The 144,179-nt window shown below is 38.6% G+C and overlaps 2 long non-coding RNA genes and 1 pseudogene across 2 annotated transcripts; 1 reads left to right on the forward strand and 2 right to left on the reverse strand.

The window, feature by feature from the left end:
* Window positions 1-21,874: 21,874 nt before the first annotated feature.
* On the forward strand, window positions 21,875-25,759 carry LOC145519859 (uncharacterized). The gene is made up of 3 exons (XR_014063974.1): window positions 21,875-21,945; window positions 23,116-25,285; window positions 25,467-25,759. It is a non-coding gene; the product is annotated as an uncharacterized LOC145519859 (long non-coding RNA).
* Window positions 25,760-41,251: 15,492 nt separating this feature from the next.
* On the reverse strand, window positions 41,252-112,800 carry LOC145519876 (uncharacterized). The gene is made up of 2 exons (XR_014063992.1): window positions 112,533-112,800; window positions 41,252-45,282 (listed from the first exon to the last, which is right to left on the reverse strand). It is a non-coding gene; the product is annotated as an uncharacterized LOC145519876 (long non-coding RNA).
* LOC145539704 (WD repeat domain phosphoinositide-interacting protein 3 pseudogene) lies at window positions 70,390-72,405 on the reverse strand (annotated as a pseudogene).
* Window positions 112,801-144,179: the final 31,379 nt, after the last annotated feature.

Consider the following 144,179-nt stretch of genomic DNA (forward strand, 5'->3'; position numbering starts at 1 on the left):
AAAATTGTAGGAGGTAAATTCAAATTCAATTCTGATAACCAGAGTTTATGCTTTTAGCCACTTTAATTAATATAAAATCATAGCAGGTTTAGCACTAAGCATGATTTGAAAGTGTAATTTCTGTCCAGCATTAATTTTCATTCTCTCTTCTCTAGATTATTTATAAAGCCTTATTCTAATTGGCCACATTTAGATCATTTTGTGATCCATTTTCCAGTTTATACTCTATGCTAATTTGTGGCATCCAGCACAGGGACTGGTTTATAGTAAATCTCAAAATAGAGTCAATTAATTCAGACGGAGAACATTTTCTAATTATTATACCAGTTTTTATGCATCTTTGGAGATGATAAAAAGAATTGTTTCTTCAGCACCTACCATATGGTTGTGCTATGTTAGTTAAGATAACATAACATGAGCTTTCCTGGTTGCTCAGATGGTAAAGAATCTGCCTGCAATGTTGGAGACCTGAGTTCAATCCCTGGGTTGGGATGATCCCCTGGAGGAGGGCATGGCAACCCACTCCAGTATTCTTGCCTGGAGAATCATGGACAGAGGAGCCTGGTGTGCTATAGTCCATGGGGTCACAAAGGGTTGGACATGACTGAGTGACTAAGCACAGCACAGTACAATATAACATATCTTCATAAAGATATGAAGAGAATATATAATCATTGCCCTCATAGTTTCACGCTATAACTGCTTGTCAATTGTGATAGCCAGTAGTCACATGTGCCTACTGAACACTTAAAAAGTATCTAGTCCAAACTGACACATGATGTAAGTGTAAAATACATCCTGAATTTCAAATATTTAGTCTGGAAAAATGAAAAACATCTTAATATTTTATTATATTAATTACAAACTTGAAATATTTAATTAATATTAATAGATTAAATAAAACTATTATTAAGGTTGGGGTTCTTCAGTGGATCAGCAATAAAGAATCCACCCGCAATGCAGGAGATGAGGGTTTGATCCTTTGGTCAGTGAAAAGACTCCCTGGAGAAGGAAATGGCAAGCCAATCCAGTATTCTTGCCTGGGAAATCTCATGGACAGAGGAGCCTCGTGGCCTACAGTTCATAGGGTCGCAAAAGAGTCAGACACGACTTAGTGACTAAAAACAACAACAATTTTTGTCATTAAAATTAATTGTACTTCTTTCCTGTTTGCTTTAACAAGACTCACAGAAAATGTAAAATTTCATAAATCCCTTGCATTATGTTCCTGTTACACAATCCTATTCTAGAGGAAGGAAGGGCATGTTAATGGGCAATTGTAGTAAAGTTTTAAATTTCCATGATACAGGTAGGCAAGGGTTATATGGAACCACAAAAAGTGTTTCCAAATCAGAAAAGAGAATTCACTAAGACTCCTCATAGTAGGTGACATTTGCTTGCTTATCTTCTTGCTTTCTTTCTAGTTTCCATTTGTCCCTAATTCATTTATACCAGTGTTAATGGAGGCTGTGATTTCCTTGTACAGTATGAAACATTTGGAGTGCTCATGACTGCATTCACTAGCCACAATAGCAGGGCTTTTGATAAACCTCAGGGCTTTGGTAAACCTCAGAGCTTTTGATAAACCTCAGGGTCTTAGTGGGGAAAAACAGAAAGTCTAGATGAAGAATATCTTGAAATGTACTCCTAAATTATTTAGCTTTCTCTATAATTTTTGACCACTTCTTGTATCTCATTATCAAATATTTCCCATCATTTTTTTTCAAAAATCTTTCTATTTAAGTGTAAATACATACATAAAATTGAACAAATCATGAGACTACAGTTGATAAATTCTCACAAAGGAAATATACTCTTATATCCAGCACCTAGATCAAGAAACAGGAAACACCTGGTGTCTTAGAAGCTTCCATGTCCCTCCCAGGGTCTACACCACCAAAAGTAAACAGCTATGTTGACAATACCAGAGATTAGTTTTGCCTGTTTTAAGCTCTGTATCTGTGGAATCATGCAATGTGTATAACACCCTTGTGTTGACAGTGGTCCAGCATTAGAGACCAGTTACATCCCACTTCTGTCTTAAAAAAAAAATGAACAATCAAGAATCACCACACATGTAAAAGAGAACAATATGAAAAAGAACAAACGAGCAAACAGAGATTCTAAAAAAAAAAAAAGGGAAAAAATAACAAAAAAAGATTTACCTCTTTATTAGTTTCAACCAATATACATCTGGGGATACAGATAAATACATATAATACTAAAATAATTGAAATTCTAAATATTTCATACGGAGATATTTGTGAGAAATTATAAAACAAGAAAAACAGTATAAAATTGGGATAGTCATAGAAAAGAAAAGTTTCTAAAAGACTGAAGGGAAATTACAGAAATGAGAAATTTAATAGGGAAACTAGAAAATGCATTTAAGAAAATATCCCAGCATGAAACAGAGAGATAAAGTGATAATTTATATTAGGTAAAAGATCTAGTATCCCACTAGTAGGATTCCTATAAGAAGAGAACAGGAAAAACTGAGATGAGGCAGTGGCTGGAGCCATATTCCACAGCTGCCAAGACTTGGTAAACTTGGGAGGAAGAGCCATGGGGATGGGGTAGAAGCACAAGTAACACTATTTCAAGCCTTCCAGTCCTCTAGGGTGAGATAAGGTTGGTAACTTTCTGCAAGCCAGCAGAGATGACAGAAAGTCTGTCTATCTGTTCTGCATGTTTCAAATGGACTGCTGCCGAGGGTGTGATGTGAGAGCAACCCTTGTCCCTGTGATACAGCAAACCATAGGCATCCTTTATGATATGAGATCTCATTTCAGCTCTGGGTACAAGCTGGAAGTGACTCTTCCTGCTAAAAGTGTTTAAAGCCATCCTCTTATCACAACAATGTACAACAAAACGGGCTGCTACACCACCAAAGACCAGTGGTGAGGGCAAGGGCTGATGGTTTCTACAGAATATCCTGGAGGAAAGGCATTCTTTTTCAGACTCAGATAAGTGGTCAGAATGAAACAACAACAAACCAAATAAAAAAACGCTATTCTAAACAAGCACGTAGGAAAAGCACTAAGAACTCATTTGGCTTCCCAAGTGGTGCAGTTGTAAAGAATCTGTCTGCCAACGCAGGAGACACAAGAGATGCAGGTTCTATCCCTGGCTCGGGAATATATCCTAGAGGAAGAAATGGCAACCCACTCCAGTATTTTTGCCTGTGAAATCCTATGAACAGAGGAGCCTGGTGGGCTACAATCTGTGCGGCTGCAAAGAGACAGACACCACTGAGCAACTAAGCACACACACAATGCAGAGGATACTGGAGAAACTAAGTTATTCATAACTCATATAATGTATTAAAACCTTATAAAAAACAAATAATGAGTGAAAGAGCTTCCTTTATTTTGCATTCATATCAACTGCATTGATAATTGTTATTTTAGATGAGTGTATGTTTTACTTTTATGTTGGAGTTTGGATTATATCTTCTTGTGAAAATGTTTGTATTACTCTTCTTGCAGTTAGAATATGTCAAAATGAGGACTTTTAAATAACTTTAAAAGTTTAGCCTGGCTTTCCTGTTTTGGTAATTTGCAATATAGAATGAACAGTGTTCACTGTATCTAATAACTGTACAGTCAGTGCAGAAGTTCTCTCTACTTGGCTAACTATCAACTTTTTAGAGCTAACTCTAAATTTAAATTTCCTTCTATCTGCATCTATCACAAGATTAATTTTTGGAAAATTAAATAACTGGAGAAGATAAATATAAAAATCATTTTCTTAATGGCCAAAATTATTAAATAATATGAATCGTGTTTGAAATATTTTGTTTTTAAAAATCCAAATATTTTCTGTATGCTGTAATCCAGTAATGGCATTCTTAAGAAATCTCACATTACTTAAAAATCACATGAAGAAAGCAATTGTTACAGTGAAAGAAAGGTTAGGACTAGACGGTTTCAAGGTCACAATTCCCAGTAGTTGCAAAGTAACACAGGTAAGTAATGCAAATTTTATTTCTTAATTTTTCAATGCTATAGATGATTCGTGTTAGGAAAACTTGCAGGAGAAGTGTCTATACTTAAAGAAGCATCTAGGCACTCTTCCTCCTCATTTTCTTGGGCTCCATTCCTTTGACAGACAGCTAAGAAGGCCTGATCTGTCCTGTCCTTTACAAAGAGCAAAATATACTCAATATGCTGGCAACATTCTAGGTATTAAATGCATATAAAACATTTCACTTTCTTGTCTCTATGAACTGAGACAGAACTAAAAATAATAATAAAACAGTGGACAGTAAGACAGTAAGAAGAAAAACAGTAAGAACAGTGGCGCTCTTGGCTTGAACTTAATTTCAGTCCATATTAGAATCCATTTGTCTGGCTTTGTTTGATAGACTGATAGAGCCAGTCCACCAGGAGTCTGTTTGCCTGGGGAAGAAGTAGCTACTAGGGTACTAGTTTCCATTAGAATGAATAACATTTATCACATTCATGTGATGGAATATAATTCCAGTAAAAATAAATGAAAATTAAAATATAAATATGGATAAATGTTAAAAATACAAAGTTGAACATTAATCTAGATTCCTGGACCTAATTCTCCATACACCACCAAGCAATGCTGGGGAACCAGCTGGGTGTCCTACAATTTTAACTCAATTCTGACAGCATCTACCTGCAGATAGCATCAGATTCCACAGGTTGAAGGCTCAGTCCCATAAGATTGCCTTCTACTTCAGATGCCAATAGAAAGCCCAGGTTATTACTTGTACTTCTGACTGACTCGCTATAAATCAGAGGCTCCCATGACCCCTTCCTTGGATTGGATGAAATTGCTAGAGCAGCTTATAGAACTCAAGAAGCCAATTTACTCACTAGCTTACCAATTTATTACAAAGGATATTAAGGATATGAATCAACAACTAGATGAAGAGATACGTAGGGCAAGGTATACGGGAAGGGACATAGACCTGCCATGCTCTCTCCAAGCATGCTGTCCTCCCAGCACTCCACAAGTTCCCCAGGCTCTCTGAACCCTGTCCTTTGGGGTTTTATGAAGGCTTCATTACCTAGGCATGACTGATTAAAACACTGACCCTAGCAATTGATAAAACCTCCAGCCTCACTCCCCACCCCAGAAGTTAGGAGGAAGGGACTGAAAGTTCCAACCTTCTAATCACATGGTTGGTTCCTCCAGCAACCAGCCCAGGTGGGATGCAAAAGTCACCTTATTAACATAACAAAAGACATCTTTGTTGTTCCAGCACCTAGCAAATTCTGAGGGTTTCAGTTGTGTCAGAACTGGGACAAAAACCAAATATATTTCTTGGTATCAGTCACAACATCACAAACATAAAAGAGCATGTTGCAAAACAACACAAGTATGATGCATGCTGCTTGTTTAAAATTTTAAAATGCAAATGATTACATATCATTTATGGATTTTTCTAAACAATAATATTACAAGATCCGGGCCTAAAAAGATACACAATCACTTTCAGAGAGTGGTTTTCTCTGAGCACAAATGCAAGATTGGCTAAGGAGAAGACATCAAACGTATCTATAATTATCCTACCCAGTAAAAAAAAAAAAAATTAAAAAAAAAAAACTGGGGAAAATAGAAGTTTTTTTTAAAATCTCAGATTTAAAGCAGAATTTTCCCTCAATGAGTCCTAATAATACTCGTTAGGTAGGCCTCTAAAAAATCTTGCAAAGCACAAAATTCCTATAAGAACCAATTAAGGTCATTTCGCTGCTTGGCACACTAGTTTAAAGGTCTAAAGTTAAAGCAAACATATTACAATTAAAACCCAACACATGAAAACCAAAATGTTCTTCACTCTTCTCAACAACCTCAAAACACACAAAATACTCATCACTAATAAGATCGAAAATTGAGGGGCAATTTAATATTATTGCAGAAGTGGATTAGATGAAATGTACCTGGACTTGTTTGTGAATTTTAATAGAATTTAGAAATGAAAGAACTTTAGAAACGATCCGGTCCCCTGGTGATTCCTGTCACTTAGGGATCAGAAATGTGATAATGGGGATAGGAGTGGAAAAGAAGTGATTTTCAATTACCTATGAAAATTCAGAATTTCTGCTTTTTTTGAATTCGTCTGAAATCATACTAATTCTGTGTGGTAACACTGATTAACTTATGCTGATTAGAAGTGATTGTCTGATCTATTTGTATTTGAGTAATAAACTTCAAGAAAATGAATAATTCTATAATAAAAAACAGTGCTTTGGGCAATAACACTTTTTCAAAACATTAATTTGCAAAAATAATAGAATGTGTTCTTGGTGATAGAAAGATTGGTGGGGGGGGGATGAATATAGTTTAGCAAATTTTTAGAAACTGAAGATGTCAACGTTTAATTGTTCAGGTCTCTAGCTGGGGATAAGGAAACCTAGTCTTCTGGTCTGGAAGACTAATTTATTATTGTCTTCTTTGTTGAAAGAGAAGATGAGACAGGAATTTCCCAGGCTGACATGAGTGTCAGGTAAGTGAGTGACTGGAAATGTAGTATTTCCCAAAAGAAACAAATAGTAGAAATATGGTTACTCTATCAACTGTGAAAGGTATTAAATATTCACGGGAAATAAAACTGAAAGGGAATAAACATTTACCAGGCACCTACTATGTATGCGTGCACGGACACCTCTGCTGCTTTATTTACCTTAACTCTCTGTGTTATTACTATTCCTATTTCACAAGGGAAAAATGAGATTCATCAAGGTGAAGTAGTTTGCTTAACTGTAAAGTGGGAGGCGCTGAGCCAGCACATGAAGTATTAAGATCCTTTCAGCAACTTCATGGAGTTCTTAGATTCATGTTCTTAAGTATAGACAAAAAAATACAGAGGAACACTAAGGCAAGAATACAAAAGGATGAGTTCACAGGGTAGGGGTGTTGCAGGAATGGAAGAAAGAAATCCTGCATGGGAAGGTAAGAATCAATTCTCTGGTTAGCTAATCTAATCTAGGTGCACAGGGGAATATCTCAAGGGAAACAGACTAAGGGAGAATAGCTGACTACTAAGTGATTAGTAACCAAGTTTGTGAACAAAACTGGGATTCTGACCAGAAAAGATCCCTGTTAGGACCCAAAGTCCTGAGAGAGACCTCAGCCTAAGGTTAAGAATGGAAGTAGACTCAGTTCAGTTCAGTCGCTCAGTCGTGTCCGACTCTTTGTGACCCCATGAATTGCAGCACGCCAGGCCTCCCTGTCCATCACCAACTCCCGGAGTCCACCCAAACCCATGTCCATCGAGTCAGTGATGCCATCCAACCATCTCATCCTCTGTCGTCCCCTTCTCCTCTTGCCCCCAATCCTTCCCAGCCTCAGGGTCTTTTCCAATGAGTCAACACTTCGCATGAGGTGGCCAAAGTATTGGAGTTTCAGCTTCAACATCAGACCTTCCAATGAACACCCAGGATTGATCTCTTTTAGGATGGATTGATTGGATCTCCTTGCAGTCCAAGGGACTCTCAAGAGTCTTCTCCAACACCACAGTTCAAAAGCATCAATTCTTCGGTGTTCAGCTTTCTTCACCGTCCAACTCTCACATCCATACATGACCACTGGAAAAACCATAGCCTTGACTAGACGGACTTTTGTTGGCAAAGTAATGTCTCTGCTTTTAAATATGCTATCTAGGTTGGCCATAACCTTCCTTCCAAGGAGTAACCGTCTTTTAATTTCATGGCTGCAATCACCATCAGCAGTGATTCTGGAGCCCAAAAAAATAAAGTCTGACACTGTTTCCACTGTTTCCCCATCTATTTCCCATGAAGTGATGGGACCAGATGCCATGATCTTAGTTTTCTGAACGTTGAGCTTTAAGCCAACCTTTTCACTCTCCTCTTTCACCTTCATCAAGAGGCTCTTTAGTTCTTCTTCACTTTCTGCCATAAGGGTGGTGTCATCCGCATATCTGAGGTTATTGATATTTCTTCTGGCAATCTTGATTCCAGCTTGTGTTTCTTCCAGCCCAGCATTTCTCATGATGTACTCTGCATATAAGTTAAATAAGCAGGGTGACAATACACAGCCTTGACGTACTCCTTTTCCTATTTGGAACCAGTCTGTTGTTCCATGTCTAGTTCTAACTGTTGCTTCCTGACCTGCATACAGGTTTCTCAAGAGACAGGTCAGATGGTCTGGAAGTAGACTAGACCAGTAAATAGAATCTTAGTTTACCACAGATAGTTGAGTAAACTTAGATATCAACCATTTGCCTAAAATACAGTGCGTATGTTTAATTCACTTCACGTTATAAGATTAGCTATGAACTTGTGGAGTGGGAGAGCCTTACTCAAGTTTGCTGTGTCTAACAGCAACATCGGACAATATCCATGTTAGTTTCCATTTGTATTTTAACAAATTATACAAATTTATTTATCTCTAGTCTTTATGGGAAAGACTAGAGATCTCTTCAGGAAAATTAGAGATACCAAGGGAACATTTCATTCAAAGATGGGCACAATAAAGGACAGAAACAGTATCAACCTACGGAAGCAGAAGACATTTAGAAGAGGTGGTAAGAATACACAGAAGAACTATATATAAAAAAGATCTTAATGTCCCAGATAACCACGATGGTGTGATCACTCACCTAGAGCCAGACATTCTGGAGTGTGAAGTCAAGTAGGCCTTAGGAAGCATCACTATGAACAAAGCTAGCAGAGGTGATGGAATTCCAGCTGAGCTATTTCAAATCCCAAAAGATGATGCTGTGAAAGTGCTGCACTCAATATGCCAGCAAATTTGGAAAACTCAGCAGTGGCCATAGAACTGGAAAAGGTCAGTTTTCCTTCCAATCCCAAAGAAAAACAATGCCAAAGAATGTTCAAAATACCACATATTGCACTCATCTCACATGCTAGCAAAGTAATGCTCAAAATCTTTCAAGCTAGGCTTCGACAGTACGTGAACCAAGATCTTCCAGAAGTTCAAGCTGGATTTAGAAAAGGCAGAGGAACCAGAGATCAAATTGCTAACATCTGTTGGATAGTAGAAAAAGCTAGAGAATTAAACATCTATTTTGCTTTTTTGACTATGTGACTTTGACTTTGACTTTGACCTTTGACTGTGTGGATCACCATAAACTGTGGAAAATTCTTCAAGAGATGGGAATACCAGACCACCTTACCTGCCTCCTGAGAAACCTGTATGCAGGTCAAGAAGCAACAGTCAGAACCAGACATCAGACAATGGACTGGTTCCAAATTGGGAAAGCAGTACGTTAAGGCTGTATATTGTCACCCTGCTTTTTTAACTTATATGCAGTGTACATCATGCAAAATGCCAGACTGGATGAAGGACAATCTGGAATCAATTTAGTTGGCAGAAACATCAGTAAACTCATATACGCAGATGACATCACCCTTATGGCAGAAAGTGAAGGATAACTAAAGGGCCTCTTGATGAAAGTGAAAGAGGAGAGTGAAAAAGCTGGTTTATTGCAATCCCACTGCTGGGCATATACACCGAGGAAACCAGAATTGAAAGAGACGCGTGTACCCCAATGTTCATCGCAGCACTGTTTACAATAGCCAGGACATGGAAGCAACCTAGATGTCCATCAGCAGATGAATGGATAAGGAAGCTGTGGTACATATACACAATGGAATATTACTCAGCCATTAAAAAAAATACATTTGAACCGGTTCTACTGAGATGGATGAAACTGGAGCCCATTATACAGAGTGAAGTAAGCCAGAAAGAAAAACAACAATACAGTATACTAATGCATATATATGGAATCTGAAAGATGGTAACGATAACCCTATATGCGGGACAGAATGAGAGACACAGATGCATGGAACAATTTTATGGACTCTGAGGGAGAAGGTGAGGGTGGGACGTTCTGGGAGAATGGCATTGAGACATGTGTATTGTCATATGTGAAACAGAGCACCATTCCATGTTCGATGCATGTGACAAGGGCTCGGGGCCGGGGCAGTGGGATGATCCAGAGGGATGGGAGGGGGAGGGAGGTGGGTGGGGGGTTCGGGAAGGGGAACACATGTAAACCCATGGCTGATTCTTGTCAATGTATGGCAAAAACTATTACAATATTGTAAAGTAATTAGCCCCCAAGTAAAATAAATAAATTTATAAAAAAAAAAAAAAGCTGGTTTAAAACTCAACATTCAAAAAACAAAGATCAAGGCATCCGGTCCCATCACCTCATGGCAAATAGACTGGGAAACAATGGAAACAGTGACAGACTATTTTCTTGGCCTCCAAAATCACTGAAGATGGTGACTACAGCCATGAAATTAAAAGACATTTGCTCCTTGGAAGAAAAACTATGACAAACCTAGACAGCATAATAAAAAGCAGAAACATTACTTTGTCAACAAAGGTCTGTCTAGTCAAGGCTATGGTTTTTCCAGTAGTCATGTATGGAAGTGAGAGTTGGACCACAAAGAAGGCTGCACACTGAAGAATTGATGCTTTTGAACTGTGGTATTGGAGAAGACTCTTGAGAGCCCCTTGGATTGCAAGGAGATCAAACCAGTCAATCCTAAAGGAAATCAGTCCTGAATATTTACTGGATGGACTGATGCTGAAGCTGAAGCTCCAATACTTTGGTCACCTGAGGCAAAGCACTGACTCACTAGAAAAGACCCTGATGTTGGGAAAGATTGAAAGCAGGAGGAGAAGGGATGACAGAGGATGAGATGGCTGGATGGCATCACCGACTCAACGGACATGAGTTTGAGCAAGTTCCGGAAGATGGTGATGGACAGGGAAGCCTGGCGTTCTGCAGTCCATGGGGTCGCAAAGAGGTGGACATGACTTAGAGACTGAACAATAACTAGGGACTCAGTACATAAATTTGAATTAGCCTGTGTTTGTTCACTTAGTCATTTTTCCATCAAAACAAATTCCCTAAACAGTAGTGTTTTCCTACTCTATGTTAGATATTTTATACCCACAAAGGCATTACAGTAGGGACCTCCATGAATGGAGTTCAGAGAAAGCCATGAGATTCCTAAACATATGCACAAAATGCTAGCTATACATGAGAGGACAAAATAGACTTTTCAGCAGCGCTACCTGTGAGCAGAGCATTCAGATCATCTCTTGCTCCACTGTTGGAAAGAGCCATGTGTTTAGACATTTTTGACAGAGTGAAGGTTCAACTTCATATGGAGCAGAATAAAAGATGGTAACAGTTTATTTTCAAGAAGCAGTTGGACTTCTTAACCATGTCATTCGCAAATAGCCTCAGTTACTTTTTTCGTAATGAAAAGTCTAATTGCTTCGGTTTCCTGTTTCCATTTTCAAGCTGGTCTGGGGCATTAGTGTCTGTCTCCATTAGCCTTTTGCTGCAAGTTATTTGTATGATGCTTTCAGTGCCAACTGCATTACCAAAATGTTGATGGCCAGTATCTTGGCCTCTGGTAATTTGACGCTTTCAATGTTAGAACTGCCAAGCTGTTAATTAGCTTAATGTAAGGACTACACATCAACATTTTTATTTTCATTTTGATCTGCCAGCATTATTTTCTTTTTAAGTAGATGGTCTGCTAAAGTGTTTTCAGAGGTGCTTGTTTTCACAAAATAATCATTCTGGATTAGTGAATTTTGAACAGCTGCTTCAAGTGAGAGCTGATCTAGTCCATTACTCGAAGCATGAACCAAAACATTATTGGTGCACAGAGAATTGATGGGAAAATCCACTTTTGCCATGCTCTGACAACAGCATGCAAATCAAGATGGTGCTCTGGGACAAAGGTTATTTCACTATTCATAGAACTTTAATATCTAAAGTTTTCTTGATTAGCAGAGAGCAGATATACCTACTAGAAATCAAGTCTAATAGAGAAAAGGAAGATAAGCTTTTTAAGACTTCACTGCAAACATGGGTTTTTCTTTAGTTCTCCTCTGTCTATGCCAAAATGTTTGTATTGTTAAGGAGTAAGTTTCACTATGACAACCCTGTCAGAGGGATTAGGATTTCTAATTCATATTCCAGATGTCATCACTCATTTTAACTGTAGATTTTAGGATTCCAGATCGAGTTTGCTGAGTTGGCAGCCAGGCAAATAATCATTAAAACTGAAAATGTCATGGCCCTGACAGTAGAGTCTTTGAGCTCATTTGAAGCTTGAGGATGGCTGGAGCTGCCACCTGGCATGAGTGATAGCTTCTATCTTGAATGAGGTAACCTATGCTGCATAATGCCAAGGTCTGCTAGATGATGAGTATTGTATATTATAATCCTCATCAATGATAATGATGAAAATGCTGATAACAATGATAAAATTGTTGTTGACAAAGAAAAATGGAGTCATGCCTGATTCTTAGATTTAATTATTGTTAGATTATCCTGGCAGAGAGCATGGTATAGTGAAATGAGTTGGGACTTAGAGGATGTCAGGAGACTTAAGTTCTAGATCTGCTTCTCATATTTTTCATTTCTATGGCATTTAGAATGTCAAATAATTTCTCTGGGTGTCAGTTTCCTCAATCATAAAATGGGGATAGGAATGGGTATTAACTATAAGTTAATAAGGTGATAGAAGTGCTCCAAAACTGCATCATGATGATAGATGTGAAACTTGGTACCTTTACTAAAAGTTACTGGATTGTGCACTTAAAATGGTTGAATATTATGACGTGTAAATAATATTTCACTGTTAAGGAGACAAAAATGTTCATTTATTCTTTCAACAAATGAATGAATGACATATCCTGTTTTCAAGGAGCTCACAATCACAAGTAGAAGATAAATAAATTTGCAATTATTCTTTCACCATAATATAATCAGTCCTTGTAACATTTACTCGTCAGTCACTATTCTAAGCACGTTACACACATTAACCCTTAATATGTCTTGACTATTATCACTTCCATTACACTGATGAGGAATATGTGGTACTGATTACTGAAAGTCATACATTTAGTAAGCTGGGAAGCTGAGATTCAAACCTATGGATTTTGGCTCCAGAGTTTATTACTCTTAACCAGTATTCCCAGGAGCTTCTCAATAACACGAGACTACCTCAAACAGTCAGGGAAGAACTTAAAAGAGACATGAAACATATATTGAAGAATCGAGTAAGAGTTTGCCAACAAAGACATGGGGGTAATGCCAATCTAATCTGAGAAAACAGAATATATTAAAGCACAAATGCATGCAATCATAAGATGCCAAGCTCTCTTTCAGCTCTAAACACCTAAAATTCTGGAAAGAGATCAGAGTGATATAAGTAGAATTAATCAAAGAAAGAGTTTAAAAATTTGAATAGAAATAGTGAAAATGTCCAAAAAACTGTATTCCTTTGTGAAGTTTCTTTTTTTTCACAGCTATATAGGCTACTGCAGATGCAGTCAAAAAAAAAGAAAAAGAGAGAGAGAGAAAATTAATTGCTTTACGCAGCCTAATATTGCTGTTTTCGAAGGAGCAATTTTTCCTACTTTCCTACTCAAGTAGGAATGGGATGGAAATGGGAATTCCCATTAGTAGAGAGAATGGGAAACACAAGCAGTTCCTGTTTGTATAAGTACTGGGGGAATCCAGGCTCAGACACCTGAGACTCCTCAGGCCAGTGTGAAATCACTGTATTTGTTTCAACATCAGCCAGAGAGAAAGGAGGGGATAGAAAGACATGAAGATAGCAAGTGTATAAGGCAAATCCAGCCTAGTTCAGTGAGGACTGCTTATTGAGGTGGCCTCATTTACAGACATATGGCCTTGCAGCAAACTTTACCAAGATAATGAGTTATATAAGCAACCTGCTATAGTTCAGATTTTCTGATGTTTTATATAACTTTCCTCTATTGGATAGTATCTTTTTCTCATTCACTATTATTTTAATATCATCTCTTCATTTATCAATTCATCAATTTTGTTCCTATTTCAGAATTGTTTGCTTTCATCTTTATTTTACATCTGTTTATGTATTTTTGATTGCTTTTTGTTAATTTCTTATATTAAAATCTTAGTTTATTTGCTTTTTTCTGATTTGTCAATTAAAGCTTGTAAGATTTGTTTTTAAACATAATTTTGGCTACAGCTTTTTATTTTTTATCAGACTTTTAAAATAATTTTATTTACTTATTTATTTTTGTCTGTGCTGGGTCTTTGTTGCTGCATTCAGGCTTTCTCTAGTTGAGGTGAGTGGGAACTACTTTCTAGTTATTGTGTGTGGTTTTTTCATTGCAGTGGCCTTTCTTGTTGCAGAGCATGAACTTAGGGCTTAGTTGCCCTGCAGCATGTGGGATCTTCCTTGACTAGGAATCAAACCAGTGTCTCCTGCACTGGTAGGTAAATCCTTGACCACTGAGCCACCAAGGAAGCCCTTAAGTTTTAATATATGGTTTGTGACTAGTTTGATGAGTAATATCAATGTAGTGAGATATATACATGAAATTTTTTTAATTCTTAGTTTTAGTCATGATTAGCTGATTCTCCCGTTCCCATCCTTTGTTGACAAATTGCACAGAATTCATGCCATTTTTGATTATCAAAATGTGGCCTAGTCATGTTTATAGGCAATTCTAGTTAAAATTTGCTAGTTAGAAGAATAAAATACATCAAGTCAAATAACCATTCTGCAAAAGTGACAGGAAATGTCAACATAAAGAAAAGATTCTTTTATAAGCAAAATGCATGCAAAATGATTGAAAAAAAATAGTACTAAGTATGTTCTAGCTTACTGTGTGAAACTGATAGGTATATCCACAAAAGAGAATATTTTTGAGGAAAAAAATGGAGAATCATTTAAAATAAATAGGTGTTTATTATCTTCACATTAGATTCAGAAACGAGGAAGAATTCCAACCCTTAGAATTGATGGAACTCCGGGACCTGGAGTCCACCGACACTAAAGATTTGCTTTCCCTCTTGACTCTGTGACTGTAAAAGAATACCAGCAGTGCCGTTTGCACCGTTAGCAAAGCCTGAGAAATTTATGACTTTAGGAAGGAGTACATTCCTTGGAAATGGAGAGGCAAACTCAGCTCGGGGCAGAAATAGCACCGACCAGTCTCAGTGGAACAAACAGAACTTAGCCAAAGAGAACAGAAAATATGCCTGTAATGAAGCAAATAATTGAATGGATATGGCTAGGGAACTGGAGGAAAGAGGACTTATGGATATGAACTCTGCCTCTCTGACTTCTTTGTTCCTAACCTAATGTAGCTCCTTTTCCAGGAGCTGGCATGCTGAAGTGGCAATCCATAGTCCACAGTATGCAGGTGAATCTAGGATGTTAAAGCGAAGTCTAAGAAGATTAAGGGTTTCCCTGGTGGCTCAGTGGTAAAGAATCTGCCTGCCAAGCTGGAGACATGAGTTCGATCCCTAGGATGGGAAGATCCTTTGGAGAAGGAAATAGCAACCTGCTCCATAGTCTTGCCTGGGAAATCCCATGGACCGAGGAGCCTGGCTGGCTACATACAGCCCATGGGGTCACAGAGTCAGACAACACTTAGCAACTAAACAACAACAACAAAAGGAAGTATAAAGTTTAGTCTAAGCAGTCTAAATCTTGCTGAATTTTTACACACATTGTGGTGGTCATACAAGGGTGGAGTTCACTGACTCGCGTGTTTTTCATGAATTTCTCACTCTCCTTCTATCCATTTTCTTAACAACACATCCTTTGACACTATTTATGATGCTGCAGAGGTGAAGCCCAATTGAAATGTGGGTCCATGTGTGGGTTGGAGTTGCTGTTAGTACACTCAGAGCAAGTGTGATAAATAGATTGCGTGTTTCTCTAGGTGCCTTTCTATGTAAATTGATGACTGCTGCCCTGGGGAATGAGCAGGGCCTGCAGACATGAAGAGAGATTAGTTTAAGTGTGACAAGGCCATAATCTGTAAGGAAGAACATCCATCACTGTCACAGAAGAGAATCACAGTGCTGGGAAGACCCTCTCTGCTTGAAAAAGGTATCCCACTCCATGGCTGACAGTTCAGGGCTCCTTAGCTCTACTGCAATTGTCCTCGCCAAAAAAGCTCTCTTATTCAAATTTGACAAACTAATTACTGCTACCATTTGGCTTTGAATGACTCAATTATGGCTGCAGTCACTTGGTTTAGTAATTACTAAAATTATGGTTTGGGCCCAAGTCCAGTTCTGTCTTTCCCCTCTTCCCTACAGAAGCAAGGAGAGGCATTTTTACAGGAAAATAGATGGTGATTCAGGAGCCAGGTTGTAACAATTCATTTTAAATGACCTCAGTCAATGGGAAAATAAAACTGAATAGCCTGGTTTGAGAAGAGGGCTAAATTTTTTCTTGCTCTTTAAGAAAGCTGGCACTCTGAAGCTATAGGTTTGGTTTCCATGGATAATTATGGTTTACTTGTAAATGAAGCAAAACTTTTTTTTTCCTTTTAGTTTTGTTCTTATGCTAGCCTTTTTAGAATTTGTTATTAACTGTTAGTTAATACATGGCATTTTGGTTAAACTAGAGCAAAGATGCTAATTTGTTAATATCCCCTTCCCAGTTTTTGGAGAGAGGAAAGCCTTGGCGAGGCATACAAATCTTAGTGATTTCGAGGGCACAATTTTCCTTGATTCGGAAGCTTTATCAGAGTTTTATTGCTGAAATCATTGGGTATACAGAAGAAAATGTTTTGTCAAGTAAAGAACATTAGACAGTTTCAAATTATGTCTCTGCTATATGTCACAGATATGCAGATAACACCACCCTTATGGCAGAAAGCGAAGAGGAACTGAAGAGCCTCATGATAAAAGTGAAAGAGGATAGTGAAAAGCTGGCTTAAAACTCAACATTCAAAAAACTAAGATCATGGCATCCAGTACCATCACTTCACGGCAAATAGATGGGGAAACAATGGAAACACTGACAGACTTTATTTCCTTGGGCTCCAAAATCACTGCAGATGGTGACTGCAGCCATGAAATTAAAAGACGCTTGTTCCTTGGAAGAAAAGCTATGACCAACCTAGACTGCATATTAAAAAGTAGAGACAACACTTTGCCGGCAAAGGTCCATAGAGTCAAAGCAATGGATTTTCTAGTAGTCATGTATGGATGTTAGAGCTGGACCATAAAGAAAGCTGAGTGCCTAAGAACTGACGCTTTTGAACTGTGGTATTGGAGAAGACTTGAGAGTCCCTTGGACAGCAAGGAGATCCAACCAGTCAATCTTAGAGGAAATCAGTCCTGAATATTCATTAGAAGGACTGATGCTGAAGCTGAAGCTCTAATACTTTGGCTCTCTGACACAAAGAACTGACTCACTTGAAAATACCCTGATGCTGGGAAAGATTGAAGTCAGGAGGAGAAGGGGATGACAGAGGATGAGATGATTGCATGGCATCACCGACTCAATGGAGATGAGCTTGAGTAAGCTCTGGGAGTTGGTGATGGACAGGGAAGCCTGGTGTGCTGCAGTCCATTGGGTTGCAAAGAGTCGGACATATCTGAGTGACTGAACTGACTGATGGCTCTGTTATATTTGTCCTGTGTAACCTTGGTTAAGTCGATTTAAGTACTATTGTTCTTTCATTTCTAAATAAGACTAACGTGAGATACCTCCCTCAGGGCATGTTTATGAGAATAAAATGAAGTACTGAAAGGAAACAAAAACCAAATGCAACAAAAAGCAAACAGTTAAAAACATGATAGACACTAAAGCCACCATATCAATAAGCATTTTACATGTGAAGGGTCTAAATATACCAATAAAAGACAAAGACTGTCAGAATGGATATAAAAATAAGACCTGACTGTATGTTGTCTACAAGAAATCCACTTTAAATATAAAGACTTAGATTAAAAAATAAAGCAATGATATATCATGTTAACATTAATCAAAAGAAAGCTGAAGTTGCTATATTAATTTCATACAAAGGAGCAAAGGGAATTTTCAGAGATATAGAGGGACCGTATACAATGATAAACGGCTCAGTTCTCTGGGAACACATGTAACTAACAGTGCATCAAAAGACAGAGGTGAAAACTGATAGAAATACAAGAAGGAAAAAGGCAAATGCACAAGTATAGTTAGAGACTTCAATACCACCTCTCTTTCAGTAATTGATAGATCAAACGGGCAGAAAATCAGTAAAAATATAGTTTACCTGAACCACACTATCAGTCAACATGATCTAATTGACATTTTAGAATACTCCATTTGACAGCAGCAGAATACACATTCTTCTCAAGTTCACATGGAACATTTACCAAGGTAGATCACATTCTGGCTAATAAAACATACCTTACTTAATATGTATATTATCATATGTGAAATAGATCGCCAGTCCAGGTTCGATGCATGGGACAGGGTGCTCAGGGCTGGTGCACTGGGATGACCCTGAGGGATGGGATGGAGACGGAGGTGGGAGGGGGGTTCAGGATGGGGAACACATGTACACCCATGGCTGATTCATGTCACTGTATGGCAAAAACCACTACAATATTGTGAAGTAATTAGTCTCCAATTAAAATAAATAAATTAAAAAAAAATTTTAAACAGTAGAAAGCATATAAAGTATGCTGTTAGACCACAGTGAAATTAAATTAGAAATCAGTAACAGAAAGACAGTTGGAAAATCTCCAAATACATGGAAAATGAAGGCCCATAAGGAACGAAGACTGGAATGAAGAATTCACTTGGAATCTGGAGTCAATGTTTTCCTTTGTGTGTTTGTGAAGGGGTCACTTTGGCAAGAGAGGCTCTGTTCATTCATTAGTTATAAAGATTAAGATACAAAGGTTGGAATGAGATCTCATTACTCTGCCTGATAATTAAGTTAGTGAGAATTCTCTTGTGTCCCCTTGCAGAAGCTGACCTTGTCCACAAATTTGTCAATCATCATTTGTAGATTCTGTATTTGTTATTTTTGTCTACTCCCTAAAGTTGACTTGTAACCCTAAAATCAGTGCTCCTGGTGTTTTCATGACATTCATGGACATGGAAGAAAGGCAAAGAATTTGAGTCACTCAGCTCACACATTCCCAGCTGAGGTCAAACAAAATGACATTCTGCCTTCTTGTTTCAGCTTTCATACCATAAACAAGGTTTATTTTCATGTTTAATGCGTATTTTCCTTTTTCTTTTTTTTGGTGATTTTGCCATTTAGATTCACCTCTATGTGTAATACTCAAATGCTGGCTAGTTTCCCTAACTGCAAGAAAACTATGATGTGCCTTATGGAGAAAACACAGATGGGCTTCATTCAGGCTAGGAACTATAGTGCTATTGGCTGAGCGTTTACTGTTAATGACTCAATAATATATATTAAGATGTCTTTAAACAGACACAAGTAAAACAAAGTTATATGTATCATTCCGTGGATAAAAATGTGACCAGAGGCTCAGTGGAATCTAATCCTGTTCCCCTAGGAGCATTGGTTCAAAGTTAACCAATTCAGTGATTGTGAGGACTTTACAGAATGTAACTATCTTGAATAATGAAAACTGTCTATAAATACAATTGTTGACACCTACTGGACTGTGTTGATCAGTATAGAAAATTTATTTGGCAAATATAGACTCCTTCCTGTATGCCAGTTATGAGGAAACAGTAGTATATAAACCAAAGATTTCATCTTTTTTCCCTCATGAAACTTGTAGTAATGTCAGAGAGGAAACAGACACATAAATGTATAATATGCAGGTAATGGTAAATGCTATGAAGAAAACGTCCATGCTGTAATGTGTAAAGTAGATGAAACTCAGAGAATTTAACTAAGTTGCTTATGAAAGACAAATTCAAATGAAAAGAGTCAAAATTCAAACTCAGAATTCTGGCTTTGAAACCCATGCTTTTTCAGCTTATTTATACTTGATTCTTCTCATGAATATATATACTATAGCTTCTTGGTAGGAGAATTGCTTCTAGAACTAGTGAGGAAAACCTTATCTCAAAACTCAATAATTTTAGATTGTAAAACAGTGGTTCTCAACACAGGGGGCACTTTTGCCTCCCTAGAGGACATGTAACAATATCTTGAGACATTTATTATTGTCATACTTGGTGTGGGGGATACTAACATCTATTGAATGGAGACCAGGGATGCTACTCAATATTCTACAAGGTAGAGCAAAGAGCTGTCTGGCCCTAATAGTGCTGAGATAGAAACTCTGCTCTAAAGCCATGGAACATGGGGGAAAAAAAACAAAACAGAAAATCAAGGCTTCCAAGTAGTTGGTTCAGAACTTAGATAAGAAAATAAAGGATCTGATCTGTTGGCTACTGATTCATCGGATTAATTGTTCAGCATCATCCTGCCATTGTCAGTTTATGATCTTCTTGACTCTAAAGTTCTCTCACTTTGGATGCCAGTGCGCCCCTTTCCAAACCACCTCTTCTTTTCTAAACTTCTTCAGAATTTTGAGTATTTAGGAACCAAGAGTGTGAAAATAAGAAGAAAAGGAAAGGAAGAAATCAATGACCCCCCCCCCGGCCAAAAAAAAAATGGGTAGACTATAATACAAAGCATCCAGAAGAGACACCTGAATGGCCTTTTCTTATGTTTCTGATTCTTCCCTTCTTCCCTCTAATCCTTCAAGTTCTCCTCATCTTCAACAGACATTTATCAAGTATTTTTACCATGGAGACACAGTGTACAGATGAGAATGTCCCCTGAGAGCACTTTAATACTAATAAGCATTGTTTTTCACAAAGTACTTTTTGCATCTATTCTCTTTTGAGTCTTTCTATAAGCCTTATTTCACAGATGATTAAGCCGTGACTGGGAGCACATGTGAACAGTAGAATGAGAACTCATGTCTTTACTGTTTTTTCCTCTACATAGGGCTGACATAGTTTTGAAGGTTATAGGGAATGTGGTTCTATATTACCCTACAGTTACAAGGATATAAAAAATGGTGTCTATTTTGAATTATAAAATCACACAAAACACTTTTTTAAAGTAAAAGTAATGCACTGTCTTGGGAATTTGGAATGAAACCTACTCAAAAACACTAAAATGGCTATTCTATTAAACTGCTACGAGATGCTAAGCACAAAGTTGCTTATCTAATTCTCCAAAATAGCGCATGAGCTAAATTGGTTTCACCTGCGTCTAAGAGCAGTCCAAGAGCCTGAGTAAGCATGACTAAACTTAAAAACAGAATAACAGCAAGTAAGCCAAAAAAAAGAGAAAAAAACATTTATTTTCAATGACTTCCCAACTGTGTTGTCTGTATATACTGGTATTTAGCTATGGATGAATAAATGTTTTGAAAAATATCACAACTTTTCATTTTGAACCAAAAAGCTGGTACACAGACAACCAAGATGTTGATTAATCACCCTGCACACATGCTAACAAGTGTATTCAGCTCTTGCATTTAAAGAAAAATTGACAACTTTCTGACTAAATACTATAAATATAAATATTACTATTAGGGGCTTCCATGGTGGCTCAGTCAGTAAAGAATCTTCCTGCAATGCAGGAGACCTGCGTTTAATCCCTGGGTCAGTGAGATCCCCTGGAGAAGGGAATGGCTACCCACTCCAGTGTTCTTGAGCCTGGAGAATTCTATGGACAGAGGAGCCTGTAGGGCTACAGTCACGGGATCGCAAAGGGTTGGACACAAATGAGTGACCAACACTAACACTATTAGACTAACAACTGTTCTTCAGGGAGTTCTTTCATCAGGAAAACCTATGTTCTACCTTGTGTCCTGCTTTCTTCTGATTCAGACCACACATTACAGTGTTAGGTTTGATCAGCCTATTGAAAAATTAAAGCATTCTGGCAATCTATAAGTCAAAGGGACATGAATTCCATCTTAATAAGGATTTGTATCTTAAAGCCACTCCAGACACTGCTGGGAAACATAAGATACCTAGTTTCATGGAAAACTTGGAGCAGTTTCTTTCTCTCCAAACCACAGCAGAACTAGCCTTGTGTTCTAAATTCTATCTCTAAGGCCAACAAAACAGAAGTTATCCCCTTCAACCAAATGAACCCTGCGGTTAAGGTTCATATGAGCGTGGACACTTTAAGATCCTCTAGGAGGTAAATCTGCCAAATAATGTAATTTGTTTCTGTCATTTTTGCTTTTCAAGATCAGTGATGACTTAATGAGAGCATTACTTCTGGAAAGGAGAGCTTGAAAGCATCTGTAAGAGAAGGGATGAAATTCATACACTTCCAGCAAGCTAGTTTTATTTCGGATTCTGGTAGCAATCAAATTTGCTCTCTTGTTTTTGTGGACTCAGGCTTATTCTGATGGCTATTTCTTGTTTGTTAGTGATTTTTGACTGTGAACTTATTTAGAGGAAATTTTTAATGAGAACTGGGTTTATAATGTTCCTCCAGGAAGAACGTGGGTTTGCCTCTGCCAGTTGCCTGTGGTCGCTATCAACCTCAAAATAAATTATCCTTTTGAGGTTTTTAGGAAAACGCTGTTTGAATTTAGTCTGCAGACATACTTGTTTCTGGTTACAAAATCTCAGCTAAGATTACCTGCTGACTGTGTGTGGGGTGATTATTTTTCTAATTCACCTTTTCAGTAAGAATGTAAACATTTGGATACAGCTTTATGCAGAGGTTTTCCATTATACATTCATCTGTCTCTCCTGTCATCTGCAGCTATCGGTTATTCTTTAATTGAAGATCAAGGACACCAGTTCAGAGCAACTTGTGACATCAGAGCTCACTTCCCTCTCTGGATTTCTACTTTTATTTATGGATTGATTTGGCCTCTAAGAATTTTATTCATTACCTCTTAAGTTGAGATATATTTACCTATATTTACTTATAGCTAGCATTATTTTGTTATTCCTAGTGGGACAATTTTTCAAAGTGTCTAGTTCACAATATTGCCAGAAATTAGTGATTAGTCTTTAAGATTTTTATAATAGCTTCTCATTCTTCTACATAAGCTTTTTCATTTAACAATATATTCATCCATTTTCACATATTAACATGTATAGATTTGCCTGTTTTTTTGGAATGGTGACATAATGTTAAATATTACAGATAAATCATCATTTATTTAATAAGTTCCCTACTAATGGATATTTCAATTGTTTTCAGTTTTTTGTTGTGGTTGTTGTTATTAGAAAAATCCATGTATATATGTTTGCAGACTTGTATATATAGATTAAAACTCTAGAGTTAGAATTGCTGGGTTAAAAGATGTGATACTTAAATTTTGATGTTTGTTTCCAATTTGCTTTTCAGAGTTTGCAAAACTAATTTAAGAGAGACAGAGAAAATCAGTGTGCCTGAATTCTCATTGCCTTGTCTACACTGGGTTTTATTGAGAACATTATTTATTAATTTGAGGAAATAGTTTGTTTCTTAACTTTATCCCAGAATTTATTCCATGGAGATAAAATATATTACAGAAATATGCATGGAATGGTTTTAATAGATATTTTTCATGCCAGATGAGGAACTGATTTGAACCAATTTTTCTCACATATGACTGTGAAATACCATCTGTTCAAGGAGATGCCATTAGATTTCTCCTCTGACTGTGAGTGTCCTAACTGCTTGGAAAATACACAGAATGGGGCCGATTGGAACCCCTGTTTCACGAACAGTGATGAATCTTTACATTCAAGACAAAGAAATAAATCTACGCCTTTATCCAGCGTGCAGTGCTTTCTTTCCCAGGGCTGTTCCGCCAGGCCAGAGGAAGACTCCAAAGAAGACTCGGCGTTCCTTCCCTCAGAAGAAGAAAGCTACATAGTGACTTCTGAAAACAATGATCTTGGCATAAACCTTGAGGGCATTACAAAGAAAAGCAGGCCATTGAGAGAGCTGACTGTCCAGGAGTTGCTGAGAGAGTTTGGGGACAGCAGGAAATTCCAACCAAACTCCATGTCTGTGGGTCACTTTAGAGACCAGGTGGTAATGAAGTTCAGAAGGGCTCTGTATTATTCCGGAATTTGGGTGGCACATGTCCAAGGCTACAGATTTGAAAAGCACTTATCAGCTAATTATTTCAAGAGAAACCCTGGTTGTTTACATCGGCTGGTTCCCTGGCTGAAACGAGAACTAACAGCTGTTTATGGAGATTATGGCTACACAGTGAAGAATATTCTGTCCACCATTCTCCATCACATGACAAAATATGATCTGGACAGTGACTCCTTCATTAACCTCCTAGAACCTTATCTCCAACAACACACCCACCATTTTCTGCATGAATTTATCAGTTTTGTTCATTCACCTTACAACATGGAGACTTATGACCAACGAGCCATCTATCAATTTCCTTCTGTTTCACCTTGGGTAGGAAAAAAGTCTGTTGCATCAGCTCCTGTTTTGCCTTTGCCTAAGGATCAGGCTGTACTGGCACCTCAACATGATATAAAACAGTCTAAAAACACCCAGGGCCAATGGAATAATGAGCAGAGGCCTCTGTCAGGCATGAAAGCGTTTCCCAATGGTAACTCTTGCTTGAAGAAATCTGAAGTCCCACCAATCCATCATAAAGCAGGAAGCAAAATCCATGCTTGGCTCAAAGACAAATCAGAACCAGGTGATCTCAAAGTCACACCTTCTACCAATAGCATGCTCCTGAACTGGGCTATACTAAGGGAAAGGGGCCCAGGCTTACTGAATTGCAAAAAAACTGTCAAAGAGAGGAAGACAGAAAGGATAAAGTTGTTTCCAGGTCATGCCCAGGATATGGGAAAGAGTGAAACAACTGCACGCACCTTCAGTTCCCCAGCAATTTTGAATCAGGGGCAGCCATGGAAGAATAGCCTAAGAGAAAAAAAGGCTTTGAACGTTGGCCAACAGATCAATTTCCATAAAAAACCAGAAAAAAACAAATGTTCAGACTCTTCACCAAGGACCTTTCAAAGAAGATTACCCAGAGAAAGATCCTTGATAAATTGCAAATCTAGAAAGAGGGACCCCTCCTGGAGCTGCATTTCAGAAACTGCCATTTCTTCTAAGAGAGATGGGAGGAAGCTGAACTCTTTCAGAAGAAAGAGGAGGAATTACAGACAACCCTTCCAGTTTGCAGAAGTTGGATCACACTGCAGCAGGGGAATCCAAAGACAATCAAGGTCCAGTACTCAAAGATCTAAATCCTGGTGTGTTGGACTTACAAATAGATCTATAAGCAGAGAATCAAATAATCCCTCTCTGAGAGGAAGCCACAGAAGTAAATGCTTCACCCAGAATATATGCTGTGAGCTCTCAAAAGAAAAGAAGGCACATGCCTATGAATCAAGCTATGGGAGGCCATCTTCAGCCACCATCCAATACATGAAGTATCGTTCAAATACTGGGAAGAGACCCAAGTGTCCTTTGAAAAGTGAAGATTCTTCACAAGCTGGAAGCCACTGTAACAGTCCCACTTCTCTACAGAGTCAGAAACTCACATCCCCAGGTAAGCAAGAGATGAAGCACAAAAAAACATTTCCTAGCGCTAAAACCAGAACAGTTAGGCACAGGAGGAACACGTATCATTGTCTAGATACACAAACCACAGAGGAAGTCAGTGATGAAATAGGGGATCTGAATGATCTGAGGCAAAAGAGTAGTCTTTCTGAGTGTGTACCTTCCTGCAGGAGGCAAATGCAAAAGGAAAAGGAGAATCCAAGCCTTCAGAAACATCACCAGGCCAAAAGTGAGCAGAAAGGAGACAAAAAATCAGAAACACATAGGTGCAAATCGTTTTGAAAGGCCAATCACTCTATTCAACTAGCCACCAAGAATCTTGGAAAGTTATGAACATAATCTGAAAAAGATCACTGAAAAGATTCACCCCATCACTTCATGAGTGCAATCAAAAGCCTGACAATTAAATCCAAGGCTCCTTTTGGAGACAAATGCGTATTATTAAACTGGTCATATATTTAAATATCATTTTGTCTGCTTTTTTCTTATGAATTGAATTATTAAAATATTTGACTTATTTTGTAGTTTTCAGATTTAACTATGAAGACTGGCTGCAAAGAGTTGTAAACATTATGGAAACAACAGAAGTATATGTTACCAAACACAAGTTATGCATATTAAGTATTATAAAAACACACACATATATATACACACATGCCATGCCATGCTCAGCAACTTCAGCCATGCTCAGCAACTTCAGTCCTGTCTGACTCTTTGCAACCCCATGGACTGTAGCCTACCAGGCTCCTCTGTCCCTGAGATTTCCTAGGCAAGAATACTGGAGTGGGTTGCATTTCCTTCTCCAGGGGATCTTCCTGACCCAGGAATCAAATCCATGTCTCCTGAGTTGGCAGGAAGGTTCTTTACCACTGAGCTATCAGGGAAGTATATGTATGTATGTATGTATGTATGTATGTATGTATGTATGTATGTATGTGTGTGTGTGTGTGTGTGAAAATGAAAGTGTTAGTTGCTCAGTTGTGCCCAACTTTTGGCAACCCCATGGGCTGTAGCCCTTCAGGCTCCTCTGTCCATGGGATTTCCCAGGAAAGAATACTGGAATGGGTTGCCATTCCCTTCTCCAAGGGATCTTCCTGACCCAGGGATTAAACCTGGGTCTCCCACATTGCAGGCAGATTCTTTATAGACTGAGCCACCAGAGAGGAGGAGGAGTTACTGCCTTCAAGGATTTCAAAATCTAGTTATAAAAATACATTCACATAAGTAGGAAACAATGAATATCTATGGAATATTTGGTGCTACCTTCCTATCTCCCTACCCTGAAAACCACAACTTCATATGTCCTGACATCTAGATACCTTCTTTAAACGGTGCCAGGATTTAGGTAACTCTGATTCCCTACCACCAAAACCTAGCCCAGTGATGGCAGCTACACTTAAACCAAGCTGTGTTTTCCCTTTGGTCACACAATTGATGAATCCAATGGTAGTCAAGTCATGGTACTTCCCTGAGATTTTCTGCACTGGTTCTGATAAATAGGGTCATTCTCCCTCACTAGTAGCAAATGGTAAAAGGTTTAAAGCTTGGATACTATTAAGAGCTGTATTTCTCAATTTGTAGAAAAAGTCAGTTGAGGTAAGAGAGGAGAAAACTAACCAAAACAAGCAAGATAAGTCATGAGGAGAGAGTCTTGGGAGTCAGGACCTGGATCTTCTAGAACTTGAGCTGCCCTTTTGCTTTTCACAGAGTTTTATTTTTTAACCCTTTTTTAGGTTTTTTAAGTCAATACATTTCCTCTCTGCCTCTCTTATTAAATTGGGGTTGCCAATTACTGTAATCAAACAATTCACTGTGAAGTGTATGTTGGAAATCTGTGAGAGGGTAGTCAGGGAGCAGAAATCCTCTTGGGGAGGTTTTTGAAGGCTTCTTGGAGAAATGATATGAATATGGTCTTGAAAAGTGATTAGGACTTTTCCAGGTGAATGCGTTGGTGAGAACTGTCAAGAGAAATAAGCAACTTGGAAAAAAAAGAAGAAAAATAAAAATTTCCAGCACTGTCCCTCTGGTGTGACTGGAAAAGTCAGAGAGAAATACTGAGAGGTAGGCTGAGAACAAGTTGTGAACGATAACGAAACCTGACTTCTCTGGGTCCTCAGTTGAGAAGACGCATCATGAGCACCTAATCGTAGGGCAGGACTCAAAATTTAAATTAATTTTATTAAATACCTTCCTTTTTTTTTTTTTGGTTGTGTAGCATGTGGGGTCTTAGTTCCTCGACTAGGGATTGAACCCATGCCTTCTGCAGTGGAAGATCCAAGTCTTATCCACTGGACCACCAGGAAAGTCCCACCATTTTGTTTTAATATCTCCCAAGACATGTTCCTTTAAAAATCTTAGAAAACCTCTGTAAACACACATTTATAATAATATAAATGTGCTTCAATACATTTAGTTGTAAACACCGAATGTTTATATATTGCTTTTTTTAAATCTACACTTGCATCAAGTTATTTGAGCAGTCCACTATCTACCAGGAGCTACACCTTTCATAGTAAAGATTCATGGGAATACAGGCAAACTCCTAAGTTTCAGTATCAGGAAATCAATTACAGTGGTTCAAGGTCACCACAACTTAGTAGCACAGGCAGATCTCATTTTATTGTGCTTTACATTGTACTTTGCAGACCCTGTGTTTTTTAAAACATGAAGGCTTGTCACAACTCTGCATCAAGCAAGTCTACTGACATAAATTTTTAACAGCATTTGTTCACATTGTGTCTCTCTGTCACATATTGTTAATTCTCTCAATAGTCCAAATTTTTTCATTATTATTATATTTGCTATGGTGATCTGTAGCCAGTGATCTTTGACATTCCTGTTGTAATTGTTGGAGGATGCCATGAAATGGGCTCTATAAGACAGTGAACTTAATTGATAAAAGGTGTGTGTTCTAACTGTTCCACTGACCAGCTCTTCCTGTCTCTTCCTTTTTCTCAGGACTTCCTATTTCCTGAGGCATACAGTATTAAAATGAAGCCAATTAATAACCCTAAAATGGCCCCTAAGTGTCCAAAGAAAGAAAAAGTTTCCATCTTTCACTTTAAACCAAAAGCTAGAAACAATTAAGCTTAGTACTGAGGTAGGCCAAAAGCTACACTTCTTGTGTCAAACAGTTAACTAAGTTGTGAATGCAAAGGTAAAGCTCTTAAAGGAAATTAAAAGTGCTACTCTAGTGAACACAACAATGATAAGACAGCAAAAGAGACGTATTGCTGATTTAGAGAAAGTTTGAGTGGTCTGGATAGGAGATTAAACCAGACATAACATTCCCTCAAGCCAATGCCTAACATAGACCAAAGTCCTAACTTTCTTAGATTCTATGAAGGCAGAGAGAGGTGAGAAAGCTGCAGAAGAAAAATTTGAAGGTAGCAGGGGCTGGTTCATGAGTTTTAAGGAAAGAAGCCATCTCCATTAACATAAAAGTATAAGGTGAAGTAGCAAATGCAAACATAGAAGTTGCAGCAAGTTATCAAAAAAAAATGTAGCTAAAATAATTAATGAAGGTGGCTACACTAAACAGATTTGCAATGTAGACAAAACACCTTTGTATTGGAAGAATATGTCATCTAAGGGTTTGATAGCTAAAAAGGAAAAATCGATGGCTGGCTTTAAGGCTGACTCTCTTGTTAGAGACTAATGTAGCTGATAACTTTTAGTTGAGTTGAAACCAATGCTCATTTACTGTTCTGAAAATCCGAGAGCAGTTAAGACTTATGCTAAATCTATTCTGCCTGTGCTATATAAATGGAACAACAAAGCCTGGATGACAGCACATCTATTTACAACATGGTTTCAGTTCAGTTCAGTCGCTCAGTCGTGCCCGATTCTTTGTGACCCCATGAACAGCAGCACTCCAGGCCTCCCTGTCCATCACCAACTCCCAGAGTTTACCCAAACTCATGTCCATTGAGTCGGTGATGCCATCCAACCATCTCATCCTCTGTCGTCCCCTTCTTTCCCTGCCCTCAATCTTTCCCAGCATCAGGGTCTTTTCAAATGAGTCAGCTCTTCACATCAGGTGGCCAAAGTATGGGAGTTTCAGCCTCAACATCAGTCCTTCCAATGAACACACAGGACTGATCTCCTTTAGGATGGACTGGTTGGATCTCCTTGCAGTCCAAGGGATTCTCAAGAGTCTTCTCCAACATCACAGTTCAAAAGCATCAATTCTTCGGCACTCAGCTTTCTTTATGGCCCAATTCTCACATCCATACATGACTACTGGAAAAACCATAGCCTTGACAAGACCGACATTTGTTGACAAAGGAATGTCTCTGCTTTTTAATATGCTGTGAAGGTTGGTCATAACTTTCCTTCCATGGAGTAAGTGTCTTAATTTACTGAATATTATAAGTCCACTGTTGAGATCCACTGCTCAGAAAAAAAGATTCCTTTCGAAATATTATTTCCCACTGACAATGCAGCTGCTCACGCAAGAGCTCTGATGGAGACATACAATGAGATCAATGTTGTTTTCATGCCTGTTAATATGACATCCATTCTGAAGCCCATGGATCAAAGAATAATTTTGACTTTTGAATCTTATCATTTAAGAAATATTGATACATTTCATAAGACTAAAGTTGCCATAGATAGTGATTCCTCTGATGGATTGGGGCAAAGTAAATTGAAAACCTGGAAAAGACCCATCATTCTAGAAGCCATTATGAAGATTTATTTTTAAAGAAATAGAAATAATGTGTGTTTTTACTTATATGTGGAATCTAAAAAGCAAAACAAATGAGCAAATATAACAAAATAAAGACCCACAGAGAGCAAACTAGTGGTTACCAGAGGCGAGGGGGGAGGAGGAAGGGTGAAATACGTGAAAGGAATTCAGAAGTATAAATTCAGTTCAGTCGCTCAGTCGTGTCCGACTCTCTGCGACCCCATGAATTGCAGCACGCCAGGCCTCTCTGTCCATCACCAACTCCCGGAGTCTACCCAAACCCATGTTCATCGAGTCGGTGATGCCATCCAACCATCTCATCCTCTGTCGTCCCCTTCTCCTCCCGCCCCCAATCCTACCCAGCATTAGGGTCTTTTCCAATGAGTCAACCCTTCGCATGAGGTGGCCAAAGTATTGGAGTTTCAGCTTCAACATCAGTCCTTCCAATGAACACCCAGGATTGATCTCTTTTAGGATGGATTGACTGGATCTCCTTGCAGTCCAAGGGACTCTCAAGAGTCTTCTCCAACAACACAGTTCAAAAGCATCAATTCTTCAGCGCTCAGCTTTCTTCACCATCCAACTCTCATATCCATACATGACCACTGGAAAAACCATAGCCTTGACTAGACGGACTTTTGTTGGCAAAGTAATGTCTCTGCTTTTAAATATACTATCTAGGTTGGCCATAACCTTCCTTCCAAGGAGTAAGTGTCTTTTAATTTCATGACTGCAATCACCATCAGCAGTGTTTTTGGAGCCCAAAAAAATAACGTCTGACACTGTTTCCCCATCTATTTCCCATGAAGTGATGGGACCAGATGCCATGATCTTAGTTTTCTGAATGTTGAGCTTTAAGGCAACTTTTTCACTCTCCTCTTTCACTTTCATCAAGAGGCTCTTTAGTTCTTCTTCACTTTCTGCCATAAGGATGGTGTCATCTGCATATCTGAGGTTATTGATATTTCTCCTGGCAATCTTGATTCCAGCTTATGTTTCTTCCAGCCCAGCGTTTCTCATGAAGTACTCTGCATAGAAGTTAAATAAGCAGGATGACAATATACAGCCTTGACGGACTCCTTTTCCTATTTGGAACCAGTCTATTGTTCCATGTCCAGTTCTAACTGTTGCTTCCTGACCTGCATACAGGTTTCTCAAGAGGCAGGTCAGGTGGTCTGGTATTCCCATCTCTTTCAGAATTTTCCACAGTTTCTTGTGATCCACACAGTCAAAGCCTTTGGCATAGTCAATAAAGCAGAAATAGATGTTTTTCTGGAACTCTCTTGCTTTTTCGATGATCCAGTGGATGTTGGCAATTTGATCTCTGGTTCCTCTGCCTTTTCTAAAACCAGCTTGAACATCTGGAAGTTCACGGTTCACGTATTGCTGAAGCCTGGCTTGGAGAATTTTGAGCATTACTTTACTAGCATGTGAGATGAGTGTAAATTAGCAGTTATAAAATAAATGGGGCTTCCCAGGTGGTGCAGTGGTAATGAATCTGCCTGCTAATGTAGGAGATGCAGAAGACTCAGGCTTGATCCGTGGGTTGGGAAGATTCCCTGGAGGAGGAAATGGCAACCCACTCCGCTATTCTCGCCAGGAAAATCTCATGGACAGAGGAGCCTGATGGGCTACAGTCCGTGGGGTTGTAAAAGTTGGACATGACTGAGCACACACACATGCACACACAGCACATGCACACAAAATAAATAAATCAAAGGGAAGTAATTTATTGCACAGAGAATATAGTCAATATTTAATAATAACTTTGTATCGTGTAATCTATAAAAATATTGAATCCCTATGTTGTATACCTAAATTAATACAATATTTTAAGTGAACTATACTTCAATTTAGAAAACAGAACATTTGTGAGTCAAAGGAAGAGACCAAACTATCAACAGTAACAAGAGTTTGGAAGAGGCTGATTTCATCCTTCAAGGATGACTTTGAGGTGTTCGAGACTTCAGTGGAGAAAGTAACTGCAGATGTAGTGGAAACAGCCAGAGAATTAGGATTAGATGTGGAGCCTGAAGATGTGACTGAATTGCTGCAATCTCATGATAAAACTAACAAATGAAGAGGTTACTCCTTATGTATGAGATAAAAAGTAGTTTCTTGAGATGGGATCTACTCCTGGTGAAGGTGCTCTGAAGACTGTTGAAATGACAACAAAGGATTTAAAATGTTACTTAAACTTAGTTGATAAACTGTGTCTCTGAGTATGCATGTAGCCAACATTAAAAAATAAAGCAAAACTGTTATTGTGATCAAGTGTACTTGTGAACCAACAATGTTAGACTGCATTCAAATATGTAGAAAATTTCTCTGTGTAGGGAAAACCAAAATAGATACCTAAGTATCTTCAAATATATGAATGGATGTTCTTTAGGAAAGTATATTTCTCTAGGTCGTCTAGGAAAGGAATTTGACATTGAGAAATTTATAGAAGAGGCAGTGATTTTTGCTTAATCAAAGAAAATATCTTATTAAGAGGTATCATATGGTTCCAATCAGAATGGACATATGGTAGATCAAGAGACCAATGAGGGAAGAAGCCCTGATCTTTGGAAGTGTCCCTGCTTGGCCAGATGCCTATAATGTAGCAAATCTGACCGAATGTCTTATAAATTGTCATTTAACTCAAAGATAAACCAGCCACAGAAGTTTGCTAATAAACCATAAATATCCTACCTTTAAAACAGTGCAACAACTTGCCTTGGATAAGAAAAAAAAAAGGTCAATGATAATACAGTAATAATAATAAATATTGAAAGTTAACTATTTGTGACACGTACACACACACAAAAAAACTCTATGAAGTATTATTTGGATCCACATTTTAAAGATGAGGGAAATTGAGGCTTAATGATATACTTGCTGAGGGTGCAAAGATAGTAAATATTGCAGTCTGAATTTAAACCCAGACAGCCCTAACTCCAGAGTGACTGATCTAAAACCTGAACTGACACTGCTTAATTTTTTTTGCATAATATTTTGTTTTGTACATAACTTTTTTCAGTCTCCTATCTTTCATACCCTGTGGTGAACACATTCATAAACACTGTCATTTTACCTTAATAGGAAGTGACTAAATTTAATTATTCCTGTGTCTTCAATGAGGAAAACAAATTTCAGTGAGGAAAACAAGTTACAATGAGATTACATCAAACAAGGAACAGAAAAGAGCCAAACTGTAGGTCTAATTGCCCACACTTGGGGTTTATATAGCTTGTCATGGTTGACTGGGCTTTTCAAATCTAACTCAAATGTACCTATGACCCTCAATCACCTCGTCTTTTCTGCTACTGAGAGCCCTTTTTCATTCAAAAATCCAGAATTCTCATATAACCATGCAGGGTGAGGCATTAAGGGGTCATCTCTACTTATTTATAGGGACAAAAGCCAATTTCTCCTTTCCAAGCTCACCCTGAATTGTCCTTTTGATGCTAATGGGGTTCATCTCAGCCAGCTGGGAGGAGGCAGGTGAATGATTTTCAATACATATGCTTCAGTTCACACAGTATCTTCTATGGCAGGAGGGTCAGCAGAAACTCTGAAGCGCAGGGCCAGTTTTTATCTCTGTCCTTGACTCAAGTGTTCTTTGGGCTGACACTACTTGAGGTGTATTTCATCCCAAATTGAGAGGCAGGGCAAGGGAGAAATGAGGTTTCTGAAGATATTTCAGGGTCATTGTCAGATGTGAATAATTTTTTAAAAATGGCTTGTTAATGCTTATAGCTTTCTATCATGAATATTTTAGCTAATGTATATTTGTTAATATCCCACAGTTGCTGCTTAAGAAAAGCCTTCTGTCTGTGCTCACTGGAACTATTACTATATCCTCCTAACTGGTTTCCTTGCCTCTGAATTCTCTCTTCAGATTATTATCCATGCTGCTACCGTTATTCTAATATATGAATTTATCTGAGTAATTTCTCTGCCTAAAATTCTCCATTAGCATCCCATTGCACAGAAGATAAAGACCAAATTCTCGTCTTGCATATAAGGACTCTTTGGCCCCAATCCAGTCCTATATACTTTTGTCATGAAAGAAAACATACATATATATGTACACACATATATGGGCTTCCCAGGTGGAGCTAGTAGTAAAGAATCTGCCTGCCAGTGTAGAAGACATAAGAGACATAGGTTCGATCATTGGGTCACGAACATCCCCTGGAGGAGGAAATGGCAACCCACTCCAGTATTCTTTCCTGGAGAATCCCATGGACAGAGGAGCCTGGCAGGCTACAGTCCATGGGGTCACAGAGTCGGACATGACTGAAGCACCTTTGCACAACACAGCACTGAATACACACATATATACCATGCACAAGGACATATATATAAACATCTTTATATCTGCATACATCAAATATCCTACCCATAGTACAGATTGTAACTCCCCTGCATTAGACAAATATATTCCCTTCACAACACTTATTTCAAAGTCTTCTATATATATTAGGTGTTCAATAAGCACATTTCCTTTAATTGGTCTAGTACTACTGAACTGTATGATCTTGGATTAGTTAACTTCTCTGTAATTAAGTTTTCACCTCAGTTAAATTCAATGGCTTTTGAACCATTATAGAATCTAATATTTTGTAAAACAATGTCACTGGCTTACATCTAAACCTTCTCATAGTGCTTCATGGCAGTGGTTTTGACTGAACTCATCTTACACACTCACCTAGTCTTTTAAAAATCAATGGGGTATATGGTGGATTTTAAATTGTGTCCTAGCCTATAATATAACTTGGATTTGGCAGCATTCTGCTATATGATTTATTTAGATTTCTTTCAGTTTCTAATATTCTATAATTCTTTGATTTGGGGATTTAATTACGTTAAACGTTGTTGTTCAGTCACTCAGTCGTATCTGACTCTCTGCGATCCCATGGACTGTAGCAAACCAAGCTTCCCTGTCCTTCACCATCTCCTGGAGCTTACTCAGACTCATGTCCATAGAGTCGGTGATGCCAACCAACCATCTTGTTCTCTGTCGTCCCCTTCCCCTGCCTTCACTCTTTCCCAGCATCAGGGTCTTTTCTGATGAGTCAGCTCTTCGCATCAGGTGGCCAAAGTATTGGAGCTTCAGGTTCAGCATTAGTCCATCCAATGAATATTCAGGGTTTGAATATTGACCGGTTTGATCTCCTTGCCGTCCAATGGACTCTCAAGAGTCTTCTTCAGCATCACAGTTCAGAATTAAGTTAAAAAGTGACTTCAAAGTGACTAGTGAACTACTAAAAGTATTGTACAGCTACATACTGAAAGCAAATGTTATCACATTAAGTGACTCAAAGAAAATTTTATGACATTGTTTGGAATTACTATCATGTGAACTTTTGTCTCATTGATAAAACATGTATATTTAATATATGTCATAAAGTATCTGAACACAGGTAGCTTCAAAAGTTTCAGTAATACTCAACTGTAAAGCTGCTTAGGGAGTTAGGTATATTTTTTGTTAGGCTTAATAGCAAACAAATATGTTATAAATATTATTTTATATACCAAATACTATACAACAACATTTTGAAATATGAAGATTCTTTATAAACACATATTTATCAGATTACTCAGAAAACTAAGGTGCTATATGAAGTGAAGTGAAGTGAAGTGAAAGTCACTCAGTCCTGTCTGACTCTCTGTGACCCCATGGAGGGGGGCTGCCAGGCTTCTCTGTCCATGGAATTCTCCAGGCCAAAATACTGGACGGGGTTGCCATTTCCTTCTCCAGGGGATCTTCCCGACAGGGCTAGAACCCAGGTCTCCCATATTGCAGGTGGATTCTTTATTGTTAGATCCACCAGGGAAGCCCAAGGTACTATATGAAGTGAAAGTGAAAGTTGCTCAGTCTGTTAGACTCTTTGTGACCCCATGGACTTTACAGTCCATGGAATTCTCCAGGCCAAAGACTACTGGAGTGGGTAGACTTTCCCTTCTCCAGGGGATCTTCCCAACCCAGGAATCAAACCTAGGTCTCCCGCATTGCAGGCGGATTCTTTACCAGCTGAGCCACAAGGGAAGCCCAAGACTACTGGAGTTGGTAGCCTACCCCTTCTCGAGGGGATCTTCCCGACCCAGGAATTGAACTGGGGTCTCCTGAATTGCAGGCGGATTCTTTACCAACTGAGCTATTAGGGAAGCTTCAGCATAAATATAGTTCCTGGAAGCTAAAACAAGCAAGGAACAGATGCAGCAGCCTATTGCTGATACAAGGCAATGATCAATCAATGCCCTCTTTAACCCTTTAATGCTTTTTCAGTCCCTACTATCTGCTGCAGCAAGTTCTTTGCTTGCTTGCTTGCTTTCTTTTCCCCTAAAAATGAGCCAAAGACCCATGACACAATGATACCAGTAGAAAGTTGGTTCCTCAGTCAGGCCAGGTCATTGTCCATCTTGCTGACTCCTTAGCTTGGAATATTCTTTGCTCCACTGTTGCTTAGACAACTCCTCTTTCTAGACTCTATTTGAGGGACAACTTTTCTTTGAAACCTTACCTTACACATTTACAACTGTCAAGTTGTTAGAAGCGAACAATTACTTTCTTTGTGCCCTCATACAAACTTCTATCATAACACCAAAAATACTTATTCTGACTTCTTATCTCACATGTCTGAGTCTACCTTCCCTTTCTCTTGCCTTAAGAATGAGAGCTTCTTTAAGACAAGGGCCAGGCTGGCACATACCAAGTGCTTATTGAATGTTGTATGAATGAATGACAAAGGATACAGAACAAAGTTTTAGATGTAAGTTGAAAGAATCATCAGTTGTAAGAGCCATCATGAGAAAACAGTGACTCAAGTAGGGTCCCTGCCATGAAATCCAATGTGAGCCATTCTAATCACTCTTCTGTATTATAACCTTAAAGTCAGTGGACTGTGCCCCAGCAAGGTAAGTCCCTGGAAGATAATGAAGGATGCCCTTAGATAGTCAACTATGATTCATAGTTATATTATTTGAGAGCTATATTTTTAAAATAACAGTTGTGGGGCTGAACCCTGGCTAGAAATTATTTTATTGAAAATTTTAAAATACAAGTCTTCTATAATATACTAGCCAGCTGTTGTAACTATAACAAACAAGATTTTGGGTGTCAAACAAAAAAGTTGAGGTTGCGGAAACACAATCTAGTTAATGAATTTAAGTAACTATTCATTATCTATAATCACTTGAATGAGTTCCTCTTTAGAAAAATAGAGAATATATAACTTTTACATTATATGTGTAAGAAAATGAATCATTCTATATATGAAACATACATGAATGTAAATTCTCATGCAGAAGATAGAGTGTGTTTATGAAACCCATGAGGATCAAACTTTACAAAACACAAATTTAATCAGAGCCCTTTTGAAAGCACTTAAAGGAAAAGTACAGCACAGTGGCTAAAAGCACAGACTCCAGAGCCAGGCTGTCTGGATGCAAATCCTTGCTCTACACTTAAAGCTGTGTGATCTTTGGTAAGTCTTTTAAAACATCTATTCCTCAATTTCCTCATCTATTAATGAGGATAATAATAGTAACTAGCTCAGAGCATTGTAATGAGGAGATAATATATAAAATGCTTTAAATAATATCTGGGCAATAGAGCTATATACATATGTGTGTATATATATATTTGCAAATCACTATGATTTAATATCATTATTATTAATAAAGACTTGGCATATAAGAGAATACGGTTTGGTCTGGACACAAGAGTTGGCCCACAATAGGAACTGAAGAAGCAGAGAATAGAAGAAGGCAAAAGAGCAATTATGATGTGATGAGCATGATTGGGGTTTAGAGTGCGAAATCAGGAAATAGGAGACATATGGAGGGTAAGGCCACCATAAAGGGAACAGAGAGACAGAGGAAATAACCAATTATTGAGTACATACAATGTGCCAGGGACAGTGCCAGCAGACTTACACCTCACACTGACCTAAAGTAAATCCATTTATTTAACCAGTAGGCAATGGGCTAATTCTTTCCAAATATGATCTAAGCTCTTTTGATGATGATGGTGGTGGTGGCAGTAGCTAACACAGGTCTATAGTGCATCTTGCACACCAAGACTAATCTCAACATACTGCCTGGGTTACCTCTTTTAATCTTACTGAGAACTCTTGAAAGGAACATTATTATGATCCCTATCTTACCGACAAAGAAACTGAGGCACAGAGGAATTAAGAACTTGCCCAGGGTAATTTGCCCAAGGATTATAGTGGCAGAGTTGTGCTCTTCTTAATTCATGCTATTAGCCTTCACACTGTACCTTCTCCTGTTAAAGCAACAGCAACTGCACTATGTTGAAGCAGGGGCAATGAATTCATGTTTGTGAGTATCTGTGTATATTAGAGTTGTTGTTGTTTTGCTGCTCAGTCATGTCCAACTCTTTTGCGACCCCATGGACTGCAGCCTGCCAGGCTCCTCTGTCCATGGGATTTTCCAGGCAAGAAAAATGGAGTGGGTAACCATTCCCTTCTCCAGGAGATCTTCCTGACCCAGAAATTGAACTGGTGTCTCCTGCATTGCAGGCAGATTCTTTTACCACTCAGCTACTGGGTAGGCACCATATATTAGACTTTATTCTCTCATATTTAATTTTCATCACTATGAGGAAGCAGTTTTGATGTGAGACTTTGGAATATTGGGAACCAAAATCCAACATGAATAATATGAGTGGGAGAAACAGAAGGCCCTAAAACCAACCATATTTTAGTTAAATTAGGATTCAGGAAAAAAAAAAATGAACCTCTTGATTAAGAGTAAGAAAACTTTCTCCGTACTTGACCACATAGTAAATATTTTAGCCTTTATGGGAACATGGTCTTTGTCACTAGTTACTTCTGCCATTGGAGCATGAAAGCAGCCAAAGATGATACGTAAATGAAAGAGTGTGATTATGTGCCAATAAAACTTTATTTATAAAAATAGTTGGTGGGCCAGATTTGGCCCATAGTCCATCATTTTCAGACTGCTTTTCTTCAAGTAGTAAGAACTTTTCTTTATGGTTACCAGGTGGTACAAATCATGGTAAGTGAAATACAGTGTTATTTTAAGATTCTGTTTCTTAAGAATTGGTCTCACTGATGAAACACAGTGGTTGAAATATAAAATCTTAGTGTCACAAAGGGCTGACTGCCAATATATTATTTTTGGAAAGGAAAAGGAAAAAAAGGTATAAAAAATCTAAGGGATGTGGATGCATTGATTTATTCTACAAATTATAGGTAAATCATGAACCATTAGAGTGAGCAATAAAACCCTGCAGAGAACCTTAAATTTATGCGGGGAAAAAAGTTATTTTCTTCTAACTTAGCTACCAGAGTAAATGTCAGATTGAGATCACAGATTATGTCCCGCACTTTTCCTGTCTCTTCGTTTCACCCTATCCCGAGGCATTTATAATAACTCCACGATGAAAAATTACAGTCATTTCATCTTGAAAGATATATTGCATCCACATGTGGGCCAAGTGATTTAATTTTGATTAGTGCTGTCTGAGGCTTGTCAGATGGGTTAGCGATTAGTCATGTATTTCACAGCACTGCTATTAAATCCACTGGGAATTAACATGTTAAATCCATAATTATGCTTTATTGCCTGTATAATCCTAGGTTAATGGCAAAACGAAGTTGATTCATTTTTCACATGTTCACCAATGTGAAGTCATATTTTTCCCTTAACTAGTAATTAACCTTTATGGTTTTATTAACTACTTTATTAAATTTAAATGAAATGTTTATTGGAAAGAGTTCATAGGAAGAGTAAACCACAATGACAGTGTGGCCCTGGTGATGTCCTGTTCCCTGGAACTTCTCTATTAAAAAGGCTCATATTAGAAGTAGTTCATTTTTGTCACAAGTTACTGGTACTTGTAACTTAATAGGCAGTGTGATAATAAAATAAGCAGTGGATTTGGAGTCACATAGACCTGGGACAAAATTCATATCTAACTGCTTGTTGGCTGTGTGACCTTGGGCAAGTTACCTAACATCTTTGAGTCTCAGTTTCCTTATACATAACCTGTAAATAATAATAACCATGCCCAGACTTTTGAGGGTTAAGGAAGTAAATGAAATAGTGGGGAGGATATAAGAGGTAGTCAATTCACTATTTCTGTTGAAGCAAGAAGATTTTGTGTTCACATAGGAGGAATAAAACACTGGAGGTCAAAGGATGGCATTTGTTCCTAATTTCTTCTCACCTTCCCCAGCCTCATGGACTGGATACAAACCATACAGAGAGTTACTGTTTCTATCTCAGATAGCCGCGTCCAGCACAGCGGGTGAAAGACCTGAAACGGGGGCGAGTGCATAATGAAGAGACAGACACATATAATTTGGCAAGCGGGGAGTCAGGGGGCCCTCCTGCTCTCCAGGGCAGGAAGACAAAATGGCTCCTTTCAGCTCGCACTTTTGTTGGTAGAAGTCACATGAGATCATTAGGGAATAGCTATACTGGGGAGTTTGATCAGCACATCATAAAGCGAGAATAAAGTTAAGGCTTTGCTGTTGATCAGGAACAGCCTGTTTTGTTTCCATGGGGACGGACACAGGGGCAGGCAGTGAAGCAGAACAGAGGGCACGTCCCACCCCAAGTATGTCCATTTGGCATGTTTGCTGGGACGATCACAAGGGTGCTGTTTGCCGCACCTTTGGAGTCATGGGGCAGGTTCTGGTCTTTGCTCCGTCAGGCTGCAACATCAGATATCTGATTCTATGAAAGAAACAGCATTTCTGTTTCTTTCATAAGGAATCCCCCTTGGGACAGAGACAGCTCTGCGGACACGTGGCTTGACAAGCAGAGGAACTTTTGTGAAAAGGTGGATTGGGGCTCATAGCTTGGTGAGCAGAGCATGGGTTGTGTATCAGCTCCCCTCACCTCTCAGCAAGGCACTCTTATACAGACTACAACCCACATGCCTGCCTGTGCTGCCCTGAACCCCAGTTTTAACTAAGCAGTTGATTATCTAGTTGGAGACAAATTTCCCAGCCTCTGTTGTAGTTAGTTCCAACTAATGGGATGTATGCAGAAGTGGTGTCTAAAACAACTTCCAATCATCTCCTAAAGCAAAGTCCTCTGTCTGGGAAATGGCAGTGATGGACATACAGAGATAGAAGCCATGTTTTGAGGATGGCAGAGTTAGCCCATCAACTGGGGTTGGTGTGGTGGAGGTGGGCAAAGTCCTGGGCTGCTCACTTCAAGAATATGAATCAACAGAAATAAAATTCTGTCATGCTAAAGCCACCATGTGCTAGCATCTTTTTGTTATATCTAACCTATATGGGGCTTTGAGAACAGAATTAGATTTTTTTTTCTTTTTTTTAATGAGGAGTCTGATTTCCAGTGACACAAATGCTGCTGCTTTGGGTCCCAGGTGGAAAGGAATGATGAAGTGTGGACAGAAGCATGGGGCAGTGCTTTGGCACAAGTGGCAGTGCCCAGGAAGCCTGCAGAGGAGCAATGATGGAGACTGATGCATGATAAGAGATGGCAGATGCCCAAGAATCTCAGCAACGCAGAGGCTCTGCTCAACTGAATTGGCACACACAAGCTCTTCCCATGGACCCCTCATTACACTTGAGGGAGAGGCATGTTGCAGGTGGCTCAGCTCTGTGTGAGGAGATGATGGGGAGAACAAATTTTGTGTTGCTATTGTTACTCTGACCCCACCTATACTCAAGGTTCAATAAGAAAAATAGGGTCCAATTACACTGTTTATTTCAAATGGAGGTAATTTAATAAAGGATGCTAGTTCCAAACATGTTTGAAAAGTTCAGAAAGAAAAAAGGAAGATAGGTAATACAGAGATAAGGAATTACAGGAAGTTCCTAGGACTGTAAGAACCAGAGAAGATGTATTAACAAAACAAGGAGAGTGCTCACTAGTTGGGGTGGTGCTGCCCACCACGGACATTGCAACTGCTCCTCAGAGAGCATCCATAGCTTCCTGCTGCCCCAGGGGAAGGAGGGGGGAAAGGAGAGAAGAGAGAGAGGAGGGAAAGGAGAGAAGAGAGAGAGGAGGGAAAGAAGAGGGGGATTGGAAAGAGAGAGAGAGAAGGAAGGAGTGAGGAGGAGATAAGTCGGGGCCATAGAAACTAAAGTTGAAATGACATACTCCTAAAGGCAGTTCTCATGGAATGGTGGAGGAATTACATGGGAGAGGCTGGAGGCAGGGAAACCGCTACCTTGGAGGTTATGCTATCCACACAGTCTCTAGCACAGTGCTGGGCAGACAGTGAAACTCCAAATTTTATTAGGTGATCTGGAAAGGGAATACAAACCTTTCTGTTTCTTTGGCATCCAATATTAAGTTCTATTTCCCCTTTCAATTCACAGGTGTAAGTTCATGGCTCATAAACAATTTTTTTAAGCAGTTAATGATATTATTATATACTCTGACATGTACTCCCTTTGCTTCATATTTTACAAATTTTTCATGCATGAAGAAGTTTATTTCATTGCAAATTATGAAACACTGAATTAAACATAAGCTTGAGTGCCAAAGGAAGAATAGAAGTGTGTCAAAATTTCACCCACTCTCAGTTAAACTTAAATAAAATTTGCTGGCCTTCAGAGATGAACACTTAAGGTTTATCAGTGAATAATTCTAACAAGTGAGTGAATATATCGTCAAAGAAATATTCAAAGATGTACTAATATTTTGGTTATGACACTGACACCTATTTACTGCATTTTTCACATCATTATATTTATTACTCAAGTCGTCATTCTACCTCAGGTTTTGATGCTGGGATATACAAATCCACTCTTACTATGGACCCACACTCCCAACCCCTAGCTCATACAGGCGATGGAAGAGTCCCGCTTATGAGGATTGCAGTGACTGCTGACTATGTGTCAAGAGCAGGGCCACTAGATCCACTGACCCTATTACTGTCTCCTCATTCAAATGATGGAGCCTCATTTGTCACATCATTTCAAAGTGATGCCTCTTTATACCTGACTGGTTTTCCTTGGGTCAATATTACTGACAAATGACTATCTCCTTCAATACCAACTGGTGATAACTCTTGATGTACTTTAGCCTGCAAAAGATTAAACTTCCAGCGCACTTGCAAACCAAGAAGAGTCATGCTAAGGGGTAGTTCCAAGTTTCCTGAGTGTCTCCTACTATGCTACAGAGAAAATACAATGTGTAAAGTATATTAACTGTGTAAAGGAATAGCTTCATTTTTGAATGTCTGGCAGCAGGCTGAATATTTTACATACATTATTTCAGCTAATCCTTGCAATTATGCTGAAAGGTGTTTTCATGCCTATTTTAAAAATGAGGAGACAGAGATGTGGAAGTTGGGCTAAGATTTAAACTTAGTTCTGTCCAGTCCCAATGACTTTGCTGCTGAGTACCTGGCATAATTTTAGGCAGTATTTCTGCCTTATGAGGTTAGTCATATCCTTTGGAGAATAAAAGGAAGACCCACATGGCCATCTGCTTACTAATATCTTTCTCATCTGCCTCTCTATCCCCACAAACATTTGTGGGGAACACACCCATCTAAGCAAATGCACAATCAGCAAAGAATCAACCTCTACTAGCACAGATAAGTATGTTATCCATGATGTTTTCCACATTTATCTATGTGTTTGTGCCCTCCAGACCCTTGCCCTGCAAAACAGTCCCTTGACACCAGGCACCAGGTCAACCCTCCTTGGAAGAGGGATCAGGCAATTAGCTCCAAGATCACTGGACCACTTCTCTGTCCCAGATTTGTACCTCTCTTCTCCTTCCTCTATTTCTCTCAAGATTCTCAGCTTTCCTTCCTTTTTTTTTATTATGCTTCTGTGACCTGCTTTACCCTGCAGAGTGAGATTCAGTCTCCCAGGTTCCCCTGTTTCCATGCTACTCACAAACATAAACCAACAGATCTTTTTGTGCATGTTTTAGAGATTTTAACCATTATGAAAATACAGAGAATGATAAAAACAAACAAGGGGAAGATACAAAAGTTTAAAAAGCTTATTATTGCTCCTGATTGCACAATGTTGGGGAGCACACGCCTGGCCCACTCTGCCTGAACAGCTGATGACCATGCATTGCCAACATGAGAAAGTCAGAGGCTTGTACACTATGCCCCCCACCCACCTGATGCCATCTCCTGTGACTCCCACTTGCTTAGCTCATGCTCCAGCCACAGGGCAGTATGGCCCATGCCACTTTACGCTTACCTCCTCTGCACATGCTGTTGCCACTACTTCCTGACCCAGCCCATGTGAATGTCACTGCCCTTCAAAAATCAGCTCCTATTTCGCTTCCCCTGTGAAACCTTCCCCGATTCTCTGAGGCTTCATGAATGGCTCTTTCCACTGTTCTCTGCTCGACATTCTTCATGCCTGACTCTCACAAGCCCTTGTCTCACTGCATTACAATCCTGTTTATATGCCCATGTCTGCTACTTGAATGAGATGTCATTAATGGCAGGGACAATGCTTTATTTACCCATCAATCCCTTTGGCACCTCCTCAAGTAGGAGGTGGATCTTAGAAAGTAACCCTCATATATGTTGAATACACAAATGCATAAATGCACAGATAAATGAATCAATATGCTTGAGATGAGGGCAAATGATTATCATAACCGTGTGTCACACATCCCAAGTCCAGGAAGGTGAATGACAGTTTTAAAAACTCTCATATTATAATATCCCTATGTACATCATATTGCTACAGGAGCCTGGCATTTTAGACCAGTTTTTTCTACCTAAGGATGTGGAAGAATTGCTCTTCTCCATCAAAGAGAGGCAGTGTGTCAGTCTGATGTGGGCTCTGTAGCAGAGCAGTACCCTCTACGAAGTGAGTGCCTGTCAGTTTGTGACACGTTATGGCAGATGTCACAGCAAGCCTGCTCTATTTGGCACCGAGAGGAGTTAATGAAGGAGTCGGGGGGACTCTCAGATGATTCAGACAGCATGGCTGGGAGTTGAAGAAGCCTCTCTTGTGAGCATACGAAAAGCAGACCACTTCCAGCCTTAGAAAGCTAAAATTATCAGACAAGTATGCTGCCCCCATCTAGTGTAGCCACTATACTAGATGTAGCGGAGCCTCTTTCTCCCCATATTCTGAAGCAAGCAGTCAAAGTGTTCCTACAGGAATCATTCAGTATCAGGTCCATCAAAAAACAGATGACTCTCCTTACCTGTTTTTGGAGAGTGTGAGGATGGGATGGGATGGGATGGGAAGAAGAGATGGAGATGCCGGTCCTTTGAAGTCAGTTCTGTCTGAGAGAATTCTCTTTCCTTCTACTTCGCTCTCTTTGAATATGATATCTCATATCTGAAAAAAAGAGTTGTCCCATTGAATGGAGTTGAACATTTATACTTAATATCTGGTATTGCAGCTGACTGAGAAATGGCCTTTTTCTTAAGGAGATTATAGTCAGTGGAGAAATACACAATCAGTGATTATATTATTCTCATAAGTGTGATTTATGGAAAGGCTAAGATTAGGGTTTTATGAACTGTAAGAACATGCTGGTGGACTCCTAAGTTACATTCTGTGGTTAAGGTAAAGCATCCTGGGGTAGGCAAGACTTTCACTGAGTGATAAATATCATCAATGGTTAAACAGGTTGAAAAGAATAAAAGAGGTTTTTGGACCAAGTGAAAAATATATGTGAAGACACAGACAATATAATACTCGCTTTGGGAGTTGTTAATTTCCATGACTGGCACCCAGGTTGGAAAGTAAAGAGTGGGAAAAGACAATGCAGGAGAGTTAGGCTGGACACATCTTATAAAATAAGTGAATAACATAATTAATTTCAAAAAAGAAAATATATAGCAGCATTTATAATGTGATCTCTTTTATTTTGTAAAGATATCAAAATTTTAACACTATCACTGGAGTATGGGAACATGTGTTATTTGTATCATTGCTTCTCTGAATGTTTTATATTGCTTGAATCTTTTTAAATGATTAAGTGCTAATTTTATAATTTGAACTATTTTGCTTATGCTACAAAAATAAAAGGTGAATTAATCAAAAAGATTCTGGAAAATAAGTTCCAGTTCACAGGAACACCACCTCTATTTATGTCTTCACTTAAGGCATTTAACTTTGCCCTTCTATTATGAGCAGTGAATCACCCCATCTTGACATCAAGTCAGAAAGGAACTAAAGCAGCTGGTATGAGGGTCATTCACACCCTTTGCCAACAGTATGCTACTGGGTGAAAGCAAAGAGGACAGGTGACCCAGTCTAATCTTCATGTCAGCATGATAACTAGTCCTCTTGGTAAATGATGAAGTGGTATTTGCTAGGAGGAAGGCCCTTAACTATAGAATTGTTCTTAACAGGATGTGTCTGGTTATGCACTGCTCATAGAAACTAAATCCATAATCTAAGGATTTATGATTATGGTTCCTATTAAACGGCAGGGGCATTGAAAGAAGACCCTTGACTAATTCATGAAGAAAGTGGCTCTTCCCTCATAGCATTGATAGGCAGATTCTTTACTACTGAGCCACTGGGGAAGTCCTCCCTAAAAATGCTCATCAGCAAATGCTGGCTGAGTTTCCAGGCTTTCCTAGGAGATGTCCATGGTGCTGATAATTCAGACGTTAAGACATTGGCTGTCCTCTGATAAATAGTACTGTCCTCTGATAAATAAGTAATACAGTGTTACCAGTGCTAAGATATAGATATGGGTGTTATGCTAGTACATATAAGAGGTAGATACCCAGCTTGAAATTATGGAAACTTTCCTCGAGAGAGTGATGTCTGAGAGGAAACATAGGAGTCTGGCAAATGCTCATTTGGTGTCTAAGAGCTCTGAAAAGATTGATAGTAGAAAGGCATAGATTTATGACAAAGCATGCCATATGGAGAAAGCAAAAGTAGTCCAGAATGCTTCTAGCCTTGTTCATAAGGAGAAGGAGATCAGTGATGGACCAACTGGCCCCAACAACAGCATGCTGAACCAGAATCTGCATTTTAACAAGATTTTCTGATCCTCAGGCAAACCAAGTTTGAAAAGTATGGACTTAACTCAGTAAATTCTAGTTTTCCTAACTAAACAAATAAGATGCAATAGCAACCAAACAGACTTTTGTTAGATCAATTAATAAAGTGAAAGTGATACGAATTTGTATTATCCCTTGAGCCTACTGCGCAATGCAACAGAAGTGAAAGAAATCAAAAAGGGAAAAACGAATCAAATACAAATACTTCTTGCACCATTTCCTTCTTAAATTTTGAATGTTTACAAGGTGAAACTGTATTAAGAAATAGATCTTACACCATTTCTACTTTTGAGTGAAATCTATCAATACTCCCCAAGTAACCAGAATCAATTCTGTCAGCTTCTGTGAGAAGATATGTGGGCCATTTGAGATATCCCAGGGTGAAATCTGTTGTATGTACAACTAAACCTATAAAAAACAGGTGAAATGACAATTACTCATTAGATATATAAGACTGTTCCTTGCTGCCTTATGATTGATATTTCTGAACAGATATCAACACATTCATACACTCTTATGTGCATGCTTGCCCACCTTCTGGGCTAGAATTCATTATTCATCCATATCACAAATCTTATTTCTGAGCTGCTACTCTGTGCCTAGCACTGTGCTCTGCTAGCAGTACGCGCAGAGAAGGCAATGGCGACCCACTCCCGTACTCTTGCCTGGAAAATCCCATGGACGGAGGAGCCTGGTAGGCTGCAGTCCATGGGGTCGCGAACAGTCGGACACGACTGAGCGACTTCACTTTCACTTTTCACTTTCATGCATGGGAGAAGGAACTGGCAACCCACTCCAGTGTTCTTGCCTGGAGTATTCCAGGGATGGGGGAGCCTGGTGGGCTGCCATCTATGGGGTCGCACAGAGTCGGACACGACTGAAGCGACTTAGCAGCAGCAGCAGTAGGCAGTGTGACCACTTGTGGTCCTCAACACTGTGGAGCCTACAGTCTTCTTTTTCCCCAGAAGGTGACTCTACTCCTGCTCCCAGCATCCTTGCCGCCCAGTTGGAGTTCATCATTTAGTACTGCCCCTGACTTTTGTTCCCGTGCTTTTATGCTGTTAAGACCTGTAAGTAAACCTCACTAGTCAATATAATTTTGCTCCCCACAGGTTAAATCTTACGGTCCAACATTTTGAAGACCAATCCAGTATTCATTCATCTTCCATTTGTTGTTGAACACACTATTTGTTAATAAGAACTGCTCTAGAAGCATGGTTCAGACAGAAATAATGAATATTACAATTGTTAGTTAACAACAACCCTGCTATTATGACTTTGTTAAAGGTAAGTTCTTTGAAGAGTGCTGCACTTAAGGTCACCCTAATCACAACAGTATAAATACAGGTTTACTCAGTCATTGTATAAGAACTTCTCATTTGAAGCATTTGCAGCTTTCCTGGAATTCTATTTTGTTTATATCAGAATCTCCAAGTCCTTGATATTTTTCCTTTTCTACCTTGATTTCTTCATAAGATGGTATCCCACTGAGGTGCATCTGAATGTTCACTTGTCCTTTGAACTAAAAGTTTTTCCCAGATTTAAATAATTGGTGCTTTATATCTCTGTGGAATAGAGGACTAAAAGTTCTTTACGTCCTTGTTCTCAGTAATTATTCTAATATTCTGAGGAGAGACCAACTAGATCAAGTGCAAATATCAATTTTTTATTTTATTCTTAACATTGTTTTGTGAAAAAACCTTCTATTAGGAGGGAATTTCAATTCAGCTGGTCATATGGAAGCTAAAGACAGAAGCCTGAAAGATGAAGAGTCATGTGATCATCACAGATTCAGAGAGGAGAGAAAAAGGAAAGAAAGGTAGTTAGAAAATACTGACAAAAGTACATTGGAAAAAAGAGAAAGTAGCTTCTGGTTATTTCTCAGCAAGTCCAAAGAAGCACAGATAGAATATTCATGTGAAATAGAAAGCATAATATTAGAACTGGATTAGAACTGAATATTAGAACTGGATTCTATTAAAATACCACAATATGTTAGGTAGTTTAACATAACTACTTTTAACAAAACATAAATAACATAACATTTAATTTTATCTTCCAAACATAATGTCATATGGCTAGGAGAAAGATTAAGGGAATATCCCACAATATTACGTATGTAATTAACTTGGGGAGATGGGGTTACTAGGTGTATTTACTTTGCTTTTTATAATTTTCTGTATTGTCTGCAATATGTTTGATCTGTTCTAATAAAAAAAATCAATACTCATTTTAAAATGAATGCCCCTTTCTCTCTCTGCCTTCAGAAGTCACTCTCCAGTTTTGAGTAGGTCTAAATTCACCACAACAAGAAAATTTTATAGTTTCAAGTGAGGTTGTAACTGAGATCATGCCTTCCATTACCCAGAGGGATGGGATGGGGAGGGAGATGCGAGGGGGGTTCTGGAAGGGGAAAACATGTACACCCATGGTGGATTCATGTCAATGTATGGCAAAACAAATACAATATTGTAAAGTTAAAAAATAGATAAACAAACTAATTTAAAAAAATGTTTCTCCTTAAAAAGGAGATGTTTGAGCTGGACAATGTATTTGTAAGCTATTCTCAAAGGCTGGGCACCTTGGAGTCCCCTCCCATTTTTAATAGCAAGATAATACATTCACTTTTTCACAGCACATTCTTAGCAGAGTTTATTGGCTTTGTATCCGCCAAAATCCACTCCTAGTGAACAGAAAAAACTGTACACAAATAAAAGTGATAGCAATGATGCAGGTAAGTAAATCCATCCCCCACTCCATCACTACCACTATGGGCGAGAGGATGACTCTGCAGCCAATAGAAAAGCAAAAGTATAGCTAAGAATGGGACTGCCCTATGAGCTCAGACAGACTCTGCCTGCACTGCAGGAGACCAGGGTTCGATCCCTGGGTCTGGAAGATCCCCTGGAGGAGGGAATGGAAACCCACTCTGGTATTCTTGGCTAGAGAATTCCATGGATAGACCATGGGGTTGCTAAGAGTCAGACACAATGGAGTGACTAACACACACAGAGCTAAGAACAAAACTCAAGAGCAAGGGTCTCAGCAAATGTAGTCCAGGGTGTTGTAGAATCTGACCCTTGAATCTCTTCCTGTTAAGACATGCATACTCAAACATCTGGAGGTAGGCACATTCACCTGGATTAGTTGCCTGCCAGATTCCACCTGAAGGATCCTATTGATTTTTTAGCACATGATCAAGAGAACCCCTTCTCGATCACTTTCTCTGACAGTGCAGTCAGTTACCCTCTGTTCTGCACTTCTGTGCCTTTCCATGCTTCTGCTATTTATTTCGCATACAGAGTAGTCATTTCTCTTTTTTCTAGTTATTTGGCAGTTTTATTCCTTCTATAATTGTTTTATATGTATATGTGCTATGCTTAGTTGCTCAGTCATGTCCAACTCTTTGCAACCCCATGGGCTGTAGCCCCCCAGGCTACTTTGTCCATGGGGATTCTCCAAGTAAGAATACTAGAGTGAGTTGCCATGCTCTCCTCCAGGAGATCTTCCCAACCCAGGGACTGAACCTAGGTCTCCCACATTGCAGGCAGATTCTTTACCGTCTGAACCACCAGGGAAGCCCATCCTATCCCAGCCTATCCCCTTCTCCAGGGGAACTTCCTGACCCAGGAATCAAACCAGGGTCTCCTTCATTGCACGTGGATTCTTTACCAGCTGAGCTACTTGGGAAGCCCCTTTATATGTATATAATTATACATATTTGTACACATTACATATAATTCTAGTAATATAATTGTTATATATAACAATAATATTATATTATTTTTAACTGTGTTCCCTACTAGATCATGAACTCCATGAAGGCAAGGATTTTATCTCCAACATTTACCACAGGGGCTGGAATTGATACTTCTCTTAATATTTTTGAATGAATGGATAACTGGTTAAAATGAAAGAAGGCAAAAGAAGTGTAACTGGCTATCAGGGTGGATGCTGTGACATAATACAATTGATTTCTGTGCCTTGTGTGTGGCTTGAGATTTTTATACTGCAACTATAGTGAAAAAGAACTTCTGACTAAAAGTTTACATGTGGCCTTAAATTCGAGGTATTTCCCAGATGAGTCTCCAGGTCACAGTTTCTTTATTTATAAAGTCAGTAGGCAAGACTAGAAATTCTCTCAATTCCTTCTTCTCTTTTAGTGTTGAGGATATTTTCACCACACATTATCATCAAATTTGTTAGCAATTTTGTTGATAGTTCCATGCATTTCAATCCAGTTCTATTTAGTTTCCTACTATGTGCTAGAATCTTGCTGAGCTACATAGCTTCTGACATCTGATTTAAAAACAGTTTAATATTCACATAGTATTAGTTGCTCAGTCATGTTCAACTTTGGAGAAGGCAATGGCACCCCACTCCAGTACTCTTGCCTGGAAAATCCCATGGACAGAGGAGCCTGGTAGGCTACAGTCCATGGGGTCGCTAAGAGTCGGACACGACTGAGCGACTTCACTTTCACTTTTCCCTTTCATGCACTGGAGAAGGAAATGGCAACCCACTCCAGTATTCTTGCCTGGAGAATCCCAGTGACGGAGGAGCGTGGTGGGCTGCCGTCTGTGGGGTCGCACAGAGTCGGACACAACTGAAGGACTTAGCAGCAGCAGCATGTTCAACTTATAGAGTATAAACCACCAGGCTCCTCTGTCCATGGAATTTTCCAGGCAGGAATACTGGAGTGGATTGCCATTCCCTTCTCTAGGGGATCTTCCCAACCCAGGGACCAAACCAGGGTCTCCTGCACTGCAGGCAGATTATTTACCATCTGAGCCATCAAGGAAGCCCAGTATAAGATAGTTCATATTCTAATGGTGAGCTTATAAGATAAAATTTTTAATATTATATCCTGATTTTTTAATTTAACCTGGAAAAGTTAGATAAGAGTAATCATTTCTTTATACTGCCACCTCCCTATTTTGCTGCAAGCTCTCTCCACACAGGAAAAATACATTTCCTGTATCTCTAGCCTCAGGGACCAGCACTGGGACTGCCATCTAATGATGATTAGGACACATTCATTTCATTGAGCCTGAAAACCCTGAGTACCACTTATGGCTCCCAGTCTTCCAGGCCACTGCTGTTGCATTTAATGGATAGATTTCAAACCTCAAAATCTGGTTCTGGAGTCTTTATTTTAACCACTGAACTAGCCTGCCTCAAGATTTCCCCTGTTTAGGAAAGATGAGTAAAAGAATAAAATATAATCTTAAAACCATATAGCCAAGACTCTTCAGGATATGTTGTCTTGATGTCTATTTCAAGGGACATATCCATTTCATGCTGATGTTGATGTCATTGGATTACTAATACTGATGTTTCCCTCTCCAACCTTAACCATTTCTCACCTTCCTATAGACCCCTCCCAGGTCGGTCTGTGAGGCCCCTGACTCGCAATCTAACAACATTGATTTTTTTAGCATGCAATATAACTGTAATAGCCCAGCCATTGTAACCTTCATACCCTGTGTTCTAAGAACAGAGCAGTAAAGGGCTGATTCTCCAGGATTTTCTCCATGATGGTGACCCACTCAGGACTGTCCCACACAGTCTGCTCTCACTCACGCTCTAGCCATGTCAACTCAGAAGAATTTTGACTTCAAGCTTAAGGTAGCACATAGATTTACTTTCTTTCCAAAATTCTATTAAAATGTTAGTGAGTAAAGAATAAACTATATACAGCCCCAGCCTGGTGTTAGTGATGACAGATATTGATGACACATGCGGATATTTTTTTATAATTTGTTAAGCAGCATGGATTGCTTGATAAATCAGAACAAAGAGAGAAAGTATTCCAACAACACAAATAAAGAAAACCTGCAGTTGAAGTGAAAGTTGAGGACATAGAACTCAAGTGAGCCGTGATGCAGATGTCCGAACAATTAGGGAACTGTTGTCCCAATAGCCAGGTGAACTGTCTTACTCCTCCATCTCTCACACACATACACACACACACACACACACACACGTTGGGAATCAGGCTGAAGTCATGATCTTCTGTTTTTAGCAAACAAAGGCAGAAACTAGAATCTCTAATAAAGGTGTTCCTGACCCAGAGCTGAACCTTCTGTGAGTGTTCCTTCTATGTTCTCCCATTGCCACAGATTAGGACAGGCCGGCAAACTCTGTCCATGGACAAAGAGCAGCCTCACCTGGGAATATCTGCATCTTCTGTCCCTGCTGTTTGATACATTCTTTACCTAATATTCACATGACTTTGTTCTTTGTTCTTTAGTCCTTTGTTCTGACTGTGGTCTTATTGTAAATGTCTCTATGACCAATCTGTGTAAAATAGCTACATGCTTTGCTCCATTCATGGCATCCTCTACTCTCTTACTCTTGTTTATTTTCACTGCCTGACATATTTTTATGAGTTTACCTGCTGTCTCCCCCTACTGAAATATAAATTTCATGAGTTCACGGACTTGGTTTTGTTCACTGCTGATTTCCCAGTGTTTATGACTTTATCTGGCATTAGGAGGTGTTCAACAAATATTTAATGAATGTATAAAGAAACTAATTCAGGAATATGACAAGAAAACTCAAGATGCTAGTTAGCTTTTCAGCAGGTAAAGAAAGCAAGAGGCCTAAATTAGTGGAGGTATTCACAAGATCCTGAGAATACTGTCTCCATGAAAAGTGGATTCCATTAAACATGTAACATAAAAAAAGCAGTTGGAAGCTTTTGAAGGCATACAGTTCTTCCGCACCCCAGGTAAAGCAAAACATTTAGAATCTCCTGAAATAACTAGAGAAATATATGCAAGAACATCAGACTCCAAATAAAATGTATCACAATTTTGAGCAATAAAGAGAAATGAAAGAGTCTCTCTTTGATTTTCATGCTTAGCTAATTCAGTCTCCAGTGGCACTATTTAATGTCATCCAACTGTTGACTCTCTTACTTTCTCCTGACTCTGTAACCCAGACCCCCAGGGCAAGAAGGACTTTCTGTACAGTAGCTGAGTAGATTGTTTCACTCTCAGCCCAAACTAGAGAGCCCCTAGTGGAGAAAAGGAAAAATTTTTGTCTTAGTCTATGGCTTCTTCGGGTGTTAGTTCTAGAAGATCTTGTAGGTCTTCATAGAACTGTTCAACTTCACCTTTGTCAGCATTACTGGTAGGGAATACACTTGGATTACTGTGATTGAATGGTTTGCTTGGAAACGAACAGAGATAATTTTGTCATTTTTGAGATTGCATCCAAGTACTGCATTTTGGACTCTTTTGTTGACTATCATGGCTACTCCATTTCTTCTAAGGGATTCTTGCCCACAGTAGTAGATATAATGGTCGTCTGAGTTAAATTCACCCATTTCAGTCGATTTTAGTTCTGTGATTTCTAAAACGTCGACGTTCACTTTTGCCATCTCCTGTTTGACCACTTCCAATTTACCATGATTCATGGACCTAACATTCCAGGTTCCTATGCAATATTGCTCTTTACAGCATCAGACTTGACTTTCATCACCAGTCACATCCACAGCTGGGTATTGTTTTTGCTTTGGCTCTGTCTCTTCACTCTTCCTGGAGTTAGTTCTCCACTGATCTCCAGTACCATATTGGGCACCTACTGACCTGGGGAGCTCATCTTTCAGTGTCCTATCTTTTTGCCTTTTCATACTATTCACAGGGTTCTCAAGGCAGGAATACTGAAGGGGTTTTCCATGCCCTTCTCCAGTGGACCATGTTTTGTCAGAACTCACCACCATGACCCAGCCGCATTGGGTGGCCCCAAATGGCATGGCTTAGTTTCATTGAGTTAGACAAGGCTGTGGTCCATGTGATCAGATTTGTTAGTTTTCTGTGTTTGTGGTTTTCATTCTGTCTACCCTCTGATGGAGAAGGATAATAGGCTTATTATCCATTCAGGTATGACCTAGATCAAATCCCTTATGAGTATACAGTGGAAGTGACAAATAGACTTAACGGACTAGATCTGATAGACAGAGTGCCTGATGAACTATGGACAGAGGTTCGTGACATTGTACAAGAGACAGGGATGAAGACAATCCCCATGGAAAAGAAATGCAAAAAAGCAAAACGGCTGTCTGAGGAGGCCTTACAGATAGCGGGGAAGAGAAGAGAAGCGAAAAGCAAAGGAGAAAAGGAAAGATATTTCCATCTGAATGCAGAGTTCTAAAGAATAGCAAGGAGAGATAAGAAAGACTTCCTCAGTGATCAATGCAAAGAAATAGAGGAAAACAACAGATTGGGAAAGACTAGAGATCTCTTCAAGAAAATTAGAGATACCAATAGAACATTTCATGCAAAGATAGGCTCGATAAAGGACAGAAATGGTAGGGACCTAACAGAAGCAGAAGATATTAAGAAGAGGTGGCAAGAATACACAGAAGAACTATACAAAAAAGATCTTCATGACCCAGATAATCACAATGGTGTGATCACTCACCTAGAAAGCATCACTACGAACAAAGATAGTGGAGGTGACGGAATACCAGCTGAGCTATTTCAAATCCTCAAAGATGATGCTGTGAAAGTGCTGCACTCGATATGCCAGCAAATCTGGAAAACTCAGCAGTGGCCACAGGACTGGAAAAGGTCAGTTTTCGTTCCAATCCCAAAGAAAGGCAATGCCAAAGAATGATCAAACTACCGCACAATTGCACTCATCTCACATGCTAGTAAAGTAATGCTCAAAATTCTCCAAGCCAGGCTTCAGCAATATGTGAACCGTGAAATTCCAGAGGTTCAAGCTGGTTTTAGAAAAGGCAGAGGTACCAGAGATCAAATCGCCAACATCCGCTGGATCATTGAAAAAGCAAAAGAGTTCCAGAAAAACATCTATTTCTGCTTTATTGACTATGCCAAAGCCTTTGACTGTGTGGATCACAATAAACTGTGGAAAATTCTGAAAGAGATGGGAAAACCAGACCATCTGATCTGTCTCTTGAGAAACCTGTATGCAGGTCAGGAAGCAACAGTTAGAACTGGACACGGAACAACAGACTGGTTCCAAATAGGAAAAGGAGTACGTCAAGGCTGTATATTGTCACCCTGCTTATTTAACTTATATGCAGAGTACATCATGAGAAATGCTGGGCCGGAAGAAACACAAGCTGGAATCAAGATTGCCGGGAGAAATATCAATAACCTCGGATATGCGGATGACACCACCCTTATGGCAGAAAGTGAAGAAGAACTAAACAGCCTCTTGATGAAAGTGAAAGAGGAGAGAGAAAATGTTGGCTTAAAGCTCAACATTCAGAAAACTAAGATCATGGCATCTGGTCCCATCACTTCATGGCAAATAGATGGGGAAACAGTGGAAACAGTGTCAGACTTTATTTTGGGGGGCTCCAAAATCACTGCTGATGGTGAGTGCAGCCATGAAATTAAAAGACGCTTACTCCTTGGAAGGAAGGTTATGGCCAACCTAGATAGTATATTTAAAAGCAGAGACATTACTTTGCCAACAAAAGTCCGTCTAGTCAAGGCTATGGTTTTTCCAATGGTCATGTATGGATGTGAGAGTTGGATGGTGAAGAAAGCTGAGCGCCGAAGAATTGATGCTTTTGAACTTTGGTGTTGGAGAAGACTCTTGAGAGTCCCTTGGACTGCAAGGAGATCCAATCAATCCATCCGAAAAGAGATCAATCCTGGGTGTTCATTGGAAGGACGGATGTTGAAGCTGAAACTCCAATACTTTAGCTACCTCATGCGAAGAGATGACTCATTGGAAAAGACCCTGATGCTGGGTAGGATTGGGGGCAGGAGGAGAAGGGGACGACAGAGGATGAGATGGTTGGATGGCATCACCGACTCGATGGACATGGGTTTGGGTAGACTCCGGGAGTTGGTGATGGACAGAGAGGCCTGGCGTGCTGCGATTCATGGGGTCGCAAAGAGTCGTCCACGACTGAGCTACTAAACTGAACTGAACTGAATAGGCTTATGGAAACTCTCTGATAGGAGAGACTGACTGAGGGGGAAACTGGGTCTTGTTTTAAAGGGTGGGGCCTTGCTCAGTAAATCTTTAATCCAATTTTCTGTTGAACAGAGGGGCTGTGTTCCCTTCCTTGTATTTGACCTGAGGCCAAACTATGGTGGAGGTAATGAAGATAATGGCAACCTCCTTCAAAAGATCCCATGCAAAAGGTCCCACTGCTATCCTCAGTGCCTCCAACCCTGCAGCAGGCCACTGTCGACCCACACCTCTGCCGGAGACTCCTGGACGCTCATAGGCAAGTCTGGGTCACTTTATTATGGAGTCACTGCTTCTTTCTCCTGGGTCCTGGTGCACACAAGCTTCTGTTTGTGCCTTCCAGGAGTCTAGGTCCCAGTCCTATGTAAGTACTGGAAGCTCTACGTTGGGGTTAATGGCAACCTCTTCTAAGAGGGCTTATGCCATACCCAGATCTACTGCCCCCAGAACCCCTGTCCTTGCAGCAGTCCACTGCTGACCTGTACCTCCTCAGGAGATACCCCAACACAGTTCTGTCTCAGTCTCTGTGGGGTCTCTGGGTCCTGGTGCGCACAAAGTATCCTTTTCATTATAGGGGACTAGAAAGCAAAAGTAGGAAGTCAAGAAAACCTAGTTCATGTAGATGTATGGCAAAAACCACTAGAATATTGTAAAGTAATTAGCCTCCAATTAAAATAAATAATTTCTAAAAAAATTAAAAAGAAGAAATACCTAGTTAGTATCAGGCAAATTTGGCATTGGAGTGCAGAATGAAGCAAGGCAAAAGCTAATAGAGTTTTGCCAAGAGAACACACTGGTCATAGTAAACATCTTCTTCCAACAACACAAGAGAAGACTCTACACATGAACATCACCAGATAGTCAATACTGAAATCAGATTGATTACATTTTTTGCAGCCAAAGATGGAGATGCTCTATACAGTCAGCAAAAACAAGACTGGAGCTGACTGTAGGTCAGATTGTGAACTCCTTATTGCCAAATTCAGACTTAAAATGAAGAAAGTAGGGAAAACCACTAGATCTTTCAGGTATGACCTAAATCAAATCCCTATGATTATACAATGGAAGTGAGAAATACATTCAAGGGATTCGATCTGATAGACAGAGTGTCTGAAGAATTACAGACGGAGGTTCATGATACTGTATAGGAGGCAGGGATCAAGATCATCCCCAAGAAAAAGAAATGCAAAAAGGAAAAATGGCTGTCTGAGGAGGCCTTACAAATAGCTGTGAAAAGAAGAGAAGTGAAAGGCAAAGGAAAACAGGAAACATATACCCATTTGAATGCAGAGGAGAGATAAGAAAGCCTTCCTCAGTGATCAATGCAAAGAAATAGAGGAAAGCAAGAGAATGGGAAAGATTAGAGATCTCTTCAAGAAAATTAGAGATATCAAGCGAACTTTTCATGGAAAGATGGGCACAATAAAGGACAGAAATGGTAGGGACCTAACAGAAGCAGAAGATATTAAGAAGAGGTGGCAAGAATACACAGAAGAACTATACAAAAAAGATCATCATGATCCAGATAATCACGATGGTGTGATCACTCACCTAGAGCCAGACATCCTGGAATGTGAAGTCAAGTGGGCTTTAGGAAGCATCACTATGAACAAAGCTAGGAGAGGTAATGGAATTCCAGCTGAGGTATTTCAAATCCTAAAAGATGATGCTGTGAAAGTGCTGCACTCGATATGCCAGCAAATTTGGAAAATTCAGCCATTTCTACAGGACTGGAAAAGTTGTTTTCATTCCACTTACAAAGAAAGGCAATGACAAAGAGAGCTTAAACTACCACACAATTGCGCTCATCTCACACGCTAGCAAAGTAATGCTCAAAATTCTGCAAGCCAGACTTCAAGAGTATGTGATCTGTGAACTTCCAGATATTCAGGCTGGATTTAGAAAAGACAGAGGAAACAGAGATCAAATTGCTAACATCCACTGGATCATCGTGCAAGCAAGAAGGTTCCAGATAAACATCTTCTTTTTCTTTATTGTCTACGCCAAAGCCTTTGACTGTGTGGATCACAACAAATTGTGGAAAATTCTTCAAGAGATGGGAATACCAGACCACCTGACCTGCCTTCTGAGAAATCTGTATGCAGGTCAAGAAATAACAGTTAGAACTGTACATGTAACAACAGACTGATTCCAAATCTGGAAAGGAGTACATCAAGGCTGTACATTGTCACCCTGCTTATTTAACTTATATGCAGAGTATATCATGAGAAATGCTGGACTGGATGCAGCATGAGCTGGAATCAAGATTGCTGGGACAAATATCAATAACCTCAGATATGAAGATGACACGACCCTTATGGCAGAAAGTGAAGAAGAACCGAAGAGTCTCTTGATGAAAGTGAAAGAGGAGAGTGAGAAAGTTGGATTAAAACTCAACATTCAGAAAACTAAGATCATGGCATCTGGTCCCATCACTTCATGGCAAATAGACAGGGAAACAGTGGCAACAGTAACAAGCTTTTTTTTTTTTTGAGCTCCAAAATCACTGCAGATGGTGATTGCAGCCATGAAATTAAAATATGCCTGCTTCTTGGAAGAAAAGTATGACCAACCAAGACAGCATATTTAAAAGCAGAGACATCACTTTGCCAACAAAGGTCCATCTAGTCAAAGCTATGATTTTTCCAGTAGTCATGTATGCATGTGATAATTGGACTATAAATAGAGCTGAAAGCTGAAGAATTGATGCTTTTGAACTGTGGTATTGGAGAAGACTCTTCAGAGTCCCTTGGACAGCAAAGAGATCCAACCAGTCCATCCTAAAGGAAATCAGTCCTGAATATTCATTGGAAGGACTGATGCTGAAGCTGAAACTCCAATACTTTGGCCACCTGATGTGAAAAACTGACATATTTGAAAAGACCCTGATGCCGGGAGTGATTGAAGGCTGGAGGAAAAGGGAATGACAGGGACTGAGATGGTTGGATGGCATCACCAACTTAATGGACATGAGTTTGAGTAAACTCTGGGAGTTAGTGATGGAGGGGAAGAATCGTGTGCTGTAGTCCCTGGGGTTGCAAAGAGTCGGACACAACCCAGCGACTGAAGTGAAGGCTTCTTTAAGAACGGTACTGCCAGTACATAGTCATCAGCCTCATGCGGCTTTTAGCTTTAAATGGAATTAAAATTAATAGAGCTAAGTATTCCTTTTCTAGTTGCACTGGTCACATTTCAAGTGCTCTACAGCACAGGTAACTAATGACTACTTCTGAATGAATGACTGAATGAAACTGAGCAGAGAAGAAATAAAAATTTTTAATCATCATAGAAACTTCTACTGTTCCAACAAGTGATGATGACCAGCAGGGGAAATGAGTCAGAAGAGAGGTAATTTTGCATCTCAGTATTTACACGTACTTGGAGAAGCAACAGGTCTGCAGTGGCCAATAAATTCTCAGGTAGGAAGGCATGGTTTTACATGTTTGTAAAAAACCAAAAACTTCTCTCCCCTTTGTTTCACACAACTCAAATTTCTGGTTGCTTCCTTTGTGGGGTCATTAAATGTGGTTATGAAATAACTTTCTCTGTCCTCTTTTTGGTGGTAACTCTTAACAATGCTAAGACTGCCATTTGTTCTTCCAATTGTTTTGCAAAACACCATGCTCCCATGATCAAAACTATGCAAAAGTTAACACTCATTTTCTGTTATCTGTTGCTCCTGCCTCCTTGTATTTTCTTTTAGAATTTTGGAAGAGTCATGTTCTCCTTCAGAGTGATAGGCTTAATTATTTCTAAAATACAATTGGAAATTGAAAATTCTAGCTTATTTGATTATCTATTTAATTTCCATCAAGATTATTTTTCTTTCTCTATGGGAAAGTACAATATTTGATTCTATATTGAGTAACATCTGCATTATCATAATTTCGTAAGTGCAGCTTATTGATTTGTTAAAAAGTCAAGCCATAGAAGCAGCATTAAAAATGATTATAATTACAAAAGGGAATGTAAAGTCAGGTTAGTAGCTTGAAATTGGTCACAGGAATAAGTAAATGCTACAAGATCAAACCAGTCAATTCTAAAGGAAATCAACCCTCAGCATTCATTGAAAGGACTGATGCTGAAGCTCCAATACTTTGGCCACCTGATACAAAGAACTGACTCACTGGAAAAGATTCTGATTCTGAAAAGTTTGAAGGCTAGAGAAAAAGAGGGGGACAGAGAATGAGATGGTTGGGTGGCGTCACTGACTCAATGGACATGTGAAAGTGAAAGTGAAGTCGCTCAGTTATGTCTGACTCTTTGCAACCCCATGGACTTTAGCCTACCAGGCTCCTCCATCCGTCCATGGGATTTTAAAGGTAAGAATACTGGAGTGAGTTGCCATTTCCTTCTCCTGGGGGATCTCCCCGACCCAGGGATCGAACCTGGGTCTCCCACATTGTAGGCAGATGCTTTTACCGTCTGAGCCACCGGGGAAGTCCATGACTTTGAGAATATTCCAGGAGATAGTGAAGGACAGGGAAGCCTTATCATGCTGCAGTTCATGGGGTCGCAAACAGTCAAACACGACTTAGCACTGGACAACAACAACAAATCAGACTCCCTTCCCCCACCAATGACTTTACCTATAAACCACTAGGTAGGAGGTTCAGGAAATTCATAATTTCATTATTTAAATGGTAGGTGTTAAGGAGCAATATACATGATGACAAAAGTATAAATTTATATGTAAATCTCTATATCTGTATATATTACTTAGAAATACAGATGAAACCAGTAGAAGAACTAAATAACAATACAAATAAAATTAGTAGGGAAGAACTAGTATAAGTTTCTTACATTTTGTAGGTAAAGTTTATAGTTATTATTTAAAATTAATATATTGAGAAAAATAGATTTCAGTATATTGTTTAGAACAATTGTGCCAACCAAAGGTTTGGTGAGAGGAGGATAGAAAAAAGATTTTCATTTAATACTGCTTCATACTGTTTGAACTTTTACTATTACCTATGTTACTTTAAAACAATGTAAAATTTCCAAAATAGAACTCATACTAACTGCCATATTGACTTTATTTCTCCACACCTTCCACATTAATAAATTACTCGTTGTTGGACTAAAACTGTTATAGGAAAATAAAGAAAAGAAAAACATTTATTAGGCACATACCATGTGCTCCATGGTAAGCATTTCTACATTAATCCATTCCTAATCTGTTAAATTCCTCTAATGTCCCTGTGAAATGGATATGCATAGGCATGCTCTTAGAATTTAGCAACCTGAAGCAAGAAGGGGTATGTCTGAGGGAGAAAGTTTGATACAATCCCTACAATGTTGGGGATACCCACTGCCATCTGTGTATAAAACTAACTTTGTTAGTGATATCAGGATTGACGCTCTATTTCTTATCATATATCCCTTCCTTTTTATGAAAGAATAAAGACTGTGAAATGGGATAGAAGGGGAAATATATTATTTTTTGATCTTGCTCACTTGGCCACAGGTGGGCCAGCAGATTGACCTGTCCATCCAAACTGAGTAATTCCTCCCTCTTTCACTTTTTGTTTATGACTTTATTTCTTCATCCTTGGCAAGAGCAGACAGTAAATCATGGCATTTCTTGGCTGAAAGGCAGAGTGAAACAGCTGTGACCCTTGAGATATTGTTTACTTTACTGTCTCCCGACACACACTCAGTCACTTTTGTTGGACATGCTTGATGGCTTTCATTCACACAGTTGGCTGTTCCGTCTGCTCCACCAATTGATGAAGAGACAGAGAGTGGCTGCTTTAAGCTACTTTTGTTAGTTCATTCATTAGACATTTGTGAACATCTACTACCTGCCAGATACTGAAATAAGTACAAATAGGAACAAATCAGGTACCCTACCCTTAAGGAGCTAGTAAGGGATGATGTACCTATGAATATTAATCATTACACAATGAACATAAGTACGTACCAGAAGAGGTCTGAATAAAGTAACATGGCAACAACAGGAAACAGAAAGACTTATTCTGCAGAGATGGTGGAGAAAGGCAAGATAAAGGATGGTTTACAAAGTGATATTTAAATTATGCCCTTGTGGTAGGCAACAACCAGGGTTATAGAAGGCTTCATGACACAGGAAGAAATAACCCCCAGAAACCAGCAACTGTGGCATAGTTACAGGCCATAAAAAGGTCGTAGGTTGAGGAGGTATAGTGATGCACCAATCAGATCACTCCTTTAAGACCAAAACTTTCAACCCCGGCTGCCAGCTATGTTACCTGCTGAAAGCTCAAAGTTGAGTTTTTCCCCTATAAATCACCTTCCTCCAAAGGGGTCCCAATGTCTCCATTATCAGAGGCAGACTGATTCATCAATTCAAGCATGAAAAAACTTAACTGCATTACTCCTGATGGAGGGTAATCCTGGTGGGTAATCTGACTTCCAGAGCTCCCATATGGTAGGCTGAAAAATAGCCCCCCAGAGATATCAAGTCCTAATCCCTAGAACCTATAAATATTGTTTTATATGAGAACCAGATCTTTATAGATGTGATTAACTTAGGGTTTAATGATTGAGAGGTGACTTTGCATTATCAGGGTGGGCCCTAAATGGAATCATGTGAGGAGAAGGTAATGTGAAGACCGAGGCAGAAACTGGAGTGATGTGGTTATAAGCCAGGAAGAGGCAAGGGGTGGATTTTCCCCTGGAGTGTCCAGGAGGAGGGTGGTCCTGCAGACACTCTGGTTTTGGCTCAGTGATACTGATTTAAGGCCTCTGGCTTCTAGAAAGTGAGAGAAAATAAGTGTATTATTTTAAGCCACCCATTTTATAGTAGTTTGTTACAGCAGCCACAGGAAAATGATACAGCACAGCACCAGCTGAGGCCTTTGCTGCAACTACATCTCTATTTAACTCCTTCCTCTGCCCAACCCTGTGAAACAAATTAAACCAAGACTAAGCAGCTACTCTCTTAGGCCCTTCAGTTTGGACCAGCATTTTGTGGTCTGACCTTGCTCAGTACTATAAATAAAAGTTTGTCTGGAAGAGAGGCATGGGTCAGGTAGGGAACAACATATGAAATGTGTGAGAGAACCCAGTGGATTTGGAGAAATTCTGGGGCAGTTAGAGCATATATGTATGCAAGCCTCACATCCTGAAACTTCCCTTAGGGTCTTATTATGTTCTAATCTCCTACTTTGTTTCTGGCTTCTACCAAGCCCAGCTCTAACGCTGGCTCTGACACGGGGCCCATTTCATGTAAGGCTTTGCATTTTATGCTCAGCTGTTTGGACATCATCACCAAAGCAGTGGGTGATACTGAAGGACCATGCTACTGAAGGAGTAGCATGATCAGATTTGTATATTTTAAGATCAGCTGGCTACAGTGTATAAATAGGAGCAAAGGAAAGAAAAGCAGAGTAACAAGGGTAGGAAGAGTAATAAGAGTAAGAGGAGCAGAGGGTAAAAAGGTTTCATGAACTTGGTAAGCTGTTTCCTGGACTTTGAAGAGAACTACTTTAGAAAGCAGCTATGTTCTGTTAGTGCTATCTCGAACCCCAAAACCTAAGTGTTCAGGGGCTAACAACTAGAGAAGGTGCCATTAATTCTGAGGACAATGTGTCCTTGATCGTGGCTGGCAGAAAGCGGTAGGAACCTGGATCATATTGCCTGGGTTTGAGTCCCAGCTCTGCCGCTTACTCACAATATATATTTAAGCAAGTTTTATTAACTGTGTCTGCATTTCCTCATCTACACTAATGAGTCCTCTCTCATGGAGTTGAGGATTAAGTGCATTAATATATGTAAAGCACTCAGAAGAATGCCTGGCACATAGTGAATGCTTAATAACATTAGTTATTATCAGCCCAGCAGTTTCCTCAAATGTTTTATAGTCAGGAGAGCTGCTTTTCATTTATCAGAGCCCTGGGATCTCAAGAAATAGTAAAGAGAAAGGAATGTATTTATTAAAGGTACTGAATATAATTGGAAAAGATATACTGCTACTAGGAACTTCACCCTCTGCCCAGTCCCCAGCCTCAGTTTTCTCCTTCCCCTTCCCCAGTGAGAAAGGTGAGCTGGGCATGGGAATTCCATATGCTTAGAACAAAGGGGATTCATACTCACCACGGTAAACCACCCATCCAACGCTGGGTTCCTACTATAGCCTGCCTCATCCTTTGGTTCCAGCACTGGACTTGAACAGCAATGGGAAACATACCATTCCTATCATCACAAAGTCTGCAGTCCAGTGGAGAGCACAACCATACATACATATGTATATGTACATAGCAGTACAATAAATGCTACAGTGGAAGCTGTGAGGAGGGTGCTGGGGGAGCAATGATGGAAAAACTATCTTGGGGCAAGTATGCAACATTTCACAGACAATTATATCTGTGATGAATCTTACAGGATGAAGCTTTTCTTGCTAGCCACAGAAGCTAGGGATACAAATTTGATGCAGAAGGAACAGCGAACTAAGACAGAATCTAGAAAGAGCCCAGCTCATTGGGAAAATCTCCATAGCTGGAATATAGTTTCAAGAGTGGAAGAGGCAGGGAAGTGAGAAGGAGGGTGAGAAGTTTGGGCAGAGGACACAGGTTGTAAATCCTTCAAAGCAATGCAAAGAAATAGAAGAAAACATTAGAATGGGAAAGACTAGAGATCTCTTCAATAAAATTAGAGATACCAAAGGAACATTTTATCAAATATGGGCACAATAAGGGACAGAAATGGTATGGACCTAACAGAAGCAGAAGATATTAAGAAGAACTGGCAAGAATACAAAGAACTATACAAAGATCTTCATGACCCAGATAATCACTATAGTGTGATCACTCACCTAGAGCCAGACATCCTGGAATGTGAAGTCAAGTGGGCCTTAGAAAGCATCACTACAAACAAAGCTAGCTATGAACAAAACTACTAACTACTAAAACTACTAACTACAAAACTACTAACAAAGCTAGTCCAGTTGGAATTCCATCACCTTGGTTAGCTTTGTTCATAGTGATGCTTCCTAAGGCCCACTTCACCTCGGATTCCGGGATGTCTGGTTCTAGCTGAGTGATAACACCATAGTGATTATCTGGATCATCAAGATCTTTTTTGTATAGTTCTTCTATGTATTCTTGCCACCTCTTCTTAATATCTTCTGCTTCTGTTAGGTCCATACCACTTCAGCCCATTATTGTGCCTGTCTTCGCATGAAATGTTTCCTTGGTATATCTAATTTTCTTAAAGAGATCTCTAGTCTTTCTCATTCTCTTGTTTTCCTCTATTTCTTTGCATTGATCACTGAGGAAGGTTTCCTTATCTCTCCTTGCTATTCTTTGGAACTCTGAATTTCATATCTTTCCTTTTCTCCTTTGCCTTTCACTTCTCTTCTTTTCGCAGCTATTTGTAAGACCTCCTCAGACAACCATTTTGCCTTTTTCTTGGGGATGTTCTTGATTCCTGCCTCCTGTACAATGTCACGAACCTCTGTCCATAGTCCTTCAGGCATTCTGTCTATCAGATCTAATCCCTTGAATCTATTTCTCACTTCCACTGTATAATTGTAAGGGATTTGATTTAGGTCATATACCTGAATGGTCTAGTGGTTTTCCCTACTTTCTTCAATTTAATTCTGAATTTGGCAATAAGGAGTTCATGATCTGATCTAGAGTCAGCTCCCAGTCTTGTTTTTGTTGACTGTATAGAGTTTCTCCATCTTTGGCTGCAAAGAATACAATCAATCTGATTTCAGTATTGACCAGCCGGTCAGCATATTAAAAAGCAGAGACATTACTATGTCAATGTCAACAAAAGTCCATCTAGTCAAAGCTATGGTTTTTCCAGTAGTCATGTTTGGATGTGAAAGTTGGACTATAAAGAAAGCTGAGTGCAGAAGAATTAATGCTTTTGAACTGTGGTGCTGGAGAATACTCTTGAGAGTCCCTTGGACTGAAAGGAGATCCAACCAGTCCATCCTGAAGGAGATCAGTCCTGAATATTCATTGGAAGGACTGATGTTGAAGCTGAAACTCCAAATCTTTGGCCACCTGATGTGAAGAACTGACTCACTAGGAAAGACCCTGATGCTGGGAAAGATTGAAGGCAGGAGAAGGGGGGGACAGAGGATGAGATGATTGGATGGCATCACTTACTCAATGGACATGAGTTTGAGTAAGCTCTGTGAGTTGGTGGTGGATAGGGAAGCCTGGTGTGTTGCAGTCCCTGGGGTCGCAAAGAGTCAGACATGACTGAGAGACTGAACTGAACTGAATGTCTTTATAACTATTCTGAAAGCAAGTGGAGAGTTTGAAGATTCCTAAGAAAAGAAGCACGTAACTAGATAGGTAGTTCAGAAAGTCTTTGTGGCACTATTATGGGTCAAAGAGAGCAGGACAATTGCAAAGCCTCCTGAACATAATGAGGATGTCAATCCTCTTTTAGACACAAAATTTGAAACCATAGTAATAATGTGAATATTATCCTAATTTTTAAAATGTAAAATCTAAGGTATGACATAATTAATCACATTCCTCAGGAGAAGGCAATGGCACCCCACTCCAGTACTCTTGCCTGGAAAATCCCATGGACGGAGGAGCCTGGTAGGCTACAGTCCATGGGGTCGCTAAGAGTCGGACGACTGAGCAACTTCACTTTCACTTTTCCCTTTCATGCACTGGAGAAGGAAACGGCAACCCACTCCAATATTCTTGCCTGGAGAATCCCAGAAACGGCGGAGCCTGGTTGGCTGCCGTCTATGGGGTCGCACAGAGTCGGACACGACTGAAGCAACTTAGCAGTAGCAGTAGCAGCAGGACCATGTATATGATCAAGGAACTTTTTATTTATGAATTTTATGTTTGCTTCTTCCAAAGCACTATTTTACAGACATTAAAATTCAGAAGACAGTTTTTCCTAAAACAAATAGAGAAATAAAAAGATCAAGCTAACAAAACTGCATTTTTGTTTTAGTGTGAATTTGTAGAAAAGTAAAGTATATCTTGTCTGAAAAGAATTGCTCTACCAATCTCTACAAATGTTTCTGTTTCTGTGAAAACTCTGTGTGCAATGGTCAACATATGTGCCCGTCAATCTCTATTAGTTTGAGCTGAGGATTAGTCTGGTAAAATTTCCCAATAGAAGAACACATGCTAAAGTGTCACTTCCTAAAACTGAGAATTTTATTACACAAAGCTAAATTTAAAGCATAAGTTTGGAATTGAAAACAAAACCTTTATTAAAATGTAATATATTCTGAAAGTGCAATGCATTAATAGTGTTTCACAGATCTTTTTCCCCCTTGAAGTTATTAGATATTAAAATAAAATTTAGTGTTTTTCTGTTAAAAGTAGATTGCATGTTTATAATAAAACACTGACAATTAAGAAAAGTATAAAGGAGAATATAAAAATGAATATTCATAAATGCAAGACCTAGAAATAACTATCATAAATAGTTAATACACTTATTTCAGGCATACATATACAATATTATATATTTATCATGTATTTATATTCATTTAGGTTATGCCATGAGCATTTCCTATAATTTCAATGTTCTCTGAAAATGGTATTTTAATAGCTGTATAGTATTACACCATAAGGCTATTCCATCAATTATGCAACTATTAACTTACACGTGGGCATGAACTTTGCTTCTAATTTCTATATTTTAAGAACTGTATAATGTTCACTTTTGTACATGAATCATTTTTCACATCTCTACATCTCTGGTGACTTCCTAAAGGTTGAATCCTAGAACTGGAAATGTTGGGTATTTTTTTTTTAATTTTTGCCACTTATTGCCAAGCTGCTTTTTGGATAGTTTTTTACTAATTTAGAATTTCACTAGAAGTCCACAGCTTGATAGACAAAACATAATATATAATTAATAGTTCTTTTTCCTTATTAAATGTGAAGTGAGGTTTATTTCATAATACTTTTTGGACAACTATATTCTGTGAATTGCTTTTCTATATCCTATTACCAGTTTTCTGCCAGGGTATTGGTCTTCATCATCTCTTCTTTTGAATTAGGGAAGAAGGGAATTTTCTTTGAATTATGGATGCTTCGGGATGCTCAGGAATACCCCTAATGGGGGAGTTGGGGCTTTCTTTCTTCTTTGCAAGCTGGTTAAGCTATTGATCCGGACTCTAGATCATGCTGCCAGTGGGAGCCTATTAAGGACACCTGGGTTAAGGTCCAGACCATGAAGGGCATAATTATTATATTATGCTCATGCTTTAGTCTTTTTAGTCTGTCACGTTTGTTGCAAAACAGAATTTGCTGTTAGTCTGATTATAAATATTTGCAACCTGAAATCAAAACACAAAATTAAATCTCTTTATCGAGAATTTAAGAAAACTAAAAAATGCTTCAAATAGTACTTAACAATAAGGAGACTATAACTTATTGTAGTCATTTAATGTTAAAAAATGTAACATGCCTTTCATTTTCAACATGTTAATGTGTAGCTCTTCTTATAAATGTTGGGGAGAGAAAAAGATGACAAGAAAGCTAAGTAGAAATGACAGACTAAGGCATTATGCTTAACACTGACAGAAATGACCAGAGGACACTTTCTCCTGTATCAGTTTGTTGAAAGAGATGTAGAATATTTTCCTTCATACACTCTAAATTAAACGACTAATTTTTAAAGTCTATGATCTCTACACATAACAGAAAATTGAGTCTTAATCCTGAACAAAGCGGACTCTTCCTGTTTAACAGACCCGGTCAAGCCCCCTGGAAGGATGGCTATGCTCCAAGGCACCTGGGCTCACTGAGGGGTGGGCAGGGGTGGGGTCTGGCGTTTTGCATCAATTCTAACAACTCTAACACAGAACAGGGGACAGCAGCATGTGTGCACACATAACCAAATGATGTTACAAGCACAGAAAAATCACAACATTGAATTTACACAAGAGAAAACATTCTCATTGCATTTTCTGTAATAACCATGTCTTTTATTCTTCACCGAAGAAGAGATTTTCCTCCTTTTTTGAAGGTGAGCTGCTGGTATTATTATTCTATTTAAGTCTTGTTACACTATAAGATGGAGAAGGAAATAGCAATCCACTCCAGTATTCTTGCCTGGAAAATCCCATGGACAAAGCAGTCTGGCACGCTGCAGTCCATGGGAACACAAGAGTCGGACACAACTTTGCAACTAAACCACCAATCACACTATAAGAACTAACATTTGCCAATTTGCTCAGTAAAAATGAGGAAATTTGTTTCCAAAGAACAAATTTCAATTCAAATTTTAGTTGTAAAGGATGCAGTGGAACTGCCAAAGCTAAACTTCACAGCTGAACTAAAAGATAACAAGCCGATAGTCAGGTACAAGTTGCTCAAAACCACTTAAGCATCTACTCCAGCCCTGGTAATTATGCTTTTTCATAATGGAAAGCCTTCCTTAGGAAAGCAAAAGATTTCATATGGCTTTGAGGCCAAAGGTCATTGGGGAAGTCCCTTCCTGCCTGTTACCACAGGTCTACAGCATGTCAGTGTTAGCCCCAGAAGGGTCTGAGGGGCACGCTCAGTGCTTCAATGGGGTGATCAGCTGAAAGAACTTGAAATTTGGGAAAACTCTCTTTGGAAATGAAATATTTTGGAAGGAAACTGGCTGATTCCAAACTAGACTGCTTATTCCTTTTGCCATGGTCATGAGACACACAGATAAAGGAACTGTCCTGATTACGCTAAATATTTGCTGCTTGTGAACTTTCTTCACAGTTCCTGGATTCAGTGCCCTGATAGAAGTAGCAGACATTCTTATGAGCCCCTTTTCCAGATGGCAATTCTTGTTCCTTACAGATTGAGAGCAATGCAGCTCAGGATACCTTTGTGTATGGGGGTGTCCACTGGTAGCCTCCTGGCGCTGGCCAGGTCCGTGAGCTGCACGTGAATCACTGTGTGTCTGGCAAGGCCAGGAGGGCATTGTTACTACCGAAACACAAGACATAGAAGCCTTTAGACTTAGAGTAGCTTTTAAAGACACAAAACTGGTAGGGATTGTGTGTGCATGTAAAGACATTAATCATGAAGTCCAAAGGGACAATTCTGTCTCACCTCAATTTGGCTTCCTTGAATTCTGTGGAAAATTCTGTTTTAATAGGAGTGTTCTTTAAGAACTCTTCTGGTTAAAGGGTTAGTGGGTTTTTGGCTGTATGTATGTTGTACCATGTTAGGTGGAATTATAACCTTATTGTTTTTGTTCAGAGATGAAGTATGGTTTGTGGAGATGGGTGTGAGTGCTGAGTTGACAAAGGGTGGAATTGTGATAGTTAAGTTTATATGTCAACTTGTCTGAATCAGGGGATGCTTAAGATATTTGATGAAATATTATTTGGGGGTGTGTCTGTGAGAGTGTTTCTGGATAAAATTCGCATTTGAGTCATTGATTTAGTAGACTGCCCTCCCCAGTGTGGTTGGGCAGCACCTAATCTGCTGAGGGCCTGAACAGAGCAAAATGACGGAAGGAGGAGGGATTTGCCCCCTTTTCTGCCTATTGCTTGTGAAGGGCTATTTCATTTCTCTTTCTGCCCTCAAGCTGGGATTTACATCATCAGCTCTCCTGGTTCTCGGGCCTTTGATTCAGAGGGAATCACATCACTGGCTTTTCTGGGTCTCCAGCTTAAGCACGGCAGGTTGTAGGACTTCTCAGTCTCCATAATTGTTTGAGTCAGTTCCTCATAATAAATCTCTTTTTGTATCCTATTGGTTCTGCTTCTCTGGAGAACCCTAACTAACACAGACACCATAAATAGTCACTCTCTTGCACTGCTGGTAAATTGCTACAGTCTTTCTGGAAGGGAATTTGTGAGTGTACTTCAAATGCTTTAAAAATAGCCAGGCTTTTTGAGACAACAGTTCTACATCTAGGAAATTAGCCAATAGAAGTATTTATAGATGAATTTACAGATTTTTCCACACAAATGGACATCTCAGTATAGCTTAGAAAACTGCAGTCTTGGACATAACTTAAATGTCTAATTATTGGGGATTTGTAAAGGGAATTATTTTACCCTTCAAAGCTACATTATAAAGGCTTATTTTTGACAGAAATGGAGTACTATTGTATTAGTCCTCTGTAACATGAAGTTATAAAACAGTATGTACTTATAATGCCATTTTTATACATAATTTCTGACACTTACAAATCTGCATTCCTATAGAAAATAGAATTCTGTTTTAAAGTCAAGGGTGTGAAAAAGGAGGGAGCAATGATGGAATTCCTCTCAGAAATGAAAACTAAGTCTATAAACATCAATAGTATGAGCCACCAGGGAAGCCCCTCTAAAGGTTTAACTGTCTTTAAAGGTCTATAAAGGTAAAAAGGTCAGGTACTTCATTTTAAATGCTTTTTTAATACCTCAGAACTTTTGTCATTTATCCTTTTTAAACACTGCCTCACTATTTCCCCACAGTAATCACTCATTTATTTAACACATAATTTTAAGTACCTATTATGTGCCAGGTACTTTTTTAGGTGCCAGGGCAGAGGCCATGATGAAAACAGTCATTGTTCTCAAGTTAACATATTCATATTCACAGCAATTGACATAAAACAGCCTAAGGTATCAATGGGTGATAAATGCTATGAAAAAAAAAAATAAAGCAGAGTGAAGAAATAAAGAAAGCAGCCTCTTTGATTAGATGACATTTGAATAAAGACCCCAAAGGAAGTGAGGAGGTGGGCTAAGCTGAGTTCCGGGGGAAAGGAGTAGCAGAGGAAGCAAAGATGACTCTAAGGACAAGGGCCCTGGGTCAGGAATGTGTTTGGGGGCTTTGGACCAGTAAGAAAATCAAATAAGCTAGAATGGAGTAAAGCAAAGGCAGAATGGAAGAGATAAAATTAGAGAGGTAAATGAGAGTCAGATAATATATTGAGAGGAGGGTTAGCAAGGGAGTTCTTCAATTATGAAGCGTTATGTCCAATTTCTATAGGAATCCAAGGAGCTGGGCAGATTCTATACAACTCTCATTGAGTCTTAGGTGAAGGGGTCCCTAAAGGCAATGACCACCAACAGGTAAGCAAAACAGGGTTAATATTTAGGTTTATTGACAACTATGAAAAACATCTACTTCTGCTTCATTGACTACACTAAAGCTTTTGACTATGTGGGTCACAACAAACTGTGGAAAATTCTTAAAGAAATGGGGATACCAGACCACCTACCTGCCTTCTGATAAATCTGTATGCAGGTCAAGAAGCAACAGTTAGAACTGGACATGGAACAATGGACTGGTTCCATATTGGGAGAGGAGTACGTCAAGGCTGTACATTGTCACCCTGCTTATTTAACTTCTATGCAGAGTACATCATGCAAAAGCCCAGACTGGATGAAACACAAGCTGGAATCAACATTGCTGGCAGAAATATCAATAACCTCAGATATGCAGATTACACCATTCTTACGGCAGAAGTGAAGAGGAACTACAGAGCTTCTTGATGAAAGTGAAAGAGGAGAGTGAAAAAGCTGGCTTAAAACTCAACATTAAAAACTAAGATCATAGCATCCGGTCTCATCATTTCATGGCAAATAGATGGGGAAACAATGGAAACACTGACAGACTTTATTTTCTTGGGCTCCAATATCACTGCAGATGGTGACTGCAGCCATGAAATTTAAAAAAAATGCTTGTTCCTTGGGAAAAAAGCTATGACCAACCTAGATAGCATATTAAAAAGCAGAGACATCACTTTGCAGACAAAGGTCCCTATAGTCAAAGCTATGGTTTTTCTAGTAGTCATGTATGGATGTGAGAGCTGGACTATAAAGAAAGCTGAGCACCAGAGAACTGATGCTTTTAAATGGTGGTGTTGGAGAAGACTCTTGAGAGTATCTTGGACAACAAGAAGATCAAACCAGTCAATGCTAAAGGAAATTAGTCCTGAATATTCATTGGTAAGACTGATGCTGAAGCCGAAGCTCCAATACTTTGGCTACCTGTATGGGAAGAACTGACTCATTTGAAAAGACCCTGATGCTGGGAAAGATTGAAGGCAGGAGGAGAAGGGGACGGCAGAAGATGAGATGGTTGGATAGCATCATTGACTCAATGCACATGAGTTTGAGCAATCTCCAGGAGTTGACGATGGACAGGGAAGCTGGGCATGCTACAGTCCATGGGGTCACTAAGAGTGAGACATGACTGAGTCTGAGTGACTGAGCTGACTGACAGGTATGAAAGGTATCTGGAGACAGTTTTGGGGCTAAGAAGGCGGGACTTGTGTTTCCTTGAAACCCAGAATGGTTCAGAAATAATTTGTGTAATGCTTATACTTTTAAATAAAAGTTTATTTTTGAAAATACATTAGAAAATGTGAGTGTTCTCAAGCATGAAAAATGAATATTCTCCGGTTCACTTCTGTAGTTAGTCTCTTTGTTTTTCTTTCAAAGAATATGCATGTAGAGGCTTGCAATGGCTTGCTACAGAGGAAATGAGTAGTTTGAATTTTTCTCCTGGGCTCAGAAATGATCCAGATTATTTCGCAGCCTGACTTCTTCCAGATTGCATTGCATTTGAATTTTAATATAGTGTCAATAGACATAACCATCTTCTTTGAACATTTTATTCCTTTCCTTTACAGAGTATTTATTCCAATCAGAGGATAAAATAACAACTTAAAATGCAGTCTCTAATGGAAATCAGGCCAACCAATTGAAATAAATTTAAAAAGAAATCCTACCTCAAGATGTATGTGTAATAGAGTGACATGATATACTGCTGTTTCAGAAAAGATGAATTGCTATAAATGCTGCCTAAGCAAGAGATGAAACTTCAAAATATTGGCAATCTGAAAAAAACATAGAGCTTAACCAAGGGGTGGAAAACTTACCATGTAGATATGCTATGTCCTTTTAACCATATATACATTAAGTTGTTAATTCATTACACACTATGGTATACATATTCTGTGCCCAGGATTGGCACTAGGATAATTCAGTCTAGTAGGGAAAGGTGGTAAGTGAACTAACTATATTGTAAGAATGATGAAAGAAGTAAACTCCCAGAGTAGGGAGAATAGAAGCATAGAAAAGACTCAAGAACTGGGAAAGGCTTCTTGAAAGAGATATTGCTTGGGAAGCCTGAAATTCAGGATTTTAAGGATGATTCAGCAGGAAAATCCTTGGAAAAGAATCAAGAGACCTATGTTCCTATATGAACTTTATCATTAATGAAACTTGTGACTTGAAAAGCCATGGGAAATATGTATGAAGGGAAGATACAGGAAAAGAAAGGATGCAATGAACTTAAAGAATGCTTGACAAAGCTTGGTGGAAAAGACTGCAGGCCTTGAGGAGAGTGGCTACAGCCCTTTGACCAGCTATGCCTGCAAAATCACTTATCCTGGGTTTCCTGGACTTGAGAGATGCAGTGCTGGCAACTTTAGCATTTTCTCTGCATGTTCTCTATTTTCCATGGGCTTTTCTAACTTCTCCCTAAGAATTTTTGAAAACAAAGTGAGATCTAATCCACTGATTTTCAGTGGTGTTTCCAGAATCTCTTGCAATACATACACCGGAGTTCCTTATTAAAAATGTAGACCCCTGGGTCTTACCTCAAGGTTGCTGAATCAGAATATTTGGGGCTGGAGTTAGGAAATCTGGATTTTATCACACTTATTAGGTGATTTGATTGCACCAACTCACTCTGATCCATCTTATTCCATCTTCCCTGCCATCTAAAGAAGCTGGTACCATATTTGTAATTCCAGACAGGGACATTATAGGGATTGAACCCATGACTGTTAGTTCCCAGTTGAGTGAGTTTTCCACCATATTGTATAATTTCCTATTTTTAATCCAATGACTTAAATTTATTTAGTGTTTCCAGAAATAATTTGCAGTAATTAGGTTGTTAAGAAGTGAAATAGGAACTTAAGTTGTATATCTGTGAGCAAAAAATTCAAATATCAAAAATATTGAAGCTCTAATAATTTGGCCACCTGATGCAAAGAACCCACTCATTGGAAAAGATCCTGATTCTGGGAAAGATTGAAGGCAAAAGGATAAGGGGCAGCAGAGGATGAGATGGTTAGCATCACTAACTCAATTGACATGAATCTGAGCAAATTCTAGGAGCTAGTGGAGGACAGAGGAGCCTGGTGTGCTGCAGTCCTTGGGGTCACAAAGAGTCGGACACAATTCAGTGACTGAACAACAAAAATATTTATAGAAAACTATTGAAAGGACGTACACCAAATGTTAGCCACTTTTGCCTTCATGGGGTTCCCTAGTGGCTCAGATGGTAAGGAGTCTGCCTGCAGTGCAGGTAGACCTGGGTTCAATCCCTGGGTCAGGAAGATCCCCTGGAGAAGAAAACAGCAACCCCCTCCAGTATTCTTGCCTGGAAAATCCCATGGATGGAGCCACCTGGCAGGCTACAGTCCATGGGGTCGTAAGGAGTCGGACACAACTGAACGACTTCACTTTGCCTTCATGGAGCAAAAACGTCATTATTCATCTTTCTCTTTTCCCATATTTTGTATCCTCCAAAATAAGCACACATTTTAAAGTTTAAAATAACAGTAACTTAATTTAACTTGGGATAAAATTAATACTGAAATGCCTAAAGCTGTAAGTGACCCTCAGAGAACTTTCAAAGCCTCTGGTAAATTGCATTTTCAAGATTTAACTGTCTCTGTTGGCTTGGCCTCCCAGATGGTATGAATCTGTTCAGTCATCTCTGACCTCATTTGATTTCTGAAAATGTCCTGTGATCAAACTTTGCCCTACTTTTCCCGAAAAATTAAGTCATCAGAAACTTTAACTCAGGGATACAAAAAGGTTTGGAAGGTTTCAGTTTGGGAGGTGAATAAGTCACAAGAAGTAACGTCTGTTCACTTCTAAAACTCTCTAAATCTTCTTTGTGAGAAATTTTAAAGGCAGGCTTTAAATTCTTGATCCAGGATTTAAAAGTTAATGAGCATAAGAAAAAATTAGCATATTCTTCCCATATAGAGATAAAGCTAAAATTTTTAAATATTTTGATTTTCTTTTGGTAATTGTTTCAATTATGAACTGACATTTTTTACTTTATTTAAAAATCTTCTGTAGTATACTATTATGTACAATTGCCAAAATAAAAATATTCATTATTCATAGTTCTGCTATATATTAATAATATAGTATATTATCTACAGTCTATACATCAGGGCTCACTCAGTCTTGTCCAACTCTTTGTGATCCCATGGACAGTAGCCCAGAAGGCTCCTCTGTCCACGGGATTTCCCAGGCAAGAAAACAGGAGTGGGTTGCCATTTCTTCTTCCAGGGGATCTTCCCAACCCAGAGATCGAATCCTTACCTCCTGCAGCTACTGCACTGGCAAGCAGATACTTTACCACTGAGCCATAGGACTATGATTAATTACATGTAATTTGGATTCTTATAAATTTTTGTAATTTTCTAACACATATTTTTTCATGTTACCAAATAGACTTTAGAAACATCATTGAACCAAAGGATTTCTGATGCTAAAATCATCACAGCACTAGTTTGTTTTGTTCAGATAATAAATCTACTTCAAAATATGCTTTTGGTCTCACAACACTTTTAAATATTTAAGAGAAGTTGCATTCTATTTTCCATTGTCCTATGACATAACGAATCATATTTAACGGTAACAGTGATAAGGGCCAATGTAAGTTTAGGTGAAAAAACTTACTTTTAGCTCTCATGAAGATATCCATCTAGTGGATAGAGATTCATATAAAGAGTTTATGACTAAATAATCAAGAATGTCAGTTTCTTAAACAGAAAACCTAACTTGTGATAACAGTTGAGTTTGACCAAACGTTTGTGGTTCTAATTTGAGTACTAATTCAAGGACTTTTCCCACTACCCCATCCCACTTTAGGACCCGCAACTCCTTCAATTCTAGTATAATATAGAGAAAACAGCTTTTGGACTTGGAAAATCTTAGGTAACTTTTATAGTGAACTGAGCACTGAAATGTTTCCAGATGGATATGGACTGTCTGAACACCTGGATACTGATGTATCACCTGGAGACCTCCTTATTTATTCCTCAATAAATCAGATGGCATCCAAAGCTACATAAATCCTTCACATGGAGAAAGGCAGCGGCAAAATGTTCTGCACTAAATGATGGAGCAGGTAACTATTGGTCATACATAACACTGGTTAATAGAAGGCACTAATAGTGCCTAATCTTGGAGACCAGAGATAACAGCCCCAGGAAACTGGAGTCCAGTTTCCCTACTCTTTCAGCAGGGAGATGATCAGAGTTATGAAGCTTCAGTTACAGCTCTCACAAAAAACTCCCTAGGCAATTTTTACACTAAAATTTCCCTTTTCTTTCCCATAGTGATACATGCTCTTTACATTTAAGCTTAAACCATCCCACATCAATCACTGAATAGTTCACTCTGGATTTCAGAAAAGATACAGCTTATTCACAAAACAAGTAGAGTACAAAGTGGCTCTCTTACCTAACTCTGAATTCAATTCATCATGTAATATCTTGAAATCACCCACTGTGAGAGTGCTTTAAACCACAGAAATCATCCAACACTTTAAATCGGAATCCTTAGCCCCCGCACCAGGGGCTTGTCTGACTAGACCACCACTGACTGTGGAATTCTACGTGTGACTAAAGCATGAGTAGAGTCTGATAATCATGCACTTGGTGGTCTTGATCTTAACACAGATGTCCTTAATTGGCTCTCACTGGCCGTGTGATCAAGTCTAGACACAATAGCATAAGCAGCTTGCAAAGAAAAAGCCAAATTTCCCATTTAGGAACATTCCAAAGCGACTCATAGTACAAAGCATAGAAAACCCTCCATCATCCCTTAATTCAGAGGAGAAGAAGACAAAGATGAAGAATGAAGAGGAGGAGGAGGTAGAGGAGAAAAGAAAGAAAAGGAAAGAAAAATAAGAAGGATGAAAAAAAGACTTGGCAATAATCCTGCTTTTTTCATATTGGCCAAAATGCATGGTCATTACTCATCCTTTGTTGCACAGGCACTTTTACCATGGATTTTATTTCTCCTCTTCTTTCCTTTTATATCAGTGTTAGAGAACCCTACAACATGCCTTATTATTAGTACAGGAGTATTCTGGACCGTGCTTTTCTTCTGCACCTCAAAATCCAAGACTATCTCCTCCCTTAAGGGCCCTAAACTCCATTAATGACTCATAATAAAATGTCCTAAGACTCATAATAAAGGATTCTCAGATGTAAAAGGAGCAGTCACAGGCAAAACAAGATGAAACAAGAGACTGAACTTGAAGCACTGCTCTTGGTGAGAACCAAAGGTTTAAATGAGACTCATTATAAAATTGGCTTTCAGGAAAGTAAATTTCTTATTAAAATGCTGACCTGCCTCCAATTTCTCAAGGACCCTTATTATAGGTTTTCTAAGTTTAATACTAGTCAAATATTCACATCATTTAAAATATACTCTATTGAGATTTTCTGAATATCAGGTACATAGCCAAATGAGATGCCCAAATTCCTCATTCAGGCAGTTCAGAATAGATGGTTTCATGAACTGAGATGGGTAGCACACACTCAGCAATCTTTAGCTACAGGACATTTTCTATAAGTCCATGTATACTTCTAAGAATTTTTGGCATCCCCATGAATCATAATGAAAAGAAGGTGAAGATGAAACCCAGGTACTGTCATTTGCAGTCTGTACTATATTTCAGGTACATTTCTGCTGACATTATATTCAGACAAGCAACAACAATAATGCTTAGTTACCCACGGTAATTTCATAGATATTTTTCTAGTAAGAAGGGTAGAAAATATAAAATGTAAGTCCCCAGTTGGGTTGGGATTTTGTTCTGTGTATTTTATTGACTAATATACCCCTACTGTTTAGGATAGTAATTGAGAGAATAGATAATAAATAAATATTTGTTGGCTGAATAACTAGCTGAATGAACAGAAATTTCCAATTAGCAATTTTGCTATCTTTCTATAAGTTTCACTGCAGTTTGACTGAATTCACAATGGTTGTATCTTCCTTTTTATTTTCCTGTTTTATTTTTGTATGGTAACTGTACATTTCTGCCACAGATAGGTAAAGGAAATCTATAGTCACAATTCAAGTTTTACAATTCTACAAATTAACTGAATTTTCCTAAAAGACTCTTTTCATCTAAATTAAGTTCATCACATTAGAAAATCCCTTAGCCAAGGAACTTACCCAACAAAAATTATATCAAGAAGCCAATTTATATTTATAATCTTGCTTATTAATATTTTTATGTCATTTATTTCTGTCACTTTTTTGTTGTTCACAAAATCACTGCCAATCAATACAAAGGCACAGCAACAAAAAAAGACATTTTTAAGTTTCTCAGAGAATAGCCTATACCCTTTTGCTAAGCATATCACTCCCCCTGGCTTGTCTGCAATCTCGAGAAGCTATGGATTCACCTGGACACAAAGAAGCACTCATTTACGAAAATAATTTCTGAAAAGAAGAAGAAATACCGTATTTATTTCTGGGAGTCTATTAGGAAATGTGTTACAGTTGAACTAGTTAGTGAATACTTTAAGAGCATGCATATTTGAGAATCAACTTAATTGTCTCTGTCAATCAACATCTTAATTGCATAATTAATGTTAATTAGTTGATGAAGTATTTATAATTAACTGTGTACGTTTTCTATTATCTATGATTATACCTACACATTGGTGGCTGTTGTTTAGCTGCTGTCGTGTCCAATTCCTGCGACCCCATGGACTATAGCCTGCCAGGCTCTTCTGTCCATGGGACTCTCCAGGCAAGAATACTGGAGTGTATCGCCATTCCCTTCTCCAGGGGATCTTCATGACCCAGGAATCAAACCCAGGTCTCCTGCATTGCAGGCAGATTCTTTACCAACTGAGCTACAAGGGAAGCCCAACGTGTACATTTTCTACTATCTGTGATTATACTTAGACAAAGTTTCTTTAAAACTAAGCCTGTCTATAGATGCCTACAAATGAAACTGTGTAAAAAATTTTGTCTGTGTAAATCTTCAGAAAGATCAAAACATATGAAATTAGACCTTTTATTTTGAAAATTAAATTCTAAATTTCCCTTCCAAAGTCAAGAAGTTAAGACTTTTCCTCACTTGAAAATAAGGAAATGTAATTTGGAAAATGCCTAAGCTTCCAACACTATGGTAGAAAAATTTATAGTTTTAGGTAACAAGTTCTCTTAAAATCTTTCATGAATTATTTAGATCAGTGTTTCCCTAATTTTACCATGTATCAAAATCTCCTGGGAAGCTTTTAAGAATATAGATCTCAGGATCTCTGCCTAGATCAATGGAGTCAGGGCCTTTGGGGTGGAGCTCAAGAATTATTATTTCAAAAAATTTTTTTCTCCAGGTGATTTTTACATGTAATCAAGTTTAGGAATAAAATACTTTAGATAGTTAAGTACTTTGTGGCATCACTTGCTATCACCACTCCCATTCTTTCACATACCCCAAAAAGCAAATCTACAACGAAGTGAAGCCAAGTACCAAATTTGGAGAATTTGAATTGGTCTGACTTAAACTCTAGTTCACAAAATTCACTCTGGAGGCTCCTGTGGAAAATCCAAAGACAGGAATTTTCATCAACCATAGCGATTGCAACCATGATACCAGATCAGACCTGGTTGGCTTCTGATCAGAACATACATTTTAGAGAAAACAGTGAAGATTTAAAATATGAACCTGAGGCAGGATGTAGATGAGCCACCCTCAGATAAAGTGGGCTTGCCTGGTGACTCAGATGGTAAAGAATCTGCCTGCAATGAGGGAGACCTGGGTTTGATCCCTGGGTTGGAAAGATCCCCTGGAGGAGGGCATGCCAACCCACTCCAGTATGCTTGCCTGGAGAATCCCCATGGACAGATGGTCCTGGTGGGCTACACTCCATGGGGTCACAAAGAGTTAGACACAACTGAGTGACTAAGCACACACTAGGTAAACCGATTGGAGAATCATTCCCTATGGACGGAAACTCCAAGATGAGACTAGTAGGACAATTAAAGGAGAAGGCCGGGCCCTGCCTAGACCACATATTTCCTATTCTCAAAGTCAGGAGACCTCCCTGACCACACATTCTCAGCAAATTTCACTGGAGACCAAAGGGGAGTGATGGCAAGGGATGGCCCCTACTCATACGCCTTTTTGGTAAAATCCATCTTTGCTAAGAGATATGTGTGCACACATGGGAGGATCCTGAGATACCAAATATGGACTGTGAACCAGGCAAATCAAAATGACTGGCTAAAAGGAACTCGGAAGAAATACATCAGAAAAGTAATTAAAACTGCCCCAAGGGTGCAACTCAGCGACTCTCTCCCCGAGTTCTGCCGTGTCTCTATCCACATGTACTGTACTCTTTTTCCTCTTAACAAATACTTCACTTATTTCACTACTGTCTGTCTTCGTGGGAATTCTTTTCTGTATAGCCAAAGGGCCAGGGCCCTTGTCACTGACCACTGGTCTAGTGGCTAGGATCTGGTGCTTTCACCACTGCAACCCAGCCCCAATCTCCGGCTGGGAACCCAAGCCCTGTTCCAAGCCATTCCAGGCCGAGACCACCCGAGATCAAACCCAAATCACAACACTTGATGTTCCCAATTGCCAGCTTTGACTTGTGAATTGTTGCCTCTCACACGTCAGCAATTCTTTTTCGTGTCCTCCACTGTAAAAAGCTTTAGAGATTTACAAGTGATTAGTCCCCTGAACCACAATGAGATTCTAGCTGTAAAACATACAGAGAAACTAGAAGGTCACTTTGGTACCCTGAGCTTCCCCTAGAAATTGGAGTCTGAGATAAGGTCTCGAGTGCAGGTAAGTTGGGGGAGGGGTAATGCCAGGGAATAGTATAAGGAGTGTTCTTGAGTTGGTCACTACTATGGGGAACAGGGCTAGTTCATGCTGGAATCTTCTGAGGAGCAATGTAGAATGTGCCTCCAAATTGCTCACTGGAAGGAAAAGAGAGGAAGGCATTCATGTACCAGCTCCCTTCTCCCATTGGTCAAGGACTGCCCCAGCATATGCCTACTCTCTGGTACTCCAGTTTGCCACCCAGTTCATACAAGCATCCCACACCACAATGTCAGAGAAGACCTGGGGTGCAAAACAGAAGGCATGCAGACAGGCAAAGCTGAGGTGCTCTCAGATTACATGTTTATATGAAGTTAGTTGTTATAACAATGGCTGGCTTAAAACATGGCTGAAGAAGACGACACAGGCATAGAAATTGTCCAATACAGTCATGCATGTATCAGAAGGCCACTGTTAGGCAGTGAGCCTGCAACTTAGAAGTGTGAGGTCCCAAGGCTGAGTACCCTTACTAATGCATTGAACTATTTCCAGAGTTCTCAGAATTACTAAAAATATCATGAAGTTATGCTTCTTATACACTGTTACACTGGAAGTCTCTGTACAGTGTCACCTTCTTTGCTCTTTATACTGTCAATTTCTTACTCCTATTCTCCTTTCTGTTCATATTGACTGTGGCTTTGTATTTCACCCATGACCAATGAGAAGCTAATTTATCTTCAAATCTATGGTACACATTTAGTAAATGAATAAGATATGGAAATTAGAATTAGGATACCGGGCACCCCCTTGATAATTTGGCATAAGTCCCATCTCTGAATGGAACCACCTCACTATCAAACACCCCTAGAGACAATAAGACTACTGATAGTCTGGCACCAGCCTCCTTGGGTTCCTAGTGCATAAAGTAAGTGTTGGAGTGCTTAAAGTATTTTGAAGATTAATGGTCAATGATACTCATGGAAGAACCAGCCATAGCACATTTGCCTGACTTATTATCTGCCATATTTTTGGAAACTAGGCTTTGTTCCCCTTCCTCCCTGCTCCTAAACATTTCTCAGAGATGATTCTACTTTGCCTGACATACCATCATCACCACCATGCACTCTGAAAGTCAAGTTCCCATCCCATTCCCAAGAACAGCTTTCCCTTAGAATTAGCATGCATCTCTAATTTCACTGTTTGGACATTGTCTCTGATGGAAGGCCACTTTTCTAGGTCACTGACTCTAACTGCATTTGACCTGTAAGGCTGTTAACTCTGTGCTAATCCTCTTGCCCTTAGTTTGTCTCTTTATTCCCAGCAAGGCATGGACCCAGCATTTGATTTGTTGTTACAGGAAATTATGCCTTAGTCTACCGCTGTTGTGTGAAGGGATTCAATATTTCATAGAAACAAAATGATTAGATTCACTTGTGCTTTCAAGGCATTACATATTACTGTGCAGGAACTCATCAAGTTGAGTCTGATCGAAAATGATACAAAAGCAGAAAGGAATTATTCATTCCATCACCCTTCTTCTTGTAGTTCACATGAATACTCCATCTCTAATCCTACTCTTTAATCATATTAATCTTGACTCTATTTCTGTGGTAATTGAAAAAAGTGATACTAATACAGGCTTAACAAGGGGGGGGGTATTTTCACCCATATAGGTGAACAATTAAGGGGTTATTTGGCTTCAGATATGGTTTTATCCAGTGTTCAATAAGAAGCAAATAGACATTTCTATCATCATTTCTTGGCTTTGCTTCCACAACAGTAGATACATTTTCCACAGACCCTTACTCCCACCCAGAAGCTATTATATGACTGCATTTTCTTGTGGAGGAAAGACTGAAAATGTTTCTTAGGATTCACAGTGAACTTTTTATTGTATTTCACTGAGTCTCATTAGCTTATGCATTTATTTTAACTCATGAATTGCACTATGTCCCCTTATAAATAATCATATGCTGAAGTCCTACCACACTCAGGACCTGTGATGGTGACCCTGTTTGGAAACAGGGTCGTTGCAAATGTAATTAGTTAAGATGAGATCATACAGGAGGAAGGTGTGTCCCTAATCCAAATGACTGGTGTCCTATTTTCCTGTAAAGGAGAAATCTGTAGACACAGAGGCACACAGGGGGATGCCATGTGACAGCAGAGACTGGGATGATGCAGACAAATCCAAGAGATGCCAAAGATTTCCATCAAAACACCAGAAGCCAACTGAGAGACATGGAACAGATTCTCCTTCACAGCTTCCAGAAGAAACAAACTCTGCTGGTGCCTTGATTTTGGAACTATTAGACTGTAAGACAATAACTTTCCATTGCTCGAGCCAGCCAGTCTGTGGTACTTCGTTATGACAATATCAGGAAACTAATACATGGAACTATCACCACAGTCAGGTGAAAGCAATACCCTGGCCAGGCTTTAGTAATACACTGGCCCACCATACCAGGAATGGAACGACAGCTCCGGAACACACTGAGGGAAGGGGTGAGTCTCGTGGGGAAGTTAGAATTGGAGGATGAAAGGAAGTTGAGTAGAATGAACTTCAACTGTCAACAATATAGGTCCCTATATTCTATCACTTTCAGGGGCATCAGAGTTCACTTCTCTATACAACCATGTGATAAATATTTGTCCTCTTTCAGTCTTTCAGTTATATCTGATATTTTCTCTTCTATATAATCCAAACATTTCTCAGGCCCCTGGAAACATTGGGAATGTCCAGGATTTCTTTCTCAGGTTGAAGGCATCACTAAAATCCTTGAAAAATAATTACAATGATATCTCAGTAATCAGAGTATTTATCAAAAAATGTTCATCTCAAAAGTATGAGATTTTACTGCATTAATATACCAAAATAGTGAGATGAATATATATAGAAATTATACCAAAAGCTAAACTTCAGAATAGTGTATCAAAAAAAAGCTTTCAGGTTGAGACAGATTCAACAGATTAATGTTATGTGTGAAGCATGGAACTGTGCTTTAGAAGGGAGCTGAAGTCACTGCTCGTATTATTAATGTATATGTTAAGATAATAAAGGTTGAGCCATTGGTATATATATTCATGAAATGGGCTATTAACATTCTGTTTGTTTTATATTTAACTCTGTAGGGTCTACTAATTTACAATTAAATTAAAAAATCCACTAGGACTAATGAGATAATAATTGCAAAGAACTCTGAGCATGGATAAAAGGTACCAAGGGAGGACAAACTTCTATTCATGAAAATCAAAACATCTGAGACTTTAATTACATCCCTTGCTAGAACTGACTTGTAGTCAGTTATGTGGACTAGCTCATTAATGATCTACTGTGAGATTCCTAACAACATATTGAAAGCCACTTCACTTATCAAATGTGAATATACTTGAGAACAGGCATTTTCTGATAATTCTGTCTCAATACAGCAGGTTCCTTTTTTCATTCAAATCCAAAGGGTTCTAATTCCTTTTATTGTATAACACACCTCTGCATTGTAAGAATTTTTGTTTCAGTTTTTAAATTGGGCAGTGAGTATATGCTTGAGGGATATAATTTCTAGGATGCAGAAAGGAAGAATAAATAAAAGAATTTCTTTAAGTCTCTGTGTAAAGATAGTTATGGACTAGGCTCAGTGAAAAAGACTCAGATATTTAGTTCTCAGTGCTGGAATCCTGACTTTGCCCAAAGAAGCACTGAAGGAAATGCAAACATTTCTCCACCTATAGCATTTGTCAATCAAATGTTCTGGAAAATATACAAAGAAGCTTTAAACATACACATATATACATTGGTATATATAATATCTAACCTGAATAATTTTAAACCTACTTAAAAATGGAAAGAATAGTATTAATATAATGAACACTTAAATCCTTCACTTTGATTTCAGCATATGTATTGAATATTTTGCCTATCTTTATAAAAGTTTAAACCTAATATATATTTGTTTATATTTATTATTTACACTGGAAAGCATTAATTAGTAATCTAGTGTTTAGAATTTAGATGATAACTTATATCAGTTTATTCATCTATATATTCTAATACAATGAACCTGTATTATTCATATAAGTAAAATAAAACATCCTGGAAAACCATTCTTACTGAGCTACTTAGAAATAATCTCATTGGGATGCTATTGAAGTTTTGTAAATTTTATTTTATTTTTACTTGAATCTGTGTGTAACATCGAAATTTGTGATCAGGTTATTTACAGATCCCTGAAAAACAGTGAAAATTTAAGATTTGATATTTCTCATATACCAGGGTGTTTGTAGGAAGTCCAGGGCTGCTATCTTGGCCTCACAAATTCATAAAATACTCAGGTTGCTCCTATAGTTCTATCATCCTTATCATGTATTCCAGGTCACATCATCTTAAGAAAGGTACTCATGTTCCAATATCAAGTCTTCATTTTGGTGAGGAAGATGGAAGACAGCGTTTGCTAGTTAAGTTTACCCATTTAAAGGAGTAACTTTTTCTCATTTGCCTTTTTAAAAATCCCAACCCAATGACTTCTGATCATATCTCAGTGTGTGGAACTAAGTCACTTGGCCATCTCAGGCAGTATGCAAAGTTGAGCCATACAATATTTTGCTAGGTACAGTTCCTCCTCTAAAAAATGTAAGTGTGAAACACAACATTTTATATACCACTAAAAAAGAAAAAAGTTTTCTACCAATGACACTAAAGAATACTTTTAGATTTTTTTACACTTATAATCATATATCATGCTGTTCTGTGCTCAGGACATTATGCATGCATATATTTTTTATTTAAATAGTAAATTATAACAATCTTTTAAAAGACATCATGAAAAGCAACTAAACTCAACATGATTGGTACCAACAACACATACAATTCACTGATTATGTTGATGTGACAACAAAGTAAACAGCACTGACCAAATTCACATAAGATCAGGTAATGACAATTATGTCATGATGACTCTTGGTCAACAGTAATGGCAAGACATCAACAATGGCAAGAGTACAGAACAAAATCAGATTTGTCTTGGAACCAGTTAGTATGGCACCCAATAATTAACTGGGTGATTTAGAATAGTCAGTGGTGTTTGCAGTATGACTACCTGAATCTGTGGCAGAAACTTTAAATTTAATTCAGATTCCTTTTATAAAGGAGGTAGTGGTGCTCTCTTCTAAGTAACTCGTTAAGAATTGAATGCAACTACTTTCAAAAGGCAAAAAAATCTGGAAATTAGTTAAAAGTGTTTTAGATTTGATAAGTAGATCTGCTGCTGCTGCTGCTGCTGCTGCTGCTGCTGCTGCTGCTGCTGCTGCTAAGTCGCTTCAGTTGTATCCGACTCTGTGCGACCCCACAGACGGCAGCCCACCAGGCTCCCCCGTCCCTGGGATTCTCCAGGCAAGAACACTGGAGTGGGTTGCCATTTCCTTCTCCAAGGCGTGAAAGTGAAAAGTGAAAGTGAAGTCGCTCAGTCGTGTCCGACTCTTAGCGACCCCATGGACTGCAGCCCACCAGGCTCCTCTGTCCATGGGATTCTCCAGGCGAGAGGACTGGAGTGGGGTGCCATTGCCTTCTCCGAAGTAGAACTGAGGGGGAAGAAAAGCACAGTGGGTCATAGGCAGAGAAAAGAAGCATAAACCAGAGGGCAAGTAAAAAATGGTATTTGTTCAATGTAACCTTGACAGAGAGAAAGGCTCTCAAAGTAAAGTGCACCAAGGCATTGAAATTGCATCCCTGAACATATTAGGGGCACGTAATTAAGCTGAGTGTGAGGGGCAAGGATGCCAACAGGATGATAGCTAGCTCCATCATCTGCTATGATCTTGCATGCTCTCATCAGTGCAATTAAGGTCACATAATCCATCACTCTTGCTTGGAAAATCCCATGGACGGAGGAGCCTGGTAGGCTGCAGTCCATGGGGTCACGAAGAGTCGGACACGACTGAGTGACTTCACTTTCACTTTTCACTTTCATGCACTGGAGAAGGAAATGGCAACCCACTCCAGTGTTCTTGCCTGGAGATTCCCAGGGACGGCGGAACCTGCTGGGCTGCCATCTATGGGGTCGCACAGAGTCGGACACGACTGAGGTGACTTAGCAGCAGCAGTAGCAATCCATCACCTAGCAGAGTACCTGGCATATAGTAGTAACCTAAATTATTTATTACATTGAATCATAAAATTAATTTTTTTTATTGTGATGAGGAGTCCCAGGATATTCCTGAGCATTATTTTTTAGCTGAGTAGGTTAAACAGAAATTCCTTCTAGAGATTTTTATTTTTTGGTGGTGGTGGTAGATGGTGATATTCAGGTTACTCTCTCACTCTGAAACCTGGGTGGGAATGAGTAGGTAAGAATCAAACATGTCCATCAAAAGCAAAGAAGCTGACTTAAATGTTACATGCTGAAAGAATATCCTAGGTGTCTGTCTAGATTGTAAGACAACATGGGATGTGCTGTCAGTAAAAAAAAAAAAATTGGATTCTGGATGTGTACTTGATGGCATTCAATCGCATTTATATGCACCTGCTCTCTGTAGCTTCCTGAATTGAACACTGTGGGATGATAACAGAAGTGGGATGATAACTGGTAAAGTGTAAAGAGAGGCTTGAATTTGATGAGTGAGTCTTTTGCCCCCACTTCAGAGACACAAAATCAGTTTCTCTGCAGTTTTGACTCTAGCATACTTAATTTAAAAATCTGCCAACATGGTTCTGGTGTGCAGCAATGTTTAGCATCCTCTAGATTGGATCATTTCTACAGTTCTCTCTTTCAAATTTCATACTTTAACACATTTATCATATATTTACTAGCTGTTGGAGGTTCTGTTAGTTCTCAGTTCTCATCTCTCCTTACAGTACAGAAAACCACAAAAGCTTCATAAAACTCGGGTAGGCTCAGGTTTATGAAATTCTAGAGCTAACTAAAGCCCCCAGAGACACAGAGTCTGAGAAATTCCCAGAAGTATGGGAGAAGAGCAAGAGTGTTCTGATCCTTTCCATTTATGTCTCCGACACTTTACGCTATAGTCTTTTGTAACCACAGAACTTTATTGCAATCACAGTGGTTTCTCTGCTATGGGAGGAAAGATGGTCTGGACATCACCAAACTATTTCCATGGAAGAACAAGACTGATGAACTAAAGACAGTTGTGAGGGGAAACTATTACATTGTATACACAGAAAAACCATTTGGGGGTTACTACATGTAAGAGAAAGAGTAACACACCAAAAGTTATGTTTTGAATATGCCAAATAATATATAAACATACCAAATAATATCCTAATTACACTGAACTTTTGACACTCAGTCCTCAGCCTGTTAGGAAATCTTGTGCCTGATGAGGTACGGTGGTGAGTTTGTTCCCCACATTAGGGCACTCTAGAAATAAATATATCTGCCTTTAAACAGAAGCCAAGACAGGTATCCCTCTGTTGGTCTTCTGTTTAACTGGCCTGTACCACTTATAATAAAACAAACATGGTATTATCTCCAACTCTGGCACCTTCAACTTTCGAGGCTGTGACTGCACAAGCCTCAGAGATTCATTAACATATACAGCTGCGGCCATAATGAAAGTAATGAAAAGAGTTATGCACTTATGAGAAATTTCTCAATAAAAGTAATTCTAAATATACCACATAGTTTATTGATGCTAAAATGGGCCTATAAAGGCCCCATGAAAGGTCTTATAGTTCCTAAAGACTGAGTAGAAAGTTGCCAAGAAAAAAAATCAAAACAAGGGATTCTGGCAGATTTCAATTTTCAGATCACAATACAAACACAACACATGAGGAAACAGCAAGCTGTGAAAGGTAATAGGAAGTACTTTTAGCAGACAGATTAATAAAAATAAGCTTATGAAGGGTGTGACAGGTTGATTTTTTTCTTCTTCCTTCAGTATCCCTCCCTGCAGGAGGACTGTGTTTCATATCCCATCAATATTTTCCTTATTCATGTCAGTTTCTTTGACCAATGAGAGATCAAAAGTTGTGATTGTCACTTCTATTAAAATTTTAAAAATCAGTATACAGTATACTATATATATATTTTTGTTCTCTTTGTTGTATGTTGCATGTATGTGTAATTGCATTTGCTCCTTCTGTCTGGTTCCCAGAATGAAAATAATTTGGAACAGAGCTGCAGTGAACCTGCTAAAGGCATAGTCCTAGACATTCTCATACAAAAACACAATGAAATACTTAGAGAAGAAGTCAGAATATACATGAGTAAATAATATATTCTCATGCTTTACCAAGCTCCCAACCACTCCATTAAAATTATTAGTAAAGAACAATTCATTATTTGTTAACTATTGTATTTGCTAATATTAAATAATCAAGACAGAGTCAAAATAATTTTTATCTTTTCTCAGAACTTTTTAATTTTAATGCCAGAGGAAGCTCTGTGTCCTTAAAAATTTAGGTTGTGATTATGATTATGCTTTTATGATTAACACTGTACAGCCTATAGCTATGAGTGGATAAGAAGGACAGTGAATATCTTAAGCACCATACTTCTGTGTTCGTTTCTCCAGGTTCCTGATGGAAAACAGTGCAGTCTTTGTGCTGTTATATTTTCTCAAAAATGATATAGGAATATTAACACTGTCAATCATCTAACAAAGAGATTAACAAACAATAGAGAAAAAATTCACAAATACATATGTACGTGGATAGATGTAGATTTGGGAGTAATAGAAGATACCCAGGAACAGTTGTCTAGGCATTTCCAAAATTTGCAATGTTTAGCAGTTATGCTGCTGCTGCTGCTGCTAAGTCACTTCAGTCATGTCCGACTCTGTGTGACCCCATAGACGGTAGCCCACCAGGCTCTCCTGTCCCTGGGATTCTCCAGGCAAGAACACTGGAGTGGGTTGCCATTTCCTTCTCCAATGCATGAAAGTGAAAAGTGAAAGTGAAGTCGCTCAGTCATGTCCGACCCTTAGCGACCCCATGGACTGCAGCCTACCAGGCTCCTCCGTCCATGGGAGTTTCCCGGCAAGAGTACTGGAGTGGGTTGCCATTTCCTTCTCTGAGCAGTTATGCAGACCAGACCAAATATTTCAATATTGGCTGGCAGTTTTTCTGAACATGGAGACATTTGGTTTGGGAAAAGACATTATTCAAAAATCAAGAGAAAAGCATAGTCTAATTAAAGAGAAGAGTGGAAAGAAAAGTCTTTTCAACTCATATTGATTGTCTGGTTTCATGAAGTCTTCAGATGCCTCCCTTCACCTTATTTAACTGGTCTTACAAGCTTAAGGAAGTTTTTAGCTCAAATCAGAGCAATCTAAAAGGAAGTTTCTCAAATTGCAAAATGGGTTCTTAGAAATCAAGAAAATTCCTACTCTTTAGTGACTACATTCAGAAATGCAAAATCTAAACAAAATTTTTGCACTGACTGTAAAGGCATATTTAAGATCTTCAGAAAGAGCTTCTTATGCATTTTTCCTAAGCATATCCTCTGATAATTTTAAGACATAAAATAACTCACATTTCTTCTCTTCTTAAGGCAGACTAGTTTCTCAGTTTACCAGCTGAGAGATGACATACTGGACCTGTGTCTGAGAAAGATGACCAAACCTTTCTTCTCTTAGAGACAGGGGTATTTCAATGTGGGGACTATTAGGAGCAGCTGAAATTATTTAGTCAACTGATCTGATGTTTCTTGTTTGTTCTGTTTGCAACCTTTGGGGGCACAGGATTGAAAATAATTCCCAAGGAAGAGACTTAAGATAATTATAGGAAAGAGGTCATGAGATAGCTACTACTCAAATTCATCAAGGAACTAAAGGACTTGCAAGAAACTTACTGATAAAAGCAAATATGTTCAGTAGGACAAAATGGTAGAAAAGCAGAGGACAGCTCTGAAATTGGGGCAAGAGAAATGATACCATTCCTAAAGAAAGGATTAGAGATAAACTGGCAAAGGCAAGTTAGTAAGACAAAAAGCTGTGATGAGCTTAGAGAGCTCACTGGACAGATTCCTTCCAGTGAACAAATTAAAGTTATTCTTTTAAAAGGCAGAGACTTTCACAGATTCAAATGCCTTCAGGATCACTGTACTCCCAAGAACCGTCTATGCATGGCTGAATCTAGAAAATAGACTCTTTGAAACATATCTAAATCCTATGATAGGGGCTCTTCAAAAGAGAGAGAATGCTAAGGCTAGAGGGGCAGTTATTCCAGGATGAAAAGCATGCAATGAAAAAAAGGACACATCTTTTTTTTTTCTTCTCTAAACATTTTTAGTTTTTGGAAATTTTCCTTGTGGATTAATTTATATTCAGTTTATTCATTTTAAGTTGTATGTGAATTCATAATAATTTATTACTCTATCTCCATCAGTAAATAATAAAGATGAGGCCTATTTTCAGCTACAATAAGTAAGATTGCAAAGAGCCAAAGTATATACCTAAACAGGGACTTGAGAATATGCACATCTTCAACTTTGTTTCCCAAAGAGATGGGTTTAATTAACAGTCTCACCCTTTTCTCTACATTCTTAGGTTTGGTATTGCTTTCTTCTTTTTAAATAGTGTTTTATTCTATTTTGTTACTATTTTATAGAATATATATTTAAGTGCGTGTGTCCATTTATCCTATACCAGTTATATATACTATAAATGCCTTCTCCCAGTGGTGTGGGTTGCTAAATACAGGTATTTTTAGTAATGATACTTTTAAATTTATTTATGTTTGTCCTTTTTGAATTATTTGAGAAATCCTTCTATACTCTGAGGCCATGATCACAGTTTTCTATGTTTCCTTCTAAGTTTTATAACTTAATTTTGTACACTTTTTCCATCTGGAAAATATTATTTTATAGAGAGATTTTAAAAAATATATATGAGTAGTCACTTTTCCCAGCACTAATTACTGAATTACTTGAAGTATTAGTCACTCAGTCATGTCTGACTCATTGTGACCTCATGGACTATAGCCCACCAGGCTTCTCTTGCCATGGATTCTCCAGGCAAGAATACTGGAGTAGGTTGCCAGGCCCTCCTCTAGGGATCTTTCTGACCCAGGGATCGAACCCATACCTCTTACAAGACATATCCTGCATTGCCAGGCAGGTTCAGAAAATGTAGTCTTTATTTCCCCACCATATAGAGAATTTGATAACAGCTTGGTTGGAATAATATCAGTCAAGAAAGAAAGAGTCTATTGCCCTTGTCCTGTCTACCGGGCATGTCAGAAACCATGGTTAGCAACACGGGAGAGAAGGGATACAGATAGGGAACTAGAGGAGGAGTGCAGCACGGCTGCTCCCCCCGGAGATAGCCTCCCCAGGGTCGGCCCAGCTAAGGGAGGGGAGAGCAAATAAGACAAAGGAACACATTTTTAAAATATTACAATGAACAGCCAAACACCCATCACTTGGATTCAACACATGACTTCCAAGGTTGCCCTGAGTGTTCACATTCAGTCAGATGATGAGGAAAGAGAGAAGGGAGAATAAGATTTGGTCAGTTTTTATGGGCTTATATTAGTTTTGCACACATTTAGTTGATCAGAAAACTCATTCACGTGACACTACCTAGAGGCAAGGAAGGTTGGGAAATGTAATTCCCAGATGGTTGCTTCAACTAGCAACAATTCTAGACTATGAAATAGGAGTCTGAACGTGTGGCATTCAACTGGCTGTCTCACATTAGTTCTGTTTGCTTAAGAGATCTCATGTATCCAAAATGTTTGTGTTTGTATGTATGTGTGTATTGTGAGTTGATAATCTAGAAATTCAAAGTTTTTATTTTCTTGGACTTAAACCTACAGACATAATTCATGGATTCCTGTGACATCTAGACTTTTATCTTAGATATATATTTTAAATGAGACTCCTTCCCTGTGACTGTTGGTGACGTTCTATGTAGTATAGCCAAAAGTGTCCACTAGAACAAAGTGAGATATTATTCAGAATGCAGAAAATCATGTGCAGCATATCAATTAGAAATAAGATCTTCAACTATTTTGATTTCTAATCCATAAAAAAAATAGCTATATACATTTGCAAGACCACTTAGGAAATCAAAGATTAAAATGTCAGTTTTAAATACTCAAAAACAAAATCCAGGAAAGTACAGCCAGTAGCCTAGATTTGGTGGTTCTTAGTATTGTGTTTTATCTATATTCTTCTACACATTTCTATTCTGATTTCATCCAGTGGCATTAAAATATTTGTTTAGAGAAGTTTTTCATTTGGGGAAATTAAGTAAAAATATTAATCCGCCAACATCCAACATTCAAGTCATGTTTTTGTCTCTTAACAACTGCCTCTCTTCTTAAAAACTTCATTACTCAACTTGATAAAATGTTCCTACCACTATGCACTATGTCTACTGATTCAAAAAATAAATTAACTTGGAAACTATTGCTTTTGTTCTTTATTCTACTCCTAGGAAGAGGTAGCTCTGTTGAGGTGCCATTAACTTCTCTTTAAGTAGATTACAGTATCAGAGGGTGAAGCTTTGGAGTTAAGAAGATAAAGTATTTTGCTTCTGCTCTGAGTCATGGCAGGTTCCATCTTGGTTCTTTATATGGGCAAGGTTGCATTAAGCCATGGCCCACAAGAATACAGGTTCATCCTGTATCCACCCCCTCAGCCACACTGAGATATGTATTAGAAAGAGAGTAAGGCCTATCTGAAAGGAGAAATATTAAACCTGCCTAATTTTAGCCTGTGGGGCCATCAGAGTTCTCTACTCCCTAGTCCATCATATTGCCATTGCCTAAAGCTCCTTTTCCTATTGCAACATTTGATAACCCTTTCCTAATTCAGTGACTTTTTGACATTATCACAAGCACCTCAACACTTTGAACATCATCAAAGACTGGCAAACCCAAACTTCAAATTTAACCATTAGCTTGTAAGAGATATTTGCTTGGAGAGTTTTCTTTGTACTTTTAGCTTCTGAGTTTTCAACATGTTATGATATTCAATTTTATATCTTTACTTTTTCTTGGGTCACTCCTCCATGTGCCACAGAGCAAGAAAAAGTTAAAATGAGACACACTATATACGGTAAACTAGGAAAAAGGGTAAAATCTTCCAAGAAAAAAGAATTGAGCTATCACTAGGTAGTTGTTTTAATAAATAAGGAAATAAAAGATGAAGGGAGTTTTGGAACCTCACTTTATCTTCGAGTGGCTTTGATTTCAGGACACTGCTACTTGAGTTTTGAGTCAGAAAATGCTGAATAAATCCATTCTTTGTCCATGGAAAAAAGTTATCATACCAATCTTCATTTTATTGTATTATTCAGAGTGGTCTATCTGATGAAACAATTTCCACATCTCAGTGGATTAATAAAGCAGAATTTTATTTTTCATTCAAAGTCCAATAGGATGGAGAAGAAGGGTGGATGCTCTGCTCTATAGAGTCTCTGAGGAACCCAGGCTCCTCCTATTGGGTGGCCCCCTGTTCCCAGGTCCTTGGAGGCATCAAATAAATCCTGTCTTTGGATGGGGATAAACAAAGAAAGAAAAGCACAGGTGGAGGGTCACACTGAAGGCTTCTATGAGCCAGGTCTGAGTGTGGCATACATGACTTTCACTCACACCCCAAGGATCAGACTTCATTAGCTGAAGACGAGGTTAGGAAATGTAGTAGGAAATGATCCCAAAAGGGGGAAAATGGGTTTTCATGAACACATTCTTTGCCACTCTCCTGCTTATTTTGATTTAGGTGTTCATTTTAATTTCCAAGATCATGGAAAACTCACTTCAAAATTATTGGGGTAGAAACCTTTTACTTTCAGATAGATGTATTTAAGCCAGGATTTTTTGTCTTTTTTTTTACCCCTCTATCTCCAGCCAAGTTGTAAGGAGCCTATTAATTACAAAATCTTGATAATACCACAGATTTAGGGGGATCCAGTTCTGGCACTGTTCTTTTTCTAAAGTCCATCAATAAATGTAAGGAGAAATGGGAATCTAGGATAAAAAAGTGGTACTATCTCCTTCCACTGAGGAGAAAAAATAATTTATTTATCAAAAATTCAATTGCTAAGAAGGAAACAGTAACTCTGCTCTCAGAATCACTAACAGGCTAAAGAATCAGCAGGTAAGAAGGCTGGCAACAGAAAACTGTTTGCATTTTATAAGAAAACTATCAGAAACTCAGGAGAAAGAAAATCCACTTGTAAAAGGTTTTGATCTTGTGGTTAAAACATGAGCTATGGGAAATAGTAAAAGGAAGGAAGGAAGACATTCCAACTCAGCATACATAAGTTTTACACACAGGCAAGGAGAAATGGATCAAATTAAGAAGCACATTGAAGTGTTAAAATCTCAACTGGCCTTTTCAAAAAGGTATTGAGAGACACCAAAGTGAAAAAGAAATGGATTTCTAGAGTCAGTAGAGTCAGATTTCATTCTGTAGATAATAAATTAAAGATGTAAGGAGTCTTTCAGCTGCAACTAGGATACAGAAGGCTTCAGAAGGCAGGGGAATTCAAGGAAAAACAATGTTTAGGGAGGACGATATATAAATGCTTGTACTGGGCTCAAAGATACAGGTTTGCAAAGCAAAAGGAATTCCATCTCTAGTTCATAAGTCTATTTCTCTAGTAGAAATGAATGTGAACTAAAGAAGAAATCTTTTCTGGGAGGGATCAACCAAGGTCTAAGGAATTCAGGAGTTGGGGGCTGATGCTCCAATCATTGGTACATAATAACATAAATGTCAGCAAATGGCTAAGGAAGATGGTGGTTCTTCTGAGGATGGAAAATGAGAGAGAGAAGAATTTGGGGACGTAGGAAATGCCAAGCCATAAACTAGACCAGTCTTTGTTGTAAGCCTGAAATTCTCAGCTCAGCTCATAAGAAAGAGGAAGTTCCAGCCCTAGTTAGAGACCACACTCAATAAAAACTTGGGATTCCAAGAACTCTGGTCTCTAAAGGGAAAATATGAATTAAGATCAATGGGCTAAATACAAAGGAGAAAATGTAGGAACAAAAAAGAGAAGTCTTTTCATATATATATATATTTAAGAAGATAAGGACATTTTTAATAAACCTTTCCTAATTTATGTGTGCAGGGCAGAGGGTTTTACTGTTGTTATTTTCTTATCTTTTGTTTTATTGCTCTCAGAATATAAGAAGCAGAGTGTTACAATTAGCTTTAAGCAAGACATTTCTCATATGCGAGGGTTAAATTCAGAGGCACTGGATTCAGGAAATTGATGAATACCCTGGAAAAGCTAAATAATCCAAGAAAGTTTTCTCTTTAATTTTTTTTATTTATCCTTCTTAGTTCTACCAGTTATTACAAAGATTTTGAAGTTATCTATTATTTGTAATAGAATGCAGTCCTATCTTGTAACATCCTTTGTGTTTTTGAGACATCACTTTTGCTTGGAAAAATGCTTTTATTTATGGACACATGCTCAGATTTCAGGGGCTGCCAATACCACACGGGTCCTGGATATTCATGGAGTATAAGCATGGGACCGGTGCTACAGCGTTCTTATGTGTCTTGTGATTCCTTTGAAACTTCGCAAGAACAGAGTTTTCTAGCTAAAAGAGGTCCACGTGGAGATGCTAACAATCTCTACGTCATGCAGTGGAAGAATGCAGGTCTTCAGGGCGCTGCTGCTGCTGAGTCGCTTCAGTCGTGTCCAACTCTGTGCGACCCCATAGACGGCAGCCCACCGGGCTCCACCGTCCCTGGGATTGTCCAGGCAAGAACACTGGAGTGGGTTGCCATTTCCTTCTCCACATCAGGGCACTACTGATGAAGAAATCCTATTTCTCTACCAAGACACCTAGGTGAGTTCTCCTTTAATGAGGCTCAGTAAATAAGAAAATGCTTTTAGGCATAATCTAGAACTTTATCTGTAAAAAGGGATACAAGATTTAATTTCAGCTATTAAATATCACTGTGGTAAAAGAAGTTTTATATAATAACATGAAGGGTTAATATAGTTAAAATGTGCAAATTTGGTTGCAAAATTGGGGCATTTTAAATTGTTGGCTTTCTGTTATTTGGGCTCTGCTATTAGCTGACAAATATTGTACAAGCTTGTCTGGAGAATAGGTAGGAGAAGGGGAAACAGAAACTTGGATAATTCATTCTAATTCAGAGTATGCCTTTGGGGGTCACTCAATTCCTCTACTGACCCACATTAGACACTTTGGGGGACAATATCAAAGGAATTCTCACGATGGCCTAAGGGGATGGTCTGCCAGTCCAACGGGTCCTTGTTAGACTATAAGCTCCGTGGAAATAAAAAATTATGATATTTTAATTATGGTGACATACTTTAGTTCTGAAATGTGTGTTAAGTCATATTCATGGACTTATGTACTTGAATACAAACCCTCTGTTGAAAATTTCCTCCTCAGGAAGACAAGAAATTGAAGTAACAAAAATATATACATCTTATAACCACAGGAATACAAATGAAGATGCTAGCCAGATGCAAAATTGCTTTTTGAAAGATGAAACTGCACATGATTTGTTTCTTGTCGATGTTGATTAAGAGACCTTTTCTATATTTGTCAATAATTAGTAAAACAAAATGAGACTTTGTGAGAAGTATGAATGTCTGACTACATCTTTTAAATGTAAGAATTTAAATATTTAATTTTGTCAAGGATACCTGATCAGAAGTTATATTTCTTCACTTAAATATGTGTTAAAATTTGAATTTCCTCTCACTTTGTAAGTGATCTTGCTAATCTTGTTCTTTTAAATTAATTCACTATTATTTATTCTCTGCTGAAATATTTTCTTAGATTGAGACAATTTTGGTCTTCTGTGGCATTCTTGTTTTTTTAAAGTCCTCTCTGACTTATTTGACTCCAGCACAATATAAGGTCTAATTTATTCAGTCACTCTAATTTATTCGGAAAGCAAAATCCATGTGTGTTTTGCCCACATAACTGCATTCACATTGCCTAAATTAGTTGTCCAGGCTTCCCAAAAATGTGACTATATATGGCTTGTTAAAAACTAATAAAGGAACCACATAAAGATAGAAGAAGGGTTTTTCAGACAATCCACTGATCTTTGGAAGTAAGAATCAAAAGTTGAGGAAAGCTGACCTCTGAAGGCTGATCAGGCTCCCATCTGTACCCACCATCACTGGTTCCTTAAGAATGAGTGTATTTCAAGGATACACACTGGGCCATAGTTCTTGGGCCATGAGATTCTATAACTTTGTAGAATCTCCTTTCCTTCCACAAAGCTGTAGACCTATAAGACCTTCTAGAACTAACACCAAAAAAAGATGTCCTTTTCATCATAGGGGACTGGAATGCAAAAGTAGGAAGTCAAGAAGATACTTGAAGTAACAGGCAAGTTTGGCCTTGGAATACAAAATGAAGCAGGGCAATGGCTAACAGAGTTCTGCAAGAGAATGAACTGGGCATAGCAAACACCTTCTTCAAACAACACAAGAGACTACCCTACACATGGACATCATCATCAGATGGTCAATACCAAAATCAGATGAATTATATTCTTCATAGCCAAAGGTGGAGAAGTTCTACAGAGTCAGCAAAAGCAAGACTGGGAGTTGACTATGGATGGCTCAGAACATGAACATGTTTTTGCAAAATTCAGAATTAAATTGAAGAAAGTATGGAAAACCACTAGGCCGTTCAGGTATGACATAAATCAAAGCCCTTACGTTTATACAGTAGAAGATACAGATAGATTCAAGGGATTAGATCTGATAGACAGAATGCCTGAAGAAATATGGACAGAGGTTTGTAACATTGTATAGAAGGCAGTGATTTCAAAGCCATCCCCAAGAAAAAGAAATGCAACAAGGCAAAATGGTTGTCTGAGGAGGCCTTACAAATAGCTGAGAAAAGTAGAGAAGCAATGGGCAAAGGAGAAAAGGAAAGATATATCCATTTGAATGCAGAGTTCCAAAGAATAGCAAGGAGAGGTAAGAAAGCCTTCCTAAGCAAACAATGCAAAGAAATAGAGGAAAATAATAGAATGGAAAAGATTAGAGATCTCTTCAAGAAATTTGGAGATACCAAGGGAACATTTCATGCAAAGATGGGCGCAATAAAGGACAGAAATGGTATGGACCTAACAGAAGCAGAAGATATTAAGAAGAGGTGGTAAAACTACATGGAAGAACTATACCAAATAGTTCTTAATGACCTATTGATAACCATGATGGTGTGATCACTCACCTAGAGACAGACATCGTGGAATGTGAAGTCAAGTGGGCCTTAGGAAGCATCACTAAGAACAAAGCTAGCAGAGGTGATGGAACTCTGGAACTCCAGTTGAGCTATTTCAAATCCTAAAAGATGATGAAAGTGCTGCCCACAATATGCCAGCAAATTTGGAAAACTCACCAGTGGCCACAGGACTGGAAAAGGTCAGTTTTCATTCCAATCCCAAAGAAAGGCAATGCCAAAGAATGTTCAAACTACCACACAATTGCACTCGTTTCACATGCTAGCAATGTAATGCTCAAAATCATTCAAGCTAGGCTTTAACAGTATATGAACCAAAAACTTCCAAATGTACAAGCTGGATTTAGAAAAGGCAAAGGAACCAGATATGAAATTGCCAACATCTGTTAGATCATAGAAAAAGAGAATTCCAGGAAAAACAACTACTTCTGTTTCATGGACTACGCTAAATGTGTAGAGTGACTGTGTGAATCACAACAAACTGGAAAATTCTGAAACAGATGGGAATACCAAACCACCTTACCTGCCTCCTGAAAAACCTGTATGCCAGTCAAGAAGCAACAGTTAGAACCTGACACAGAACAATGGACTGGTTCAAAATTGGGAAAGGAATATACCAAGGCTGTATATTGTCACCATGCTTATTTAACTTTAACTTCTATGCAGAGTACATCATGTGAAATGCCAGGCTATTCGAATGAAGCACAAGCTGGAATCAAGATTGCCAGGAGAAATATCAATAACCTCAGATATGCAGATGACACCACCCTTATGGCAGAAAGTGAAGAGGAACTAAAGAGCCTCTCGATCAAAATGAAAGAGGAGAGTAAAAAAAGCTGGATTAAAACTCAGCATTCAAAAAACAAAGATCATGGCTTCCGGTCCCATCACTTCATGGCAAATAAGATGGGGGAACAGCAGAAACAGTGACAGACTTTATTTTCTTGGTCTCCAAAATCACTGCAAATGGTGACTGCAGCCATGAAATTAAAAGACACTTGCTCCTGGGAAGAAAAGCTATGAAAAACCTAGACAGCATATTATAAAGCTGACATTACTTTACCAACATATAGTCAAAGCTGTGGTTTTCTCCAGTAGTCATATATGGATGTGAAAGTTGGACAATAAAAAAGGCTGAGCATCAAATAACTGATGCCTTCGAACTGTGGTGCTGGAGAAGACTCCTGAGAGTCCCTTGGAAAACAAGGAGATCAAACCAGTCAATCCTAAAAGAAATCAACCCTTAATATTCATTGAAAGGACTGATGCTGAAGCTGAAACTCCAATACTTTGGCCACTTTATGTGAAGAGCTGATTCATTAGAAAAGACTCTTGATGCTGGGAAAGATTGAAGACAGGAAGAGAAGGGAATGACAGAGGATGAGATGGTTGGATGTTATCACTGACTCAATGGAAATGAGTTTGAGCAAACTCCAGGAAATAGTGAAGGACATGGAAGCCTGGAGTGCTGCAGTCCATTGGGTTGCAAAGAGTCGAACATGGCTGAGCAACCGAACAACACCAACATATGTCAGCAAGACTCAGATGGAAATGATGGATAGGGCCAAGTATGGGGAAAGTTTGCTGAGCTTCCAAGCCCTCCTGGAGCATGCCACTCATCCCAAATCACATATTCACCAGCCCAGGAGCTCTTCAGATCCTCTCTTGTTGGGTTTTATGAGGCTTCATTACATGGGTATGATCAGTCAAACCACTGGCCATTGGTGACTGACTCAATCTCTACCCCCTTTCTCTTCCCCTGCAGTCATGGGGAGGGACTGAAAGTTTCAACACTCTAATCATACATTAGTTCCCCTGGCAACCAGCCCCCATCTTTAGAAGAGTTCCAAAAGTCACCTTGTTAACCTAATGAAAGATACTTTTATTGTTATTACCACTTAGGAAATTCCAAGGGTTTTAGGAACTCCATGCCAGAAATGGGGATGAAGACTAAATATATATTTCACACACTGTTTCTTGTAATTCTCACAATAACCCTGTGTAATATTAATATCATTGCACTTTAGAACCAAGACTTGAACCTAGCTCTGGCTCTATGCCATGTATATATGGTGACTAATATGCTATAGGGCTTCATATAAAACAAACATTAAGCAGGCAGTCTATATTTATGCACTGATAATTCCTCAGCATGTGAAACTTGAAGATGTGCATGGCTCTGCAACTCAGATCTCATAATTTTCTGATATTCCAGAACCCCACTGATACACCCACTCTATCATTAAACAAAATTTCAAAAAAAGAAACCTGATTGGGGTTTATTAGGACTGCAGCCTGGGAAATATAGATTCAAGAAGCACTTGAATTGTTTTCCACTAGACTACAAAATGAGGGAAATTTATAAAGGCCAAAAAGAAACAAAAACCCTGTGAGGTTACATCAACTGTTTGTCAAGAATTAGGATCATAGCTAACAAGGTTTAAGAGTGTTTGTTAAGAAAGGAGTGGTTGGGCTCTAAAACAGTTACATAGTTTCAAAGGGTAGAGGAAACTTGGAAACTATATGTTGCAGCTAGCAGCTGCTAGCAGATATTATTTTGAAAACTGGCTGGTAGTATTCTTTTGGTTTTCAAGGAAAGGCATTTTATTTTAAATATAGCAGTGTGCACATGTCAATCCCAAACTCCCAATCTATCACTGGTGGTATTCTTGAGTTTGACACAGTTCAGAAAAAATTCAAGTTCTCAGTGATGTAGGAACATGTCTGAAACAACATCTCCATTTCGGATGCCTGAACCACGGTTACTCCATTTTGATTTTTAAGTGATCTTAAATATGTCACCACCATCCTCTACAAGCTCTGCGCCCTCTGCTGGAAGCAGATGCTCTCCTGTGTATTTCACTTGGGATCTGATCTGCTACAGGGGCCTCATTCCAGATAGCAGCTGTGGGCCATGATATCCTCATAGGTCCCTTAGGTATATTTTTTAATCCATATATTTGCATCAAAACACTTCTCTCAATTTCAAAGGAAATAAAACAAGAGGCATTCACTCATTTGGATCAATTTTTCATCTTTTTCTACTCATTCTCTTTTCTTCACTGGACAAATAACGTACTCGAGTACTGAATTAAATTTATCCCAACTGTCTTCCAAATTTAATTTTTATAAAATAGTCCCGCAAAACATGTCTCTTATATTTGGCTTTATTAAGGGAAATCAGTATAAACTAGTGGCTAGGACATAGAATCTGGAATCAGATATTTGAGGTTCACCACTGATCTTGGACATACTATGCAGCTGCTAAGAAAGCCTCATTTCTCTCATGCAACAAGTGGAGATGATGGTAACTAACACTATCCTCACTGGATTGTTGTGAACATGAAATATCCAATTAAACAGTTCAGCATGTTTCCTGGCCTAGGATAAGTAGTGATGAGAAATTAGCTGTTGTCTTTGCCGTAGTCATTTTATATCACATTGGAGTCAGTCCTATTGAGATGCGCATTGAAATTACCTGGGGAAATTTAGAAACCATTGATGCCCAGGTGCACCTAACAGAGATTCTGACTTAGTTCATTTGGGGGTAGTTATGGGCAACTTGATTATCAGAAATGGTGTTCTTTCACATAACCCCCAATATAACAGGTTGTACATGGTAGGTGCATGCCTTATAAATAATCCTTAAATAGCATAAGAAGCATAGTTTAAACTTCTAGCAGTGGAATCCAAACACTCACCTATCTTTACCTGAGAATTGGAAGGTGGATATTTTTTAACAAGTCTGCAGATTTCAGAGAGATAGACAAAGAAAAGCAAGAAAGCAAATTATTACATTATCCAAACACTCTCAATCAATCAGCTAATATATCTTTGAGCAGGACCACATTCAAGGTTAATGAATGAGGATCCTGAAGTATTCTAAAATGTTACTCCTGGACATGTTATTACATGGAATAGTCATGGGTCATGGGCTAGTTAGGCAGAAGGCCTGGAATTATGTTACAAAACCCAGGATCTCATTTGAGTATCACCACTTGCTTTTAAAATCTTTAGTAGGTTTCTAATCTTCCTTCAGGCTCAGATTCTTCATTTGCAAAAGCAGATTAATACCTATTTCACATGGTTCCTGAAATTATCAAATGAGACAGTATTAATAATTTTTTCCTTTATAAAGGTTATACACATTAAATAATTTTTTCAGTATAGTTATATTCTCTGGCTCTCTAGCCTTCCAATAGTCTCCCCTTTTCTTCATAATGCCAGAAATCTAGCTCATATCTGGTACATGAAAGATGTTTCATAAATGTTTGATGAAAGTATATATGTGATGGGTGATGGAAGTAAAGTATGATGCTGTAAAGAGCAATATTGCATAGGAACCTGTAATGTTAGGTCCATCAATCAAGGCAAATTGGAAGTGGTCAAACAGGAAATGGCAAGAGTGATTCCTTCCATTTCAGGAATCAGCAAACTAAAATGAACTGGAATGGGTGAGTTTAACTCAGATGACCATATATCTACTCCTGTGGGCAAGAACCCCTTAGAAGAAATGGGGTAGCTGTCATAGACAACGAGAGTCTGAAATGCAGTACTTGGATGCAAACTAAAAAATGACAGAATGATCTCTGTTCGTTTCCAAGGCAAACCATTCAATATCACAGTAATCCAAGTCTATGCCCCGACCAATAATGCTGAAGAAGCTGAAGTTGAACAGTTCTATGAAGACCTACAATACCTTCTAGAACTAATACCCAAAAAAGACGTCCTCTTCATTATAGTGGACTGGATTTCAAAAGTAGGAAGTCAAAAAATATCTGGAGTAACACTTAAATTTAGCCTTGGAGTACAAAACAAAGCAGGTCAAAGGCTAACAGAGTTTTGCCAAGAGAATGCACTGGTCATAGCAAACACCCTCTTCCAACAACATAAGAGAAGACTGTACACATGGACATCACCAAATAGTCAATACCATAATCAGATTGATTATATCCTTAGAAGCTCTATACAGTCAGCAAAAACAAGACCGGGAGGTGACTGTGCTCAGATCATGAACACCTTATTGCCAAATTCAGACTTAAATTGAAGAAAGTAGGGAAAACCATTAGACCATTCAGGTATGACCTAAATCAAATCCCTAATGACTATACAGCGGAAGTGAAAAGTAGATTCAAGGGATTAGATCTAATAGACAGAGCGCCTGAAGAACTATGGACAGAGGCTCATGACACTGTACAGGAGGCAGTGATCAAGACTATCCCCAAGAAAAAGAAATGCAACAAGGCAAAATGGTTATCTGAGGTGGCCTTACAAATAGCTGAGAAAAGAAGAGAAGTTAAAGGCAAAAGAGAAAAGGAAAGATATACCCATCTGAATGTAGAGTTCCAAAGAATAGCAAGAAGAGATAAGAAAGCCTTCCTCAGTGATCAATGCAAAGAAATAGAGGAAAATAGAATAGGAAAGATTAGAGATCTCTTCAAGAAAATTAGAGATACCAAGGGAATATTTCATGCAAAGATGAGCACAATTAAGAACAGAAATGGTATGGACCTAACAGAAACAGAAGATATTAAGAAGTGGTGGTAATAATACACAGAAGAACTATACACAAAAGATCTTCATGACCTAGATAGCCATGATGGTGTGATCACTCACTTAGAGCCAGATATCCTGGGATGCGAAGTCAAGTGGGCTTAGGAAGCATCACTACTAACAAAGCTAGCAGAGGTGATGGAACTCCAGTTGAGCTATTTCAAATCCTAAAAGATCATGCTGTGAAAGTGTTGCACTCAATATGCCAGCAAATTTGGAAAACTCACCAATGGCCCCAGGACTGGAAAAGGTCAGTTTTCATTCCAATCCCAAAGAAAGGCAATGCCAAAGAATGTTCAAACTACCACACAAATGTATTCATCTAACATTCTAGCAAAGAAATGCTCAAAATTCTCCAAGCCAGGTTTCAACAGTACATGAACTGTGAACTTCCAGATGTTCAGCTGGATTTAGAAAAGGCAGAGGAACCAGAGAACAAATTGCCAACATCTGCTGGATCATCAAAAAAGCAAGAGAGTTCCAGAAAAACATCTACTTTTGCTTTATTGACTACGCCAAAGCTTTTGACTGTGTGAATCACAACAAACTGTGGAAAATTCTGAAACAGATGGGAATACAACACCACCTGACCTGCCTCCTGAGAAATCTCTATGCAGGTCATGAAGCAACAGTTACAGCTGGACATGGTACAATAGACTGGTTCCAAACTGGGAAAGGAGTACATCAAGGTTGTATATTGTCACCCTGCTTATTTAAGTTATTTTATATGCAGAGTGCATCATGCAAAATGCCAGACTGGATGAAGCACAAGCTGGAATCAAGATTGCTGGGAGAAATATCAATAACCTCAGATATGCAGATGATACCACCCTTATGGCAGAAAGTGAAGAGGAACTAAAGATCCTCTTGATGAAAGTGAAAGAGGAAAGTGAAAAAGTTGGCTTAAACCTCAACATTCAGAAAACTAAGATCATGGCATCTGGTCCCATCACTTCATGGCAAATAGGTGGGTAAACAGTGGAAACAGTGGCTCACTTTATTTTTCTGGGCTCCAAAATCACTGCTGATGGTGACTGCAGCCATGAAATTAAAAGACGCTTGCTCCTTGGAAGAAAAGTTGTGAGCAACCTAGGCAACATATTAAAAAGGAGAGACATTACTTTACCTACAAAGGTCCATCTAGTCCAAGTTATGGTTTTTCCACTAGTCATGTTTGGATGTGAGAGTTGGACTATAATGAAACCTGAGCCTCAAAGATCTGATGCTTTTGAACCATGATGTTGGAGAAGACTCTTGAGAGTCCCTTGGACTGCAAGGAGATCCAACCAGTCCATCCTAAGGGAGATCAGTCCTTGATATTCATTGGAAGGATTGATGCTGAAGCTGGAACTCCAATATTTTGTCCACCTAATGCCAAGAACTGACTCAGTTGAAAAGACCCTGATGCTGGGAAAGATTGAAGACAGGAGGAGAAGTGGACGACAGAGGATGAGATGGTTGGATGGCATCACCAACGCAATGGACATGAGTTTGAGTAGGCTCCGGGAGTTGGTGATGGATAGGGAAGCCTGGCTGGCACCCCACTTCAGTACCCTTGCCTGGAAAATCCCATGGACGCAGGAGCCTGGTGGGCTGCAGTCCATGGGGTCACTGAGAGTCGGACATGACTGAACGACTTCACTTTCACTTTTCCCATTCATGCACTGGAGAAGGAAATGGCAGCCCACTCCAGTGTTCTTCCCTGCAGAGTCCCAGGGATGGCGGAGCCTGGTGGGCTGCCGTCTATGGGGTCGCACAGAGTCGGAAACAACTGAAGCGACTTAGCAGCAGCAGCAGGGAAGCCTGGCGTGCTATAGTCCCTGTGGTCCCAAAGAGTCAGACACGACTGAGTGACTGAACTGAACTGAAAGAATATATGAAATCAAGAAACCATAATTATAAGCAAATACCTTTTTACCAAGGCAAATTCAGAGGAAGAAAATTGTCAGACTGTGCAAAGCTACGTAGGCAGAAGCAACTTCAAGCCTCAATTTAACTGTGATATTTAACATTGACTATTTTTCTGAAGGTAAGATTTTAGGAGCTGTCATATTAGACTTTCAATTCATACTGGTCTCATTTATTAGGTGTGATAAACCTCAGGATTTAAGCGTTTTTATCACTAGCTAATCAACCAGGTGTGCTTTCAATTCCAACCCCTGTTACCCACAAATATTTGAACTAGCATTTCATGTTTATTTTGAGCTATCGCTGCTATTCCTGGACCTTTTGGCAAATCAGGGAGTTTCCTTTCCTTCCCGCTTAACAAAGGAGAAGCATTAACTCTCAGAGGAAAAGTATTTCAAAGCAAACATTCCATAACAGGAATCAATGTAAACTCATTCCTATGTTACTTGCATTCCCTCAATAGATATTTACCATAACTTTCTCTGAATTTGTACCATTACATGCCACACTGAGGCCAAATTATTCCATTAGTTTTTTTATATTCAAAATAAAAATTTCCCTCTCCAGCTCTATTTCCCACTCCTTGATATCATAATCTTATTCAAGTTGGCTTTATAATGAAGAATTAAAAATTATAACCCTAGACTCTACATAAATTAGCTTTGCTTTCAGCTATATCCTAGACCAGTTGTCAAACTCTGTGCCTTCAAATCATCTAGATGTCTTATTTAAAGGCAAATTGTGATTCAGTCTGTGATAAGGTCTGAGAGTTTTAATGTTGATGATGCTACTACATTTTTGGTAGTAACTTCCTAGATAATATCAATTCATTATAATTATTTGAACTTGTTTTTCTTCTTGCGTCTTTATTTCAGTCATTCACTTAACCCCTAGATGCACACTTTAGAAGTTTTCTTCTGTGTAGACCTTAGGCCATGTAATTAACTACAGCTTGTATTGTTTCTCTAAGCTCCAGAGTTAGCACCTGGAGCACCTACATCTATCAGACTTATAAAAGTTTACCTGCAAATACCACAAATAGGAACAAGAAGTACACATTCAGTAACAGTGAGTACTGAGACAGGTCACTTAGTTTGAGTTCCAGATTCTCTATGTGTTACCTTTAAGCAAGATACAATTTTTACATTCCCTGAATCCTTGAAAAAAAATGTGCATTGTGTTTTCAAACTAATGAATTATTCAAATTATTTTGTGTATCTCCCATCTCAATTGTATTTCCAACAAAAAATAATCTTTTGCTTTTAAACATATATTCAAGTTCTTCATATGTAAAGCACTTTGTTCTCATTTTTTAATTTAATGCTTTAATATTTTTGTATTTGAAATTTAAGAAAATGAGCCACTTAGTGTTCATCTTTTGTGGGTATTGGAATTACTATATTATATTATAACTATACATTCTGATAGATTGTATGAAGAAGTGATCTCCCTAAAAGGCTAAGATAGTATCAGAATCAGTCATCTTTGGAACAAGCAGTTTCCGGGAAAACACCAGGAAATAATGAATTATCAAGGCAGAATAAAGAAAAGAGGAATAACTTCTAATGGATATTCAAGTTTGATCTCTTGAATTGGGACTTCTAACATAAACATGCTTTAATATTTTTCCATGGGCTAACAACTTATATATTACTTGCTATATTCCCTTTATCATTACCATAAGTTTGATCTTTAATAAGTCCTTATTTTAAAACTTTAGCCTTGTTTCAGATGTACAATGGGGAATAATGAAGAAACAGTATTGAAGCCTGGAGGAGGGAATATAGATTTAGGAGACTTCAAGGTCAGAGATTCCAGTTGTGACCCCAGACGTCAGAAGCAGATGCAAGAACAAGGAACCTGACAAGCATAATAACTTATCCAACGACTTGGTTAGTGCTGGATGCATATAAGGAATCTAGTGAAGACTCATAGGAAATCCATCATTCTGTAACCCTAATATCCCAAATAGCACACATACAACCCAGAAACTCAATGCCTCTTCAGCCCCTACCACACATACATAGAAAGAGGGAAAAGGACAGAGTTAATTCAGTTTATGGACATGACTAAGGAGCTCAAAGAGGCTGACTTGACTTGAAGGAGACTTTCAAACTGGAAGAGAGAGAGCTATGGTGGGCAGTTTTTCTTTCACGTCTATGTAACAATAAAAGACATCTGGATGAGGGCAGTTACAGAAAGGTTTTCTTTGTATACACACCTGAGACATATTAATGGTATGTATATCCCAACCCTGCTCATATACTCTAATCACAATATTAAAACTCTTGCATTTGATTTGACATGTTAATCACCAACAAATACCATGTTGCAAAATATTAATGCTTTTCTGTCAACTTAAACTCTGAGCAGCATTTAACACATCTGATGATCTCTCCCTGATTAGAAAAACTCTTCTCTCCTGGCTTTCATGATACTACTTTCCTCTGGTTGTTCCTTCTCAGTTCCTTTACTGAATAATACTTAAGCTCAAATATGAATCTACATCTTCTCTTACCTCTTTGATCTTCAAGATCAGAGATTCTCAACTCTAAGCGCACATTTTAGTCACCTGAGGAGCTTTAACAACTAAGGAGACCTTCAGAAATTGATTTATTTGAATCAGATAGTCTGGGGGTACTATGGCTAAATAGGTTCCTTGAATGTGAAACCAATAATTAGAAGCACTTTACTAGATTATGTTTCTATTGATAAATATGAATTTTTATATTAGCTCCAGAATTCCTTTCTGAAATCAAGATTCAACAATTCAGCTGTCAGGATTCTGATGATAGTATGGCAATTTATATTGGACTAAGTCTCTTGCCAGTAACCATTATAAACTTTGGACAAATATATCTATGTCTATTTCTATGTCTCTTCATATCAACTGAAAACAGGCAGAAACTGGAGCTGATATTATAATTTCCAAAACTGAGACACACTGGATGAGATCCACAGTTGACTGGCTTTTCACATGATAACACTCCTCAGTTTGCCCTGTGCACAGGAGATAAGAGTTCAAGCCAAAAGGAGAAGTCTGAGGTCAAAGGTCAGGGCTGCTAGAAACTGACGAGGATGGATAAGTGCAGGAAAGGATGAAACCACAGAAGGTGTGGCCCCCAATCTGTGTGTGAACTCTCCCAAAATTTAACTGCACATGTGTACAGTGAGATTCTAATGAACTTAGAAGAAAGAAACAGTTGGAAGGCTGAGACACTGAACAGGAATTTTAGTAGCTGCCTAATGTTGAAGAGACACAGTTTGGAATTCAAATCCCACCTAATTAGAGGAATTAAATCTAGGATTTGTAACTGAAGCTTCAGAAGGGCCACATCTAACAGTAGTAGAGATAATTCCCAAGGCTAAAATCTATGCCCTGAATTCACAGGGAAAATGCAACTACAGTCACTCTAACAAAACTAAAAACAAAATCAACCAAATTAGAATCAGGTTGGTTCACCAGCAACTTAATTGCCTGTTAAAATAAAACTAACATTTTTCAGAGGAATGTTACAGAATCCAAACTCTACAAATATTATTCAGTGTACAATAAAATTATTAGAAATGAAAAGAGGCAGGAAACTGATACCTATATCCAAAATAAAAATTAGCCAATAAGAACATACACAGACAGATATTGGAATTAGCAAATAATTAAAGTGAATATTATATTAAAGGATTAATAGGAAAAATGGATATTAGTAAACATATGACATTTCAGAAAATATATGGAAACTAAAATTGAACCAAATGGCTATTCAAGAGCTGAAAACTAAAATATCTGAAATTAAAATAAGGATTTTCAGAAGAAAAGTATCCATGAAATTGAAGACAGGTAAATATAAATTTCCAAACTCAGACACACTTTTTTAAATGGAAAAAAATAACAGGGCTTCAGTGGTTTGTCAAATAATTAAGAAGTCTCACATATTGGAATGGGAGTCCCAGCAAAGGAGGAGAGAGATAATGGAGCAAAATAAATATTTGAAGAAATAAGGTTGAATATTTCCCAAATGTGAAGAAAACCCACAGTCAACCCAGGAAATTCAGCCAATTCCAAGTAGAAAATATTGAACAGCCAACTAATCATTTATAATTTGGGTTACTCATAGATCTAAAGACTTGCAAGTTCAAAATGATCTCTTGATATTTCTTGATACTTTCCAGTCTTCAGAACTGCTTGCTCATTTCCCAATATTTCTCATTTTTATTAAATCATACCACACTTACCTTGTTGCTCAAAATGAAATTCTGGGAGTCATCTGTATTGGTTTCCTAGGGCTGCTCTGACAAATTACCACAAACGTGGTGGCTTAAAACAACACAAATTAATTTTCTTATCATTCTAAAAGCCAGAAGTCCAAAATGGATTTTGCTGAGCCACCATCAAGGTGTTGGCAGGGCTGCATTTCTTCCAGGGTCTCTAAGGGAGAAATTCATTTCCTTTCCTTTTCTAGCTTCTAGTAGCTGCCTTCATTCTCTGGCTTGGGACCCGTCCTCCATCCTGAACACCAGCGTTTGGCACCCGCTCCCTGACTCGGCCTCCCCTGGCTTCTGTCACATGGTTTCCTTCACCCTATCAAATCTCCCTCTGACAAGGACACATATGATTCCATTTAGGCCCCACCCAGGCAATTCAGCCTAATCTCCACCTCAAGATTCTAAACTTAATAACATTTGCAGTCTCTTCTGCCAAGTAAAGTAACCCTCACAGGTTCTAAGGATTAGAAACTGATTGTGTTTGGGGGCTATTATTCAGCCTCCCAGGCCTCCCAGGTGGTGATAGTGATAAAGAATCCACCTGCCAATACAGGAGATATAAGAGAAATGGGTTCAACCCCCTGGGTCAGGACGCTCTCTTGGAGGAGGGCATGGCAACCCACTCCAGTATTCTTGCCTGGAGAATCCCACGGACAGAGGGACCTGGTGAGCTATTGTCCATAGGGTCTCAAAGAGTGGGACATGACTGAATCAACTTAGCATGCATGCACATTCAGCCTACCACATCATCTTTTATTGCTCTTACCCCAATTTTTTTTTTCATGAATGATTCTTTTTGTATTGTATTTGAAAATACATCTTGAATCCACCCACTTTATCTCCACTGCCATGTCTCTAATCCAAACTATCACAAGTTATCATCCAAAGAAACACACTTCCTTCAGGTGTCCTTACTACTACCTTTTTCTCATACTTTAGACTGTAGCTCATATCACTTTTAAGAAGGCTTTGATAACAATATCTGAAGAACCCCATTTTACCTTTTATCTCCTTTAAAGATCTTGACACAGTTTAAAATCAACATACTGATTTATTTCCGCTATCATTTAGGTTCAGTCACGAAAACAAATCTTTTAGGGGGCTCTGAATGAAGGAATTGATTATCCTGGGCTTCCCTGGTGGCCCAGATGGTAAAGAATCTGCCTGCAATGCAGGTAGACCTGGGTTCAATGCCTGGGTCAGGAAAATCCCCTGGAGAAGGAAATGGCAACCCACTCCAGTATTCTTGCCTGGAGAATCCTATGGACAGAGGAACCTGGAGGGATATAGTCCATGGCGCCGCCAAGAGTCAGACACAACTGAGCAACTAACATACACTCAGATTGATTACCCTAGCAGTGGAAAGTTAGAAGAGCAAAAATCAGGAGGGGTCCTGGAAGAATAAAGAAGAAGAAGGAATGTTTCCCAGAAATTAGCAGAAACCACGTATCTCCCCGAATGTTAGAGAACAAAAGGGAAGAAGTGTTACCAGAATCTAAGAGCACATTTGTTTCTGGGGATGCTCCACTACTGACAGAGGTAACAGAGAGGAAGAAATGAGCATCTTGCCTCCTTATTTTCTATTTCTCTATAGAACCACTAATCAAGTTTCCTATATTACCAGGGAAGTGCATTTTTGTGGGCCAAATATTCTAAATGAACAGGGACTGTTTGTGTGGTCTGGCAATAACAGTGGTTAAACACTTCTTGTTCAAAAGCTCTTAATCCCTGAGAGTATTTTGAAAAAAATCTTCTTTTAAAAGTATCAGATATCCTATGCTTTTTACTATCTGAGTCTATTTATAACAATTGACCCTGCTGTCCTAAATGCTATTTTTTAGAGTTACATTTCCTGAGAACTTTAAAAACAAGTGTGGAGGTTTAAACAGCATGAGCACGCACTGGGGTGAATTTATCTTGTTTCCCAATAAACAAAAATTACAAATGGCAAAGCAACTTTGTAATACTGTAGGAACAGATCAAAATGTATTTCTTTCCACCACCAGAAGCCATGCTCATTATAGCAGGAGCCCTGTGTATAATCTCCATTGGGAGCTTGGCCTTTAGAACTGGACGTTAAATAATTAGCATCACCATAGCAATGGGAGCTGAAAGTAAGCTGCCTTAACAGGACCTACTTCCTGCACAAAGGAAGCAACTAGCAACAAATAAAGGGCTGTGCTGTGCTTAGTCTCTCAGTCTGTCCAACTCTTTGTGACCCTATGGACTGTAGCCCGCCAGATTCCTTTGTCTGTGGAATTCTCCAGGCAAGAAGACTGGAGTAGGTTACCATTTCCTTCTCTAGGGGATCTTCTGAACCAGGGATCAAACCCAGGTCTACCTGCATTGCAGGCAGTTCTTTACTGTCTGAGTCACCAGGGAAGCCCAAGGACTTGTAAAGTCAACATTTATAGATACCTACAATGGCAACCCACTCCAGTACTCTTGCCTGGAAAATCCCATGGACAGAAGAGCCTGGTAGGCTGCAGTTCATGGAGTCACGAAGAGTCGGACATGACTGACCGACTTCACTTTCACTTTTCACTTTCATGCATTGGAGAAGGAAACGGCAACCCACTCCAATGTTCTTGCCTGGAGAATCCTAGGGACGGGAGAGCCTGGTGGGCTGCCGTCTATGGGGTCGCACAGAGTCAGACACGACTGAAGCGACTTAGCAGCAGCATTATTCTGTAAAAAAAGAGTGCCAGGGATTTTAAAATTAATTTTTATTGATTTGAAAGAACATAGGATTAAGAATCAGGACACTTGTGCCTAGAAACCAATTCTGCCTTTTTAAAATGATTCTGAGAAATGTATTTAGTCTCTTAACTTCAGTTTTCCTAGGTATGAAAAAAGGTAAAAACAATGTCATTAAAAAGCTGTAAAGATGATCTAGGGAAACATGTGAAGTTGTTTATTAAGTTGTTATATAAATATTTCTGTTGAAGAGTATAAATTGCTACTTAAATATTTCTGTATTTATGATTGTAAGTATAAGAAGTATTTTTAAAAAGTCAACTACTTTAGGCATTTGGTTGCAAAAACAAGATGACAGTTGTTAGAAATTAAGCTGCAATTTTGAAGGTGATTATGAAAACATAGGGCTACCCTGGTGGATCAGCTGGTAAAGAATCTTCCTGCAATGCGGGAGACCTGGGTTCGATCCCTGGGTTGGGAAGATTCCCTGGAGAAGGGAAAGGCTACCCACACTACTATTCTGGCCTGGAGAATTCCATGGACTGTATAGTCCATGGGGTGGCAAAGCGTCAGACACAACTGACCGACTTTCGACGATGAAAACGTAGGAATGCCTGAATTCTGTTCAGCAAATCATAACTCATCCATGAAAATTCTACAGGGAGAGGGACATAGAGAACAAAGCCAATGGGAAACAAATATTGGTTTGTTATTTTGGGCTAAGCACCTAATAACTCTTAATGCAAAATATTGGCAAAGCTGAGTTAGAGGTCTGCAGCCCTTTGTGTCCAATCAGCCTAAATTCAAATTTTGGAGTATTACCACCCAATGACCGACCACATGTTATAAGGGACCTAACACACTGACCAGGATGTGGTTTTATGGAAAAAATTAGAAATAACAGAGTTCCTACCAAGAGCACCATAAAAGAGTAAAAGTGAAGGGAAAAAAGTATAATGTTGATTCCCGATATTTTTGGCACAGTGTTCCTGCCCATTAGCAACTGTGGTTGAATCTGTGGCCTAGAATTTGACAAGATTAACAATTTCTTCTTCATGAGAAGGTGAGGGAGCTAGGATATATGACTGCTTTGCCTAATGCAGGCAGCATCCTTAGATGGCCCTTCCTTGGAAGCTAGCCAGCCTATCTCTGATTGGCCATTCATACTTACTGAGTCCTCTGGATAAAATCAGGTAGTGAGTCTGCACTGATGCACCCCCAAAGAGGAAGCTAAGTTAGCCAGTGTTTCTTGATCATTTTGTGGCCTATCAACTACAAATCTACTCTTCATCGCCTGATCTGTGAAATGAAGTTGTGGTTTAAATTCTTTCTTCTTTGATATAAAGGACAATGCCAAGGCTTGTCAACAGAGAGTTCTGGGGAGATGATCAGTGGCAGAGGGAGGGGATCTTTTTTCAGGATTCAGTGTGCTCCACTCTCAGGCTCCTGAAGTATTTGCAGCTTCTTCAATGCTTGGTCCCTTCACTGCATACTTCAGTTCTGGTTCCTGCAGCACTGTGGCTTCTCCAGCAACAGGATTCTGCGAGCCCGGATGACTCCTCTAACACCTCGCTCCTGCAGCGCGTGGTGGCCAGCAGCACCATTTTACAACTAAGGACACGGAGTCCCTTAAAAATAAGTGACTTATCAAGGTACTCTAGCTATTAAATGGCGGAGTTTAAGAATTAAACTCATGTATCTAGGTTAAAGCCCATGGGGCCCATACAGTTAGGAATTTTCCAAAATTCACATGAAACAGTCTTTAGTTTGACTTCCCTAGTTAGCACTACATAATATCCTAGATACTTATTTATGGAATAATGAGCTTTCTAGTTCTCTCTGAAGTGGAAATTATATTCCTCAGCGGCAAGATGAAATCAGTTCTTCAATAGAGTTGAAGCACTCTCTACCACCACCACTTACCACCTCTCTTGGTGTGTGTTTAAGGACCCATTAGGAACAGCATGGATTGAGCTATCAATGGCTAACCTTCAGAGCTACTGCTACTGTTTCCTTTCTTGACTGATCTTCCTTTAACAGCAATTGATTTTTCAAAAATTTCAGCTTCCACTTGATTCCCTGTTTTCTTGCACTCCTATCTTACTTTATAACATCACAAACTTTGCTTTGGCCCAGTGAGTGATTTCTCAGATGAAATAACTTGTTTTCTTTCTCTGATTCTAAAATCATCAGAGAAACCTAGGTAGTAGCATGAAAGGGAATTTTCCAGAGTATTTTGAGGATCATAAATTATTCACTGGAAAGAAAAGAATAGATATGCATTTCTATTGTCTGTATAATATTATATCAAGACCATAGTTTTTCTCAAGACCAAGTTCAAATGTTTTCTCCTATAAAATGTTTTCCCCATACTCTTTTCCCATCGGTGAGTCTAAAGGAGGTATCAGGCCCAATTCTGGCCAAAGAGATGTGAGGAAAGTGAGGGAGATACCCAGAAAAAATATCCTCCCTGAAAACAAAAGCACACAAGAAAAAGACCCCTTTGCCCTTTGCTTCCTTCCAGCTCTAGACAGTTCTGTGGGAACACAATAGCTGGATTGCTCTGTGTGAGTTTGTTGAATGAATAAATGTTTGTTTGTTTGTTTCCTTTTTTTTGAGATAGCACATTTATCAGTTGGTTGTAGGTAGCTAAAAGAAGATTCAGTCCCAAAATAATCCTTCGGTATTCTCTCTGAAAGAAGCCCATTAGAATTATACTGAGATGGAGTTTAAGTTAAGTAAGTGCAAAAAGCATGAGGGAGATTAGTCACTTATACTCTATTCCGTATCAGTTCAATCAGTGCAGTCGCTCAGTCGTGTCCGACTCTTTGCAAACCCATGGACTGCATAATGCCAGGCTTCCCTGTCCATCACCAACTCCCGGAGCTAATTCCATATAAAACAGCCAAATATGCCTTAAATAAATTACAGAAAACTGTGGCCTTTTGTTTTTTCTTTGCTCATATTTACTTAATTTAATAAAATAAAAATTCAAGGTGTCTGCATTTCAGCACTCTCTCAGTCTCTTTTTAAATTTTGCCCTCAGGAAGCTTTAAAAATTTGGAGGAGGACAGGATGCAGTTTTCAGGACATAGAAAGATGCAAAACCAAATTGCATTTTTGAAACTGTCAGAGCTAAAACTATTTGAGAAATAAAAAGACACAAATTCAAAGGTCAAGAGGTTTTTTAAAAATCTAATTTGACCCTTTTCTCCAATTTTTGAGTCATTTAGAGCTAATAGTTTTTAAAGTCATAGAAAACAAAGAAATCTTAAGGGATATTGTTATGTCCCATCTCTGAGGGCTTTAGATCTAACTAGTTAGTGATCGGTGATTGAGGGCAAAAGGAGAAGAGGGCATCAGAGGATGCGATGGCTGGACGGCATTACTGATGCAATGAACATGAATTTGGGCAAACTCTGGGAGATAGTGAGGAACAGGGAGGCCTGGTGTGCTGCAGTTCATGGGGTCACAAAGAGTCATACATGAATGGGTGACTGAACAACAACAAGAACAAGTTAGTGATCACACCAACTCTAGGACTCCGGGCATGTTTTTTTTTTTCCTACTACTCTGCTATGGCTACAGAAGTAAACTCAAACAAAATGCCTGTCAAAGTATTTATTTGCATTTTGTTTCTATTTCAAAATAAAATTACACAGTATCACTCTCCTCAAGATATTGAGCCAAAGAGTGTTTCATGCTGCCCAGTCATTATCCTGTCTCCAGTGCTGTCATTTTTCTGTCCAAAACCTCATGCATTTTGCAGGTGCTCTTTGTAGATCTGTTCCATGGAAGAGGAACCGGACAGCTCTCAGTCACAGTTAGGTGACTTATTTGTGAATACACAACAAGAGCCAGGAAGAGAAGCAAGAGCAGAACTCCCATTTCTGCTGCCTTTATGTTTATAGCTGTGCAAAAACGTGAGACGTCATTCAGCAATTCCAAAGCCAAGAGGTTAGGAGGAAGAAAGGGAGAGAGGAGAGTATCAGAATGCTATATAAAAGCACCGCAGTTATCTTAAACTTTCCATGTGTAGACCTTTATGGACTCATATGTCTTAAAATAAATTCTTTATTGATTTTGCTATAATAATTTACAGCCCCAAGATAATCAAACTGGTGGATAACTGTTGCAGGAGCCATAGACATATGCAACAAAAAACAAGCACAGAAATGCACTTGCATTAACAATATCAATCTCAGAGTCCCTAAAGCAGATATGCCCTTTCTTGGCAAATATCTGCAGAGATAACATTTATTCCAAGTGCCAACTCCAAGACCTCTAGGATGCGTAGGAAGTGAGATGGAAGGTAATGCAGAGCTATTGCCATCTAGTGGTTAATAGAAAAAACATCAAGCACATTTTCTCAGGTATAACAGAAATAGAAAATATTTTACAGAGGTAAACATTTTGCAATTTTATTTCACTGCTCTGTGTGTACCTGGTTGGATTAAAACATTTTTTAAAGAACTCATGGATGCTTATTATTATCTGAGAACAATTCAGACCTCTAGTCATACTAAATTTTTCACTCATCACTTACTGTTAGAAGCCAAGTTTTGAATTTAACCCTAGGGTTATGGAGATGAACCATCCTTAGAGTCTCTGTTTTAAGCTGTGGTTCAAAACCTATGGCCAGATATTTTGGATCTCATGCGTGTGACCTAGGAACATTTTTGCATATTTTTTGGCGCTCTCTCTCTATATATATATATACACACACATACACACGTGTGTGTGTATTCATGCTAAGTTCCTTCAGTCGTGTCCAACTCTTTGCAACACTAAGGAACTCTAGCCTACCATACTCCTGTGTCTTTGGAAATCTCCTGGCAAGAATACTGGAGTGGACTGCCATGAACTCCTCCAGGGGATCTTCCTGACCGGGGATTGAACCCCAGTCTCTAATGTCTCCTGCATTGGCAGGTGGGTTCTGTACCACTAACGCCACCTGGGAAGACCATGTATGTGTGTATACATATTTGTAATATAGTACTAGGTATTATGCAGGGCTTCCCAGGTGGCGCTAGTTGTACAGAACCCACCTGGAGTTGTGAGAGAGAGTTGTGAGAGAAACACAGGCTCAATCCCTAGGTTGGGAAAATCCCCAGAGGAGGGTATGGCAACCTACTCCAGAATTCTTGCCTGGAGAATCCCATGGACAGAGGAGCCTGGTGGGCTACAGTCCATAGCGTTGCAAAGAGTTGGACACGACTGAAGTGACTTAGCATGCACACAAGCAAGCGCTAGGTATTATGCACACTGCAAACAATTTACAAAAATAGACATTATACAAAAAATGCAATCAAGTGAACTAGAAACATTTAAAGTATATGTATTAATTAAACAAGAATCTGTACTCACATGCTCACTAAATTATTAATAACACTTTGAGCATTGTGATATGATGGGAATATGCCTCATTAATTAAATAAAAATTTGGGTTTAATGCTTTATGTTGCAGAAATTTAAGGTCTAGTTGTATTTATTTTATTTTTATACTTGGTTTTGATGACCATAAAAATATTGCTGCAAGATATTTCTCAAAAGATCTGTGCATCCAACAGAGGAGGTGCATCATTGGCTGCACTTTCTAAATCACAGTATTAATTTCTTAGCTTCAGTTAAAAATTTTCTTGTTCATTTGCATTGTAAACAGTCAATAAATTCTTCCTTTTCCTGATGTCAAAATAAGATTTTCTTTTTGGAATGAGTCAGAAGGGGTTTTAATATTTTTATCAAATGGTTTTAAAAAACCACTGAAACTCTTTATTTCAAAGCTCTTAAAACATGTTAGAGAATTCTGCTTCAATTATTATTAAATGTAAGATATGAGAAGCTTATGCCTGAGACACATCATTTTTGACAATAATATAAACACTTCCAAACATTCATTTTTCAACATTCTTTTCCCAGAGAAGGATTAAAAACAAAAGGAAACAAAGCAAAAACAATCATTTTCTCACTCATTGTTAGAATGTCACCTCTACCTTGAAAGAAGACAATGTATCTTTATCTTTTTTAAGGATCTCTGTTAGGTGGCATCCTATTGACAGCTACTTGTCATCACAGAAAAGGTCAGCGAATTTGGAACACTTGTCATTTAGTGAAAGAAAACTGTTACTCTTTTAGGTTCTTTGCCAAAAGATAATAAGGGAACTATATTGCACAAAATGAAAATAAAACCTGCTTAAAATAGATCTATACAGTCACACCTTATGCCATTACAATTTAAGCATTTTATAGAGTCTACGCTTCATGATACCAAATTCATAAATACACATAGCCAAGCTTATGTGAACCACACTAGGATGCAATGTACTTGAATGGAAGTGTGGGTTGCAGCTGTCAACCCCTTTGAGGTGTGGAATTTATATTCTCCCCTCAGGGTACAGCTTATACCTAAGTGACATGTGCACCCAGCGGAGATTCCACCATCAATCATATACATTTGTAAGTGTACTTTCTTTTCAGCCCATTAAATAAAGATGAATATAAATAAAAGTTGTAACATTTTCTTCCTGTATATCATTTTGAAATTCTTGGGGAAGTCTTTGAAACCTTCCCGGGTGGCTCAGCAGTAAAAGAATTGGCCTGCAATGCAGGAGACGCAGGAATTTCCGGTTCAATCCCTGGGCTGGGAAGATCTCCTAGAGAAGTAAATGGCAACCCACTCCAGTATTCTAGCCTGGAGAATCCCATGAACAGAGGAGCCTGGCGGGGTTGCAAAGAGAGGCAACTAAGCACTGCACGCTTGCTCTCTATGCTACCAGTTTTGTTACTCCACCCTCAGCTCTGAGAGACAGGAAACCCGCAGGAGCCTCACTGTGGGAGAGCAGTTCCAAAGCAGCTGTTTTGGAAATGGGGAAATGGCCGCGCCTGGGTTAGTCCTAAGTGTGGTTGGACATTCGTCAGAGACCTAGAGAGGTCTGTGGAGAGTTGCTCAGCAGTACATGCTCCTCGGAAGCTAATTTCAAATCTACTTGAGCTACCAGAAACTTTCAGTCATGATTGCTTCCCAGGAGCACAGCCTCTCCCCCCGGGCAGCAGGAGAGCCAGCAGTCCGTAGAGATGTGCTCCAGGCCTCTCCGGGGGTGCTCTGACATCTCTCTGTTGGACTTAGCTCATCTTGGGTATCTTGGTGTTAGCAATACAGTCTGGAAGAAGGAGCTTTGCTGGCTCAGGCTTACGGGCCTGCTGAGATGCAGGTCTTACCGCATTACTTGAAAGAAGCTCGCAACTCGACTGGGGAGCCTCAGGAAGCCTGACAGCTCTAGGGCTCTAGGAAAAGTAGGAATCTGAACTCTGATGCTGGGCATCTTGGCTGGTGGCAGGGGAAGAGTTGGATACTAGGTTTTTTGTTTTTTTTTGTTTCTTTCTGAGCTTGGAAATGAAATCCAGCCCCCAGACTCTGGTGAGGATACAGGCTGGGTTTTATTTCATCATCTTCTAGTTTGGTGGACCAAAGCCAGCAAGATTATCTGGATCTAGCAGCTTTAGTGGATCAGGGGCTCTAGTTAAATTCCATATCTGTTCATAGTAGAGCTTCCCCAGGAACTAAAGCAAGCAGAAACATTTCTTTCAGGTTTTGGTTTAAAAGGCTATAGAATTAAATATTGGACAATAACCTTATTTATAATAAAAGACATGGCTGTCGATTCAAATTATTAACCCATCCCCACAAAAGCATGACATATTTGTTATATTTCTGTATGAAGATGACTAAAATAGAATAATGTGATTTTTGATGAATCTGTATAAAACATAGACATTGGAGAATATTTATCAAGAATGGAAAATGCAGGTCATGTATACTGCCCACTCTCCATTCTAAGCCCATGGCAGGCATTGCTACTGAACTACTCCCTTATTTTGTGCTTCTTAGATTCTTTACAGCATCACCAGGATGAATCTTTCTATAAACAGGAGTGCAAGAATTTTTACCTTGTTGACTTCTGAAAAATACTTTATTATAGTTTTTTTTTTAACAAAAAGGATAGCATTATGGGCCCCGATATACCCATCATTCAATGTCAGAAATGATCCACATTTGCCAAGCTCATTTCAACTACCCAGTTCCATTTCACACATATGCATGTATAAGCTTTATTGTTTTTAAGTAAAATTAAATCTGACTCCCAGTTTCCAGCTAGTATCTGTCTAGAAAAGCAATTTTTGGTGAATCCTTTCTCTCCCTGGCTTCATACAAATGGAGGCTTCTGTAAAACCATATGTCCACAGAGGCTTTGCCTGCCTTTGAGACATTCCTGAAGAGTTGACACACCTAACATTCATCCTATACTGAACTCCAAAGGCCTGTGGCTCTGGAGCTTTTGTAGTACTGTCAGGCACCAGAATGTTTGCCTGTGTTTCAGCCATAATGTCTAAGGTCCAGCCTTCTGACCTTTATCAAGTAATCATTCCCTTGAAATAGCATTTTTTCCATGGGCATTTTCAATGGATCAGACTTCACATTCCAAATACACCACAGATTAGCAGATTGTCATACCCTTTCTGCTTTTATCTACTTTTCACCCTGGAAGAGACTGGCTTCTCTTTTGTCTTTCTCACGATACCTACCAGGAATTTAAGCTTCTAAAAAGTCTATAAAAAGTGATTTTTCTATCAGTAATTATGTTTTGCTTAGAAATTATATTCAAAGGAAGGGAATACAAAGTCCTGGTTGCCTTCTTGGAATGAGGAGAGGGAAATACAAAGTCTAAAACATAAATAGTGCTCATTCTTTTTTATTTTCTTTTATAATTAGAAAAGCAAAACATGATTTAATATTTTAAAAAAGTACCTACCATACCAGCTTTTCATAATTAAAACAATGCCTGTATAAATGTACTTTACCACAGTGTCTGATGCATGTTTTATTTCTAGCCAGCTAATAATCAGCCCTTGCAGTCACGTTGGCAACTTTTTGAAGATATCCATCATTCTGGAGGAACTAGCCAAAGAAAAGCTAGAGTGACTGCTGGCAGTATCCAAGTCACTGAGGTAGAATAGAAAGATTTACAATCAGAAGAAAGCTCAGCCAGCTGCTAATTTGGCAAGCTATTTTATAACTCTGAGCCTTAGGTTCCTTATAATATAATGATAATTACAATGTTGATAATAATAATAATGATGATAATCTATTCCATAACATCATTATAAGTATGAAATGAGTGGATATATTAAAAATCACTTTTAAAATAAAATCAGAATACAAATGTCATTTTTGTGAAATTGAATGTTATATTTCTTTAAATACGTAACAAAGTACAGTAAAAATAAACCTTTTAAAATCTCAGAAACTGGGGTTTTATGATTTTGAATTGTTTTCTGATGTTTCAGAATATATGAAAAATGTATTGGTTTTTGGTGAGCGCACACACACACATGGTCAGTATATACAAGTAGAGAGTGACTAAATTGGTTCGGTGTCAGAGATGAGCTTTAATAATCATGCCGATTCATGCACTTATACTCAGGACATTATTATGGACTAAATGTTTGTGTCCCCCCAAATTCTTAAGTTGAAATATCCTAAATGTGATGGTATTTGGGGGTGGGGCCTTGACAAGGTAATTAGGTCATGAGGGTAGAGGCATCATGAATGAGACTAGTGTCCTTAAAAGAAGAGGCCAGAGAACTAGCTCACTCTCTTTTCTTCACATGAGAATACAAGAAGTAATTAGCCATTTGCAACCCTGACCATGATTCTGCACCAGAACCTGACCATGCTGGCATCCTGATTTCAGACTTCCAGCCTCCAAAACCTTGAGAAATAAATGTCTGTCATTACTAAGTCACCAGGTGTATGGTACTTTGTTACAGCAGCCTGAACTGACCAAGACAGTCACTCTGTCATTGCCAAGTAATGACACTGGCATATGAAGACAGACCTTCTATCATAATATTTATTACTTAAAAACACTTGATAGAAGTAAGGTTTTTCTTATTATCTTGAAATGAAGATTGAGTACCTGGATCTCTGTTAAACTCTAAGCTTCTAAAAGTCAGAATAAGGCCTTATGAAGGATTAAGATGTTGGAATCAGAGAGAACTGGGTTCAAATTCAAGCTCTGACTCTTCCTAACTTGGGGCAAGTTCTCTGAACTGTATATTTTGTTTTACTTATCTAGCTCTCTAATTAAACTAAAAATTTGAAGGCAGAGGCCATGTCCTAGGCCTTCTCCATTTTATTTTATATTTTCCCCAACAGATTAGTGTTTCTCAGTAAGGAGATCTATAGATCACTGGACATTTTTCCTTCCCTCTAATAGAGAAAGTACTTTTCCTACCTAGATTCTGAACAATGTGAGAAATGAAACAAATAATAAAATCAAAAACCAAAATATCACCTATATTATTGATGAAGCTAAGTTGAAAAATGTACTTTATGGAAGAGCCACACACATCTACCAAGGCAAATCAAAAATTAGAAAAGTTTCTTTGCTCAAGACAGCACCAGGGCATCAGGCAAGCCTGGCAAGACAAACTCATAGTAAACGGATAACTCATACTGCCTGTAGTGAGGCTCATTCCCACTCCCAGTAAAAAGAGCCACAACACAAGTGTCCTGGACTTCCAGAGTCTGGGGCAAGATGTGAGGCACAAAAGAAGCGATATGGCCCCTGTGGAAGAGAGAGAGACTTGCATGTTTTAAGGGACTTTCAGTCAAGAGCACCACCATTTTCTTTCTGTTTTATTTAATTTATTTATTTATTTATCTATTTTGCATTTTAGTTCCATTTTTACCTTTCTTAAAATAATAAAGCATAATATACTAAAAATGTTGCTGTTTTCTTCCATCTTGAATATTAAAATGGCTACACAAAAGAGTTCACCAATTTTGATAAGTATTTTTTTTTATTGCAACACTGATATGATAATGGTCACAATACAATCTAACAAAATTATTTTGAATGACATTAAAGACAATGGAGCACTACGACAGAGGAAACTTATGGGAAAAACTGAACTAATGTTTTGGTCATCCCAATAGAAGAAGAGTAAGCCTTTGGATACCTGCCAGTCCCAGAGGGCACCAGTGCCAGATTATGACCGCATCATATGAGCAAACCTTTTCTGTCCTTTCTTCTCCTAATTCCCTATTCTAACACTAGAGGATTTAAAAAAAGCATAGTGAGTGGGACAGGAGTAAAGAAGCAAGAACAGAAAAAGGTGAGGAAAGCAACACCACCTGTATGTTCCCATTGCAGAATTTCCAGTCTGAAGAAGAGAGTCTGGGGAATGAAATGAAGTGGATGAAACATTGATGTTTTAATATTAGCCTGGGTTTTTTAACATTAAGAAAGAAAACTATTTGTTATTAACTAAAAGATATGAAACAAGCCTGAGGTTTTGCTCAGGGATCAGGAGAAATGCTTTTAGAGAGAAGGTGAAAGTGGCAATTAACTAGAGATTGATTTTCCCATAAACCATTTTATGTGTTTATTTTACATGGGGATCCATAAGGATGTTGTGAGAGTGAAAGTCTTCTTTGAGATTGTAATAGTTAAGAAATATAAGCACAGGGTAGCTGAAAGCCACTTCTTTCTTGAGAATAAAGCTAAATTGCAAGAAGTAGAACCAAGAGATTGAAGAGAGAGAGGAAAATAGGTTGATTTATTATTGATAACATTGTCTAAATTCTTAATTCAGCCAAGCTGAGAAATTTCCTCTAGGATTTCCCAGTTTATGTGAATCAATGTATTCCTTTTCTCCATTCAAGCCATGTTCAATGTTTTCTTCTTTCAATTCATGACAGAAAGTTCTGACTAATAAAGCATAATCACTCAGAAAAGTAATTAAAACCACATGTATTGCACATACTGCAACTAGATAAAATCTCTAATATTTCTATAAGTTCTTAGGTTTCCTATTATTCATATATAATAACAAAGAACATGGACTCAATACTTATTATGTATCAAGCATTGCTCTAAAACTTTTAGATGAATTAACTCCCTTAATGACCACTATGACTTATGAATGGGCTTCCCCAATAGCTCAGTTGGTAAAGAATCTGCCTGCAATGCAGGAGACCCTGATTCAATTCCTGGGCTGGGAAGATCTGCTGGAGAAGGGATAGGCTACCCATTCCAGTATTCTTGGGCTTCCCTTGTGGCTCAGCTGGTAAAGAAATCACCTACAATGTGGGAGACCTGGATTCAATCCCTGAAGGGGGAAGATCCCCTGGAGAAGGGAAAGACTATCCACTCCAGTATCCTGGCCTGGAGAATTCCATGGACTGTATAGACCATGGGGTCGCAGAGTCAGACACTACTGAGCGACTTTCACTCACTTCACTTATGACCTATGAAATTGTCACTATCTAGTATGATCTTCAGTTTATCAGTGAAGAAACTGAGAGGTTAAGTAAGTTGTTCATGGTCATACAGCTAGTAACTAACTGAGTTGTGATTCAAACTCAGGCATTCCAGCTCCAGAGTCCACTCCTGATCTGAATTCAGGATCAAAAAGAAAAGAGGATAATTGTGAATATGATCAAACAAAGTATTATTCTTAATATGCTATGAAAAGAAATGTGCATAAGAATGCACATTGTTATAAAGACATGCGAATGAGTGAAATGAGCCATTAGATGAAACATTTCTGATAATGTCGGATCATTCCCAAGATTTTAAGTATTTACTTAAATTGTAATTCTCATTGAAATGAGCAGAAACTTGAAGTCTGACACTATGACACCAGGTTCAGTTCAGTTCAGTTGCTCAGTCGTGTCTGACTCTTTGCGACCCCATGAATCGCAGCATGCCAGGCCTCCCTATCCATCACTAACTCCTTAAGTCCACCCAAACCCATGTCCATCAAGTCGGTGATGCCATCCAGCCATCTCATCCTCTGTCATCCCCTTCTCTTCCTGCCCTCATTTTCCAGCATCAGGGTCTTTTCCAATGAGTCAGCTCTTCGCTTCAGGTGGCCAAAGTACTGGAGTTTCAGCTTCAGCATGAGTCCTTCCAACTGATCTCCTTTAGGATGGACTGGTTGGATCTTCTTGCAGTACAAGGGACTCTCAAGAGTCTTCTCCAACACCACAGTTCAAAAACATCAATTCTTCGGCGCTCAGCTTTCTTTATAGTCCAACTCTCACATCCATACATGACCACTGGAAAAACTATAGCCTTGACTAGACGGACTTTTGTTGGTAAAGTAATGTCTCTGCTTTTAAATATGCTATCTAGGTTGGTCATAACTTTCCTTCCAAGGAGTAACCGTCTTTTAATTTCATGGCTGCAGTCACCATCAGCAGTGATTTTGGATCCCCAAAAAATAAAGTCAGCCACTGTTTCCACTGTTTCCCCAACTATTTGACATGAAGTGATGGGACCGGATGCCATGATCTTAGTTTTCTGAACGTTGAGCTTTAAGCCAACTTTTTCACTCTCCACTTGCACTTTCATCAAGAGGCTCTTTAGTTCTTCTTCACTTTCTGCCATAAGAGTGATGTCATCTGCATATTTGAGGTTATTGATATTTCTCCCGGCAATCTTGATTCCAGCTTGTGCTTCCTCCAGCCCAGCATTTCTCATGATGTACTCTGCATATGAGTTAAATAAGCAGGATGACAATATACAGCCTTGACGTACTCCTTTTCCTATTTGGAACCCATCTGTTGTTCCATATCCTGTTCTAACTGTTGCTTCCTGACCTGCATACAGGTTTCTCAAGAGGCAGGTCAGGTGGTCTGGTATTCCCATCTCTTTCAGAATTTTCCACAGTTTCTTGTGATCCACACAGTCAAAGCCTTTGGCATAGTCAATAAAGCAGAAATAGATGTTTTTCTGGAACTCTCTTGCTTTTTCGATGATCTACCGGATGTTGGCAATTTGATCTCTGGTTCCTCTGTCTTTTCTAAAACCAGCTTGAACACCAGATTAATATACTACAATTTTTCAAGTTAAAGATAAAACAGTAAGGTTTCAAAAGAAAACTAAAGCATATTGCAGATTGCTTGACTGCAAAATTTCACTCTTTCAGAACACCTGATGGCTTTTTTACCTGCTGGAGAATGAAACTGTAGGTGTATAATGTGGGCATATGTAATCAAAACCTGAAAGAATGCCTTCCAGAGATGAATGAAAGAGTGGATAAAGACCTGTTTACCATTATCTTTCATGTTGAGACAGTTAACTTTTCAGCTTTTGAACCATTATAACAGTGTATGTAGTCACTGAAAAATCTGTCAATAAATTTTAGGTCCATTTTAAATCTAAATCTCCAGAACCATTGAACATACACTGGACACTGCTGTCCATTCCTGATGACTAAAATTTAAGTTAGAACTGTCTAACAGAAAAAGAGATTAAAAAGAATATATCAACTGAATATGGCTCAAGTTTTCAACTATAGCCATTCATTATTAAACCAGATATAGAAAGCTTGCTGAGATTTCAGATAATTTCACTTCTCTCACTGATCTGAAATAATTATAATAATTGTCAACTTTTAAGTATTCTGTTTTATTTGTATTATTGTTTTAAACTTTGATAAATCTTTTAAAAATGTACTTTCTAGTGCCCAATTTTTTATTAATTGCCCAATTTTTTATTAATAGAAACATTGTTCTGTGTAATTGCAGATATTCCTGTGACTTTAAGTGAAATACATGATGGTGTCTCCCTGTTGTTTTAGTGGAAATTGCGGCCAAAAATTAGTAGAAACTACTTTCTCCCTCTTGGGTCGATAAAGTTATATCGTTGGTTCTTTTTATAATCAGGGAGTGAAACGTTCAGAACTTAGAGACAGATATCAGCTTGAGAGATTTTTCAACAAAATCTCCATTTTCCACTAGACAGTATGTAGCAACCAGCTATCACCCACTCTGATGTCTGTGAATTTCAATGATGAAGATTTTCTGCTTCAGGTTTCAAAAGTCTGAGCAGCACTGGAGAACATGCTACACGATCAATCACCCAGCCCCTAGCTATTTTGCAAGGAGGTGGATAAATGAAGTTCACTAGCAATTAAGCTAATACACACAACCTTATAATTCCTTTCTTCTATGGGTGACCTTCCTTCATTTCTATCCAATGACAACAATGACATCACTTGGGATGTAGAGGTGGCTGATTCTCTAATGGAGCTATTACAAAGTGGCAATCATGCAACAATGTTCATGACATAATAAAAAATATATAAGGAAACTGACAAGCTCTCATTGTATCTCTTGACTTAAATTACATTCATGGAATGAAATATACTAAGCCTGGATGTGCAATGTATTCCACATGATAGTTTAATCAGGTATGTCTGTTCTCAGATGAAAGATGCATTGTAACATGGTAAATGTCCAAAACCCTTTTGTGACCCACTAAGGCAGGTTTCAACGAGAGTTCTTATACACCAAGACACCTAAATCCCAGTGCCTACTTTATAACTTGGAAGTTTCAAGATATGTGTCAAATTTAATGTGTCTCAAATAGAGTACTTGATATATATTTGGGCAAGTTGGTAGTGATATACTATGTTTCATTCTTCACATTGGTGATTTGAGTCTTTCTTTTTCCTTTGTCAGTCTTAACTGTCAAAAATATTGAACTCGAAAGAACCAGCTCTTTGCTTTGTTAAATATCTCATTTTTTCTTCTTCAATTTCATTGATTCCTGCTTTTATCTTTATTACTTCTCCCCTTCTGCTTGCTCTGGGATTATTTTCCTCTCCTTTTTCTATATTGCTGAGGTGGAATCTCACATTAATGATTTGAGACGTTTCCTCTTTTCTAATGTGTGCAATTAGTGCTATGAATTTTTCTCTCATCACTACTTTAGCTATGTCCCACATTTTTTTAGTTGTGGTGAAATATACATTTCATAAAATTTACCATTTTAACCATTTCTCGGACTAAAATTCCATGGCATTATTCACATTGTTCTGCAACCACCACAACCATCTACCTCTAGAACTTCTTCTTTTTCACAAACTGAAACTCTGTACCCAAAAAATAATAACTCGCAATTGCTAATTCCCCACAGCCCCTGAAAATCACCATTCTACCTTCTGTCTCCATGAATTTGACTATTCAGAATACATCATATAAGTAGAATTGTACAATATTTGTAGTTTTCTGACTGGCTTATTTCACTTAGCATAATGTCTTCAAGGTTCATCCATGTTGTAGCAAGTGTCAGAATGTTCTTCCCTTTAAAGGCTGAATGATATTCCATTTTATCTATATACCACAATTTACTAATCCATTCATCTGGCAATGAACACATGAATTGCTCACATATTTAGGCTATTGTAAATAATGCAAGTATGAACATGGTATACAAATATCTTTTGGAGCCCATTATTGTTAAGTTGCTCAGTTGTGTATGACTCTTTGTGAACCCAAGGACTGCAGCACACCAGGCTTCCTCGTCCACCACAATCTCCCAGAGTTTGCTCAAACTCATGTCCATTGAATCGGTGATACCATCCAATCATCTCATCCTCTGTCATCCCCTTCCCCTCCTGGCCTCAGTCTTTGCCAGCATCAGAGTCTTTTCCAGTGAGAAGCCTCTTAGCATCAGGTAGCCAATGTATTGGAGCTTTAGCTTTAGCACTAGTCCTTCCAATGAATATTCAGGAGTGATTTCCTTTAGGATGGACTAGTTTGATGATCTCCTTGCTGTCCAAGGGACTCTCAAGAGTCTTCTCCAGCACCACAGTTCAAAAGCATCAATTCTTCAGTGCTCAGCCTTCTTTATGGTCCAATTCTCACAACTGTAGATGACTACTGGGAAAACCATAGCTTTGTCTACATAGACCTTTGTTGCCAAAGTGATGGCTCTGCTTTTTTAATGCTCTATCTAGGTTTGTCATAGCTTTTCTTCCAAGGAGCAAGAGTCTTTTAATTTCACGGCTACAGTCACCGTCCACAGTAATTTTGGAGCCCAAGAAAATAAACCTGGTCACTGTTTCCATTTTTCCTCCATTTATTTGCCATGAAGTGATGGGACTGGATGCCATGATCTTCACTTTTTGAATGTTGAGTTTTAAGCCAGCTTTTTCACTCTACTCTTTCACCTTCATCAAGAAGCTCATTATTTCCTCTTCTGCCGTTAGCATTGTCACCCTGCTTATTTAACTTATATGCAGAGTACATCATGTGAAATGCCAGGCTGGATGAAGCTCAAGCTGGAATCAAGATTGTGGTGGGAAATATCAATAACCTCAGATATGCAGATGATACTACCCTAACGGCAGAAAGCAAAGAGGAACTAGAGAGCCTCTTGATGAAGGTGAAAGAGGAGAGTGAAAAAACTAGCTTAAAACTCAACTTTCAAAAAGTTAAGATCATGGCATCTGGTCCCATCACTTGGAGTTCATACTTTTACTTATTTAGGGTATATACTCAAAAGTAGAATTACTGGATTATATGGTAAATCTATGTTCAATTTCTTGAGAAACAACCATACCACTTTTCACAGCAGCTGCACCATTTACATTTCCACCAGCAATGCACAGGCATTCCAAATTCTTTACAACCTTGCCAGGAATTGTTATTTTCTATTTGCTTGATAATAGCCATCTTAATAGGTGTGAAGCAGTATCTTATTGTGTTTTAATGTGAGGCTCCCTAGGTAGTACAGTGGTAAAGAATCTGCCTGCCAAGCTGGAGACATAGGTTTGATCCCTAGGTTGGGAAGATCTCCTGGAGAAGGAAATGGCAACCAACTACAGTATTCTTGCCTGGGAAATCCCATGGACAGAGGAGCCTCACAGGCTATAACAAAGAGTTGGACACAACTTAATGACTGAGCACAATGATTAGTGATACTAAGCATCTTTTCATGTGGTTGTTGGCTATTTGTATATCTTCTTTGAGAAATGGCTATCCAAGCCCTTTGCCAATTTTTAAATTGAATTTTTTGTTTTTTGGCTTATTTGTTTGTTTTTCCTTTTATGCTGTTGAGTTTGCTACACAAATTTTAGGCTATTATATTTTTATTTTAAATTCATTTAATTTAACTTTAAAATTAACTTTGAGATTTCTTTTTGGCCCATGAATTATTTAGAAATGTATTGTTTGGTTTCCAATTGTTTGGAGATTTTCCTGTTATTTTCTATAATGGATTTCAGCTGGCTTCAGCGTAGTCACCAAACATATTCTATATTTTTAATTTTTTAAAAATTGGCTGAGATTTGTTTTATGGCCAGGCTATGATCTATTTGGTAAAAGTCCAGTGGACATTTGAGAAGAATGTATATTCAGCTTTGTTGAAAGGAATATTCTATCAGTGTCAATTACATACTGTCAGTTAATTTTGTTATTTGGTTCTTCTATATCCCTCCTGATTTTCTGTTTATATGTTCTATCAATTGTCAATAGAGGATGTTTAAATCTTCAACTGTAATTGCAGGTTTGCAGATATTTCCTTTAAGTTCTATCAATTATTTCTGGACATATTTGGCAGCTCTGCTGTTTGATGCATTTAGGGTTGCAAAATCTTCTTAGTGGATTAATTCTTTTATTATACAATATGTCTCTGTCTCTGGTAATTTTCTTTGCTCTGAAGTCAATTAACACAGCCATTCCTGCTTTCCTCTGTTTGATGTGTATATGATGTAGCTTTTTCCATCCTTTCATTTTCAACCTACCTATGTTGTTATACACTAGTAAAGTAATGCTCAAAATTCTCCAAGCCAGGCCTCATGAATACGTGAACCGTGAACTTCCAGATGTTCAAGCCGGTTTTAGAAAAGGCAGAGGAACCAGAGATCAAATTGCCAACATCCGCTGGATCATTGAAAAAGCAAGAGAGTTCCAGAAAAACATCTGTTTCTGCTTTATTGACTATGCCAAAGCCTTTGACGGTGTGGATCACAAGAAACTGTGGAAAATTCTGAAAGAGATGGGAATACCAGACCTGCCTCTTGAGAAACCTGTATGCAGGTCAGGAAGCAATAGTTAGAACAGGATATGAAACAACAGACGGGTTCCAAATAGGAAAAGGAGTACGTCAAGGCTGTATATTGTCATCCTGCTTATTTAACTTATATGCAGAGTACATCATGAGAAATGCTGGGCTGGAGGAAGCACAAGCTGGAATCAAGATTGCCGGGAGAAATATCAATAACCTCAAATATGCAGATGACATCACTCTTATGGCAGAAAGTGAAGAAGAACTAAAGAGCCTCTTGATGAAAGTGAAAGTGGAGAGTGAAAAAGTTGGCTTAAAGCTCAACGTTCAGAAAACTAAGATCATGGCATCCGGTCCCATCGCTTCATGGCAAATAGATGGGGAAACAATAGAAACAGTGAGAGACTTTATTTTTCTGGGCTCCAAAATCACTGCTGATGGTGATTGCAGCCATGAAATTAAAAGACGCTTGCTCCTTGGAAGAAAAGCTATGACCAATCTAGATAGCATATTAAAAAGCAGAGACATTGCTTTGTCCACAAAGTCCATCTAGTCAAGGCTATGGTTTTTCCAGTGGTCCTGTATGGATGTGAGAGTTGGACGGTAAAGAAAGCTGAGCACCAAAGAATTGATGCTTTTGAACTGTGGTGTTGGAGAAGACTCTTGAGAGTCCCTTGGACTGCAAAGAGATCCAACCAGTCCATCCTCAAGGAGATCATTCCTGGGTGTTCATTGGAAGGACTGATGTTGAAGCTGAAACTCCAATACTTTGGCCACCTCATGTGAAGAATTGACTCATTGGAAAAGACCCTGATGCTGGGAAGGATTGGGAGCAGGAGGAGAAGGGGATGACAAAGGATGAGATGGCTGGATGGCATCACCAACTCAATGGACATGAGTTTGAGTAGGCTCTGGGAGTTGGTGATGGACAGGGAGGCCTGGAGTGCTGTGATTCATGGGGTCGCAAAGAGTCGGACACGACTGAGTGACTGAAGTGAACTGAACTGAACTGATGTTATATTTAATGTGTTGTAGAGAGCACATTGTTGGGACACATTACTAAATTCACTCTGCCAATCTCAGTCTTTTATTGGTGTATTTAGACCATTTGCATTTAACATAATTACTGACATATTGAGGCAGAAGTTGGCCATTTTAATTTTGTTTTAAATTTCTGTGTTGCTTTTGTCTTGCCTTTCTGTAGGATAATTGAATAATTTTTTCTAGTGGTAGCTGCCACTCACTCTCAGTACCTATCATTTTTCTTGGTCTACATTTGCTTTCCTTAAAGTCCTATCAGAGTCAGGGTTGAGGCAGACACCAGTGAACTCAAGAGGCTAGTATTTGTTGATTTTTCTTATTTCCTCACAGTTATTTAGAAATTCCAGCTTCCTCTGACTTTAAGTGTTACTCTAAGTTTTACTCAGGAGATGACCTTGTGTAATGTGAAGCTACTTTGAATATTTTGGGTCAAAGATCTTGGAACATTGTTTAATACATGGACTTCACTGTCTGTAGATACCTTGAAGACTAGTTTATTTTTTAACTAAAAAATGTATAATTCTGATTTCCTCAAACTACTGTATTCTCACTTCAAGATTTCCTGGATGAATATAAATTCACTTACTTAGGAAATACTTGTGTCATTCAAATTTCTAAATGAAGTTTGCAAGTTTTGGGGTTTGCCTTTTTAGATTTTGCTGAGGTTTCCTAATGAATAGGAACATTGGCTGTGACAGGACCAGATTCTTGTCTGTGACAATAATGGGGTATACTTAATTTAAGTTAAAATCAGCAATAGGAATCTTGTAACTTATAGAAGGAAGTGATCACAAAGTCTTTGTCCCTAGATTTTAGTTATATAATTACCTAATGTTCAAGCCATTATCATTTTAGCTCCTACTTAGGTAAAAGCATTATTTGACTGAATCGTTGAGTCTATTAATCAATTCTCTGTTCTATTCCAAATTCTCACCATGGTCTTCTGATTTAAATGGTAATACGTTTCCTCCATAGTAACAATACCAGCTTGATAATTATGAATAAAATGTTTAACATACAATTAAAAATAAATAAACATGAAATGTATAGTACTTCTATGTAAGAAATGTCAAAATAAAAGGTTAAGAGTTAAAAGCACATTAAATTGACAAAATTGAATTGATCTTGATATAAATGAAGATTGTCTCAATTTCAGTGCAGTAACAAATGAAGATGAGGTAAAAATGTATCTGTGGCTCTTTTCCCATCAGAATACATAAAAGCCTACAATCTTTAGCATTATTTATATCAATATTACACTCTCTCTGCATATACATCAATGTATATACGTGAAAACACATGTGAAGAAATACAACACCATCTTAGTCCTCCCCTTCTTCTATGTGCTACTGTATATCATATTCTGAGAGTTTGTTTCTTTGAATAGATGCAAAAGGAGAGGTATTCATGAGGGACAGGTGGGTGGCCTGTGGCCCTGATTCTAGCTGTAAAGAAAGCATACCCATAGGTAAATCTGTAGTTGTTTGGATTGTTTTAATGTAAAGTCTCCAACTTATGTTGGAAGGAATAAAACCATATTTTACACTGATTTCCTATTCTCCTCAATCTCCACTTCCTCCCACCAGGAATTAATACATAGGTTATAATTGTATTTGTCAATCCAGTTTTATCTAGTTCTGGTGGTTCATGTAAACTCCTCGAGGTCCCTTTCCAATGGTTGATACACATCTTTAATTCTCAGAATAATTTGTATGTGTTATCTTTGTCTCCATGAGCATTTTAATGAAAAAGGTACTGACATCTTTAAAATACAAACTACAATTTCTGTTTAAAACTCTTATTAGAGCTCTTAAATACAATAAGAATTCTCACATGACCTGACCTTGCTTATTCATTATTCCTATCCAAGTCAAACCAATACCAGCCTCTCAATTTGCATCGCTGCGTTGTTCATTTTTGATCTGTATCATCGTGTCCGTCATTATGTAATGGTTCTCATGGCTATTAAGCTCACAGAACAGAACAAAGGAATGACCTCATGGCCATTTCTTATTTTGCTCACACTCTTAGTTTTGTCCGATAGGCCTCAGAACTATATGCCCTTGACATACTTTAATACCAAGGTAAATTTTAATGAGCAATTAATCATTTTTGCTCAGCTCCCCATTTGCCCTGCACATTAATTTTATGTCAAGAATTTGTCCATAGTATATAAAATCTCATTTTTCTTTTCTCTTTCATTATTTTTGGACTTGATCAAAATCTAAAGTTATACAATAGCCCAATAGTTAGGATAAGCAGTCCTAGAAAAATTTAAAATACACAAGCTAAATACCTTAATTCAACAGCTTGGCTTGTCTGACATCATGCTGTTGGCAATAAACCTTTCCTTCTAAGTGATTTGTTTTTACTTACTAAATTCAACAAATTAGACAGATTGACTAGCATTTGTAGCATAGTAGCAAAAAAAAAAAAAAAAAGGATTCTAGCCAGATATGATTTGAAATCATGCCTCTGTCACTTTGTTAAAACCTCTTATTATCTACAAGTTTCACTTTCCTCATGTATTATGGAATTGTTACGAGGTAAACTTAATTATGTGTGCCAAGTTCCTGACATAGTATTGCGTCCTCTTCCTTCTTTTCAATACAGAGCTAGTTTGTATAGTACACACGGGAAAGATTATTAATGTGACTAAGTCTACTTAGAAATTGCATATATTTTCTAATATAATCATTATAAACATGATAACATTGGGTATAACACTTGCTGAAACTTCATTCCTATGAGTAGACAGTGTGAAAGATGAAACAGGGACCAGAAAAAGTTGGAAGTGTAGGCCATTCATGAATCCACAGAGGTTAACTTATTTAAAGTCCAGTTCAAGTATCCAAAGCTTTCCTGATGGCTCAGTTAGTAAAGAGTCTGCCTGCAACGTGGGAGACTCAGGTTTGATCCTTGGGTGGGGAAGATCCCCTGGAGAAGGAAATGGCAACCCACTCCAGTATTCTTGCCTGGAGAATGCCATGAGAGAGGGACCTGGTGGGGCTGCAGTCCCTGGGGTCACAAAGAGTTGGACACGACTGAGTGACTAACACTTCAAGTATCCAATGTCGATATGGAGATGGTTGGGGTTAGTATCAATGCAGACTAACATATGCAGTGTGTAACCCCTAACCTTTGTTGTATACTTTCTAAGTATATGCCAGCCACAGTTTTAAGTACAGCAGTCATTTAGGTAGCAATCATCAATTAATCATAGCAAGCTATAGCTATATGCTTCCTACTGATAAGTCCCTTTAAAGCAGGAAGCTAACTAGAATTTCCAAGAGAGGCAATTCAACACACTAGGGAGAGTGCCAGCAAGAAAACAGTGGTGCAAGAATATGTGTGTTGGGTTATAGATGGGATCTGCTTCAATAGGGTAAATGAAACCAGGTTTGAGGAGGCAGGAGGATAGCTGAGATACAGCTAAGTATAGGCACCTAGAAATGTGAATACTGAACCCATGACAGAGGGCTTAACTCTAACCCTCCTCCATTAGAGAACTATCATTAAAGGTCTTTATCAAACAACACATTTATGTAAATCTATCATTTACCCTTATCAATATTGAGGACTGAATAGCAGCAAATTGAGTCAGTCTATTCCAGGGAGTAGATAGGGAAAAATAGAGTCCCACAGACACAGGTAATAAAAAAAAAATCGTTAATGTGGATCAGAAACATGCATGTATATATCACAATATTATACATCAACTGTGTATAATTTGGGCTACCCTGGTGAAGATCCACTGGGGAAGTGATAGGCTACACACTCTAGTTTTCTTGGGCTTCCCTTGTGGCTCAGCTGGTAAAGAATCCGCCTGCAATGCGGGAGACCTGGGTTTAATTGCTGGGTTGGGAAGATCCCCTGGAGAAGAGAAAGGCTACCCACTCCAGCTGGATAATTCCATGGACTGTATAGTCCATGGGGTCACAAAGAGTCAGACATGACTGAGCGACTTTCACTTCACTTCACTTCATATCATAATATTATTATGTCAACTTTGTATAATTTGAGCTACCCCAGTGACTCAGTGGTAAAGAATCAGGCTGCAATGCAGGAGCTCTAGGAGACTCGGTTTTGATCCCTGCATCAGGAAGATACCCTGGAGGAAGGCATGGCAACCCACTCCAGTATCCTTGCCTGTAGAATCCCATGGACAGAGGAGCCTGGCAGGCTACAGTCCACAGAGTCATGAAGAGTCGGACACAACTGAAGTGACTTAGCACATGCACGTGTATAATTTAGTCTATCATATTTTGACTAAGGGCAATACAATCAGTGCAGTGTATTTCATTTGTGGGGCAAACAATATAAGCACACAGGTGAATTTTAATACTGTGATTATAAATCCTTTAAATCACCCCTGATCTTGTCACAGTGTCCCCAACAGAGAACTACTTATGACCTGCCTCAGAATTACTTGACAACGCTTTATCTGAAGTCTCTCTTCAGAGTAATTGAATATAAATCTCAGGGTGGGCCTAGAAATGGTAATTTTGAAAAAGTATTTTAGCTGATTCATTTGCACACTATAGTTTGAGAACCATTAACTGATCACCTCTGTGAATCAAACTGTTTTCATTTCTATTGCTCCTATCCAGACCTGGTCCCTAAATACATATTATTTTTACAATGCTTAAACCGTAGTGTAGATACACAGTTATACTCTTGCTTAAAATGACTCATCAGAATATTCTTGTTGCTATATTCTTTATGATAGTCATTCTAATGGCTATTTTATTTTATTGTGATACAGGACATATTATGTTACTCAATTCATCATTTATAATTCTTTTGTTTCAAGTAGTCTTCTTTATCTGCTTTTGGATTATTTAAATATGATAAAGTCCCACGAAAGAGTTTACTGGGTCAAAGATTTGACCCACATTTTTAACAACCAGAATCAAATATAGGCACTTATCTATACAAGTCAGCAGTTTTAATTTCACAATCATAAAATGAAGCATAAAACCTAAAGCACTTTAGCTAGAAAGACATTTGGCTAGAAATAGAGATGGTGGGAGCAAGCGGAGAACACAACACAAAAAACTTAAAAACTGTATCATGAAAGATGTTTTTTGTAAGCAGACAACAAAACTACTTTCCAGATATAAATGAAGGTTATAAAAGAACTCTCAGGAATGGCACAACTTCCTAGGAGTCATTTGTAATAGCATCCCTTATTCCACCAAGTGATTATATCGTTATTTTTATAACTTTTTAAAAGAATTTGGTTCCTGTATGATTCTAACCAAATTTTTTGTTTCTGGTCTTGACCACACAAAACCACTCCCTGCTTTGTAGCCAAGATTTTTCTTAGTCATATGAGCATCTTTGATTATTATTCCACTGACCTTTTGATAAAATTTATACTTTTTAATGTGTCTCTTCTTGCTCAGATCACTCCAGTTTAAGGCTTCCAATATTCATTTGTAACTATTATATAAAAAGCTTTGTGTTAGCTCTTCCCTCCTGTACACTTACTCTTTAGCTTTATTAAAATTATCTGCTTTACCCTTCCAATTTATCCTTGATAAATATGAAATAGCAATCCTCTTTCAAGAATTATATTGCTTAATTTTCCCTCCTGTCATTTGTATTTTTAAGTTAATTATATTATTATTATATATTTATGTGTCTGTGTTTGTTAGTTGCTCAGTCATGTCCAACTCTTTGTGACCCCCATGGACTGTAGACCACCAGGCTCCTCTGTCCATGGAATTCTCCAGGCAAGAATACTGGAGTGGGTTGCTATTCCCTTCTCCAGGGGATCTTCCTGACCCAGGTATCAGACACAGGTCTCCTGCATTGAAGGCTTACTCTTCACCATCTCAGTCACCAGGAAAACCCATTTTATATTATTCACCATTTATTTTGGTATTGAAAAGTTTTCAGATATTTGTATTCAAATGTTTCCATTTTCCCAATTTATTTATTCTTTTACTTTTTCTGAGATTCCTGCTGCTGCTGCTAAGTCACTTCAGTCGTGTCCGACTCTGTGCGACCCCATAGACGGCAGCCTACCAGGCTCCCCCGTCCCTGGGATTCTCCAGGCAAGAACACTGGAGTGGGTTGCCATTTCCTTCTCCAAATTAGAAATTCCTCAGACAAAAATAAGATACATTTTTATCTGCACTTTATTCTATTAAATTTGGTTCTCAGTCTTTCCTCAGTCAGTGCAATAATCTCTCTGGAACTTCTTTGACTGCATGATATGAGAAAGCGATCTAAATTGTGTTTCCAAAATTTTAATGAAATGTGCCAGCACATTTCTTACACAATCTATTTTTTCTTCATACTTTAAAATGACATTTCTATGTCCTCCCAGTTGCTAACAGCAAAGTTTGAATTTCATTCTAAATTGTTTCCTGTTACCCAGCATCTTTCCAGAAACTTCCACCCAATCTGTAACTAAGTATTCTTGTTTAAACATCACTTGATCTACTCCAATACCAGTTGGCCTAAATCATCATCATTTCTCATCTGACAGTTGCAAAAGCCTCATCAATTGTTTCCTGTCAATTTCTTGCTATTATTCAAGGAGCTTCCCACAGATCCATCAAGGTGAATGCAAATCAAAACCACAATGATCTACCATTTCACGCCCGTCAGAATGGCTGCTATCCAAAAGACTACAAGCAATAAATGCTGGAGAGGGTGTGGAGAAAAGGGAACCCTCTTACACTGTTGGTGGGAATGCAAACTAGTACAGCCACTATGGAGAACAGTGTGGAGATTCCTCAAAAAACTGGAAATAGAACTGCCATATGACCCAGAAATCCCACTGCTGGGTATACACACTGAGGAAACCAGAATTGAAAGGGACACGTGTACCCCAATTTTCATCGCAGCACTGTTTATAATAACCAGGACATGGAAGCAGCCTAGATGCCCATCAGCAGACGAATGGATAAGGAAGCTGTGGTACATATACACAATGGAATATTACTCAGCCATTAAAAAGAAAACATTCGAATCAGTTCTAATGAAGTGGATGAAACTGGAGCCTATTATACAGAGTGAAGTAAGCCAGAAAGAAAAACACCAATATAGTATACTAACACACATATGTGGAATTTAGTAAATCGGTAAAGATAACCCTGTATGCGAGACATCAAAAGAGACACAGATAAATAGAACAGTATTATGGACTCTATGGGAGAGGGCGAGGGTGGGATGATATGGGAAAATGGCACTGAAGCATGTAAATTATCATATGTGAAACGAATTGCCAGCCCAGGTTCAATGCATGAGACAGGGTACTCAGGGCTGGTGCACCAGGATGATCCAGAGGGATGGGATGGGGAGGGAGGTGGGAGGGGGGTTCTGGAAGGGGAACACATGTACATCCATGGTGGATTCATGTCAATGTATGGCAAAACCAATATAATATTGTTAAGTTAAAAAATAGGTAAATAAACTAATTTAAAAGAAAAATGTAAGTCAAATCATCTTACCTCTCTTCCTCACTTAAAACTCTTCAATGACTTCAAATTTATCTTGGAATCAACATCTAGATTCAGTACCAGGATATACAAGGACCATGTGTGCCACGTCTTAATCCTAACTTCCACAGGTATTTTAAAAAATTAAATGATAGAACTGATTCATTCAACACATTTCAAATACTTTATCCTCAGAAATTCAATAAACACTTTTACATACATTAATTCTTACAAATTCCTATGAGAAGCTACTGGCCTCATTTTACAGATATATAAACAGGTTGAGAGATAAAATTCAGTTTTGAATTTATATTGTATGAAGTCCAACTAACTCCAAAGGGTAGGCAAGTAAGGAGAGATTAAAAATAGTTACCCTTTCATTTTTTTCTGGGCTGTACCACATGGCTTGAGGGATTTTAGCTCCCTGATCAGGAACTAAACCTGCATGAAAAGCAGTGAAAGCTCAGAGTCCTGACCAGTGGACAGCCAGGGAATTCCCAACAGTCTCCTTGTTAGAAGTCCTGTGTGTCCTATATGCGCGCCTACCCAGAGTATGTGACTTTGCCTCTTTTAGAAGAGGCGTATAAGGGCGAGTTCTTCCATCTACTTCCTGTTCACCAAAACACAGGGCCGAAGAAGCAGAAGGAACTAAGAGATGGAGTGATTGGAGGGTCTCTAGAGACTTTTTTTTCTTTCCCTTACTACTGGTTTCTTGTACGTTCTTCAGGTGAGTACATTTTGATGATAAGTTTCTGCTGGCTTCTAGTGTTCTGATTTTACTCAGTGAGAGGTTTCATGTGTGTCGCCATGTCTCAAGAAATGTATCTCAATTTCTGCTCATGTGTAATTAGAAAAGTTTTTGGTCTACAAAACATTTAAATTCATTGGAAAAATGGCAGTATTTTTTAATAGATACCATTACAAAGGACATAGATTACTCTGTGTTTGTGTGTATGTGTGGTGGGGAGGGGGTTGTTAAAACGATCTATAATTGTTTTGCCCTCAGAGCACTATTTAGCCAAGAAGAGGTCAGTTCTAGTCATGAACTCATCCTTAAAGTGCTAAGCTTAATTATCTTGTAATTGTTTGGGAAACCCAAGTAGAGTTTACTGTTTACTATTGAAGAAACAGCAGGATGATGTTAAGTCTCTGCAGGGTGCACTGCAGATCACAAATTTTCTTCAAACTGCTCAGCAAATTGTGGTGACGGAGGAAGAGACAGACAAATATACTGCACATTGGAATTACATATGTTTATCTTTCTTTGCATGTTTTTATAAGTATAAATATGACTCTCTTATTTTTTTTAATGTTCATGAGCATTTTAATAAAAGAATGTCATTAAAGCAATGCAGCAAAGGAATTTAGGGTTTTAAAGGAGTTTGTCTCTAGGCAAAATCCCAGGGAGGCATGGAAAATTGGCTTTCTCATTTAAGTTAGATTAAAAACATAGTTTATATAGAGAAGCTCACTAAGACAAAACATCTCATTAACTGGCATCCAATGAGAATGAATTATGGCTTCCTAATATACATATAAATACAGATTGATTCAACTGC

Source organism: Giraffa tippelskirchi, chromosome 1 (assembly GCF_054371585.1).
Source record: "Giraffa tippelskirchi isolate mGirTip1 chromosome 1, T2T-mGirTip1v1.2.pri, whole genome shotgun sequence".
Classification (NCBI taxonomy): Eukaryota; Metazoa; Chordata; class Mammalia; order Artiodactyla; family Giraffidae; genus Giraffa; species Giraffa tippelskirchi.